The sequence below is a fragment of the Lissotriton helveticus genome, chromosome 10 (genome assembly GCF_964261635.1).
Source record: "Lissotriton helveticus chromosome 10, aLisHel1.1, whole genome shotgun sequence".
NCBI lineage: Eukaryota > Metazoa > Chordata > Amphibia > Caudata > Salamandridae > Lissotriton > Lissotriton helveticus.
The window spans coordinates 691,092,500-691,236,678 of record NC_136071.1 but is presented as its reverse complement, the minus strand read 5'-3'; positions in this window follow the sequence as shown (position 1 = coordinate 691,236,678).

Here is a 144,179-nt window from a genome sequence, read left to right as displayed (position 1 = left end):
CAAATTGGAAAATGAACAGCATTGTTTTGAACATGAACAGTAGTTCCTTTAACATGGGCAGTCAACACAGATCTCAGGTAGATTTTTAGCCCCAGCCGAAAGTTGGGGTAATATTAGAAGTCAACATTCAAATCTGAATGCAAGTTGCAGTGTTTTTAACACAAGCAACCGGAAATCAACTCAAAGTTTTATTTTCGAGTTGAAATTAACGGGCCGTACAGGTAATTTTCGTGAGTGCAAGATGTATTTTGCGTAATTGCACGTAATTTTGCACCATATTTCTGTAATATTTCATAATTACACTACACAAAATGGCATGAATTATGCCCACCACTACTTTCTAAAGTCAGTTTTACATTAATTCCATCTCAGATCTGCACTAGGTGATACTCTAGTCTGAGATCGAATTTAGTGAAAGCAGTTGCTGAGTGAACTTGATCTAGTATTGTTGTGTAGTTCCTACAAATCTCTATAGGATCTGGAAGTTTAAACAACATAAACTAAGGGATTGGTGTCCAGATTGATTCCAGATACCCCTCAAGGATATGTCAGTCTGTAGAGCAGCTAGCTCACAGTACTACTTACTATAAGCCCCACAACCTTACCAAGGGGCGAATAGTTTCGGACAACTATCGAACATGACAACCCTGACCCTCAAGGATCGTGGAAACAGTACACTACTTTTCGCTCAGTCACTCGTGCTCACTTTGTCTCAGAGAGATACATTTTCAATGAGCATTTATTTAACCAGAGTCATTCTAGAAAAAAATTCATGTGCTGCAACAACCATTAGACAGAAACATTTATCCGCGAATATACGCACCAAGAGAGTAAATAAAAGGTTGAATTTTATACCACGGTGCTAAAAGAGGGAATATCTGCAGGCATGTACATACATGGCAGTAATCATGAATACTCCTAGGATGCTAACCTTAATTACGTGTACCTAACTGTACCTAGCATGTATGTAGGTGTAAAAGTCAAGAATCCTCCTAGGAAAGAGCCAACCCCATTACCTGATGGGAGAGAATGAAGCACCCTGTTTTGATCTCGATTTGGACTCCCTGCAAGGGATATCAGACCCCTGCGTACTGTAGTGTCTGCGTGCAGGGACTTCAGCGTCTCAAGTCAGCATGGAAGCTTCTCCTCTTGTTTGCCCAGCAAAGATGTGGTACTTATGCATCCCAAGGGTACCCTTAGCGGTTATTCTTAGATGTGTCACGGTACTGTGGGCGCAGAGTTATTATGCAGAAGATGGTAATCCTGCTGTGATACTAAGAATCCTCATGTATAATAAACTAGGCTAGTTTTCGAAGAAAACCACACAACATTTATTCAGCACATTACTAGGTAAAAGGTCAGCACCAGAGCCATTATGTAGAGCAAGGTAGGAAAAATGTAGGTAAAAAGTCGTGCAACTACCAAGGCCTATATTGGTGTACATTGGAGTTCATACCACCCACTCTTTATCGGACTGGACGACAAAATTACCCAATGCTAAAATATGCCTGTTTAAAAACTTTAAAAGACATTACTAAAATATAAGTATAAAAACATGTAAAAATATGGCATGTGTTAAAAATGAAGCAACAATTATAAAAAGGCTCTATAAGTGCTTTAAATAGTCCATATACTGCTTGATCAACTGAGCATGCTGAAAGCCATAGTGCTCAGTGAGAGCAAAGGAGAACAATAAAACAAAAAAGGGTGTTGTACAATTAGGTTGCTTTGGAAAAGGTCGAATTGTTCCCATCACTCGGAGAGCCACATGTTTATGTGCCCTGTGTGGAAGATGCAACATCACTGCTGCTTGCCTTTGCAGATGACGGCCCCTGTAACACCTCTTGGATCAAGTCAATGGAGCAAAGGTGATCTTCTCCGGTTCCCACAGTGGCTGCTGAGGAAGAACTCGACCCCTTTGAGCCTGTTGTAGAGCCGGTATCCATTCTGACATGAGCTGAAAAATCCTGTGGTGGCGCTAAGAATGCTGACATCAACATAGGAATATACTGAGGACACTGCACTACTTGGGCCTTTAATGGGTCCAGCAGTGTGTCTACATCCTAAGGCGCAACTGATGGAAGTGTTAGACATATGTCCAACATGCATCGTTTCCGCGAAAAAGGCAGTGGAGCACAGGCAAGACGCAGTCAACCCAGACTGATCTGAACGATAGAAACCAATGCTCACTTAGCTTCCAAAGCCGATGAAACCCACTACAAGTAGTAGGACCAGCAGAAGCACTCAAAAAATGCTTTCCAATATGAAGTGTATATAGATGGAATAACTCAGAAGATCATCTGAAAAGTGCTCAGTAGTACAGAACCTATGCTCTAAAATAGGTGTGCTATCCGACTCGTATCAGACATGTTAAAGATAAGATGTACCATTTCCCAGAAATGGAGCGGGAGGTTAGTTTCGACTAGTGCCTGAATCTCAGCCGAAGTCCTTGCCTGTATCTCACCCGAAGACCTTGCAACCTGGAGATCAGGAGATCAAAGGTCTCTCAGGAGGAGCCTAAGGCCACATCCTTATTTAAAAGTATGGCTTTCAATCTGCTCAGAGAATCAAACCGTATAAGGGAAACATTCAATAAAGGCCAATGTGGTGATCTGACTGCGTGGATCGGCGGAAACAATGCTTGGATACAACAGTAGGCTTTAGTTGCTCCTGGCAGTATGCCGCATGCTTGACCAAATCAGCCATGTGTGGCATCTTGCGTCAGCCCCAGCACATCACCACCCGGTAGTTAGCAAGCAAGAGAAGCAATGCCATCAGCTTGCGCCGCTCCGGCGGTATCTCCGTCACATATACGGGGAGTGCGACACGCAGGGAGCACTCCAGTGCATGTTCAATAATCACCTTGAGCGCCTCAAAGAACGCTCCTTAACCCCTCCCATACACCCGCGATTTTGCGGAAGTGCCGCACTTCCGCAAAACGGGCCGGGCCGCGTCGGCCATTGGCCGACGGCAGCACCAGCGAGGTAGCGTTGCCGTCGGCCAATGGCCGACGGCAGCATGGAAGGGGTTAAACTTACCGCATAAAGCGTGCAGCATCAATCAAACCCAATGTGTGTATGCTATCATCCTCTCCGGTGTGCGGTATAGCCTATGCAGGTATTAGAAATGTACACGGTGCAGTTGATAATTAGAGGAGAGTGCGCAAAATGGGGTACACCAATACTGCAACACTGCCATTGATCATCAGTGAGTGGAGGTGTTAGGTCTGCACCCCATGCGCTGCAGCCAGTAGGGATGCATACTAGGCGCAGTTTCTTGTACTCCAGCATATAGCCGTATGATCCGTCTACAAGGGATGGAGGAGGAGAGGGTCTCTTTGAGGACTTGACAGATAGGTGGGGCCTCTGGAAATGAGTTGTGGATCACCTGGAGAGCAGCTTGTATTTGATAATATGTGAAAGTATCGGGGAGTGAAGTTGGGGCCCTGCAGCACCTGCTGCGGTGATATATAGTTAGCATCTGGGTAAATTGACCCCATGGATGTCTGCCACAAGTTTCAGAATCTACTGCAACTGCCAGCGCCTAGGGTAATGGGAAATAAAGGGTGGCCTATAAGGGGCACCGATGGGACAAATAGATGTTCCAGGCAGGCCATCCACCGGCGCTCCCTACATACCTCCACTGTGCCTATCCGTGCCCTCAGGCACCTGGGAGCCTCATTGTATGCCATCTGTAGAGGACACAGCACAACTGGATTATGCTCAGGAGACATGTGGGCCTGAAATTGTGTAGAAAAGGGTCAATGGTGTGCGAACTGTGTCTGAGTACTATAACAGTATAGGTCCATCTCAGGTTCAAAAGGAAGTGTCAGTATTTCCGAATCAATCCGGGGCTGGCTGCCGGCCCTTGCAAGGGATGCCAAGCTTGAGCAGAGCTGCAGTCGGAAGTTATACAGCAAGCTAAGTGGAAAGTTTGATAAACAGGTATATGAATTTTGGAAGGATCATCATTTTCGCAATGGCTAGCCTTCCTGTTAGAGACAGTGGGAGCTTCTGCCAGATCTCCACATGCTCATCTAGCCACATCAAACACGTGCCAGTAATTGTCCCTCCACAGATAATCAATATCTCTACTGAGCCATATCCCAAGGTATTTTACTGGTCTGTCCACTCATTTCAGCAGGTATTCAGGAGAAATCTTCATTATCATGTTTGTCAAGAGAAACAGGACAGACTTCATCCAGTTGATGATGACCCCTGACAGACCATCAAATCTCGTAAATTCCATAATTAATGGGTTAAAGTTGGTCTGCAGATTTCTGACATGCAGGGTGACATCGCCAGCATACATTGGCACTACAATTCTGCGAGGTGTGAATGCTAGGTCTCAGTGTGCATGTTGCTGTTGCAGTCTGGACGCATGCAGTTCCATAGCCATAGCAAACAATGTTGGGGACAGAGGGCAGAACTGCTGGGTTCCCCTTGATGGAGCAAGGTTTCGTGGAAAAGAGACTTGCTCGGATGCGATCCACTCGTTTAACTTACTAACAAAGTTATTAACAAGAGTACGTGAATACCTAATACGCACCACATGAACATGCGGGTTAGTGAAGCTTGCTTATGTGTGTACTAACGCGGATAACAATGAAAACGGACTAATACCGCTTTAAATGGGGTACTGTTGTGCGCATGCGTCAACTGCATCTTCGCAGTATGACGAACTAACGCTTGGAGGGAAATTCTGGCGCATGCACAGAGGACACTAAAATGGAGTCTTGAAGACTCATGTTCATGGCATCTGCTTACTTGAAACGATAACAAGCTATTTCACTAATGCTAATGCAGGAAAAGTATTAATAAAAAAAGGGGAAGAGAGCAGAGGTGGATGGTATACAGTGCGACCACTTTATTTGTGAAATTATTATTTGTCTTTCTGACTTTATCATTAGTGCGTATTTGGACCTCTTTGGCATAACCGGATTGAATGGTGTGACTCAAAGTCCAACCATGCCCACTGAGTGAATCCATGAAGGCCATGACTGGGCATTTGAAAGGGAGCCAAGATTTAGTGTTACACGATGGGAATGGACGATGCAAAGTTCAACGATGAAGACTCTTACTCAAAATGTTAATATATTGTTTCAAAATGAAATGTGGAACCTCATGAGAACCCAATTTATGAATTTAATTAAGGAGATGGGTTTGCGAACAATGGTTGAACTGATTTTAATGACATGTAAGCATGGTGTGATAGAGCTTACCCCTCGTCTAACCAATCATATTTGGTATTTTTACGATATTGAAACTTTAGTGGGTGGAACATGAAGAATGAAAGGTATAATAAAGATAGCTTTAGTTAGTTAGTTAGACACCGATGGACACAGATGCTGTGAGGCGTGGATGTAGTCTTTGCTGTGGGAGATGCTTTTGGTCGGAGATATGCTGTGATATGCTGATGAAGAGCCGAATGCAGAATTTTCGATCTTAATTTAATTGGGTTAGATCAGAAGATCGTGGAAGAATCTTGGGGGGAAGAGAGTGTCAGAGAGGGGTGCGGCGCAATCATCAGTATTCTACAGAGGTTGTCCTGAATCCTGTCCTGAAGTCTTGGTCTCCTGACCTATCCTCGGGACCCTTCCCACCCCTTTGGCCAGGGGGTTTGATCATTCACACCAGTCTTGGTAAATATAATTTCTTGTTATTCGCAGATGTTCTTTTCTCTCTGTCCTCTCCCTTTCTAAGCATTGATTATTGTATGAGTCTGAAGTATATGCTTGGTGTTTATGAATTGAGCTTTCTCTCCTATGAGTGTCGATGACTGCACTGAATTTCGGAATGATTCACATACATTTAATTTAGATAAAGATTTAAAACTTCCTGAGTCTGTGGTTATTTACTTTAAATCAATAGGTTAGAGTTAGAGGTAATTATCACCATCAACTTCTTTAACTAATGGTCCATTGACCAGAGGAAAGAACTTCTTGGTCAGTGAAAGGTTAGTTAAGAGTATGAAATACCTAATCCTAAACACTGTGTAAATTACAAACTTGACCCCAGCGGTTTTAGGCACTATGGTTTATGGGCCTAGGTGAGTATATGGTAGTGGAGTATCTGTTGATATTGAACCACTGGATCAGTGTTCTGGTGGCAGAGTTATGGTTAATATTGACTATTTTGGTGATAAATATTGTAATTGATCATTGATTTATGTTTAACAAAAGAGTTAGAGTCTCGTTTTATGTTGTCTAGAGGCACAGGTACAGAGATTGCCTGGGCATCTTGGGAATGGAATAGCGGGTGGTGATAGAAGCCATACTGCAGGAGGTTACTCAACTGTTGTCATAACACTGAGAAGCTACGGAGGGCTGGCAGTGTTGTATTAGGGACTATATTGTGTAAAAGTAAAGTGTGAATGATAGCAAAAAGGGTTCTCTGGTGAAACTTTGGTCTCATTTCCCAATACGGGTGACACTGAAGAAGTAACAGGTTCTCCTGAGCTTGAATGAAGGGTAAACAGTGGTTTTATTCAAAGGGAAAGAATTCTGGAATAAATCGAAATCTATACTGGTTTAGTAGAACGACAGAGTAGCAAATGTTTTATGTTGTTAATAACAAAGTTTTTTTTTAGAAAAGTTGAAGAAATACGTTTTTGTATTACCTTGTAAAGGGAGGGTCAGTTGCAGTTGAACTGACGTCAGAAAGAGCTGCACTGGGATTGGTTGGTACAGCGGCCGTGAGAAAGAAGCAGATTGTAAAGGAGGGTCAGTATTAAGGAGCAAATACTGACGTCACAAAAGGCAACGTTGGTATTATTGGTCAGACCACGAGTGCGAGTCTGAGTGGTTGATAGATAGAAGCAGCGCTAGGATTGGTGGGAAAAGAATTGTATGTTGAGCCCTGATTGACTGCAGGTGTGAGCCGTGCTGACATAGGACGAGACGTAGGTAATAGAGCTAAAAGATATAGGGAAGACTATTTCCTATATGGTACATCTGTAATGTTTGGAGGACAAAAGAAAATGACGTTAATGTAGAAAATGTAAAATTTCTTTAAGAAAGACAAACTTGTAATGACTACAGAGGGAATTTCTATTCCGCCACCTAAGACACCTGCTTCATTTATAATGATGGAGAAGGGATATCACACCTGTGTATTGTTGGAGAATTGGGTGGAGTATACAAAAGGTGATGGTGTTTTGGCTTTTAAGGAGCATGGTACATTTAATCTGAAGATACTTCAGAATTTGAGAGATAGAATGAATATGTTAGAACCTAATCCTAGAATGACACAGTATGAAGCTTTGGAAGAATGGAAGAATGAGGCATTTGATCGTGAAAAATTCAGAAGTGGTCGGAGATTTAGAGGATTTTTGCCTAGATATCCGTATGAGTCAAGTGGAGATCAAATGAAGCGATGGATAAGAGCTGTAGTGACAGAGGGTTTGTATCCAGTATTAATGGCTGAAGAGGAATCAGTTGGCAAGTGTAAAGAAAAGAAAAAACACATGAATAAGACAGTATATAGAGAATCAGATGATGAATTATTGGAGGATATTTTAATTAAAAACCCTCCGCTGTACCAAGAAGAACGTAGTAGGGTTACCCCAAGTGCACCGATGTTAGGAACGCCTTTAACCCCACAAATTTTACATAATGTGTCAGTCAATAGAGTGTTGCAAAATAATGAGTGAGAAGACTGAAATAAAACTAAGGAAGAATTAGTTCAGAAAATAAGCCAATTGAATTTAAATGCTGAGACATTGACAGTACCAGTGACTATTGGTCCTGTTATTCCATTTTATGGTGATAAAAAGGTTTGCCAGAATCCTTAAGTTGTGACAATTCCTATGAGTAATCCCAGCAAAGAAGTAGTGATGCCTGATTATCAGGTTAGTGAGAGTGATTCAGTCATTTCATTAATGGATCTCCCAATAACAAACCTTTAGCAGAAACTCCAAAGAGAGTTTCACCCGAAAAGTTGAGAGAAAAAGGGTCTAAGGTCCCTTGAGAAACAGGGGTGCAACAACAGTTACTCCTGAAGATCTAAAGAGATGGGCACAGGGATTGGAAACATGAAGCTCACAATCAATAATTCTAGATATCAGCAGATTGAAAGTAGATTTGGAAGAAATGATAGCTGGTCATGTGAGCACAGAAATATTGAATATTTACAATGATGAGGAGTTATTATTTCTATGCAAGAGCATAACAAGAATAGCAAAGGTATACCATGAGAACTTAACAGAAGTTGCCTCAGAGATTGGGATAGATATAATAAAATTGAAATTGTTGCAAAAACCATATTGAGTGAAGTTTACTGAAAAGGATTTAGAAAGTGTGAATGCTTCGGGTAAAAGATTGCAGATAAAAGAGTTGATGAACATTTTGCGAAAGTGGGGAGACATTGACAAATGGACGGTTAGGTGGACAAGAAAGAAAGAGGAAGTACAAGCAAAATAAATGTCATCTGCATTTCCAGTGAGAGAAACGGATAAGGTTGAGAGAATATGTCCAATGAGAGAAGTTCCTGGTGGTGGATATGTTCATGTTCCTTGGAGTAGACAGGATATTTTGTCATTTACCAATGATTTCCCTAGGTTAAGAGAAAAAACTGTTGAATGGTACAAACAGGTGGAAAGATTTGCGAAAGTTTCGAAGGTTTTGTTGAAGGATTTGGATGGTTTGTTTGATATTGTGGTACCAGCTGATTTATAGACAGAATGTAAGATTACAGTTGATTGGCCAAATGAGGAGTATCCGAGGGACTCCAAAATAGGAGCGCCAGCAGAGGAGGTGATGAAGAAATATCATCAGGTGATTACGTTTTTGAAAGGGAAAATTCCTCCCAAAGAGACTGATTGGGTTAACTCAGGAGCCAAAGGAGTCTGTGCATGCATACTATGAAAGGTTGTTGCAGGTATTCAAGCAGTATAGTGGATTTGGGAACATTGGAGATAAGGATACAGGACATTTTGTATATCGGTTTGTGTATGGTCTGAAACCAGAGATTAGTCAAATGATTCAACAGCACATGATGTGCTGGCAAAGTAAAACCATAGATGAAATATTGAAATATGCAAAGTACTGTGATGATGACATTGAAGCAAAACATAGAAAGCTAAAGAGAAAATTATGTGGGCACAGATGAAATTGGCAGAGCAGCCGGAAGCAAAATTAATTTCCCAGACTGATAATGAGATAAAAGACCAGAGTCAAAGTGAACAAGTGCCTAGTGGTGGAAAAGGACGAGGACGAATGAATAGAGAGGAAGCAAGAAAGAAATTTCCTTGTCATGCGAGCGGAAAGCTAGGACATTGGAAGAACGAGTGTAAAAATATCCAGAATAATAATGGGCCAAATCTGAATTTAAATCAGCATATGCAGAATTAAGTGGTTGTGAAACAACAATAGAAGCAGCAGGTAGTTACTCCACAGTATCAGGTGCCACAACCTCTTATGCCAAACCATGTGAACATTCAAAAATACAGTTCGAACACCATATTTCACGGAGAAAGTGGAAAGAATAACCCTGTGGTTTCACAGTATTTTTTGCAGAATGATGAAGAATCGGACTACTTGCAATGACGGTGCCTGAGGGGGGAGGAAGAGGAGTGCGTGCTTGGCGCATTCTTGCCGGTAGATCAGACAGGTCCATTTATTGATGGGAAAGTTGAAGGTAGTGACATCACTTTTCTATTGGGCACTGGTGCTACCTGGTCTATTGTGAGAACAGCAGACATCCCAAACCTACCCCTCTCAGGAGAAACTATCCAAGTTGTAGGAGTGTCAAATAAACAGATTAGAACCCCAGTTACAGAACCAATGGAAGTGCATATTGAAAACTTTAAAGACATGCATTGGTTTGTAGTTTGTGACTCAAGCCCCGTAAATCTGTTGGGAAGAGACTAATTGTGCAAAGTGAATTGCACAATCTACTGTACACTTGATGGTGTTGCATTCTAAACCCCAGATGAAGATGTTGTTTACAAGATGATGTTAGCTAAGCAAGGTACAGAAGTGGATGAAATGTTTTCATTAGTAACTGAAAGTGAATTACCAGAAGAATTGACAACCATTGTAAATCCAGAGGTGAGGGATTTTACAGGAAAAGATGTAGGGCTAATAGTAAATGTACATCCAGTAAAAGTAGTGGCAAAAGAAAGTGCAGTTTATCCAAGTACACAACAATACAAAATGAATCCACAAGGAAAAGCAGGAGTTGCTCCAGTGATTGTTCAAATGATTACAGAAGGAATTTTGAAAGAAATAATGGCTGGTCCTTGTAATTCCCCAATCATGGGACTCAAAAAGCCTAGCGGAAAGTACAGGATGGTGCAGGATTTGCAAAAAATAAACAACATTATAGTGCCTTGTTGCCCATTGGTACCAAATCCAGCAGTGATTCTTTATCAAATACCTTGGAATGCAGGTTGGTTTACAGTGATTGATTTGTGTCAGGCATTCTTTTCCATTCCCTTACACCCAGACAGCCAATATATTTTCCCCTTCTGGTTTGAAGATCGTATTTTGACATGATGCCGAGTTCCTCAAGGGTACACAGAGAGTCCATCAATTTTTAATCAAATCCTGAAAAAGTGTCTAGAGTCATTAGTAATGCCTGGGAAATCAGTTCTGGTTCAGTATATTGAAGACCTATTGGTGGCAACAAAAACACAAGAAGATTGTGTCACTGACACAATTGCATTACTGAACCATTTGGCCGAAGGAGGGCACAAGGTGTTTCCAGAGAAATTGCAGTTTTGTCAACAAGAAGTTAGATACTTAAGGCATAAAATGCCAAGAGGAGTTAGAAAAGGGACAGCGGAAAGAATACAAATAATTAAACAAATGCAACTACCTCAAACACAGAAGGAGATGAGAATGTTTCTGGGAGTGGTTGGGTATTGTAGGCAGTGGATAAATGACTTTTACCTGCTAGCGAAACGATTGATACAATTGACTCAGAAAAGAGCGAAAGAACCGATTAATTGGAATGACGAGTGTTTGGAAGCATTTGTGAAATTGAGAAATTGTCTGTGTGAGGCCCCTGCCTTAGGCATGCCTGATTATTCAAAAGAATTTTCTCTGTTTTGTTGTGAGAGAGAAAATTGTGCACTATCAGTTCTAACGCAGAGACATGGATTGAGTAGCTGTGACTTGTATGAGTCCGGAGCAGAGTGACTCAATTGTAATGGGACATCCTGTAAAGGTATATGTTCCACACTCAGTTGAGATTCTTTTGACAGGAACATGAACACAGCACCTCACTCCTAGTTGGATGACTAAGTATGAGAGAGTGATTTTGGGATTTGAGAATTTGACAGTAATAAGATGTACAATAATGAATCCTGCCACATTATTACCTGATCCATGTTGTGAGACGGTGAAAGATGAGATTGATCATGATTGTTTGGATGTGACTAAATTATGTACTAAGCGCTGTCCAGATATAAAAGAAATACCCTTGAAGGAATCTGATCGTGAATTGTTTGTGAATGAGTCATGTCTGAGGACCGAAGAGGGAGAGCTAAGTGCTGCAAATGCTGTATGCAAAATATCAGGAGACATTAAAGCACCCTATTTACCGGGAGTCAAGTCTGCACAGATAGCCGAATTGGTGGCCTTAACAAAGGCCTGCAAAATTGGAAAAAAATTGGAGAGTAACCATATTTACGGATAGTCAATATGGTTTCGGGGTTGTGTATGACTTTGGGCAGCACTGGATGCAGAGGGGATTTCTGACTTCTTCAGGATCTCCTATTGTTAGCAGTTGGCCTGGCATATGCTGTCCACTATTCTAGTGGCCATCTTGCACCAGTCCAAAAGACCCTTATTGATGGTAGGTTTAAAGACAACCTATGTAGAAAGCTATCCTAATGGTAGCTGTGGAGAGCAGCCTTCAGCTTAAGTCTTGAAGTAATGTAAAGCACTTGTTTTACCAGTCTATAATCTCATGAATGACAAAATGAAAGGAGAACCACACCAGGTATGTATATAAAATATATGTACTTATTCTAAACACATCCCTCTAGTCTCTTTATGAGGCTAGAGGCAAAAGTACATTCAGTAAACTTAATTAGCACACATTAAAACAGCACAATATACGTTGAGCCCTAGGGTCTTACCAAACCATATATTAAGAAAGTTGTATAAGAACCACAATTGCCATAGAGACAAGGCCTAGAGCCTTTAGAAACTCTGGGGCCACCAGGAACCACCCAAGGTAGTGACACAGGGGACCCACTGGGGATGCGTGCAGTGTCTAAACACAGCCGCAAATCATTATTAACTTCAATGGGAAAAGTCACAGTTGGAAATGTAAAGATCAAGGACACTTAGAAGAGCACTTGAAGCAAACCCCTATTGTACTAGGAGGTTCTAGAGTCAACACCCACGGGAGCACTGGAGTACTCGAGTTACCTCACCCAGGGAAGCCGGGTGCAAAGGTGTATTTTCGTGTCGGATTCAATCATCGATTTCAATGGCGATCTGCTGCAAAGGGCTGCTGGCATCCAAGTGGAAAGTGTCCAGGTGGATCTAAGGGTGGATCGGAGATGTGAAGAACCTGAAATCAGAGGGGAAAGAGTCTGGGTCACTTGCCAGTGACCAGCAAGGCGATGAGCAGATGCCCACCAATGGGTGATTTCAGGTGAAGAAGGTGATGCCAGGAGGCGTTGACGGCAACTAGGAGCTGGATTCAAGCTATCCCACAAAGTATTTCCAGTGCTGTGGTTTCGGTTTCCAGATTGAACCCAACAAGCCTTGGCAACTGCAACCCAAGCAGAAAGCAGAGATTGGCTTTGGTGCAGACCAGCAAGGTCTGAGGGACTCACCACTCGGTGTGGAGTCAGGACACATCAGGAGCAACCAGGGAAGCCCAAGGAAAAGAAGAGTTACCTTTGTGGGGACCCACCAGTTGACGGACCAGGGATCGCAAAGGGGCCTCAAGCAGAAATGCTAGAAGCGGGCTCACGGAACACTCGAGGAGTGTAGTCCCACAATCTTCGGTGCAGATGGTGCTCGGGGATGGGACTAGACGAAGCCCAATGCACAACTTTGGAAAATCTTGGGAAGTTGATGCACTAGCAAATGTGCATGGTCTCCAGGAGTTCCGGTTCCACGTCACTTGTGAGGGCTGCATGTATCAGCTTTGCTGGGATCCTGTGTCCGCCTCTGAGAAGTCTGGAAGTCTGTTTCCTGAATCACAAATACTTCGAGTTCGACGGGAGATTCAGAAATGCTGACTGGCAAGATGCTTCTTTGTTAGCCTGTTTGAACAGGGGAGTCAATCCTTGACCCCAAGGGAGATTCTTCTGTCTTCTAGTTGTGTAGAATGTCAAAGTTCCAAGATATATGTATCAGAGTTTCGTCCAGGTGTACTCTGAAGTCTTAAGGACCGGAGTCTCATACTTATACTAAGAAAGGGGGTTGGACACACTCCGGGGAGAGGGGTGGTTACACCCCTTTCCCTTTGTCCAGTTTTGCACCAGAGCAGGGGCTGAGTGCCCCTGCAACCGGTTTGAACTGAGGTATGCACAGGGACACCAAGTGTGCCCCCAGCACTGTCATAAAAGCATTCTCTGAATGCACCCACCCAGCCCCAATACACTAAAGCCTGTTACAGGAAACCTATTGCCTGAGTTTCATCCAGCAGCAGGAGGTCAGACCTGTGTCTGTGGCTGCAGCATCCATTTTGTGATGCTAGGGTTCTTTTAAACTGTTACCGGTTAGGTCAGTGTGTACATGTCTCTCCCTCTAGAAGGGTGGAATTCTACCCCCTCCGCCAGGTCTGGTGGGGGGGGCTAGGATTCCAAAGTGTTTGACACCAAACACGACATGTTTTCATGCAGCCATTCCAAAGTTAGCATTTACTGTGAGGTTATAATGCACTTAAGAGTATATGGTCTGGCTGCATCACAGAGCAGCCTCAGAGAATAGGCTCCAAAAGCAGCAGAGGGGCCCAGCTCATGCATGGGCACCCTCTCACACACAACCAAGCACTCTCCCTTCAGGATTGATAAGGCCTGCCATAGGAGTGACTTATAAGTTTATATGTGTCAGTGATTAAAGGTAGATATTAGGTAGCCCTTTATCTTAGTATGGGGTGAATTTGAATTTGAATTTTAAAATATTTATAGAGCGCTCTTTTACCAGAATCTGTTTCATGGCGCTAGGTAGCAAAAGGTCAGTGGAAACAGGGAAGAAGGCTAGGCAGCTGCAGATCTGGAAAACAGAAAGGTCTTAAGATGCTTGCGGACTTCTAGGTAGGAAGAAGACGTCCTAAGAGTAAATGGGAGTGAATTCCAAAAGGACGGAGCCAGTATTGCAAATCTGGCCCCACCGGACTTCTGTTTTCTGAAGCGAGGGACGGACAAAAGAGCCAAATGAGTGGAGCGGAGTTCTCTCGAAGGAAGATAGGGGGAAATGGCTTCGCACAGAAAAGCAGGGGCGGTTCCTGATCTAGCCTGGTAGGTAATACATCCAAGCTTGAAAAGGGCCCTCTCCCTCACTGGAAGCCAATGGAGGGACTGCAGCAGGGGGGTCGTGTGGTTGAACCTGGGAAGACCGTAAATCAGGCGAGCCGCCTGATTTTGAATCAGTTGGAGCCGACGGAACAGGTAAGCCGGGGCACCGTTGTAAATAACGTTCCCGTAGTCGAGGCGCGAGAGCACCATGGCCATGAGGATAAGTTTAAGTGCAGCGGCTGAGAAAAAACGAGAGACCCTTCGGATGATCCGAAGGGAGAAAAAACATGCAGACACAACTGCATTGGTCTGCGTGTGAAGGGTGAGCATGGGATTGATGAAAATGCCCAGGGTTTTGACCTTGGAAACAGGAAGAGGGGGAGGGCCAAGGGCAGAGGGCCAGAAGGAAGGAGACCAGGGACTGCAACCACCCCCCGTCAGGACCAATTCGGTCTTGTCCGGGTTTAACTTGAGGTGGTTGCAGTTCATCCACCCTTGGATAAAACAAGTTGGAGGTCATCAGCGTAATTGAACACCGAGACCTCCATCTGCTGCAAAGAAAGAATGAGGGGTGAGATGTATAAATTAAAAAGTAAGGGAGACAGGGAAGAGCCTTGGGGGACTCCTCATGTCACCCTCCTAAGAGGAGCAGTGAAGTTGGCAAGATGGACAGCCTGTTCCCTGTCCGTCAAAAACGAACGGAGCCAGGCATAGGCCGTGCCCCCAATGCCCGCCGCTTCGACACGGGTCAGCAAGATGTCATGATCCACTGTGTCGAATGCGGCGGACAGATCTAACAGGACCAAAGCCTGTGGCCGGCCAGTGTCAATACCCTCCCTTAGTTGGTCCATTACCGACACAACTACCTTCTCGGTAGAGTGCAGTGGGCGGAAGCCCGCCTGGCGGGCGGCAAGGCAGCCCGTGGATTCCACAAAGGAACTCAGGGACCTGGTGATATGAGCCTCTGAGACCTTTGCGAGATATGGAAGGAGGGAGATCGGGCGATAGTTGGCGGGCACAGAAGGATCGAGGCCAGGCTTTTTCAAGATAGGGATGATGGCTGCCGACTTATGGGCAAGGGGGACAATGCCAGAGTTGAGGGAGTGATTAATAAAGGTAAGTGGAGGAGAATAGCAGTTGGAAAAGAGCTCTTTTAGAACGAAAGCAGGACCGATGTCCCGAGGGGAGCCTGATTTGATCCGGGCCAGAAGAGGGAGCAAGGAGTCTCGGGTGAGGGAAGGGAACTGAGTGAAGGAGGGGGCGGGGGGTGGGGAAACAGCAAAGGGTACCGTGGATCGGGGGGGAATGTTGGCCCTAATGAGGGCAATCTTTTCAAAGAAAAAGGAGTTGAGGGAGTTGCAGAGTGTTTGAGACGGGGGAATTTTAGCAACCGCCCTGTCGGAGGCGGCCAGCTCATGAACAGTGGTAAATATCTCCTTAGGTTGGTTTTCTGCTGCCAAGATTCTAGCAGAGAAATACTCAGTTTTGGCTTTTAGTATGTCGCGTTTGTAGTCTTTCAAAGACAAGCAGTAACTAGCCTTGAGGAGAGGGCAATAAGAACGGCGCCAGGCACGTTCGGCTCTACGGGTCGCAAGTTTTTTTCCCCTAAGGGCGGGTGCATGCACTACCTTACCCAGGCTGCAGTAGCAGACCTGTGGTGCCATTTTGGAAGGCTTCCTAGGGGTGGCATAATACATGCTTCAGCCCCTGGTAGGCCTCTGGGGTACCTATGCCCTTGGTACCTAAGGTACCATATACTAGGGACTCACAATGGTAACCCAGTAACCAATCTGGAGTGTACCTAAAGTACATGCAATCATTTTCGAGAGGAAGCAGCTAGGCTGGGGTCCTGAATAGCAGGGCCCCAGCTACACTAAAGTCAAGAAACAGTGAAACACCAGCAAAAAGTGGGGGTAACCATAGTAAGCAGACCCTACTCTCCTACACCTATTAGAAAAAGTAAAAATGTAAAAGATGTATTGGAAGCATTACAATTGCCAAAAGAAATAGCGGTTGTTAAATGTGCTGCACATAAGTCAGGAAATTACTACGTGACGGCCGGTAATAAGTATGCAGACCAAATTGCTCAATTCTGTGCGAGAAATACAATGGCAATTAACAGAAACGTTGAAACAGATGAAACCACCTGCCAACTTATGTTTTTCCCAGTTCCAGAAACATGGGATGAGGTCAGACAATTGCAGGAAGAAGTTGAGGAAAAGGAAAAGGAAATCTGGATAAAGTCAGGTTGTACAAAAAAGACAGAAGATGACCTGTGGTTATACTTAGATGGCAGACCAGTCATGCCAGATTGCTTACTCTCTCAAATGGCAAGAGTATACCATGGGACAACACATATTGGCAGGGATTCACTGATCAGACTATTCAAACAGAGTTGGTATAATCCAAAGTTTAGGGTAGTCGCAGAGAGCCTTTGCCAAAGATGCTTGATCTATCAGTAGCAAAACCCAGGCAGAAAGACAGTGGTTAGCTGGGGGAAGATTGGTAAGGCGGAAGGATTGCACCTGGTTGCAATTAGACTTCATTGAGTTGCCTCCATGCAATGGATTGAAGTATGTACTTGTCATAGTGTGTTTGTTCTCGAGATGGGTGGAGGCATACCCCACAAGAAGAAATGACAGTCTCACAGTTGCTAAATTACTGTTGAGGGAGTTTATATATCGTTTTGGTTTTCCAGTTACTTTGGAATCAGATAGAGGACCTCACTTTAATAATGAGATAATTCGATTAATCTGTGCTGTATTTTACATTGAACAAAAACTGTACTGTGCTTATCGTCCAGAGGTTTCTGGAATAGTTGAACTGCTTAATGGCACAATCAAGTCAAGGTTAGGGAAGGTGTGTGCATCCACAATACTAAAATGGCCAGATGCGTTGCCTCTTGTATTGATGGGTCTCAGTAGTATTCCTGACAGGAAAACAGGCTTGAGCCCTCATGATGAGCTCATGTGAAGGGCAATGAGACAAGCGTTTATTCTCAGAAATAAATTGATGAATATAACTGATGATCTGGTATTGGACTATTGCAAAGGATTGGCTGAAATGGTGCGTTCTGTCTCTCATCCGGTTGGAGAAGACGCAGTTGCAAGACAGCCAGACCAAGCGCATGATTTGAATCCTGGAGACTGGGTGTTAGTGAAGAAACAGGCAAGAAAATCATGTCTAGCACCCAGGTGGGATAAACCATGTCAAGTCATACTATTCACTAGTGAATAGTATGAAGTGTGGAGGTTTACCCAATTGGATTCATGCTAGCCATACCAGAAGAATTCCGAGCCCATCTGAAGAACAAGAGCAGCAACTGACCGAATTAGCTGAGACACCAGAAGCTGAAGGTTGTGAAGACGAAGAATCTAAGGTTACAGATTCTAAAAGACAAATAGATGATGAACAACCAAGTACAAGTCAAGAAGGGTGGATACCAGTGATTGACATACCTTAAGCTGTTAAAACAGACAGTGGTCCCTGAGGTATTGGAGAATGTGTTTGGAATCAATATAGCCTCAGTCAGGACTATATTTGAACCTATATCCAGCCGGATAAGGGTCATTTTAATATGCAAATGAGTACAATACAACAAAAATGTGAGTTAATAACAGTGGGATACAAGCCTGTATCCATGAACCCGCATAACAGACAAACAAGGTGAAAGGCTCAGGCAGCTTGCTGTTGTTTGTATAAAATAATTTACAATAGAGTAAACAACAATTAGCAAAAGGTCACCTTTACACATTTACACAAAAGAATCACTGTGTATAAGGTTGACAACTATGTCGATCAACTCCATACTTTCGTCCCAGTATCCCTTATACATTGCAATCTCAATATGGAAGAGATACATTGGCAAAATGTTTATGATTTGGCGTGATTCACAAGCCATGCTAGAGCATTTTCTGCATTGGCTGAAAAATAACTGTGGTGGTCTTAAATTTACGTTATCGCACAGTAAGACATCTATTCCCTTCCTTGACCTCAACATCATTCACAAAGAGGGCTATCTTATTAACAGTCTATTTAGGAAGCCTGCAGAATGTAACACGCTGCTCAAGTATGACAGCAATCACCATCGAACACTAAGAGATTCACTACCCTACTCCCAGTTTCTCTGAAAAAGACGTAATTGCACATTGAAGAAGGACTACTTTCTGAATAAAAGGTGCTCAGTTCTAAACTAACAGCGAGAGAGTACCCCAGGAGACTAGTGCGTAATGCTTTAAAGAGAGCATGGTATTGTCGTAAAGAATGCCTAAAAGAACAACCCCTCAACCACATAGCATGGGTTACCATTTTTTCCCCATCCTCACACAAACCTTTGTAAAAGCATACTCAAACATTGGAATGTTATTAATGCAGGAATTCTTAACCTAGATCGGCCCCTTTTGCATTCAGGAAAAGCAAAAACATTAAGGACCACCTGGTCAGGGCTGCTTTACCTTGCGCAACAGGCACTGGGACACTCCACGACCACTGGGGTCTTCCGCATTTAACAGGGCATGCCAAATGTGGAAACTGCACTGTATGTAGATTCACTGCTGATTGCAAAGAATTTGTGTTTGGAACTATTAAATCATCACTTAGAGAGTTCTCTAACTGTAACACTTGCAACATAATCTATGCCATTTTTTTGCTCGTACAACAAGATCTACAATGGGCAAACGACACAAAAGGTCCGGATTAGGATCTGCCATCACAGGAGCAGGGTTCGCTGTAAGACACCAAATTTCCCACTGGTAAAACACTTCCAAACCATGGGCCATACTGAAGACGATATACGTTAGACAATAGTAAGTGTTGTTAAAGTGCCCCCACGGGGAGAAGACCTCTCCCAACTGCTGAACAAAGAGGAACTGAAATGGATCCTGTGCACTGGCAGTACACACACACGCCTAAATCAACCTGAGGACTGGACAACACTGCTGTTATGAAATCTGCCTGTTCCATATTTCTCAAACTGCTACTGTAAACACTTACTTGTTTTAACCTGTGTATATTACTTATTACAATAACACAATGTTGGTTCCCTATACACTGTCATCTACGTATCAATCTGGTGCATATTTTGTATAGATTATAGACTGTGAGTTTTCATTCTGTTTAAGATATGCCACAACTGGCCCTCTGCCACTGCTCAAGTATTAGATTGGCCTTCTGATATTGCACAACTACTAGGCTGACCATTGTGATTTATTGGTGTCACCCAACCACTGTCATGTTGCTATTCTAACTCACAACTGAATAAGATGTTTGTGCAATCACCGCACTGCTGAGTCATTACAGACCTTGAGGTTTGATTTGTCCTTTTGATTCTGCTAAGACAAAATTCGTTGTGCCACAACTGGCCTTCTGCCATTGCTCAACCAATAGACTGGCCTTCTACTATTGCTCAACTACTAGGCTCTCCATTGTGTTTTATTAGTGTCACGTAATCACTGATTTTCTGCCAATCTAATTCACAAATGAATAGGATTGTGCAATTACCGCACTGCAGAGACTTTATACATTCGTCATTAATCACCTAAGTCATCGTACGCAACCAGCTATATTTCCACGCTATTGACAACTTCTGTGTCGCCCTCTTAACTCCAGTCTACTTCCATTCGACCGGTCTCCAACCCAAGATGGCCGCTGCCTTTTCCTGGTCACATGACCACACTATAGACCAAGCGCGGCACACTAGATAGATTCTATTATCCGCCCCAGTCACATGACCGCCCAACCCGCAGCTGAAATATCCTGAGCTCCGGGTTACCTAGCCGACGATTGCAGCAACGCCAGTATGCCGTCACCGCTCCTGCGATAGGTCCCCGCCGCCCGTCTTCACCCATATCCATTACATGGCATGCCAGCTCAGGAGTAACCGCCATTGTTATACCGTCATTATTATATTTTAAGACAAGAGCCGCACTGTGCGCCCGGGCACAAGGATTCTAGACAGATAACCCCGCTTCTTTTACACATGCCATCGAGAGGTAAGTGTGAACACCCCAAACACCCCACCACCCCACAGCCCACCTGTCCTTCCCCGTGACCCTGCCAACTCACTCCAAGCTATGACCTCATTCACGTTGCCTCTTGTCCCTCTATATAGGTTCGTACTTTTCGGCACAATATTCGTTTCTGCCATTTGTGTGAGGAACTTCGTATATATCCCTCTTACCTCGCCGCTATCTATCGTCTGAATCAGGACTCCTTCCACACTGGTGGGAAAGCATCGCCAATCCCCACTCTATGCCTTTCACCATCCTCACCATCTCCCGCTCCCTGTAACGCCCACTGTCTTATTTCAACAGGCCCACATTTAAAACTGGCCTTCCCTGCAATCTTGGCATGATAAAACAAGCCCTTGCCCACACTGTAACACCACCGGTAACAGCTCTCCAACTACGAGTCTGCGCATTGGTGACACTTTGTTTTTCCACAATTCACGCAGCATCATTGATAGCAATCTTCTCACTCAAATTACTTGCACCATCTCACCACATTAACCGACCCCACGTGTCTCCTCTGTACCAACGCAATCATTCTGGTCTAGAGGTATTTGGTTGTTCTCCCTTGCAACAGTCACCTTGCAACTTTATTCCCCTATTTCTAATTAAGGTACCACGTCTGTTCCCACGCGTAAAATATATAACCACTACATTTGGATCATACCGCAACCCACACCTGCGGTGTTCTAGCGATATCTCTGATTAGAGCCCTGACTGACCTCTTTATATGTTTCTTTCACCCTTTCTTTCTCCTTTATTTCCATGCTATCTTATAGTAGATTACAGGCAATTGTTTTCAGGCACTGTACTCAAAAGTCCTGATGATGATCCTATTTCTCTTGGTTAAAGATCGAAACGCCGTCGACATAGTTGTCAACCTTATACACAGTGATTCCTATGTGTAATATGTGTAAAGGTGACCTTTTCCTAATTGTTGTTTACTCGATTGTAAATTATTTTATACAAGCAACTGCAAGCTGCCTGAGTCTTTCACCTTGTTTATCTCGTATGTGGGTTCATGGATACAAGCTTGTATCCCACTGTTATTAACATTTTTGTTGTATTGTATTCATTTGCATTTTAAAATTACCCTTATCTGGCTGGATATCGGTTAAAATCTAGTACTGACTGAGACTATTTTGATTCCAAACGCATTCTCCACTAACTCAGGGACCACTGTCTCTTTTAATAAGTTAGTTCCCAAGGTTACTGACCAATTCAAATTGGGTTCCCTTGTTCTTTATATACATACCTTAAGCTGTTATCAAAACAAGAAGAAGAAACAAATTTGAAAAACACAAAGGTAGAAAGGAAAAGAGAGGGAAAGAAGAACACACTCAGGCAAAAGAGAACAAAGCTAATCAGGAACCTGAGCAGGGACAGATAGAAGAAGAAGAACAAGTTTAGGCAGAAGAAGAACAAATTGAAAAAAGACATGAACAGGACCAGATAGAAGAACAGGTTCAGGCAGAAGAAGAACAAAATACAAAAAGGCCTGAACAAGTGCAGGTAGAAGAAGATCCAGATACAGAAAATACAAAGCAAAGACAATTAGCGAGGGAAGAAGAATAGGAACAGATTGTGCTCAGAGGTATTGAAAATAAAAGAACTTTAGAAAACGACAAAGAAAGTGAAAATGCCGTTCAGGTCAAAAGAGTCAGAAAAGGAGATAATTGGCCACGTAGAGTGAAAAGATTATGATACTACCTTAGGAAATATGGGGAACAACCAGAACAAGTAAATGAAGTTTAAAGTCAGACTAGATCCAAACAGCTGATAGCAAAATTCACGCGAAGAAGCCCAAGATTGAGGAGCCTGAACAGGAGCTGACCTATGTAATTCTAGAAGAATTTGAACATTTTGATTTACGTGAGGAATCTCAGAAAGTTCATGTTGCACAGATTGATGACAACAGATTAAGACCACCTTAGAAATAAAAGAGAGTGAATTGTGAATAAAGAAAGAAAAGAGAAAATACATTTTCACAGATTAAAATGGCAAAAGTTGAAGTCACTGAACAACCGAAACGAAGTATAAAAAGTAAAGGTCTTAGGTTTTGCTTATGTAGTATCCTATTAGTAGTATTAGTGTGGTTATTTTTAACAGTGGGAGTACCTTTATTAATGGAAAAAAGTAACAAGAATAATACAACTACTAATGAGAAAGTAGATAGAATAAAGGGAACTAAAATAGAAATGAGATAGAAGACGAGATAAACTATCATCATAATGACTCAGACAATTATTCGTCTTTAAATGTCTTTACTAAATTGTTATTTCAGCATGTTAATTCAATGGAGATTAGTGATTGTTATGTCTGTATGAAATCCATGTCAGAAGGGGTGACCTATCACCATATACCTTTAACATATGGTGTGTCATGTAGTGTTTTACCACGTTTATTATATGTAACCAGAAGCTTTAGTATTTGTATTCAAACTTCGATGTATTGTTTTCAGAACTACCCAATAGAAAGAATAGGAACCCAGCACTTAGTAGTAAAGATGCCCAGTTTAGGGTGAATTTTTCTTAACAGTGAGTTCCATAGATATAGCTCAAGCACACAAGGATAACCTAACATGTATTCTATGTGAAGAAGAAAAAGAGTTTTTGAATTTAGAAGAAGAAAGCAGGCAGGATTTGACAAAGAAAGCTGCTGAACAGAAATCCTAGACTTTGTGAAAAAGGAAAAAGCCTGCCTTCATAAGTTAAATATAAAGTGAAAGTTGTCTACAAGGGATTTTATTTATGATCAAAAGTTATGATTGCTTCTTGACGTAAATCAATGTGTTTGTCATAAGATCAAACAAAAAAGTGTCCGTAGGACTACAGCAGTAAATGTAAATTTTGAATCAAAAGATAAGAGGAATAAGCACACAGAAAATCCTATTTATATGAAAATATATTCTGTATTTAGTCTGTCAGAAATTGATTCAAGGGAATAAAATAAGTAAAAACATAAGCAACAGATGTCATGAAACGATGTATAAATTATTTAAACAATTCAAATCATAACAAACATACTTGGTGTCTGTGCGCTGGAGGGTGTTTTTGACTGGCAAAAAAATCTCTCCTGCGGCCTGCACCACCAACGTGAAGTCGGGGAAGATGGACGCCTCCTCCCCTTGGTACTGAAGTGGACATTGCTCCCTCACCAAGCACAAGGCCACATTGTGGTCTCTGTAGTTCAGAAGGTGAGCAATTTTTAGCCTGGCTGGGGATGCCAGCGAGGGCCGCTGTGTGGTATTGGGTTTCGTCAGGTCTACATACTCTGCAAAAACTCTCGAACACCATAGAATAGACGTTGGCACGGAAACTGGAAAATGCAAAAGACAAGTTTATTAGGACCCCATGGGGTGGTGGTTCATTCTTACAGCACCCTTCGGCAATGCAAGAAGTATCACACCGAACATCGGTGCGCGATCTCTTTTATACAAGTTTAACAGTAATAAAAAGGTAGGCGGTATACGTTTGAACAGTTTTAGGTACATATAAGGGCATTTTTGGAACACAGCCAACATGTGGGAGGAGTTTGGTGCCACTGGTCAGTTTGGGGAACATTCCTAAGAAGTGACCACTCATTGATCCAAATGTTCGAGTACGCATGCGTGAGCTTGACCAGTGCTAAAAATAGCCTGTTGCCAGGCAAGGTAAATGGTCGTTGGCATGGAGGAAGGACAAAAGGGCATGCTGACCACGAGGCCGCATGTTCATTGAAAATGGAAGCCAACAAATACAAAATGGCCCCCGCACGTTTGGTCAGTTAATGTTGAAAGTTCGTGTAGCTGAGCTAAATGCTAACTCAGGTGCTGCCAAATTACGACAGATGGCCCTTTTAGCATTTAGCTGAAGCTACCTCATAATGGAAGCAATCAGGATATTCGTCATCAATGTCAATCATCATTATTTTCATCACTTCAACATTATTCAGCTGTTCAGTTTTTAGCAATAGCTCGTTTGGATGGGATACAGGCTGTAATACATACAGAGCATAAAGTAGGGCCACATTGGATACATAAACAAAGGAAAAAAAGTACTCCAATAATCATACAAAGAATAGTCAATAATTTCCAAGCCCAGGTGCTAAGCAAAGTCCAGAACCAATTAAAGAATGTCCATGTACCATTTTCGGGGTGAATTTCAGCAGCAATTTTGTGCAATTTGGAAATGGCATCATATACAGAAGGTGAATTATCAGGGACATAAACACAACAACTACTTCCGATAATGCGGCATGCACCCCACGATCAGCCAATACTGCATCAAGAACCATTCGGTTCTGAAGCGTTACAATTCTCGTAATCTGTAGTTCCTCAGTTAAGTTCCCTAGAGCAGAGGCAGTTTCATTAGCAACAGCTTCCACAACACGTGTTAACCGTCTTATTTTCCTGCTGTTTAAAGCAGCACCAACAGAGGAAAACAGGCCTAAATTAAAATCTACATATTGTTGTAAGGAGGTGTCTGTTTGGTCCACACTTTCAATCTCTAATTTTCTCTTAACCGTATTTAATATAAAATCATGATATAGTACAAAATCATTATGGTACATAGGCGGGGCAATAAATACAGGGGGTAGTGCAAAAGATATATAGCAGGTTCCTAGCCATCCAAGAGGAAGACGATGATATCCTTTATTACCACAGATAAAGTAGGTGTTTCGTGAAGCTACAAAAGCAATACCACTTGGTGTGTCAAATGTGAGAGTAGTATTACATTCGCTTTTCTCCACCGGAATTGTTCCCTTATTTCTTACGCAAAGGTCAGCCTTAGTATCAATAACCGTAATCACATGTAGACTAGACATATTTATAAGTCTTTGATTAGTAAAAACACGAGGTGTAGATACATTGTCCGGTCGATATTCTTCCCACTCAAATTTAGTTCCTTCTGCCTGTGGATAACCATCTCTATCATTGTAACAGACTTTATTCAATCGAAAAAGTAGTCCACCTTTTGTTGGCCATCTTAGGGTAAAAAGAAGAGTGTACCAAGCATTATGTAGTATTCTGGGTTTAGTGTTTATATTACTGTACTTCTCTGCATCCAGCTACTCAGCCAGTGTGAGTGTTCCAGGTTAGAATGTGAGTGTGATTGACATGAATGGAATGCTTGTGTGACTGGTATGAGGGTTGGAAGGAAGAAAGAGACAGTAAACAATAACACTGACACCATCCTCCTCCTTTAATACTGAAGAAAAAGAAAAATGATATATGAGAGACAAACTCACAAACAACAAGTGAGTAAAACCTAACATGAAGAAAACGTCTTCACGAAGGTAGACTGTGGCAAACAAAAGCCACTCCTCAAGAGAGGAACTAAGAAGACATGGGACTAACCCATAAGCAAAGGTGTAACGAGGGACAAACCCAAGAAAACACACGCAGCACGGAAAGGTGCAGCACAATGTGGCAAAACAATTCCACTCCTCATGTGAGGATCACTGAAAATATGGGGCTACCCATGAATGAAGGTGTAACAGAGGAAATACCTAGGAACACAAGCAGCACAAGATAGTGCAGCACAATGTGGCAAAAATTCCACTCCTCAAGTGAGGAACACTGAAAATATGGGGCTACCCATAGACGAAGGTGTTACAAAGGACAGACCTGAGAACACTCGTGGCACAAGAAGGTGCAGCACAATGTGTCAAATCAACACATAGGTAAGAAGTGAAGCACAACCAGCTTACACAAGACATAGAGAAAGATGTGATGCACAAGGCGTCTTACACACTGGACACAAAAGAGAAATTCGCACAGTGCGACATGCACGCAAAACGTACAACAAGGTGTCCAACACAGGTAGAGAAGGTAAAAGTCCTAAACAAAGCCAAGAACCCAATAACCCAGACATGAGGGTTAACTAATGGTAAAACCATGAGGGGAAATAGGATTACAACCTAAACCCATCCCAACAACAGGGATACAGTGATGCAAATGAGGGTGAGAACCCTAAACGAAGAGGGTGAGAGAACCCACATATGAAAGGTGACACAAGCAAGAAAAAAAAATGCAGTGTAGACATAGGGTGAGGGAACCCATCATAAGTTAAATGACACATTTCTTAAACATTTCAAAATTGAACATGCTGTAAGTTAAAAATATGTACATAAATCAACCACAGTCATAGGTGTGCCTGTCACCGAGTAAAGCTGCAGACAGGCAAGTTTCGTTGAAATGACATTCCTTTAAAGGCAAGGGTGTGTCTGTCACCGTGTCAAGATGCAGGCAAATACAATGAGTGAGCAGGACCAAACAGAGCTTCATAAGATCGGACGATGTGTGAAGCAGAGATGAAGGTACAAACAGTCTTGTAATGAAGTAATCCATAATGCCAAATAAAACTTGCAAAAGCAACAGTGCACAGTACCTTAGAATTGACGGAGTTCCGTTTCAAAAGAGGGAAAAAATTTCACATGTCTTGCTGACTGTAGGATTGTAAAAACGAAACTTAATGAAATCAGTTTAAAAATGAAAACAGGAATAATGCTGAGGCAAACACTGATCGACGCTGGTAATAAGGACACTTAAGAGCGAAATGGCGGCACGTACAGTGACGCATAGCGGGGTGGCTTACGGCGCTTCTTAACATCGGCTGATAGTGCAGGAAGGCAAAACGTCACAAAAGCTTCAGAGAATACATGAGGTGAGTGCGCACAGAGCAGAAGACACGCGCTGGATTTTTAAATGTGTCTACAGAGCAGTTAAACGGAAGCTGGCTTTAATGACTGTAATTTCCCACAAAAACGATAAAAACAATGAAAATATGATAGAATCACCACAACTGGCTTTAAACTCTGACAAGCCACGATGAATTAAACTGCTCTGAGTCACACGTTTGAAAAATTTAAAAAGAAATAGTTTTCTGCTCGGTGCTTTGTGCTTTTAAAATAAAAAAAAATAGATGATAATCAGAGAAAACAGCAGACCAGTTCCAATCTTTTGGGCAAAGAAAAAAAAACTTTAAAAGGAACACACTTTGAATCGATAAAAGTCACAGTTTGGTAACGTTTACTTTTCAAGGCTAGACTTTCGCTGAAAAATGCACTTTAGCACCTGTCTTGTGTCTGAGGCATAGTTTTCGTTTCTTTTCTACAACGTACATTTCATTTCTTAAACCAGGTTGACAGTATGAAAGGTACCAGGAAGCGAATATCGTGCATGAGCGTGCCATCAACAAAGTCGATAAAAATCTCGAGCGTGCCCTCAAATCTTGACCGTTTGCTCTGAGATTTAAAGTCCTTGAAACTGCCTCTTACTTAAAGCACAATTTAGCTCCACTCCGGTGGCAAGTACGCACAAAGTCAAAATGGATTTCATTCTTTTCTTTAAAAATAGACAGATTTCGTTTTTAACTTAGCTTTGTTTGAGGCTTGAAAATCTTTCTTTTTTTTTTTTTTACACATGCAGCATGTTAACTGAATATCCTTGAAGAAAACATACAGACACAGCTCACCTGCATTAGGGCTGTCCGTTGTGATGGACTCTGATGGGGCAGGCAGGTAGCAGTTGGTCTGGTAGCTTGAAAAGAATCTTTTATCTTGAGGTGTGTGCTTCTTAATCAGCTTAATCATCATTTCTCTTCATTTAGTTGCGTTTTAAGTTGCTGCTTTATCTTTCAAGAATGTAAATCGTTGCTTGACAGTTGTAAAAAGCTTACTTGTTAGACTTCAAATGCACTTCCTTCTTTAAAGTTGTAGGTTCGTTGATTCATCGTCGCCAAAATGGCTTTTGTCTGTTTACCCTCTCGTGGTGTGAAGGCCTTCTCATCCCTGGGTTTACGGATAAATATTACGATTGTTTACCTTGATTGTGGATAGTTTTCTTCTCCGCTCTCTGGTTCTCTTTTGTTTTCCAATTCGAGAGGGAGAGGATGTGTAGTATTCTGGGTTTAGTGTTTATATTACTGTACTTCTCTGCATCCAGCTACTCAGCCAGTGTGAGTGTTCCAGGTTAGAATGTGAGTGTGATTGACATGAATGGAATGCTTGTGTGACTGGTATGAGGGTTGGCAGTTGGAGTATGGGCTGAGTAGCTAGGAGGCTGCTCCTGGTGGGGCTGCTTGTTCCAGCATAATACTCCTTGTAAATCTACTTATGGCTAAATAAACCTACATCTATACTCAACTACATCTGCCTCGGCTACATCTCTATATGTATGTATGGACTCAAATACTACATATTACAAGAACCATTATGTGAGAACGGAAGAGGAATAAGCGGAGTTCCTCCTCTCTTTTGATGTCCAGGCAACATTCCACATACCCAACAGTCGAAGTGTTCGTCATATTATGGGTGTGATGCAAAATTTGAATGAAGCTGTTATTCAAGTAAGTCTGTCTATGTCTCTCTTCATTTATCTACTTCAACCACTGTGGAGGGTGGCTCCTCCTTCCCTCTTAGCACACCAAAACAAACTGCGATAAGGAATAAATATATAGTTTAATCACCAACAAAAGGAGTGCACCGCTCAACCCCCATCTCAACTACATCTCTTCATGATAAGGCAGAGTAAAATGGAAATGTTCAGATGGAATTGGAGCGGTAGGCAGTAAATATTCTCGTGCAGGAAGCAATCGTTCTACAGTCCAAGCTATTACTGCTATTACCACTATAGTTGTAACAAAAAGAACTGCACCCAAAATTCTTCTGTTTCTCAGTGTCGTAGGTGCCATAGTACAAAGAACAACGTTTCAAAAACCAAACTAAAAAATAAAAAATTGAGTGCTGAGAACCGAGGCTGCCGCTGGTTTCTTCTCCGAGATTCAAGACGGGTGTCGCTACACTGGCCAGAACTGATCCCCCCCCTTGATATTCCCGGCTTCCGTTTTTACAAACCTCGGAACGGTTACTCAACCAGTCTTGTACCAAAAGAAAAATTATTTTCTTGACCGTAGATTATATTTCGCTTTACCACAAGCAGTGTGGTCCGGGAAGGCTCCCTCCGACTCACAAGGCATAACAGCTGGGCTCTTCTCTGCATCCAAGATGTCTCGGTAATCAGACAGCACCGCAGGATTCACCAGATCCGGAGAGACACGACGGCAGTGAGTTGAATGTATCCACCGCTTCTTGTTCGTGACTCGCACAGCCGTCCGAGTTGCCAGCAATACCTGTTCAGGGCCACGCCACCTCGGCTCCAAACTGCTGGTTCTCTCGAACGCGTGGATCATCACATGGTCCCCAGGACGAAGATCATGAGCCTCTCCAATGGAATTGTCGGGGAGCGCTTCTCGAACCTGCTGATGAATAGAAAGTAAATCATTTGTTAATCGTGCCAAATAATCGTTCATCATTATACAAGGCACATCATGTATCAAACGAGGCTTTGGAACTCCCCAAATATTCATAGGCCTTCCAAACACCACTTCATAGGGTGTGAGGCCAGATCGGGAATGTGGTACTGATCTGATTGACAACAATGCTAAAGGCAAAGCATCCGGCCATTTCAAAGACGTGGATGCCACGATCTTTGGTAGCTTTAGCTTCAAAGTCGCATTGTATCTCTCCACTAGACCTGCTGACTGCGGATGGAATACAGCGTGACATTTTTGCTTAATCCCCAATCCTTTCAGGACATACTCCACTACTTTCCCAACGAAATGAGGACCATTATCATTCCACAAGAATTTACAAACACCATAGCGTGGGAAGTACTCTTTGAGTAACACCTTAGCTGTTGTCAATGCTGTATTATCCTTCGTGGGGTAGGCCTCAATCCATTTACTGAAGGCACACACCACCACTAAGACATACTTAAGGTTATTACAGCGCTCAAGCTGGATGTAATCCATTTGCAGTACTTCGAATGGTGCAGTAGGTGGAACGAACCCTCCTTTAGGAGTATAAGTCCCTTTAGCAGGATTGTACTGTAGGCATATCAGACAGGTCTGCACTACTCTCTTGGCCGTGCTGGCAATCTCAGGATGCTCCCAAACTCGCGTAAGCAATTTAGTAATTGCAAGAGCTCCAACATGTGCCAGCCCATGTGTCATTTGGACCATTGTTTGCAAATAAGCAGCAGGTAATTTCCATCTCTCCATATCTTTGCTACGCCAACAACCCTCATCATCCAACACTCCCTCTGTTGTCCAGGTTGCAAGTTCTTCTTCAGATGCTGATTTTTGAATATCTAATATTTCCTCTCTAGCATCATGCCATCGCTCAGCCTGTGATCTCACCACATACATAGGAGAGACATTTTGTAACATGGCAGTCTCTCTCGCTATACGATCTGCAAAAGCGTTTCCTTGCCCTATGTCACCTTTTTGTGTGCACTACATTTAATTATCGCTACCTTCTTTGGACATAGTAGTGCAATTAGGAGGTCACGTACCAACTCTCCATGCATGATGTGTACTCCATGTGAGGTCAGAAACCCTCGTTCCTTCCAGAGTAGGCCAAAATCGTGCACTACTCCAAAAGCGTAACGGCTATCAGTGTAGATATTCACACATAATCCAGCACTTAACTCACATGCTTTCGTTAAGGCTATCAATTCAGCCGCTTGGGCCGATTTCTGCGGTATTCGTGCTGTTTCTACCACTGTCCTAAGTGTCGTGATCGCATAGGCTGCGGAAGTCATACCATATGGCAACTTTAAACATGATCCATCAACCCACAGTTCCCCATCTACCTCTGGAAGTGGCGTATCATGTAAATCGATACGACCCTTTGTTTGTTCTTCAGTCAGAAAAACATAATCATGTTGTTCTTCCTTCTGGGTCTCAGTAACAGGATATGGCAATAAAGTAGCAGGGTTCAGAGTGGCGCACCTCTTCAGTGTAATATGTGGCGCCAACAGTGTTAACTCGTATCCTGTTAAATGGGCACTGGTTAGATGCTGTGTTTTCGTTTGGTTCAATAAAGCATCTACCGCATGGGGAACTAACACCAACAATTTGTGTGACAGAACTATTCCCTCACTCTGTCGTATAGCTACTGCTGTTGCTGCAACTGCTCGAAAACATCCAGGCAGTCCTCGGGCCACAGGATCGAGTACTGCCGAAAAGTACGCGCAAGGTCTCTGTTTATCTCCGTGTAACTGCACTAAGACTGACAATGCGCACCCATCCTTCTCGTGCACATATAATGTAAAGAGCTTTGTATAATCTGGTGTACCTAACACTGGTGCAGAACAAAGAGCTTGTCTCAATTGCTCAAAAGCATTCTGACATTCATCTGTCCATTCAAGGGGAATTGGTGCAGTTTTGGACAACAACGCTAACAAGGGTTTCACAATGTACGAAAATCCTAGTATCCATTGTCTACAAAAGGACGTCAAACCTATGAAGGCACAAACATCTTTCTGAGTGCAAGGGACTGGCGTATCCAAAATTGCTTGAATTCGGTCTGATGTCATTGCACGCCCCTCCTTAGACAAAAGATGACCGAGATAGGTCACCTTTGGTCTACAATATTGCAACTTCTTCCGTGAAACCTTGTGATTGTTTTTAGCAAGAAAAGAAAGTAGGGAGAGAGTACTCTCCTCACATTGCTCCTGTGTGTCTGCTGCAAGCAAAATGTTAGTACTGAAAGGAAGGGGTCTCAGTAAGAGAACAAATATACTTATAACTTTAAAGAAGATTCAAACAATACTAAATGAATTCGACATTGTTTTAATTCACAATGAGGAGCAATGTATCGAATACATTAACATTTTAAATGCATAGAATAGGTTGTACGGTGCCCAAAAGGGGAGGGGAGGAAGTGATAGTGTGAGGATGGCGTGGTGGAAACTTGTGACAATAAAAACAAGAATTATCCAAAAATCTTTGCTACAATTGTGTTTTCATTTCATTACACAAAGAATGAGTCGCTTTGACGATATATACATAAACAATGTCATACTCCAATACAGCAATTACTGGCAAAAATGTGGGGAAGGAGTTGACTATATGGATGATGTCGACGTTTCGACCCTCTGAATAGCGCAGGGTTGGTTGAGCCCTTGCCGTGGGGTCTTCTTCAGGACAGGGAAACGGGCAGGCAACCTGATAGATACGTATATATAGAGGATATTAATAATGAGAAGGCGGAATGTATCGGTTAATACAAAAACAGTATTTAAAATCACTATCGCACACATGGAAGAGCATACCGTTGTACTTGGCGCTCTATCTGATCTCTGCAATCGTCTTCCAAGTGGTTTGACGTACTGCAGATATGAGAGAAAATGGAACGTGACTTAGACTGGAATGTGAGCGCATAAGGCACTCCAAAGAAATCATAGTAATTATGATCAAATCTCACCGTTAGGATAAGTAGTCCATCATACATTCGAGATACATAATGGAGAGTTGGAGAGCGCGGCCGGCCGTGAGGCGCTGACACGGTTAAATTCTGAAAAGACGATATGCAAGTGCTTAGGATATTGGATACTGTGCATATACAGGCATATGCATCAACGGAAATACCTCCCGGTAAAACAGCGATTCGGAAAAACAGGCCGATACCGACCGCAAAACCATAAATTGCAATGCATCAAACCGAAAATCGGAAAAAAATAAAGAACCGCTAAATGGCCCCGCGGTAAATTACCGAATCGTTAAACAGACATTCGGAAATACCGAACCACAAAGCAATAGTTCGGAAATACCGAATAGGCAATAACGAATGGAAATGGTATGCATGAACAGTCGCTAATACCGGAAATCCCCAAAATCGCTATTTAGCATGAGCAAAATAAGGGGAATCACAATCAGGAGGTAAAGTTAACAGAAGGACAGAAAAAAAAATTTAAACCCCATCAGCAGGTGCTGACAATCAGTTACCCTTCATAAATGCCCTGGGAAACCCCACATGTACACCAAAATGGCTGCCCTGTACGTGCTTGCTAGGAGGTGGAGGATCAACGCCCAGGCCCAGCGCAGGAGGATGATACAGGACAGGATCTTCAGGGTTCGCATCACTTTGCTGGGGCAGACCGAGGAACAGGTGTACGTCAAGTACAGACTGAACCGTGCCATGATAATGCACCTAATAGCAGACCTGACACCCTTACTGCAGCACGAGACCCGTCGGACCAACGCCATACCTGCCCATGTGCAGGTGCTATGCTGCCTGCACCTGCTTGCATCTGGAAGCTTCCAGGGGGTAATAGCTGAGACAGGAGGCGTGTCGCAAAGTGCCTTATCACGCTTTTTCCACCGGTTTCTAGAGGCCATGCTGACATTTCTCAATCGCCACATCACCTTCCCCAGAACCCCCCAGCAGCTAACCCGCACCAAACGGGAATTCTACCAGGTGGCACAATTCCCCCATGTCATCGGGTGTGTCGACTGCACGCATGTCCCCATCTGTCCTCCATCAGCCACCGAATACATTTACCGCAACCGGAAATCGTATCATTCAATAAATGTTCAGGTGGTGTGCAATGCCAAGTTGATCATTACCGACATTGTAGCCCAATTTCCCGGGAGCACACATGACGCCTACATTTTCCGTCACTGTGGCCTCCACAGGCGCCTGATCAACGGAGAATTCGGAGAGGGACACCTACTAGGTACAAATAGCTGCATCATCGTACTCCCCATCCACTCCTTCCCCACATGTATAATTCCATTAATGCTGATTACCATTCTCTCCCCATCCTGCAGGTGACAGCGCATACGCATTGCGTGAATATCTCCTCACGCCCTATCTCAACCCAGCTACCCCGCAAGAGCAGCGCTACAACAGGGCACACATCAGTACTAGGAATGTGGTTGAGCGAACATTCGGCATCCTGAAGAGCCGCTTCCGAATACTGCACAAGACTGGAGGTGCTTTGCAGTACGACCCAGTGACCTGCTGCCAGATAATTGCTGTGTGTGCCATCCTGCACAACATCGCCACGCGCATGGGGATACACATAGAGGTGGAGGGAGAGGAAGAACTGCGTGCCCAGCAACCCCCCCCACAACACCAACAGGCACATGTGCCCAACACAGCTGAAGGGCAAAGGAGACGGGCATACATCACACGTAATCATTTCTGAGACAGGTAAGAGAGTGACTTGACAACAGGATCAGTTTTGCAAGGGTTTAATGGGCATGGACACCTGACTGGTGCAGAAAAACGTAACACAAACAAGCTGCTGCCGCAGCGAAAAAAACTAGCAATGTCCCTTCTCAGAACAGGTGGCGCGTGAGGCACTTTGGTCTGTCCATGGTTACCTCACCAAGGACAGTGTGACTATGCCACATGTTTACTTCCGTTTGCCGCGTACCCCCAGTCTCTTGTCCTGTGACTCCTCGGGTTGTACACGATGGGAGTCAGTGGCAGTTGCACTGCGGCCACTGCGCCTCCTCACGCTGGTGTCCGGCAGGGAGACGCTGCTGACACTGGAGGCTGCCTCACTCCCCTCTTCCGCCCCCAGACTGCTGACACTGGCTGACCCTGGCTGCAGTTGCTCCACTGCAGTGGTCACCCTCTCAAGGGCCTTTGCCACATCCCCACATAAATGACCAAGATCCACTTGCAGGGACACGGACCTGCGTGACAGCACAGCCGTGCTGTTGCACATCTTATTGATGGCCTTGTTTGTGGTATTCACTGCCAGCATGACCTGCCTGTGACGCCGGCGCTCACTCCTTTGGCCTGCGAGTATGGCACGTGTCAGTTCTTGCAGGCACAGCTTGATGTCTTTGTTGCCCGCAGATACGGCAGTGGTGTGCTCACGCACTGCGGCAGTCATGTAGCCTAGTTTGTTGCATAGTTGTGTCATGCTGAGTTTCATGGCACCCATGTGTCTCCCCTGCAGGCGCTGGACACGCAGCATCCGGGCCTCCACTACTCCGTACCCTCCGGACAGATCGACCGGTCTTGCAGCAGCCCGACCCGGGGACACAACCCTCTGCCTGATGCGCTGTCGGCCTGCAGTGTGGCTGGTTGGAGTGACGACAGCCTGGCGTGGAACATTTGGGTGTGATGAAGATTGATCTGACTCCATCACGGACAGGGCGGCAACATCTGCTCTGTGGCTCTGCGGAGTGGGCAGCACTGGTGGTGGTGGTGTCTTGGTCCGCGAGGGTGGTGGTGGTGGTGTCTTGGACTGGGAGGATGGTGGTGGTGGTGGTTGCTTCGGCCGGGAGGACGGTGGCGGTGGTGGTTGCTTCGGCCGGGAGGACGGTGGCGGTGGTGGTTGCTTCGGCCGGGAGGACGGTGGCGGTGGTGGTTGCTTCGGCCGGGAGGACGGTGGAGGTGTTGTCCGGCGTGGTGGTGAAGGGGAGGACATGACTTCAGCTCCCTCTGAGCACTCCGCTTCTGACAACACTGGCGTCTCTGAGATGACAAGGTGGCCACTGTCGTCTGAATCGATGGGGGATGCATCTGTGTGTGAAACAGTGCATAGTTAATATCATGGTATGGTATGTGACAATAGCTGTGGCATCTCACAATAAATTACTTTTGTTGACTGACATTTGACCCTTGGCAGCTGTATTCATCTCTGGGCTCAGGCATGCACCCATTCATGTATTGACTACATCTCCCATGGTGCAACACAGTGGTGAGGGTGTGTGTGTAGGGCAACGCTACATGTGCACTGGGTCTGGCATGGGGGAGTGGGCAGGGACTACGTACACGCTGCATCGTTACGCTGGCATGCCTCTTACCTTGTCCTCCTTCCGCAGCACCTGAGGTGTCCAGACTTGTGACCCCCACAACAGCTTCACGTTCTATGGTGGCCTCCACTAGATCCTCCAGGTCAGTGTTAGGCGTCACGTTTGATGGTCCCCCTCCTGTGCCAGCAGCATCCCTGACCCTCTGCGCAATCTTCTCCTTGGCCCTCTTACGCAGGTCGTACCATCGTTTTTTGAGGTCGTCGATGCTGCGGTGGGTGACTCCGCAGGCATTCACCTTGTCCATGATGCGCAGCCACATCTTCCTTTTTTCTGCCTCTGGCACCTTAAGCGACAACTTGCCAAATATGCGATCATGGTTGCTGCTCACACTCTGTATGAGGATTTCCAGCTCCTTATCTGAAAACTTTCGTTTTCGCTTTCGGGATGTGTCCTTTCCATGCTGGGGGGCCTCCTTCTCCATCCTGTCCTGCTACCTTTTTCCTGCTTGCTTCTGGTTCAGTGTGGGACCTCAGCTCCTGAGCTCTGCCTCCTCCTCTGTGCAACTCCGGACACTGAATGCAGCGTGGGTGTCCTACTTCCTGGTTGTGATGTCATCAGCCTGCTTCCGAAGCGTCGCGTTATTTTCCCGTTTTCGGTATTACCGATTCCGCTATTACCGGATCCGGTAATACCGACTCGGTATTTCCGATTACGGTTTTTGTTACTCGCGCTGGCGTTTACTCGTTCTTTATTAGCGATTATTACCGACTCGGTATTTTTTACCGATTACTTTGATGCATCGCGGTTTGCATGTTCATATTAGCGATTCGTTATTTTTCGGTATTACCGACTGGTATTTACGAACGTTGATGCATATGCCAGATAGTCAGTAGGTGCTGTTAATACATTGAAAAAGGGGGGGTTTATTCGCTTACCGGTGTCCCAATCGGATTACTAGGTGGTGGTGCGTCCCCTCTGTGTCAGTAAAATCTGAAAAACGCGTAAGGACGGGCTTAGACACTAGCGAGTACCACAAATGGTTACATTATAATAATAACCGGGCATACGGGATTGGACATTTGCGTGTGCCACGCATCATTAAATTGCAAGATTAACCGGGGACACGGACTCACCGATTTCTTCAGCTTGGTCGGTGTGGTCTAAGGCGCAACCTCGGTTTGATGGTTGACCTAGAAAGGGAAATTGCACACAGTCAGTCCTACGTCATAGGGGCATGTCTGGTGAAGGATCGCATGCAGTATAGAGGCATTTGCAGCCTAAGCGGCTAGGGCTTACCTCAAATGCCGACTGAATCGGACCACGGGGAACGCTGGCGTCTTGCGAGACGTGGCAGATTTCCTGGTTACTGACATAACCATGGAAACGGATCACGTGACCCGCGCGATTGCAAATGAAGCGCGAAGACAGACTGCGGTGGAACTGGGTCAGAGCCTGAATTAGCAATTGGGAAATTAAATTAAATTACGATTCGGCTGGAAAACCTTTTATTGGCCGTTTGCAAGCATTGGCCTTAAATTTCAACCATGCGTATCTTATTAGTATGGACATGAAGTACAAAACTGTGTCCTCACGCGGTTGCCATGGAGACTGACGCTATATTAGGCGAGTAGGTGTGGGATGACGGGTGGCCTAAAGCAACTCGTGGAAATACGACTTTTATGTGGACATATCAAGATACAGCTCCAGTGCAGACATTTCATTGACACTACAGTGTTTCAGTTGAGATTCAACACACTCTTGTTGGCGGCATCTTATAGCGCTGGTTCATAGCACCAGATGTATGCATTTATACATTGATAATAATTAAGGGAGTACCTCTCTGCAAGAGGGTATAGTCCCACTTGATATACATAGGACTCATTAAGAAAGTGCATCTAAACATTACTAGTGACTAGGAGAGTACCTCTCTGCAAGAGGGTATAGTCCCCCTCAGTATACATTGGACTCGTTTGGCCCCGGCCCGGATATTCACATAAGCCACAACACGATATCAGTCCCTCAAACAGTGCACTGTTTGTCAATGAGCCATACATGTCAATGAAGGGCGTACCTCTCACAAGAGGGTAAAGGCCTTTCATGTTTACAGGAATGTTAATACCAAAGGTTAGTGACTGGATATCAAGTCATTGTTGCTAACTGCGAAAATGAACTGTCAAATTCGTTCAACCCATTGGCAATCGAATCAAAGTGAAACATCCATTTGATTTCCCGGACATTTAGAATGTTGGTGATATTCCCACCCCGGGGGCCCAGTGTTGCCTTCTCCAAAATCACCCATTTTAGACTTTCAGGGGAGTGGGCTGCGGACTTGAAATGATCTACTAAGGGCGCCCCTTGTACATCACACCTGATCCTGCTCATGTGCTGAAGAATCCGTACTCTGGCCCTTTGTTGTGTTTGGCCTATGTATACAGACAATGGCGTAAATTACATTGGATGTGTTGCAATTACTATGGAACTTCAGTGGAATTGTATGTTGATGATGGACAAAATCCTTGGTTTGGATCGTGGTGTCGCATGCCTTACAATTGCCACATCTGAAGTGGCCCAGGATCGGTGGAAGATTCCATAGAGAGGTGATTGTGGGTTCGTCAGGGATAGATAAATGTTGTCAACATATTGAATAAGAGCCACCCCAGACTGTAAGTCAAAGGAATCAAGCTGTCTTTTTAAAGCCTGGCTGTAAATGCTAGGACTTTCAGTGTAACCTTGAGGAACTCGACAAAATCTACATGATTTGTTATTTAATGTGAAACCAAATAAATATCGGCTGTCCGGGTGAATGGGAATCGAGAAGAAAGCGTTTTTCAAGTCGATTACCGTGAAGGTAGTAGATGTGGGTGGAATCAAAGTGAGTAAGGTGGTAATATCAGACACCACCGGATACTGGGGTACAACAATCTTATTCATTTCTCTCAAATCAATAATGAAACGATAGATCTTAGTGTCTGTGTCTTTCTTTAGGATCGGAAGAATTGGGCTGTTACAAACATTATAGGGAACTTCCTCCACCACCCCTGCCATTATCAAATCCTTCACAATGTGTGTCAAAGCTATTTCGCCTTCTCTGGAGATCTTGTACTGTGGGACACGAGGCAAAGACGCTCCCTCCTTTACAGTGATACGTACAGGAGGAATAATCATTTGTCCCACATCAGTATCAGAAGTGGCCCATAAAGTGCTTGGAAGAGAAGCTAACGCATCGGCCTCCTGCATGAGACACGATCTCTCAACCTCTGGGTAGTTCTCATTCAAAATAACCCGCACCCCTTCAGGGGCACAACGTATTGTTGCACGAAAATGTTTTAGCATATCAAGTCCCACAATATTATCTGGCGTGTTTGGAGATAACAAAAACGGGCATGGGGCAGTAAATTTATCAATGTGAAATAGAAGGGGTTGAGACAATGGGCTAAGAGAAGGTGTTCCATCGAACCCTATTGCGGTAATCGTTTCGCCAGACAGGGGAGCCCTTGGAACCAAGTGTTTGGACAGAGCGCTACAAGTAGCTCCTGTATCGACCAGAAACTGATCAGTAGAACCCAAAACATGTGCTGATATATATGGACCCCTTTGATCGACTGGTACTTCAACCGATTCCACACCCCATCCTATGCAATCCTATGCATAATTATTATCCTGAGACTCAGTACTCTCTCCTTCAGCTATCGATACTGATTCCGTCGATCAAAAGTATTGTGATCAGCCTGACCACGACCTCTTGCTTCAAACCTACCACGATCATTCGCTCCACCTCTCGGACCTGAATAACTATTCCGCGACCTTCCACTTCCTCGACCACGCTGATTACGCTGTTCTCGAAGCACCGGACAATCCGAAGCCCAATGTCCAAACTGCTTACAGTATGCACACTGATCCTCGGAAATATCAGAACGGGGGGGACGTAACATAAGATCCTCGTCTACCCCAATCATTCCCTCTCGACTGCGTAGCATAAACCTGAGCCAACATCACCTTCGTCTTTAAGTCCTTCGCTTTCTTATCACTACTTTCTTTAGCCTCCAATTCCTGTCGTTCATAATACTGAGCCATAGGTAATAAAGAAGCGGGGGTTGCAGTGGTCCATGAACTCTCACTAGTCTTTAAACGCTTAGCAATCTCCGGTAGGAGATTAGCCACATACTTATCAACGAACAGATGCCTGCCCGTGTCCTCTGTTAATAATTGACCACTGTAATCATGAAACGCTTCCTCAAAACGTGAAAAGAAATCAGAGACCGATTTGTCCAGCTTCTGCTTGCAAGACACCAACATTGTCCAATACATTTTCTTAGGGGGAACAAGCGTTTTTAATTTATTCAAAATAGCCTCTGGAAGATTTAAAATTAACTGGCATGGTTTACACGCGGGTTCCCTATCCAGATCAGCTCGAGCTATGTCCTTCCAATCTGCACCTAGAATTGTTCGATCATCAAACTTACGAATCACCCTCCACATATCAGGAGGCAGTATCAACCCAAAGAAAAGATCAATGTCAACTAATGTCATAACACACGAAGAAATAGCACCTTCCACTCCTTCATAGAAAGCTGCTGGATTTTTACGGGGGTCAGGCAAAGCATTCTTGAGCGCCATTACATCTGCTCTAAACCCAATTGTACACAAAATAACCCTTCGCATCTTTAGACATCTTATCATCATCTGTGCCTTGCCCTTTAGGAGGGACATGCAAAGGCGCAGCTTCTCGCATAGACATAACATTAACTGCAGCGCTCTTATCCGTTCCAAAGATAGGGCACTCGTTGGATACTTCCGTTGATCCAGACGTAGACGAACCCAATGCCTTTTTCTCTGCTCGTAGCCGTGTCGCCTCATCCCGTAGCTTAACCAAGCGTTGGAAAAACTCATCCGCATCTGCAAAAGCAAAAAGACCTTTACGAAAATTCTCACGACCAACTGCTATAACTTTAGGTTCCAATTCAGGTGAATACCGTCTAAACCGTTCGACAACTTCATCTCCAAAATGATCTAAAAAATACAATCGTTCTTTTTCAGACCACTTACTCATAAGATCATCGATCTCTGAAACAGTTATAGAATTTGTATTAAGTTTACGAGCAAACGAGCGCAATTCCGTAGCTCGATCAGCAGTTAACCTGGTACACTGATTATCCTGATCTTCCTCGCTCGAGTCCTCATTCGGGGCCGTAGGCGGAACATACGGAGGCGGGCAACGATCTAGCAATGAAAAATCATCTGACTCATTAGTAAGGACAGGATAAAGAGGACTTCGAATAGGAAACTGACCATTAACCTGCAAATTACGTTCTCGAGCCTCCTTCTCTTTCTGTTCCTGTAATTCTTTTTCCTGCAACTGTAAAGCTTTATCACGAGCAACCTTTCGCTGCTCTTTGTCCGCCAAGGCTTGTTCACGCTTCATTCGTTCACGTACCGCTTTCTCCCACATCCGCACACAATCAAACATATCCTGTCTAGACCTGCACTGAAACAAACACTGCTCTACATACTCAACCTTTCGTAGATCAAACGACCCATGTAGTGGCCATTGCAATTCACGATCAGTTTTGCTATATTTGTGCCATAATGTACTATACATAATGGGGGGGAGGCCAAATTGTATGTACATTTCGCGATTAGGAGTCCCCTCTGGGGGAGCCGGCTGAGATTCATTTAGTCGATAAGTGGTACCCTTTCCAAAACAGCACATTCCTCGAAGTGTGCTTAGAACAGGCATGTCAAAATATCACGAAAACGTGATATTACATAAAATGGCACTTAAATATGCTTTACACACGGTGTGCCGTTCAAACAAATTCAAAGTCAGAGAAATATCTCTACATGCCTGTCTATGTGAGGTGCACTCCACATATAACTCAAATCATAGGTCCAAACGTTAGCTAACTCAAACAAATTCAAAGAGCCACAGTAAGCGTCAATAGACTACCTTTCCAATCACAGGCTTACCAAATATTTCCAAACGTCCAGGTTCCAACTGCCAAGTTCCGTAATCGAATCAGCCAAACGGGCACTGCACGACAACCCAACCGATCAGGATCTCAGTCGAGGACCGGCGCCACCTGGAAGGTCGAGTCAGAAGGAAAGGAAGAAACACCGTGGATGCCAAGACTCGGGTCACTCAGTGGCAGCGTACGCGTCCATGGCGAGTTTCCAAGCCTTCATCGCGACCTCTCCTTCGGGCATCCGAGTCGCTGATGAGTCCCTTCGTGGTCGCCAATTTGTGGTATTGGGTTTCGTCAGGTCTACATACTCTGCAAAAACTCTCGAACACCATAGAATAGACATTGGCACGGAAACTGGAAAATGCAAAAGACAAGTTTATTAGGACCCCATGGGGTGGTGGTACATTCCTATAGCACCCTTCGGCAATGCAAGAAGTATCACACCGAACATCGGTGCGCGACCTCTTTTATACAAGTTTAACAGTAATAAAAAGGTAGGCGGTATACGTTTGAACAGTTTTAGGTACATATAAGGGCATTTTTGGAACACAGCCAACATGTGGGTGGAGTTTGGTGCCACTGGTCAGTTTGGGGAACATTGCTAAAAAGTGACCACTCATTGATCCAAATGTTCGAGTACGCATGTGTGAGCTTGACCAGTGCTAAAAATAGCCTGTTGCCAGGCAAGGTAAATGGTCGTTGGCATGGAGGAAGGACAAAAGGGCATGCTGACCACGAGGCCGCATGTTCATTGAAAATGGAAGCCAACAAATACAAAATGGCCCCCGCACGTTTGGTCAGTTAATGTTGAAAGTTCGTGTAGCTGAGCTAAATGCTAACTCAGGTGCTGCCAAATTACGACAGCTGCTCAAGGGACCTGTGGGTTTGCTCCACTGAAATAGAGGGAAGAGTGCCACTCCAAAGTGCGCTCAATGCATCTCTTCTCCATAGTCCTCCATTCTGCCCATTGCTGTTGACACATGTACACCAAGGATTCTAAGGTTGTTTCATCTTGAGCAGGCCTTCAAATCCTCATTCTTACTGTGGATAACTTCTAGCACCTTTTCAATGTGCAATATCTTTCTCTCTGCAGCGTGCCCATCTTCAACATTTGAGGTACGAGGTTATGCTTGTCTACTTTTTCTTTTAGGTAGTCAACCCTGTCCACAAAGAGGTCCATTTTAGTATCTTTGGCATTTTTAAAGTTTATGAACATGGAACGAATATCCATCTCTGGGGGCAGGCCAACCTTGCTGATCCGGCCAGGCAAGGGGTCTTTGGCTAGGATGTCCATTGCGCTGGTCTGTCTACTGTTTTTAAATGAAAGTATATTTTTTTTGCGTCAGCTTTCCCAGTTGTTCATTCAACTAGGAACTTCAGGCTTTAGCAGTGCAAAACAGTCAGGTACTGGTACAGCCCCAATGACATTAGCAGATTGCCACCGGCCCTAGAAAGTGTGAACACTATCCAGGCGGGCCGTCAGTGCATGTAGTGATCCAATCTGCAGCCAATGGGTCCCAAATGGTAGCTGACTCCGCAGTCACCAGGCCCCATCTCTCCTTGGGGCCCGGGGGGGGGGCAAGAACAGGCCTAGGCACACTGCATTATTTCCATTCATCTGCTAGGTCTTTTATCAAGGCCCATAAGCACGTCCCCATCACATGAAAACTTCAGGAAAAAGTTTAAGACTTGACTATTTGACCGAGGCCCATAGAAATCCAGCACCTGAAGACCCCCAGGGGTGACAGGCTATGCTCTACAATAACCTACTGATTGATTGATTCAATGCACAACCAGAGTCCCACTTACAGCCAGTTGCCAAAGTCAAGAGCCAGTGAATGGCACCTCCTGGGGAGCGCAGGGCCAACAGTGCTAAGAATACCAGGATCGGGCCGCTCTCAAGAGTCTAATGGCACCAAATAGTCAGCAGCACAATGTCTAGAAAAGTGGCAAGGCCTATACCACCTCCTTGAAGCAGCAACTTACAGTGCCCGGACAGTTGCCGGAGCGCAAGACAGCCAATGCATGTCACGTAGCTGTGAGATAGGGCACGCTGCCCTCCGTGCTGGTCCCGGTCTACTTCACAGCCCCATCAACTGGGTGCTTCCCCCAGAGATCGGGCCTCTTCTAAGTCACGCTCTGTGGCTCCTCCCAGCCTTCTGCCTGGCCTGAGCAGGTCTCCAAAAGCCAAGGCCAGAGCCGCTGGCCTGCGCTCTGCTCCATAGCCGCCCACCCCCCGAATTTAACTCAACGAAGGGACACTCGTGGTCTTGCCTTCTCAAGTTCTAGGGAGGATCGAGGCAGAGCTGGCCATGCAAGCCAGCCGCAGGCTGTGTGGTCCAGCAGCACTCCCGGCAATGCCACATAGTCCTCCTCAGTAACGCAGACTCAGGTGCAGGCCTCCAATGCCGGCAGGGGAGTTTCTGTGTACTCCCCCTAGATCAGGGAAGCAAAACCAGGGTCCAAAGGGCACAATCCCAGTCTAGGAAACCCTGAAGCCCGACATTATGTCAGATAAAAGCCGGAGTGTTTACTCCAGCCTCAGAGTGTTTATTTGATAAGTTTAGACCCGGAGGTATCAGAGCACTTTACATGAGTATCATTGTGGTACAAGTTACAAATTACATCTGTTACAAAGCATAATAGAACAGCTGGGAGATGAGGAACACTGTGCCCAATGTCCGGCTGGGTAGGTGGCGGCCGAGGGGGTGAACTAGGGCCAATCTCCTCTATATCTGTCTAGCAGCTCCACCGGGCATCAGCCATGTTGCTCAGGTCTCAGCGGTCAGGAGAAACAAGTATAGCAGTTTTGCATAGTTACATTTAGTCACAGTTGCCTAGTCAAACATAGAAGAACAAGTCCCCAATAGAGGATAGAGGTAATGGGGGAGGGGAGTTGAAACAAGCGTGCTGGGATGCAGATCAGTTCTGGCAGACCTAGGTTCACCAAGATGCACCATCAGGAGGGGGTCCTTTTGTTCAGTCTATTAGCCTGGGGCATTTCTTGAGCCCAGAATTAGTGCCTTCTTTCACCTTCCTCTATTTTTGTATCCAGGGCGCTTTCCCCCTCTTCATTCACTACCCCTCCCCCCACCATGGAATCTGGATGCTCTCAGCCATCTAAAGCCCTGGCCTCCGCACACAGGAAGGAAATTGAAGTCACCAGGGGAGCTGGTGTTGGCAACCCCAACTGCTGTTGTCCTTTAGTCTCAGTGTCCATTTTCAGGTCAGCAGAGGCATTAAACTGTGACCCACTCCCCCCCGCCCCCGAAAGCACCCCTGGTTCATTGAGGCTCACCTCTAAAGGACTACCACAATGTCTCACTCTCTCAATGGAGCTCCGTCACCCCCCCAGGCACCCCTTCGCCCCCTCTGTATTCGTTGAGGCTCACCTCTCAAGGACTGCCACAATGTCTCACTCTCCCTATGGAGCTTCGTCTCCGTTTTGCTTCCCGGTGTGGTCTGTGCCTGTCTCCCCGGGGCCCCTCAGCCCAACACTCCGCTCTCATTGGGGCCTCCTGCTTCTGGTCCGGCATAGACCGCCTGCCTCGGCTCACTTGCTGGACCCCGACTCGCAGGGATGGTATAATTACCTCAGATTTAGAGGGAAATGAGCCCACAACAGGTTTGGCTGCAAATACCTTACGTCTCGGCGTCTAGGAGGCAGGGTCCACGGTTCATTCCTGTCTCGCGTCTGCGTCTGCCATTTTGTGTTTGGGCAGCTCCCCGCTTCTGATCTCGGATGGGGGGGTCAAAATTTGCCACTATGCGTTGATGGGGCACCCCTTTGGTAAATTTCTGCATGGGAGCCTAATTGCTGTGCTTCCGGATTGAAATGACTCCTCCCCCCAGATCGCCTTTCTCTAAACGAGTGTGGTGGAGCTCCACAAGACAGCTTCTACATGGGCACCAGGTAGGTGAAGGGCAAAAACCCCACTAGGGGCTTCCTCAGCGTCCGTGCTGAAAGGGAAAAAGGCGACGAAGCAGAAACACGCCCAATCCAGAGCAAAATGTATCCAGCAATGGAACAGCGTGGCGGATGGTGTAGCAGCCCCGAATCAATGCGACAGTGGATGGTGGAGTCGCCACAGGTCCGGCTCGGAGGGCTTGATCCTGGGGAAAGAGCGGCAAGGCAGGCAAGGTGAGAGGACCATTGGGTCCCTGGTGAACGTCCCTGAAAGGTAGGCAACGTTGCAATGCCAAGTCTGATTTTAAGGGGAGTTCGATGTTAGTAGATTGGAGGCGTATGGATGGGTAAACAAGGGGATTTTTACCGAATTGGTAGTCCCTGACCCTGGAGCTCCCGGGAAGAGCTCCTACTCGGCGGCCATCTTCTCTCCCATCTCTTCCGATGTGGCAGCCATCTTGTGGCCGGGCTCTCTAGCACCCCCTGAAATGCACCATATTTACTTGCATGTTTCACAGTCCATGCACCAATGCAGGCACACTTGCACTACGGTAAAAATATTTCTCCTTGTTACGCTTCACCTGGGAAGGCATAGCAGTTTGTGCATTACCATGTTTACTACTGTTAGTAAATCTGAGAATGCACTAAAATCCATGGATGGCTGGATGCATGGGAACATCCCTGCTCACCACATGAAACACCTTCCCAGTGCAGAGTAACGCAAGGCAAGGTGGCTATACGTGACATATTTAATCTGACTTAGGCGCTTGTGTCGCCCTGGGTGACACAAACCCAATGCAAGCCTTTGTTACATCTGGAACTGGTTAGCTGGCAAGTTGCAAGTTGTAAGAAAGGACTTTGGAAGCTTTTATTGTCCAGTAGCTCAAACAGCAGGTTAGCCAACTGACCCTTAGAGTCACTTCTGGGGTTCGGGTTCACGGGAATCAGTCTTCCTTCAGGGTCATCAGACACTAGAGCAGTCCTTTTTCTGATTCTTCCCATGACCAGGAGTAGGGTATTTTCTGGCATCCCCTTCAAACCACCATCACTCTTTTCAATTTTCAACCTATGGTGCTGCTTCCCCTCGTTTTGGATACAATGGTCAATGCATCATGACCTTGCTTTGCCAGTCCTAAATGCCTAGCTCACAAAAGGCGGCCACTCCCTCCAGTGATGTCCAATGAATCTAACAGCGTTCCACCCTATGTCAGTTCCTCTTGGTATTCATTGCCATCACAGACTTAAAGAACATCTAAGGTGAAATAAATTATAGTTCCAGACAGTTCAATCTGGTGGCCAAAACGCCATTGTTCTTGCAGAAATTACACCATGCTTTCCTTGGCCTCCTATACCAGCCTCCTGCGTGGGTCCAACTTCATTAGAGACAATGGAGGAGCAATCTCATTTCACAGCCCTGGGGGACTTATACCCGAAAGTAATGTTAATCTTCAAAGCCCTCTGCAGCCTCAGAATTTCATGGCAAGTGCCAATATGTTTCCTCAGAACAAACAAGCCTGACTGACTCCCTGTCCACAAAATGATATTGTTACCCAGCTGATGCCCTTCACGTTCCATCAACACCACAAAGAGAAGAAGATACAGGAAGTGATGCTCTTAATCAATAGGCATCCCCTTCACCAGTCTTGCCATTTAAAGGGACATTATCTGTTCCACAGCATGTACTTGAAACCTGTACTCCTAGCCAATTCTATTAAAAAACCAAGCTCGCCACATAGATACTCCAGTAAAGTCCTCCAGGAACTCTTTCTAAATCACCTCATGACATTTGGTGCTCCTCCCTCGCACAAAATAGAGCTGAATACACAGCACGGGATGCTGCATAGCCCAAAGGCAAGCATTTATGAAAGTAAAACTAGCCCTTTGTGGCAAACCCTAGCAGGTGCCAATTATTTGGATGGAGTGGGAGCAATAGGAGGGGGGATTTTCTCTCTGTATTTGCCAAAAAGTTCCTTTTGACTTTGTGCTTTACAATTGTCAGTGCTTCCTCGACGTGTGTGTGCGTCTATGCGATCCTCTCAATGACTTTGGGCCATATGTATCAACATCCTGATTTGCGATTCTCAAATAGCGATTTTTTCGAAATCGCTATTTGAGAATTGCAAATAGGGATGTATGTAAAAAATCGCAAATTTTTAGCGATTTCTTAATATTCCTTAATTGTGATTAGCAAATTGTGAATAGCAATTAAGGAATACTTTCCCATTCATTTCTATGGGCCAGGAGGCCCATATGAATGAATAGGAAGTTATTCTCAATTTGCGATTCACAATTTGAGAATCGCAAATTGAGAATAATTTCAAGGGTGCCGGGGGATGTCAAAAGGACACCCTGATGCACACCTGAAATAAGCATGGGTGCACAAGGGCATGTATGTGCTTCACATTGCACTTTGAAAAATGCAAAATAGTGCATTTTTCAAAGAAATCGCAAATTACCACCAACTTGAAGTTAGTGGTAATTTGCGATTCCTTAAGGCCAAATTTTGGTGCTTCTTAAATTGCATTTAAGGAATCGCAAAATTTGTGATTCCTTAAATGCAATCGCAAAATAAGGAATCGAAAATTGTGCGATTCCTTATTTTGCCTTAATACATACCATTTGGCAAAATTGCATTCGCAACAGAATTTCGGCGTTTGCGAATGCAATTTTGCTTGATACATATGGCCCTAAATTCCTTTCTGGTTAAGAGGGAGGGAGGTTGGTTTTGATCTTGAACTCTTCTGCTTCTCTTTTCTTTTTGCACCCAGTGGGGAAACATAGAAATCCTTAAAATGTGCTGCCTTGAACTTGCTCTTCACCCTATCAACCCTCTCCCCTTCTCGATCTTTTTTCTGAATACCCAGGCCTCTCCCTGGCTGACATGATATTGGGACTGCGAGTCTAAAAATAACTCTGCTACTTCTCTGTCTTCAAAACCACGCAAGACTATCTGTAAATACGCACTGGGGTGGGGAGTAAACTGCCACCACACTTTGACTCCCCACAGTGCCATCCACTCGAGGTTCACCGTCTCTCGTATTCACTGGCCACACGCGTATTTCTTTATTTTGTGTTTTAACTGCTTGTCTGTCATTGCCAGTTATTCTATCAGTGTCTATCCGTTTATTGAAACATCTGCTAAATGGGGTTGTCACCTCCACATGCTCAATAGTTTCTAAAAGTGCAGATCTGCACCAAGAGGTATTGGACAGAGTTCAGTTCTCAGCAAACCCCTTTCTTTGTAGGAATCTACATTGTCTTTGTACCATGGCCCACTTTGAAAAGGGGCTATTGACAAAGGCTGAAAGTGACTTATTTTAAGCAGACCACCCATCTACCTTCTGCCCCTTTCGCTAAAGCAAATGCCAAGCTTCAGGTTAGGAAACTCCTATGGGCCATTCTTAGTCAGAGACGTTGTCAATGAGTCGAACCACATGTCCCCAAATTAGGTTGCACTCTTATCCACTCCTGGGCAGCAAAGCAGACATTTTCATGTGTTTTCGCCCCACCACGTTATTCTTAAGGTTTGTGTCAGGTTTCCCATCTTCCTCCTTAGCTCATGATCATGAGAATATTAGCCATCTCTGTCTTTTCGGGATGTTAACATGCCAAACGCACCTCATTCCCAGCTCATCTCCGGGAAACACTATTGTATCCTCTGTGCAGGTTTTCCTCCTTCTCTGCCTCCTTCATCTCGTTTTGCTGCTCACTGCTCCATCACAACCTGCAATGCTACTTGTATTATGCCCACCTGTTCGACTCCGTGGCTTTTCATTTCATGTTTCGCAGAGTAGATGGTCCGTCCTACCCGTTTCCTTTTTTTGTATGTCATCCTCTCCTGCTGTATTGTCCTTTTCTTACTTCTCTCTACTCCTGCTCTACCTCTTTGGTTGTCTAGTTATACTTAAACTTCCGTCTGTGTAGTATTTGCTCCTGCAGCTAGAGGACACTCATTTTCCTGAATTCTCGTTCTTCCTGTAGCGTCGCGCTCTAGTTGCCGCACGCTGCATGATGACGCAGCGCGTGGCAGCCATCTTGGATGACATTCTCGAGCGCAACATGGAGAGCACCGGACGCCCGGCGCTCTCCTTCTGGATAAATAAAGCTCGTCCCTCAACAGCAACCTTGTCTCAAGTGTATTATTGTGGAGGTGACACTGGGACTTTACAGTGGCGACGCGGATGGGAAAAAAGCATAATAAATAAAAGGCAGAAGGATGCCCACAGGGAGAACAGACATCGGACCCATTACACAAGTTTGTCACCACGTGGAGTAGCACAGAGGGGAGCCGAAGGAACAGCAGGAGAGCGTGGCAGGGGACAGCGCCAGGATGCGCACGCAACCAGAAGGAGCAGAAGCTTGCCTGGTACGAGGGGCTGCGCGCCGCCGCAGAGAGACAAGGAGCCAGTTCTACAGGGACACCTGCCACCATAAGAGCAAGGAGGAGACCGTAGGAGTGGACACAGCACCACATACAGGCACCGGTCACCAGCGCCCAGAACACGCTCAAGGCCCTGGGGGAGTCAGGGCGACACGGAGAAGGGGGTGCTGGAGGGCCCCAATCAACCCAGGCGCAAGGGGAGAGCACAAGCGCACCAGGCAGCCCAAGGGGACAAGGAACTGAGCCAGAAAGACGTGCCAAAATGAGTGCACAAGCGTCCTCACTCACCACACCGATCCCATTCTTACCCAAACCAGGAGAGCCTGTAATGAAGTGGGAGGACTGGAGAGAATACTTCATGAATTAGATTGAAGCCCTGGAAGATGAGAAAGGAGAAACCTTCCCCAGCAAGTGGAAGAGGAGGAAATTGTTACACAACTTAGGCCCAGTAGGGATAAGAGTCTTCCAGAACCTTGTGCCCACCCCCAGGCAAGCAGCAGACGATGATGTATTCCGTCATGCGATAGAGGATTTGAACAACCATTATCAGCCCGCAGTGTGCACATCCATAGATAGATACAATTTCCAAAAGAGAAAACAGGAAGCCGGCGAAACGATAGATGACTATGTAGCCGCGCTAAGAAAACTGGCAATCACATGCAAATTTGGGGTTCTACACGATGAATTTATAAAAGATCAAATAGTCATGCACACGACTAACAAGACTGTCCAAGACAAACTGTGGGTCAATGGTTATGCAACGCTTAAGGAAGTGATTGCCATGGAGAGAAAAGCAGAACTTTCCAGAAGGTGCGCGGACGCAGCAAAAAGAGAATCCGCCACAAGGCCCATGGTTAACAAAGTCGACGACGCAGAACCAATTGAAAGGAAGAAAAGCACGGCCGTAGAAGGAAAAGCACCATACAGGTGGACAGGGAAGCCTCAACAGCAAAGGAGACAGAACAAAGAGAGCACAGGAACGTGCTACCGATGTGGAAGCCAATTCCATGCTGCGCACGACAAACGTTGTCCGGCGTTGCGCGCAAAATGCATGCACTGTGGGATAGTAGGACATTACGAGAAAGTATGTCGCTGCAAGATGAGGAGACCAACGGTCAAATACGTGACAAATGAACCGGAGGAGGAAGAAGGGAGTGCTCACGACGAAGATGACAATGTGCTGTGCGTCGTAGACCAAGTACTGGGCATCGACTGAAAACGCTCCAGGAAACAACAGTGCGACATGGTCATAGGAGGGATACTGATTAAAATGGTGGCGGACTCGGGCTGCAGCATGCAAGTTGTAATAATAATAATAATAATAATTAAGGGGCTTAAAAGCGCATGGTTACGCCATACGGCGTGTCCCCGCGCTGTGGAGAAGAAAATGGAGCATGGCAGTAGAAGGATTCATAGATCCACTGTCCAGGGGGACTATTGAGAGAACAGATGAGTTTTAAGTAGGCTCCTAAACCTGGTCTCTTATTGTTCCAACCTTAGTCCGAGCGGTAGCTTATTCCAGTTTTGCGCCGTTAACAGGCGGAATGAGGGTCCTCCCATTCTAGCTTTCTTAATCCTAGGGATTACCAGCTGTCCTGTCCCACCTGATCTCAAAGTTCTGCCCGGAATATATCTCGTAATCAGATTTCCCAGGTACATTGGAGCTTTAAGCCAAAGGATCCAATGGCAAATCAGGAGGGATTTGAATAGTATCATTTTCTTGACTGGAAGCCAGTGAAGGGCTTCCAGGGCAGGTTTTAATGCGGCCCTTCTGGGAAGTCTCAGAATCAGACGAGCAGCCACATTCTGTAGAACTTGAAGACGTCTGATATTCTTTTCTGTGGTACCCAAAAAAAGAACATTCCCATAATCTAGTCGGGAAGTGACTAAGGCGTGAGTTACGGTCTGTCTGGTCTCTAGTGGGAGTAGATCAAGTGTTTTTTTGAGGGTTTTTAAAACACCGAAGCATTTCCCCACTAGCCGGCGGATATGGCCTTCAAAAGAGAGGGCCGAGTCCACCCAGACTCCCAGATTCTTAGCCTCTGAACATGGTGTAGGAACGGGGCCCAGACATTGTGGCCACCAGTCTGATGTCCAATAAGATTTGTCTTTGTACGTAGCGGAGAAGGGCCAGTCCGTTCTGTGGTGGATGGACAAAGGCTATTTGGGCATACAATTCAACCCTGGAGGAGACACGCAGGTACTAATGACAAGCGCTGAGGGACAATCAAACTTCGAGAGAATGAAAAGCGAATTCCCCAAAGTGTTCGGAGGGAAGGTAGGCAAACTGGTGAGGTTCATGCACCAGATAGACCTCAAGAACACTACGCCGGTTTCCCACAAAGTGAGGAACATACCTATTGCGGTCAGAGAAGCAGTGCAGCGAGAATTGCAAAAGCTAGAAGAGAATGGAATTATTGAACCTATAAATTGCTCTAAGTGGCTAGCGCCCCTGGTGGTGGCCATGAAACCAAATGGTAAGGTCCGCCTCTGCGTGGACCTGCGAGAGTTGAACAAATGCATCATTTTGGAAATATTTCCTTTGCCACGGATAGAAGAAATGCTAGCGAAAACAAAGGAAATAAAGTGGTTCTCCACTATTGATCTCACCTCCGCGTACCATCAGATAGATCTGCACCCCACAAGCCGGAAGCTGACATCGTTTATAACACCTTTTGGATGCTATCAGTTTCGCCGCATGCCCTTCGGACTAGCGTCAGCTGCAGCAGTGTTCTAGAAACTGATGCATAGACTGTTTGAAGACATAGAGGGAGTGCAGTACTTCCAAGATGATATATTGGTGATGGGCAGAGATCAGAATGATCACGACAGGAAGCTGGACAAGGTGCTCCAGGTTTTGGAAGGTAATGGCCTCACCGCAGAGTGGGAGAAATGCCGGTTTGGAATGACATCCGTCACCTATCTGGGCCACGAAATTGGAGACCAAGGCATTACACCCAAGCAAGCCAACGTTAGGGCAATATGTGATGCTCCCGCACCCAAGAACAAAGAAGAAGTGAGATCCTTCTTAGGAATGGCTGAATATTACAGCAAATTCGTACAACACTTTGCCACCAAGACGCACCACCTGAGGCGGCTCATAAGGGACAAAACGTCCTTCGCATGGACTGAAGAAACCCAAAGAGACTTCGACACAATAAAAAGCGACATCAGCAAGGCTGTGCCCCTTCAAGGATATGACCCCCAGGGACGGTCGGTGCTGACGACGGATGCCATTGAAAAAGGGCTGGGAGCAGTCTTCATGCAGGAACGGATAGACGGAAAAACAGCGACGCTCAGCTTCGCGTCCAGGTTATTATCCCCTACAGAACAGAAATTCAGCGTAATAGAGAAGGAGATGCTTGCGGTAGTATGGGCCATGGGGAAGTTCCGCCAATTCTTGTGGGGCACGAGGTTCAAGCTCAAGACTGATCACAAACCTCTAGTCAAGGTACTCACATCGAGTGGCCACGTTAGTACAACCCCCTGCATCGCTAAGATGACGTTGAAGCTACTGGACTATAGGTACGATGTGGAATACATCCCCGGAGCAAGAAATAAGGTAGCTGATTATCTCAGCAGGGCCTCAGCGATGGAGGAAGCTCCTACAGGCACGGAAGAGTGCGAAACCTTAGTGGCCTTCACAGAGGATCCGGAGAGTGTGATAAGTGGCCAAGAATGGACAAAGGCCTATGGAGAGGACCCTGATCTCGGAGATGTCAATGATCATTTACTGCATGGATGGCTGGAAAAGAAACATTTGAGGGCGGCGCTCAGAAAATTCTATGAGGTGCGCGAGGAGATAGCCATAGGTGATCAAGGGATATTTTGTACCAAAGGGACAAGGTAGTCCCTCCAACGACATTGATACCTCACTTACTAGCTGTACTACACGAGGGGCATCTGGGGATCGTGAAGACGAAAATGAAAGCAAAGCAAATGTACTGGTGGCCAGGAATGGACATTAAAGTCCACATTTGTAAAGCGCACAATCACCCGTAAGGGTCTCTAGGCGCTGGGGGCCGTCGGGAAGATTAAGCGAGCTATCGCCCAGAATCACATGGTGCTGGGCTAACCTGCTGCCGGAGCCGGGGATCGAACCGTGGTCCCCAGATTCCAGCGTCAGTCGCCCTGGCCGCGGCGCCACACCTCTTCCACCACATTCACGTAGAGAGGCATGTAAGAGAGTGTGACCAGTGCCAAAGAGCGGACAAGACTCTAACTTCCCTTAGACCATCATTGGGGAAACTTGCCAACCCTAGGAATCCATGGGAGGAAGTGTCGATAGACATTCTAGGATCCATACTCGATACCCAGGGCACTCAAAAATACGTGTGTGACTTATCGATAGATATTCAAAGTGGACCGAGGTACACATACAAGAAGAGATGGACACAGAAACAGTCCTCCAATTCCTCACTGCCACATTCCTCCGGGAAGTCATTCCCAGGTCCAGTTTGAGTGACAATGGACCACAATTCACCTCATAAAAGTGGCACAAGTTCATGGAGTGCAATGGGATCAAGACAAAACACACTTCAATATACCACCCTGCCAGAAACGGTCTAGTGGAGAGATTTAACAGGGTCATAATGGGATCCGTACAAGCTGCTATTGCTGTGGGCAAGGACTGGGAAAAAGAAGTACAGAGCATGCTGTGGGCCTATCGCATCACACCAACCAGCACAGGATACAGCCCCTTCCTGATCTTGAGAGGAAGAGACCCCTTCACCGAGGACAACCTGGCGTGGAAGGAAAAGCCAGTCACCAGTAAATGGTCCCGAGCAGTGGTACAACATAACTTGGAGAAAGCCCAAAGAATATATTCGGAACACTACAACAGGAGACGGAATACAAAGGAGGCCTCCCTTGAAAGAGGGGAGTGGCTCAGAGTCAAATTTGCCATGCTATGAAGGAAAGGGGACAGTAAATACAGCCAACCCTTGCAGGTGAAGGAAGTGTACGATAGAGCAGCCTTGCTCAGTGATGGAAATGTCTGGTCTCAAGACCGCATGTCCAAATGCAATAAAATGTTTAAATGGACTAACGAAGAAAGAGTGAGAACATTGCAGGACCCTATCCCACCGGAGGGTGAGGTGGAGCTGGACGAAAGAGAAACGAATCCTGAGACAGGAGTGAGTAACATGGAGTTCGACAATGAAGACAACCCCATAGCAGGACAACATCAGGAAGAGGTTGGTGAGAGTCCAAGAGGCGAGAGTCCTCGGGTAAGTGAGGACAAGATGGCGGACCTGGCAGAGAGCAGCCCCTGGAATGCCTCCACCACTCCGGTAAGACGCACATGGACAGGCAGAGCTGTAGTGAAGCCTGCTAGAATCCGAGACTTTGAACTGGGAGACGGGAGATAGTTTGTTATTGTATGAGACTGCTTAACTTTCCATTCATATGTAAAAGGAGGGAGATATGTAGCGTCGTGCTCTAGTTGCCGCACGCTGCATGATGACACAGCGAGCGGCGGCCATCTTGGATGGCATTCTCGAGCATAACTCGGAGAGCACCGGACGCCCCGGCGCACTCCTGCTGGATAAATAAAGCTCGTCCCTCAACAGCAACCTTGTCTCAAGTGTAATATTGTGGAGGTGACACTGGGACTTTACACTTCCTATTTTCATTTGAGAAAAGTCTTAAAAAGCTACTCTACCTTAATGAAACCTGCACCTCTTCGTAAACTGCACCACTCCACAGGGGGTACCACCTTACTGGGCTCGAGACTTCCTCGCCTGTGTGCTGACGAGGACTGGGATTCACCCTACTTCATTTTCCTTGCCCCCTGCCTTACCCCTTTGCGTCCAGGCTCTTCATACCCACCTCCAGTGTCGCCGTTGCTCTGCTTGGGTTTGCTCAACATTTCATGTGTTTCCCAGCTCCATTCTCTCACTCTTTTACCTGCTTAAGTCTCCCCACACCTCGACCCTTTCTGCCATTCAAGGCATGTTCCTCCTCGTAGCATCACCTCTCTCTCCCTCCTTCCCCTCCTCCTGGCCTTCCCCTCTTGCTCCCTCACTAGCCCCCACAATCTGAGCCTGTCTCACATTAACTTTCCTATTTTTTTTTCCACCTTTCCATCATTTACACATTATTCACTAATCATCCTTCCATCCTCACTAGTGACGGATTTCTAGCTACTCTCATTTCCTTTCATGACACACTTGCTGTTCTCTACCTCAAACTCAGTACCTGCAGAATGAAATAACAAAAATTCCAATTAAGCTGCCAAGCAATCCCTGGCCAGAGCGGCTACCCACAAGATACCCTATTGTGCTTACCAGTCCCCCACCGTTACCATCCCCGTATCAACAGAAAGTCCCCTTCAGCAAATGGTATGGTCCACAGTTGCCCTCCGCGCACCTAGGTATTGCCTTCTGGAGACATTCCCATGCAATCCCCACAACCTACCCATGCCGAGTTCTTAGTCCAGGCAACACAACAGCCTCCAGACCATCATCTCAGTTACTACCCAAGCTGGTAGTCTAGTGTTAGCTGCTTAGCTCTTGCCATATCCCATGCATACTAACACTCCTGACTGAGGAAGCGGATAGGAGATTTCTAATCTAAAACTCAAGGCATTTTACCTTTTTGCCACGTTTATACTTACCACTGTACTGCAAATGAATAGGGACATTAATATTAACTGATTTTCTTGATCTCAGTCTCCCTCTTGGGTTTGACCAAGTGTTGCATATATGACTATTGTTGAATCTCGCCACCACTCACAGGCAACTGCTTCCAACTCCTATCCACAGTTCTCACTGCTTTTAGAGCACTCAGCTGAGTTGCCCATGGTGTAAGGCCCCCAGCTACGTTGACACACCTAATGCATTTGACGTGTGGCCGAACCCTACGCTCTTCACCCCCTGGTGGTCCAACACTCACGCAAAAAGAACAATTGATGGACAGAATGCAGAACGATGTCATACCTTCACCCCAGTACAGAGATCTGGGCCTAAATCCATCGTTTTTTTGCTCACCATACCATTCCAGTTTGGCACCCAGCAATATGCAAATCAGTCTTGACTCTGGGTCCAATGGGAACAGTTCAGCTCGAACTGCCAAGCCAGGTCCTCCCTGGACTGGAAACAAGCATCCAAGGACCGGTTTCAGGCTTTCAGCCCTCATCAGCCTGGATAGCTTGACTCCAGTGGCATGGAGAGCACGGGACCCACGTCTGGGCATACCCGTCACCCAGTCCCTGAATAACCTTTAGTCCTTCTTATTTAAGTGTTGCCTCAGTTCCTCTGGGTTTCCTCATAGAGAGTCATATCCGATCACGTGGACCGCTTGGGTGGCCACAGAGGAAGAAATCTCTGCAGCTGCCTCCTGTCTTCTTACTCCAAGCACTGGGGCTCCCTCTGCACGTCCATGCCCCTGCAGTCCACCACATTCGAAGGTTTGAGCAGCAGCAGGGTCCATCTGCATCCACAAAGAGTTGTCCCCTAAAAGCCCGAGTTGTTACCCTCTCCTCCTCTACATTGTGTAAAAAGGGGGCGGAGCAGGAGGTAAGCAGGATGCTATGCCACTTCATTTTGGAAGGGAGCTGCGCATCAGGCTGAACAGTGCGGCGCATGCGCCTCCCTTGCCACCCACAGAACAGCCACCCAATGGAGCCTAGCTTTGATAGTTATGCATTATTGGTTCCCTTAAAAAAAAATTAAACAATGACGTAAAAACTGTAGATGCTGCATTGTTGATCTAGGATCAGCCCTCAGCAGCATCGTGTGTCATCTTCACAGAGAATTCACTTTTCATACATTGGGATTAGCTGACTCCTAAAAATTCTATCACAGCATTTCTCGATATTTTTGCCAGCCTCTTATTTTGTGTCTTTCTGATGTTGCACTCTGGTTGCACAGGCAGAGAACTGTGCAGTAGTCAGTTTAAATCACCTGACTTCTTGTTCCATGACATCTTCAGTATATGCTGACTGTCAATGAATCTTGTAACACCACGAGAATACAGGTACTAATTACATTTCGCTCTAGGGACAGAATGTTTCACTTTGCTCCACAGCTCTGAACAGAGCCACCTTTTTTTCACCGGGTTATTATGGAAGGTAATTTGTTCTACACTGCCCTCTAACATTTATTGTGCTTTTAAACCTTGGGCGCTTTCAAAGACTTTCTAAGTGTAAGTTTAGTAATTTAAAGACATTGCGTGGGTGTACTGTTTACAGACCTCGGGGGGTTTTAATCTGCCTTCAGTCATCAGCGATTTGGAAAGTAATAGTCTCGTTAGAATGCACTCTACCTGAAGATAAGCCACTTAAGTGCCTTTATATAGACTGTTGCCTGTATTGAACCGCACCAAATGTGCATTTATAACTCCAGACTGATGCTGAGATTTTCAAAGAAAGGCGGCAGTTGTCATTACTGTTCTCAAATATAGGACAAGGTAGCCAATGATATATTTGAAACGTCTGTCTCAGCTCGAACGCTTACCAGATCAAAAGCGAAGGGCCTCAGTGGCGGCCTTAGGCACGTACAAGCTGTGCACCTGCTTAGGGCCTCCAAACCCCAGGGGCCACAACGCCAATATACATCCTAAATATAATAATCCTCTGAGGATGGATACATATTTGCGTGGTGGCCCCTGGCAGGGATTTGGCGACCTCCGGCTCTGTTCCACTTCCAAACACTCTGACCCCCCCCCCTCCTCTTCACTGGCCTCCAAGCCTGCGTTCCTCCTGGTTGGCTTCTTTTTTTCCCTACCCACTGCTGGCCCGCTGGTACTTTCCTGAGCTCCGGGGGGCTCCACCCCGCCCGGACCCCTCTTCCGGGGCCCCCTACCTACGCTCCCTGCCCAAGTCCACCATGAGCCTAGAGCCGCCCCTGAGGGCCTGGTCTAGAGTTTGCTGGAATGAATGCAGTCCTTCAGGTGGACTTAGGGTATTACGTCCGCCACCTTGAAGGGCTACAGTCTGCCAATATAGATTTCACCCCTGTCCAGTAGTGATTTATGTACCTTGACGGAAACTACTGTTATGGCGGTTCTTGTCAAGGCAAAAAAAGCTTGGTGGATGGCCTCCACACAGTTTTGATAGCTGTTCCACAAACTTACCAAATGTTTTGTTTTTCAAAGTCTTGTTATTGAAAAACACAAACCCCAGAAGCCACCCCAGTAAGGAGGGGGTGGAGGAGGCAGGCCCAAAATGCACCAGGCACTATAAAGCGCAAGATGTTCCCCTACTGCGTGGGGTGCAAAAACTGCTGGTCGAGAACTACAAATCCCAGCAGCGACCACAGGAAGGAGAGGGTGGAGGGGCATGCCTCACGTGCACCAGGCAGTTTAAATCAAAAGAGGTTCCCTCGCTGTGCGGAATGCAAAAACTTCTGCAAGGGGACTATAAATCCCGCAGCCACCACAGTAAGAGAGGGGTATGTGTAGGCAGGCCCCACCTGCACCGGATGCTCTAAAGCGGAAGAGGTTGCCCCGCAGCCCAGGATGTGCGCAGGCCATGCCAGGTCAAAGCCCAGGTCATCTCCTTGCATCACCAGCCGGAAGAGGTCAGTCTGGGCCATCCCGCTGACCTGTGGGACTCAGCGCAAACAATAAGGTAACACATTGATATGGTCTCCTCCAGCCCTACTATCTTTGAAAGGTGGCGTATGCCATTGAACTAGATTGTGATTTTTAGTGAGTAGCATAGCACAAATGGATTAATTGGATTGGCAATAAGTAAGTACCTACATTGTGTACATTCTGCACTACTTGTACTATGGGCAAAAGGAAGGCGTCTGATGCTCCATCAGGACAAGTGCAACCCAAAAATCTGACAAAAACATGGACAAAGAATTGCATATTAAAAGAGAGATTGATGATCTAATTGTGGACGTGGAGGCAGTTCTAAATCCTGGTGGGGTCCCGGCTCCTTCTTCCACAAACAAGCCTATAACCATACTATTTGCTAAAAGGAACCGCCTAAGGCATCAAGTTCCCTTGCCAATCATTTTCCTAATACAACCATGTCCATTATTTCGGAGATTCCTCAACCAGCAGCAGTGCAGGATCCTAATGGCCTCCCTGCTATGTGTGAAGCAACTGTGACCTGTGAAAATAGATTCTTAGTCTTAGCAACTGCTGCTGAGGACACTTTAATGAGAGGAGATTAAAATGGTAAAGTAGGAGTGGGTACTTAATCTTCCAATGTTCCCCAACGCCCTAAAGGCCATGATGTTCTTCAAATCGATAAAATGCTTAAAGCAGAGATTTTAGAATTAAGATAGACACAATAAGTTTAAAATATTTATTTAACCGACGTGCTCTAAGATGCAGTATCTTTGCTAACATAAGCAGACATATGATTAGAAATAATATGATCAGCATTGTTACAATTCCATAAAACACAAAGCAAGAAATCATATTACAATGATGGTGAAAATAGGTCCTATAGCTCCTAGCAAATCACCCTCCCTAGCTAAGAACTATGTTTTATAAAATATAGAAGGTCTCTTAGGCTTCTTTAGGGGACCCCATCCCTCCAAGATCAGCAATGTGAATCACATCAGGATCTGCAAAAGCTCTCTGTCTGTCTGGAAAAACGGGCTTCTTATGTCTGAAATCATGCTTACTGTGTGATACTAAAGGCGCCAGAATCATGTTGGCTTGCAGCTGCATATATGTTATGGCTAGAACGTGAGCCGATCAGTTCGAACAACAGCTACTTTGTTACGATGACCTTGCAGGCTTTAGAACTCAGTGTGCAGACTAGAGTCATGATGTAAGTCTAGGGATGCTGAAAACAAGCCCTTCTCATGTGAAGCATTTCAGGCAGCCTAACTTACAACAACAGCTATATGAAGTGTCGTGTGCAAAAGCGGCAAAAAGGCAAAATGGCATTTAAACTTCTAATAAGCCGATGCTAACTTAACAATATGCGCAACAAGGTCCAGCCCACACTACAATAAGGAATCGCAAATTTTGCGATTCTCTATTTTATGATTGCATTTAAGGAATCGCAAATTGTGATTCCTTAAATGCAATGTAAGAAGCACAGAAAAAGTGCAATTTGGACTTAAGGAAACGCAAATTACCACCAATTTCAAGTTGGTGGTAATTTGCGATTTCTTTGAAAAAGTGCACTTTTTTGCATTTTTCAAAGCGCCATGTGACTCACATACATGCCCTTATGGCATATATGTGTACCACATCTGCACTCAGGCTCATTTCAGGGGTGCAACAGGGTGTCCTTTTGACACCCTGACACCCTTGAAACTGCATTCGCAATTTGCAATTCTCTAATTTGGAATCGCAAATTGTGAATGTCTTCCCATTCATTCCTATGGGCCTCAAGGCCCTTAGCAATGAATGGGGAGGTATTCCTTAATTGTGAATCACATTTTGCGATTAGCAAATAAGGAATATATAGGATTTGCAAAATGTATTGTAAATCCTACATACATAGCGTTTTGCGATTCTCAAATAGCGATTCGCAATAAATCGCTATTTGAGAATCGCAAATGGACGTTTTCATACATATGGCCCTAAATCCTAGAAAGGTAGTCTGCTGGATGGTTTGTTCACAAATATCATTTTTTAGGTATAATCCATGCTTGAAAAAAGGCTTCTTTGCTTTCAATCTGCCAAAAGTTTGTTCCACAACCAGGGTGTGATTGAATTCACTTGAATAAATTAGCTTGCTAGCGAAATATATAACTACACACAATGGGAGCACTTTAAAGTGTGACCTCCTAATAGTCACCCAAATTTCTTCAAGAACTTTCCGGACTTCCATAGTGACAGCAGGTCACACCCACAGCATTTTACTGTCCACAAAATCCAACAATACTTCAGAAGAATCTGATTACCAATATAAGATTCTTCTGAAGTATTGTTGGATTTTGTGGAAATTAGATTGCTGAGGGGTGTGACCTGTTGTCCCTCTGGAAGTCAGGAAAGTTCTTGAAGAAATGTGGGTGACTATTAGGCTGTCACAATTTGCAATGCTCCTATTGTGTGTAGTTATATATTTCTCTAGTATAGCAAGTGATATATATGTAATATTATGCAGCGTGATAACAATACATTTCTATGTAATTAGCCAAATTCAAATAAGGGTCTTCATTATTCAACATGGTATATGCCTGTAAATCAGAAATCATTTATTTTACAATCTTTATATCCAAGTCATCTGAAGCAGAACCAGGAATAAGAATATTGTTTGTTGCAACTTTCAAAACAAAAAGTAATAGCAATGTGTAAGTAGGTTCCATTATCTGATAAAGAACCATTTTCCAAAGCTAGGCCTTTGGGCACAGGATAAGCTATGTTGTTTGCAGGGGAGATATTTCTATGAGCTCTGTGGGATGACAAGTGTGGCTGAAGTTCATGAACTACAGACTATGCAGTTATTCTTTCTGGAACATAATGGCCAGTAGCAGTAACACGGTGATGATAGCCATTTAGTAGACAAAAGCACTTCAAGTGTGGTCCAGGCATAAGAACAAGGTGGAATTAAGCATCTGTCACAAAACCAATGATAAGCACAAATCAGATGATGGCCTAGTGTGACTTTGGAGCGTGATGAAACGTCCTCTGTGCAAAGTTCAGAGTTATTCTCAAAGAATAGTTGTTCCTCAAAAAGGCGCAATTTTCATTAATGTGGGCTCGGGTGCACTTCATAATAAATCATGGAGCTGCGCCAAACATTTGCAACTGTAGTGATGGTAGCATTAGATTTATCAGTGACATTTCTTGCTCTTTGTAGCATTGGAGAAGCAGTATTCTCAAATATTCCCTCCTGGAAACAAAAGCTAGCGATGTTACTGTTCTCATTAAGGGGTACTTCATTCAATGTAGGGAGAGGCTCAGAGGTTGTACTCTGAATCCTTCTTGGTGCCTGCTTTGGTTTGCTTTGGTCACGCAAAGCTTTTTCATGTAGTTAATGGAGATATGTCTATTCTTCATTTAGACAGACAAAGGAGGCCAGTATTCCTCAACTAGTATGTTGCCATCGTCAGATAAAGGCGCCCCAGAGACAGCTCTAATAGGATGTGGTATATCTTATTCAATTTGTATTTAAATATTTATCTGGAGTCTCAACCCATATGAACTCATCAGTTGGACTTGCCATCAGAAACCTCTGAAGCATCTGATCTACTTACGCGACTTCCATTGCACTCTCTAGAAGTGCTTTCTCCCAAGCCTTGTTTTGCAGGAGAATCTGTAGTTGGATCTGCATTTTTCTTAGAAAGTCCTGCCACATTCTTCTTCTTAACAAGAGTCTTAGGGCCAGATGTAGGTAGGCTTTTACCGGGTGGTAACGGCCGAATTCGGCCGTTACCACCCGGTAAAAGCAATTTGACATGTAGGTCCCTGTAATTTACAGACTCGGTAAATTTACCGGTAGGTAAATTTACCGAGTATGTAAAATACTGAGTCGGTATCATTACTGATTCCGGACAATTGGTATGTAGGTGGGACTCTTCTGAGTCCTACAAGCAGTACCACATCGGTATTTTACCATCAAATACTACTTGATGGTAAAATACCGTTTCTGGTGTGCATGCACATGTGTGCATGCACACCTATGCCATATGACAGGCAGACCTGCCCTTAGGGCAGGTATGCCTGCCACATGGCACCCGAGCCTCTTTTGGGGGTGCCAGAGGGTGTCAAAGTGACACCCCCTGCACCCTTGTGACAGTCGGTATTTTCCGATGTGGTAAATACCGACCGGTATATGCCCAATCATTCCTATGGGCTTCAAAGCCCATAGGAATGCATGGGCATTAACTGGTCGGTATTTACCACATCGGAAATTACCGACTGTTTCCGATTCGGTAATTGCACATCTGCAATTACCTACATCTCGGTATTTTTATTTTCCGACCTCTTAAATACCGAGTCGGTGTGACTCGGTATTTAAGAGGTCGGTAAATAAAAATTACCTACATCTGGCCCTTAGAGTCTAATCTTTTGCATTCCTGTGTCACTCTGGCTACAGCTTGATTCAGCCCCTTGTCCTGCTTCACCTTTTCTCCTATACTCCTCCTTTCTTAGGAACTCAGATTGACTCCCTCTCTCTGCTCGTTTCCTGTCAGAGTTACTGAAAACAATGTGTTTTAAAAAATGTTAAAACAAATAAACAACAAGAGAGAAAGGGTCACTAGGCAACTCTTATACCCCTTGTTAATAACATATCTAAACGACAGAAGAGTACCTTATTAATGCAGGAGACAGAAGAAGAGGTCAACTCTCAATTGCCACCACCAATAATTTAGGAAAAATAGAAGGAATAAAGTGGGGTTAGACAAGATCAAGAAAAAGAAGAACCCTCAGGCACCAACAAAAGTCGGTTGCCAGTTGTCTTCATTGGGTTCTTTTGGTGAATACGTGAAAACTACGTAGTAAAGGAAAAAGTGCATAGTTAAAAAGAGTATTTGCTACTTCCCAAACCAGAATTTTAATGTCGGGGTAGTACTAACTCTATTAAAAACAGTAATGCAGAAAGGAAGACATATATATGGTTAAGTTAATTTGAACCAAATGTCCTGGTTAAAGGTCGACATGTTTCTTGCTTTCAACGGCCAATAGTTAGCCTAGCATTCTTCAGGACCAAACACACCCTTACCTCATGGGAAGCACTCACTAAGGCACTAAAACCATGGGGGGCAAACAAAAAAAAAGTGAAAAATAAAAGCGTTACCGACTTGGTATGTAGTTTGCTGCACTGTGAATTACACGTGCAACCCCTCCAACACACAGGTACTGTTGGATCTGAAAAAATAATAATGCATTAACATGGAAGAAGATAAGCAATTTAATCTGTATTCCATCATAAGCAGTTCTTGTACATATATCATCAAGCCCTTTCTATTAATCAAATGCAACACCACCCCACCTTGTAACTGAGTTATTCCACATTATTGAAAATTGCAGGAATGGGCAAGCCTTTGTAAATAAAAGGCTTACTCAAGGTTATTATTACCACTGCCATTTCTTTAATAACATCACCCGGAAAGAGTGGAGCATTACCCTTCACTGAGTGACAAGCCTACGACAAATTTGGCCGTTATTTAGTAACCGTCTGCAGGGGCTGGCTTATCTCATTCGGAATCTCCAGCCTCTGCGACGTTTTTCTTTATTGGGAAATTGCCCGTTTCTTAAACGTCTAAAAAACGTACACCCTCGTTTACGGAACAGCAGGAAAATCAAAGAAATTCACAAAAAGAGGGAGAATGTTAACTCACTTTGCAGTTTCTGGAAAAGCAACCCCTGGGCTCGTGGCAGGGGAAACCTTCACGCCCGGATGTACTGGGAAGATATAAACCAAACAGAACGAATTCTTTGAGTAAACAACCCAAAATAAAAACTTTGTACTAAAGTGAGTATTCAAAATGTAACTCGCATAATTGTATTAAAAAAGGCCACACGTTACAGCACATCAATATATCTATGCAAGGACAAAAAAGAGACGGTGAAACAGACTCACTTTTGTCAAGGCGACTCCCCGCATGGAAACCTAATTGGATCACTTCCACGGCCCGCATACACTGAGCCAGTGGCGCAATTGATTTTATGTTTGTACGTTCCTGACGTTGTTTGCGATCACGTGGTCACCAGGTTAACTTTTTCTTAAAGGGGACGTCAGTATGTGCTTTTGCAAAGCGTCTTAATAGGTCGCTTTTTGTTAATTGTTACCGCTTTACAGGAACTTAATTGGGCTCCCAAGAATTAAATGTTAGCACAACGTTAATGTAATACAGAAAACGGCCTATACTAGCGCCTGTTTAAGTTTAATAGGCTCAAATAATTAAATCTAATGTCGAAGTGTCAACCACAAAACACAAAAACTCGGGGCAATTAGACAAAGAATTAAAAGTAAAAATCGTCTGCATGCCTCGTCTTTAAACACAGTCAGATTAATACATAAGGGCAAAGTTATCGTCGCAACACAGAACCCCACGGTATATCGTCATTTAACCCGTGAGTATGTGTGGAAAGGCGATAAATCCATCTCTGTTCTTTTTCAAAAATGGTACTCTCACTACCATGTTTGATTTGTTCTATTATCGTCCAATTGATGTAATTGGGGCAGTGTCCATAATCCAAATAGTGAGTGGTCAATTTTGTTGTCCCCTTGCGACATCTTACTTTGCTGCGATGTTCGCAGATACGTACTTTAATCTTTCGTGTGGTCATACCCAAATACCTTAAATGGCAGGGTCATGTGATTAAATGGTTAACATTAGCAGAGTTAAAATTTGTATGACACCTAAGGTGCCACACCTTGCCCGCTTCCAAATCCAATGTCTTTGTCGTAGTAGTTAGGTGGCAGACACTACATCCACCACACGGGAAGTGGCCAAGGACAGGAGGCAACCTCCACGCGGTCAAAACATTTTGGTCCTGGACCACCTCACTGACTTTAGGGCGAGTGTGTACCAATGCATCCTGTAGACTCCTTTCCCTTTTATAGGAAAATAATGGTTTTTGTAAGTCCCGTCCATTGCTAGTCAAGATCTTCCAGTGTTTGCAAATGGTACGGCTTACAGCGTTTGAAATGTTACTATAAGTCGTCACACAAGTGAGTGGTGTCTCTGTCTGATTATCCTTTTAGTAGTCCTCCAAAAGGGCCTCCCTGTTTTGGTTTCTAGCCCTCTTGCAACTCTGTTTAAGGATCTTTTTTGGGTATCCTCTACTGGCCAATTTGTCAGTTAGATCTTGTGCTTGCTTTTTAAAGTCTGTTACTTCACTACAATTTCTACGGATGCGTAGATACTGGCCGAATGGTAGGTTAGTTCAAAAGGAACGCGGATGAAAACTTGAAAAATGGAGCATATTGTTTTTACTGGTAGATTTATAACAGGTCTTCATAGTCAAATGATCCATGACTCTTGTTATAGTAACATCCAGAAACACAATGGTTTCAGGATGATATTGATGGGTGAATTTTAGATGTGGGTCACAGGTATTCACCCAATCAAAGAAAGCCAGGAGACTCTCCTCCGAACCCTGCCAGATTAAAAGCACATCATCAATGTACCTCTGCCACAGGATAACATTGAGAGTGTAAGGGTTATTTGCCGCCAGGATGTGGGTCTGCTCAAAATTATGAACATACAACCCAGCAATACTTGGAGCAAAAGTACTGCCCATTGAAGTTCCTGTCTTTTGTAGGTAGATCGTATCCTGGTATTTTAACTGTTAGAAGCGAGGCTAGAAGGCTTTTGGTGGCCTTTATGTAGGTACTCGTGGACTGTATTAGAGGTTTGAAGAAGAAGTCACAGTACTTGGAAAGCGGTTCTAATAAAGAACCGATGCCTGAAACTATCGGTCTGCCAGGTGGAGGAAGGCGATTTTTATGAGTTTTTGGTAAACAATAAAAATACGGGATCCAAACTTCAGAATTCGTTAGGTAGTCGGCCTCATGTTTACTTATAAAACCATCGCGTTCTGCTGAAACGGGCAATTTCCCAATAAAGAAAAACGTCGCAGAGGCTGGAGATTCCGAATGAGACAAGCCAGCCCCTGCAGACGGTTACTAAATAACGGCCAAATTTGTTGTAGGCTTGTCACTCAGTGAAGGGTAACGCTCCACTCTTTCCGGGTGATGTTATTAAAGAAATGGCAGTGGTAATAATAACCTTGAGTAAGCCTTTTATTTACAAAGGCTTGCCCATTCCTGCAATTTGCAATAATGTGGAATAACTCAGTTACGAGGTGTGGTGGTGTTGCATTTGATTAATAGAAAGGGTTTGATGATATATGTACAAGAACTGCTTATGATGGAATACAGATTAAATTGCTTATCTTCTTCCATGTTAATGCATTATTATTTTTTCAGATCCAACAGTACCTGTGTGTTGGAGGGGTTGCACGTGTAATTCACAGTGCAGCAAACTACATACCAAGTCGGTAACGTTTTTATTTTTCACTTTTCTTTACCCCCCATGGTTTTAGCGCCTTAGTGAGTGCTTCCCATGAGGTAAGGGTGTGTTTGGTCCTGAAGAATGCTAGGCTAACTGTTGGCCGTTGATAGCAAGAAACATGTCGACCTTTAACCAGGACATTTGGTTCAAATTAACTTAACCATATATATGTCCTCCTTTCTGCACTACTGTTTTTAATAGAGTTAGTACTACCCCCACATTAAAGTTCTGGTTTGGGGAGTAGCCAATACTCTTTTTAACTTTGCAATTTTTCCTTTACTACGTAGTTTTCACGTATTTACCAAAAGAACCCAATGAAGGCAACTGGCAACCGACTTTTGTTGGTGCCTGAGGATTCTTCTTTTTCTTGATCTTGTCTAACACCACTTTATTCCTTCTATTTTTCCTAAATTATTGGTGGTGGCAATTGAGAGTTGACCTCTTCTTCTGTCTCCTGCATTAATAAGGTACTCTTCTGTTGTTTAGATGTATTTTTAAAAATGTTCTCATGGTCAATCAAATTATAATCATGCCTACCTGATTCCCGAGAATCAGGAAATCAAGTCAGTCTTTACTCTTTACTCCTCTGTTTTTTCCTGCCTCCTGTTGCAGATTTCTCTTTAATGTCACTATTAGGTTCTAAATGTGGGTTAACAGCTTGCGACCCTAAGGTATTATGGCCCACAGTGTTGTAACTTTCCACAATTCTTCTTCGTAGTTTTTGTTCGCGATCCGACACTGGAACGACTTCCAGTCTCTGGCATATGCCCAGAACTGAAACTTCTCCATATTGTTGCTCAGGATGATGGAAGAAACTGCAGAAACTGCAGAAGACATTCCTATTAATCTCATTCCTAAGTCCAGAGCTGGTGCAGCTCCTTTCTCATTCTGTACTTGTTTCAGTACCTCAGGGAAAACTGCAAATGAAGGAATGCCATGTGTGCTGGTGTAAATTCATGTACATTTACTTCCTTTTGTGTTACATTCCACTTTTGGTGGCAAAACCCCTAGAGAGAGACATATCGTCGTTATTCTATGCTTGTCTCGTGGTGGTGTAACTGGATAGACCGCTTTTAACTGGTTGGTCTTGTGAGCAAACGCAGAAGGGAATCTCTTCACGGACAATTAGCATTAACAGTCTGTGGACTAATGGTTTGTACCTCTACCCGAGCTGCTGGTCCCTCTGCGAAAGCAGGTCTAAAGTTCATGGTACATGGTACAAACTGTACAAGATTCCTATATAAAGCGAATGTGTAATATAAAACCCCTACATCATGAGTAAGTGTTAATGTGTCAGGATGTGGAACAGATATAAAGGCAGCCATGACTGGCCAAGTGGCCATTTCATTCCTCAGTGTTTCCAGATGAACATTCTGTGTGGTATACAACCTTTACAACGAAACTTTTACAACGACCTACCATTACAACGCAACTTTTACAACGCAAACTATTACAACGCATTGCTCTGGGGGGCGCTCTAGGATAGGGAATAGGTTAATTTACTATCCAATAACCTTCCCTACTATCCACGGGGACTGGAGTTGGAATAGTAAATTAAACTATTCACTATCCAGCACCCCAAAGCGCTATGCGTTGTAATGGTATGCGTGGTAAACACCGCGTTGTAAAGGTAGGCGTTGTAAAAGTATGCGTTGTAACGTCATACATCCATTCTGTGTTTGTGTGGCAACTGATCATCAACCCAATTCTGGTGTTGCTGGTACATTAAAAATATTTCTAAATCTTGGTAGGCCCTATAATTTGCAGGTGGTGGTAAACCCTTATAGGCCTGAAACTGTTTCTCTCTGCCTTCCATTGCAGATTTCTCTTTAATGGAACCCTCAGCATCACATTTAGGTTTTAAATGTGGGTTAATGGTCACGCACCTAACGTATCATGACCCAGAGTGTTGTAACCTTCCACTATTATTTTTGGTAGTTCTTGTTCATGATCCAATTTCAATTCAATAACTTTATTCAGCTTCTTGATATAAAACCATAAAAGTATACATTGGACTTCATAATCACAGGATAGATTATATGCAGTTCATTTAACAAACACTTAAAAGGACATTCTCCATGATTGCATCATTATAGGGTTAATGTCTAGAAAATATCAGATTATTCTGGGTATTCATAAGTTAAAACCTCTTGGTTTGCCAATGTTTGCCTTCTTCCTATGGCCATTGTAATATAAGTTATAACAGACAGGCAGATCTTACTTTTTCCCAAAGAGCATAAATAATAAAAGCATCAATCTTGTTCATGATCCATAACTGGTACCCCTTCCAGTCTCAGGCATATGGCCAGAACTGAAGCTTCTTCCTTATTGTTGCTCAGGATGATGGAAGAAACCGTAGAATAGTTTCCCATTAATTTCATTCCTAAATCCAGAGCTGGTGCAGCTCTGTGCTCATTCTGTACTTGTTTCACTACCTTAGTGAGCACTGACAATGAAGGTGTGCTATGTATGCTGATGTAAATGCATCAAAATTTACTTGCCTGGGTGGTACATTCCTTTTTGGGTGTGGTACCATATCTAAAAACACATAGTCAATATCCCATTCTTCTCTTGGGGTGCTGTAAATGGATTTACCATTTCTAACTGGTTGGTCTAGCGAGCAACCCAGAAGGGAATCTCTTAAAACTTCACAGGCACTTTTTCCATGATAGTATTACTAGTCTTTGGATTAATTGGTTGTATTTGTGCCATAGAAGCTGGGCCCTCTGCAAAAGCAGGTCTACAGTTCATGGTATGTAGTAGAAATTGTAGAAGCCTCCTGTCAAAAGTGACTGCGTAATATAAAACCCCTCCAACTTCAGCATGAGCTAATGTGTCATGATATGGAATGGGCATATAGCCAAACAAGGCTGGTCATGGGGCCCCTTCATTGCTCAGGGTTGCCTGATGGACATGACATAACACATGTATTTGTAAAGTGCACATGCACCCGCAGGTATCTTGGTGCTGAATAACAGATGTTTATAGTTACCCAACTCAATGGTATTCATTTCATCAACCTCAAATGGATGGAAGGCTGAGTGGACCCGGCGGGATTGTAACCTATGACTATGAGGTCGAACGCAGGCCTCTGCAGTGGACACTGTAGTCCACTGAGCCACCAGACCCAGCCTCCTGTCTGTGTGTGTGGAAACTAACCACTAAACCAGTTCTGGTGTTGCTGGATTTCCAAATCTTGGTAATTCCTATAATTTGCAGGAGGGGGTAAAGCCTTATATTCCTGAAACTGCACAGGGGCAGTATCTATAGCCTCACTCTCCACCCATAAGTAAGATTTCTCAAAGGCATACGCCTGATAAGCAGCTATTACAAAGATAACTGCTGCACCCCACATCTGGGGCATCTCAATCATTGAGATGCTGAGTAACTGCTTCCCTGTAATGGCCTCCAATCTTAATAAGGAACCTCATGAAGAGGAATGGATTCAAGAAATTAGAAAACCCACAGAATGGGGAATAACCTTTTAAGAGTCACGCTGGACAAACCTACCGCAATAGTAATATGGGTGCTCCCTTCTTCTCTGTAGGAGGTAACCATGATTACAATAGATGTCTCCGTAATGACATAATGATTGTTAATGTGTATGTGCATATCAAAAAGAAAAAACGCAACAGTTCCCAAAGCCTTCAGGCCCTGCGCGCTGGTTACAAATGTTGTGTAAACTGAGTTTATGGCTCAGCCCTCAAAGTTTGATTTCCCACCCACAGGTTACATGAGTGAACTTAGTTCAATGTACCTACGCTTGAATGTGAAAGACAGGTTTTTGGACTCCCATTGAATCCCATCCAATGCATAGTTGTAGTAGAGTCAATGCTTTTGGGAGACTTTGTGGTGTATAGAAACACACCTTTTCACTCTCTTCAATACCACGCACAAACACAACACTAAGAAAAAGACACTTTAACTAAAAAGTGTGTTTATTTCAACAAGTGCACCCTGTTGGTCAGCACATCGAAAATAACCACACAGAATATGATTAAACCAGCTCAAATGCATGTTGTGAACAAGAAGAAAATGAACATTTCTACCATGGTTAAAATGTAATGTAAAAACCTAACATTCTTAAACCTACTTCTGTGAACTACGCTGTAAGAACAAGGAGTATAATAACTTTCAGCTAGATTTTCCTAGGGAAGAGGAGCCCATTGCATACCTGATAACAGCAAAATGCTGCAATTATCAGGAGTCAAGGAGGCCATCTTATCTGCGAAAGGCAAACACACATGCAGTATCCACTCCTCCTGAACTCGGGTTCAATATAAACATTCAGTTCAAAGTGCAATAAAGCAGCATCTCTGGCAGTATCTTGCACAAAGATATCTGGGACTAATGCCTGCTCCTGACAACTGGTCAAGTGGCAGTCATTTTATACTGTATCTTATCCAAGATGGACTTTCCAACAACATCAAGATGCTAGTCTAAAATGCATTCTTTTAAACAAATGAGGTAAAAATGCAACAATTCACACTGCTCTTTTTTGGCTATTTTTTTTGTTTGACCTTCAAATCGAGAGACAAGACAAATGCACTAAATTGATGTTGCATCTGGTGTTTTATTGTTGTCTATAGCTAAATAACTTGACACTTTCATAGTTTATTGGCAATATAAGGACAGACAACATCTGTGTCAAAGGCAGACATGTTGATGATTCTGCAAAAATAGAGAACATAGAGCCTTGGCCTATTTAAAATGGAATCAGGCCTTACAATCTTTAAGTCACCAGCCCTTTCTAAAGCAGGCTCTGAAGACTTCTTAAATGTAATTTTGGCAGTCAAACTCTTTGGTAAGACCATCTGTTAGTGGTGATCCACCTGAAGCAATTGCCATTCACATTTCCATGTATATAGAACTCTGTCTATGTAAATGTTCATAGATTGATTCATTGCATCCAAACAATCGACAGCAGCCAACATTTTTTTACAACATATTTTATTCAAGTTTAGGCATGTTATACCTCAGTATTCAACTATATAAGCTCACAATGGAAAAGTTGATATTGTTATCCATGAGATAACAGTTTGCATAAGCAATAGTCAGTTCTATAGATCAAAAAGGACAGTTTGCAATTAAGAGTACAATTTGAGCAGTGCCAGTTTCTACATTAGCCAACAAGGGAGAACTTCTTATTTTGGGGGAAGAAGTCATTTGAGCCATTATTATATCTATAGTTATACTTTATACATTAATTTGATACTTTTGCTGCTGTTCTGCATTCTTCCAAGCCCTTTGTAAACTCTCAGCCCCTTTGCATATATGTAATCCTCAGTGGTGTTACTTTAGTGTTGAATACCCTTTTCAAGTACCTCAATGGATAACAAATTATTTTATTTACTTGTATGTTTTTCATTTTTTTACTCTTAATATTTGTCTGGGACCTGGGGTCACCGCTTGTGGATCAGGAACTAACTCCAGCTGAGGCCAGCAGGGAACAGGCAGGCAGGTGCAACTGAGGTAGGTCAGCTGGACAGTTGCAGGAAGGCCTATGGAGCTTGTTTTGTACCTGTAGTTCAAAAGAAGGGCCAGCCAACTGACGGATAGACTCAGTCAGGATAGCCGCCTGGGCCGAAAATAGGCATCCATAACCACCCCCTTTTGTACCATAAGTTGGCAGGGTATGCTCAGACGTGAGTCCCTTGCTCACTTTGCCACTGGATTCAAGCAAGCCGGGCTGATGACGGCTGAAATGCCAGAAACCAGTCCTCGGAAGCTTGTTTCCGGTCCAGGGAAGGCATGGCTTGGCAGTTCGGGCTGGACTGTTCCCATGAGGCACAGGGTCAGACTGATTTGCATATGGCCATGTCTGAACTGAGGTGACAGAGTGGGCTAAAGAACGGTGATGGATTAAACTCAGATCTGTTGACTGAGTGTGAGTGTTTGATTGGTTCAGATGCTCCATCCATCACCACCCTCTTTTGTACCGCAATCCCACTAGTAGCATTTACTTTACAGGCCCAGGCACACTTTGTATAATTTACTAGGGACTTACAAGTAAATTAAATGTGCTAATTAGGTGCAAACCAATTTCACCATGTTTGACAAATAGAGCACTTTGCCACTGGTGTGCAGAAGTGAAGGGCACAGAGTCCCAGTGACAACACAAATGAATACAGCAAAACAGGAGGAGTGAAGACAAAAGAAGTGGGGGAATATCACTCCATGAATGTCACGTTTAACAATACCAATGTAAGAAATCGGGTTATTGGTTGAGGGGAGTGGAAGCGCCCTCAGGTCACAACCACAATCCTTGTCAGAGTGAACCACAAAAGTCACTAGATTAACCTATGTTTAACATTCTGTAGCATGGCACAAAGCAGTTAGGCTCAACTTAGAGACAATTTGCAAAGTGTTTATGTAGCGCACAAACTTCAATAAAGTGAAAACATAACAGAAGTAAAATCCCAAACAAATTTTGCAGAACAGAGTACGTTTCAATAAATATAATGTAACCAAAATAATGAAAATCAAACCAGTAGGGCAGGAGATATTCAATGTAATTATTGTTTTGTGAAAATAGTGCAAAGAAGCAGAAAGTGCCACTTGCAGTCATCTGGTAGGCGCTAGACTGGGACAACGTCACAAGTTTACGTCAGCCACAATGATGCGGGAGTAGGATACAGGTGCCAGGTTAGTCCAGCTGAAAAGTTACCATCAAATTCTGGCCAAAAGAGTTCTGCTCAGGATGGAGGAGTCCGCAAGGACAGTTGTCGCTGTAGCACAAAGTTTAGGTCTCGCTTAGATGGTTGTTGCAAGTTGTTGCTGTCAACATTAATAGCAAGTCTCAATGCAGCTTTGCTATGGCAGGCAACACGGGCGCAAGAGCTTGAGCACAATAGGCCCATTTGCGGTCACAAGGAACTCAATCTTCAGCATTTTCACCTTTTCTTGAGGCTGAGTACACTCTGTGACCGGTGAAGGGTCCAGAACCTAGGGTGCCACCCCTTAGGGATCAGAGATTCACTCCAGCAGAGGCCAGCAGGGCTCAGGCAGGTCCAGGCAGATCCAGTTGCAGCTGGTCAGCATATACAGAAGGCCAGCCAACAAACCTTTGTAGTCACTCTAGCTAGTCTGGGAGGAAGGCAAGCAGGTCCACTCTTCCTTCTCAGGGCCTGATTTAAAATATAAATGCTATTTATCACACCTGATAGAACGATGTTATGGGGTACATTAATTATCTTGTGTAATACATAGAACCCATTATGGGTTTCTGGGGAATAACATGCAGATTGTGGGGTATATTGCACCAAAATCCGCAAGGTGTGTTAAATATCATACACATTTCACCTGTTAAATTTCGGCAGGTTTGGCCTGACGAAATTGAATGAAGGTTGACTTATGTGCATACCTTCCAACTCATATTTCCAATATGTGCATAAACAGGAGTACATTTGTGGGTGGGGTATACACTGACCCACTCATAATCAGGCCCTTGGACAGCAAGACAGCCCTTCATGCAGCAGGAAAGTCCTCTGGCAGCAAAGCAATCCTTGTTTTGTAACTTCCAAAGCTCCAGGAGTGTTCTGAAGGTGCCTCTAGAGGTTCAGTATTTTACCTGGTGCCAGCCTTTGTGCAGGGGGTCTAGTGCCAGATTCTGTTGTGTATGCAGGAGGCAAAGTCTTTCCAAGAGTAAGTATGACTGCCCTGCGCCCTTGTCAACCTGTCAGAATTGCCCATCCTGTCCAAACGTAAGCCCCCTCTGTGTTACTGTCTGAAAGCAATACAGAAATCCCCACAGCAGAGTCATTCACAGTAATGTGACCCAGGATACTGACAGAAGGACCAAATTGTTTGGGCAAGAAAATGCCAACTTTCTGAAATTAATAACAAGATAATGGGAAACCCAAAAGACCCGTGTGGGCTTGGGAAATAAAGTAGAAAGGTAAAATTGCCAACAAGGGATTCATTCAAAAGTAATTACTCAAAATGACTCTGTCTTAGTTGAAGTGACAACTAATGAAACTCAGTAGGATACCTCAAAATAGTTTAAAAAAAGGAAGTATGTATATATAAAGGTAAAACACATACAATCAATAGGTGTATCAAAAAAGAACAATTCATTTTGAATTCAAAGAGTTAGAAAAAAGGAGTACAGAAAAAACAACAATTTAACAAACTTACACTACACTTTAACCGCATGCGTGCGGCCGCGATTTTTGCGCTGTGCGGCTATTCACGAAAATCCGCGTTACATGACGAGCTCAGCTCGTCATGAGCATGCGAGCGGCGCAACTCATGATGAGCTCAGCTCGTCATGCGCATGGAAGGGGTTAATAAGTTGATTTGCTTTACTAATACACTTTAATAAGTTTAGTTACTTTGAAGAATTCTCTGTTTTAACTTTGGCTGCCCTCCGCTGATTTGAGTTTGAGCACTGGTGAGGGTAATTTCCCATTAAGGTCTGTTCAAAATCAGAGATTGAGTAATTTAAAAATTATTATTTATTCATTTGAACGCTGGCGCTGTTTTTACTTTTTTACAGATGTAGCATCAGTATAAAGGAAATAAAAATTAGATTTTCAAGTAATCTTGTATTTATAGGTGATAATACCTGTCAAAATACCTTCTAACTCGACTCAAGTGCCTGACTATTTTGTATAATAAAATAAAAAATTAATTACTCTAAATAGTCAAAATGAAGTAATTGTATAACGCTAAAGAGTATTTCAGGGTGAAGTTTATGTAGAAGATTAATTTTTGTAACTCGTAAAATTTTATAGGCAGGTTGTGACCTTGCTAATGAACTAAAACTAATTCCAGGCACAACATCTACTGTAGAAGGCTATTGAATGAAACATTTTATGCTCTGAGCCATGAAAATAAAAGAGATGAAATTGAATTGAGCCAGCCTTGAACATTACATTTTAATTTACTTTTTTCCAGAAACATGTCTTCTGTGATACGTGAGCCGCAAGAAACTTATTAACTGAGAGAGACATTTCCTCTGACAAAAATATTGATATATTCTATCTGAATGAATATGTAATGCACTCAAATGAATACATTAACCTATCACCACAAAATGAGTTATTGTTCTGCTACTTGGCTGCACAAGTTTGTGCCACGCTTAATGGCAGTAACTACAGAAATGGCCTTCAAGGGTTTTTCTGAAATGTGAAATCGGTATTATGTGACTGTTGAAAACATTTGCTTCCATACTCTTCTATTGTATAGCTTTAAATGCAATATACTTTTACGACCTTAATCATTTTAATTTGAGAACATCTTTTCAAGTAACAAACAAAGAAGACTTCACATAAACATGTATCATATGTTCACCTTTGACCTTTTCTTCTATTTGCTTTGCAAAAACATCACGATATTAATGCGACTCAAATACCTTTACATCGTCTCAAAAACATGTGAGATGGACAAACTTGAGGGCCCACTTACTTGTGGTGTGATCTGGTTTACCCAGAACGGCCTCCAAGTAGCCTAGCCAGAATAACATGAGAGTAGGCTAAAGAAATGAAAATTGAGCAACATCACAATTGAATGATTCTACCAAAAATATGGGTTGTATCTGAATGTAATGTTTAGTTGTCTATCTAGAAAGCACCTGATTGGATCTTCTTTTTGTTAGCCCTATCTGAGTATAGGTATTGAAACTGGGGGTTGCTGAATTTATTGAGTGTGATTAACCTTCAACAAAAGATTTATTACAAAGGTAGGGCAAGAGTATAGCATATTCAATTAATGATTCATGTCTTTCTTCTGACTTCAGCAAGGCCCTTGGAGATGAAAATGTGACGTCTCTTTCTAGGTCAATACCTCAAAACTTAATATTCCCTCCAGGAATCTCTTTGAACAAGAAGTGAGCAAGTCAATTGCCAAGGCGTTGGCAAACAGAAAATAATAAAGCATGCTACCAGCTAAATTTGGGGGCCATTATAGTTGTAATTAGAACAGATGTAAGAACCCTTTTTAGTTTTAATGCATATCACAGGAAAATATGTTTGTTTGCTCAAAAATGGTGCTTTTGACTTTGAATTACCGTAAATTGAAGAGGCAGTGTAAAGGCACAAGAATGACAAAAATCGTAAAAAAATAGATTAAAATCCAAACAAAAAAATGACTCAGTTAAGCATTGGCACTGTAGTTTACTTCTTTTAAGGTAAATGCATGCAGGTGATTAAGTAAAATACAGGCACTCGGAGTACAAGTGAGCCAATCGCAAAAGTGGACTGGTCCATTTTTTTTATACAGTATGCTATGATGGGTGAAGACCAAATCTCAATTACAATTGAGCAGACTTTCAAGCAGTCCTTTTCGGATTCCACCATTTCCACTTGAAACTCTCTCCCTCCAAATAAAGATCAGGACCGAGTATTCTTTCATTCTTAAATGATATAAGGTATCACCATATCCTTGGCCGTTGAGAACCCTGTACAAACACTTTAATTTAGGCATGGGTAATTTCCATGATTGTCAGTTACATGAGACGAAATACTTTCAAATACATTTCATGTACTTCGTGGTAACTTAAGGCAGTGTGTGAAACAGGCAGCCTTTTCCAATGTCATTTAAAAACAGGTTTCTAGAAGTGGTAATGATGATAAGAATCGTCTGCACACTTGTGATGTTGCATATTGTTATGGTGTGAAGTGTTCTACTGGTTTTTGTGCTGCTGTGTTTTTGTACTGATTTGTTTCAATGTGATTGTTGTGTTGGATTGTAGCTGTTATGTTGTTTTGTTTTGACTGCTAGGTTTTAACTGTGCTGTTACATTCTTTTGTAGATGTTATTGTGATACGTTCTGTTGTTTACTTTCCAGGTGTGAGCAAATTCTGTTACATTTCCAGTCAAAAGCAGCACGTTCCTTTAAAGTTCATGCAACAAGTGTCCATTTACCAAAAAGTGTGCACTAGTCCACTGTACTGCCAAACATGGCGCTAATGTTTTTTATCCTAAGTCGCTCCTGCCTCAGAAGGAAGAGCACAGTAATGAAAAACACAACTAACTTGGTGATCAATTTCAGTTTTTCATGACTGCCACTGATTTGCTAACATAGGTAGTGCCTCCAGCACCCCAGGGACTTGGCAACTGGTTTGCCAAGCAATAAATGAAGCTCTAAGGGGTTGATTCCGATCCGGTAAAATGTGCTCCGAATCGTCGTACGGAGCGTTTTTTCCCCGTACGATTCGTACCCGTAAACGTCCCGTACGTACGACGAAGTACGATTCGTACCAGGAGCCGAACTCCGTACGAGTCGTACAGGACTCCGTACGACTCAAATCTCCGTACGAGTCTCACTCGGAACCCGCTGTACGTGACATCACTACGGTTCGCGGCTGGTCTTTACGACCCAGCAAGTACGATTCGTGTAGGGTAGGCACCGTACGACCCTTTTCCTATGGGAGCTGAAAACAGTCGTACACGCAGAGTTCGCGCCGAAACAGGTACGGAACGGCCCCCCCCCAGGTACGGGACATACCCCCCATGATCGCAGGGGTACGCGCCGTACCCCTGCGATCATGGGGGGTACGTGCCGTACACCCAGCGTACATGGGGTACGCACCATTCGATATTCTGTCCATTCTATATTTTTGAGTCGATATTATTGCTATTCTATTCGATATTTTTGTAGTCTATATTCTGTCTTATCTATATTCTGTCTACTAGATATTTTTAACTCAATATTATGCTACCTCGATATTTTTGTCATCGATATTATGTCTGCATACCCTGAAAATGATGGCACAAAACCATTGATGAGCTGTGATGGAAGGTACAGTGGTCCTCTCTACAACTTTAGAGGGATTTTGGAAATTATTGAACAAATACGTAAAATTACCACATAAAAATTCCTTTAAAATACTTATAGCATATATGCTTCATAACTCTGCATTCTAATATTGTTTCTATCACGTGTGTTCACAGTATATTTCAGCAGTTTTCCAGACAGCATGTTTAGCCTTCACAATAACTAAACTGATGTTTCTGCATTTTAAGGCAGATCTATGACAACAAGACACTTAGGGGTCGATTCCGATCCGGTAAAATCCCCGTCCGTATGATTCGTATCCGGAGCCGTTTCCGTACGACTCGTACACACACCGTACGACTCGGCGAGTACAATCCAGACCGGGTGATCAGGACGCTATTCGTACGGTCCACGTCAGGTAAGGGCGATTTGTACGGAAAAGCGCACAATCACTTACACACCGTACTGCGCGTACCCCCCATGATCGCAGGGGTACCCTGCGATCATGGGGGGTACGTGCCGTACACCCAGCGTACATGGGGTACGCACCGTACCCCATGTACAGTGGGTGTACGGTGCGTACCCCATGTACGCTGGGTGTACGGCACGTACCCCGCATGATCGCTGGGTACCCCTGCGATCATGGGGGGTACGCGCTGTACGGTGTGTAAGTGATTGTGCACTTTTCCGTACGAATCGCCCTTACCTGACGTGGACCGTACGAATAGCGTCCTGATCACCCGGTCTGGATCATACTCGCCGAGTCGTACGGTGTGTGTACGAGTCGTACGGAAACGGCTCCGGATACGAATCGTACGGACGGGGATTTTACCGGATCGGAATCGACCCCTAAGTGTCTTGTTGTCATAGATCTGCCTTAAAATGCTGAAACATCAGTTTAGTTATTGTGAAGGCTAAACATGCTGTCTGGAAAACTGCTGAAATATACTGTGAACACACGTGATAGAAACAATATTAGAATGCAGAGTTATGAAGCATGTATGCTATAAGTATTTTAAAGGAATTTTGATGTGGTAATTTTACGTATTTGTTCAATAATTTCCAAAATCCCTCTAAAGTTGTAGAGAGGACCACTGTACCTTCCATCAAAGCTCATCAATGGTTTTGTGCCATCATTTTCAGGGTATACAGACATAATATCGATGACAAAAATATCGAGGTAGCATAATATTGAGTTAAAAATATCGAGTAGACAGAATATAGATAAGACAGAATATAGACTACAAAAATATCGAATAGAATAGCAATAATATCGACTCAAAAATATAGAATGGACAGAATATCGAATGGATTGAATATAGACAACAAAAATATCGAGGGACAGAATATAGACAACTAAAATATCGATGGATAGAATATAGACAACTTAGGTAAGTAAGTTAATATTTATGTTTTAATAATATGTAAGTGTTTTTTATGTTAGTATATATGGTAAAAGTGTATTTTTATTTTATAATTGTTTTAATTAATTAATTTATTGTATTTAATTTTTACGTAATATAATTCTGGAGCGGGTTGTGGGTTTATAGGGGAATAGGGTGGGAAGTAATTTAATTATAATTAATTAAATATTTTAATTTATTGGTATTTATTTAGAATACATTGTTAATTAATTTTTAATTGGCAATTAATTAAAATATAATTGGTAATTCATTTGTATTAATTGATTAATTGATAATTATGTTAATTTTATTTATTGATTTTCTGGAGCGGGTTCTGGGTTTATAGGGGACTAGGTGGGAAGTAATTTAATTATAATTAATTAAATATTTTATTTATTGGTATTTATTTAGAATTAATTGATAATTAATTTTTAATTAGCAATTAATTAAAACGTAATTGGTAATTAATTTTTATTAATTGATTAATTAATAATTATGTTAATTTTATGTATTGATTTTCTGGAGTGGGTTGTGGGTTTATAGGGGAATAGGGTGGGAAGTAATTTATTTATAATTAATTAAATATGTTACATTATTTATTGCTATTTATTTACAATTAGTTGTTATTTAATTTTATAATTGGTAATTAATTAATATATATTTGGTAATTAATTTTTATTAATTGCTAATTATGTTAATTTTATGTATTTAATTTTTGTAGTGGGTTGTGGGTTTATAGGGGAATTGGGTAGGAAGTCATTTAATTGTAATTAATTACATTTTTTATTATATAAATTGGCATTTATTTTGAATTAATTGTTAATTTTTTTTAAATGTATTAATAATTTATTGTTATTGGTAAATACTTTGTATTAATAGGTAATTATTTTTTAGTAATTAAAATTATTTTATTATTTTTAATTGAATAATTATTATAATATCTTAAATTGGGAATATATTTTAATTAATTTGTAATTGGTATTAATATTGAATTTATTTTTAGTCATATATGAAATATTTACTTTCCCTACTGTTGCTCTATTTGGAGTGGGAATAGTAATTTTTACCCCTACGCTATCTAACGCTTTCCCTACTGTTGCACTCTCTGGAGTGGGAATAGTAATTTTTACCTCTACGCTATCCAACGCTTACCCTACTGTTGCACTCTCTGGAGTGGGAATAGTAATTTTTACCCTTACGCTATCCAACGCGTTTTCTACTGTTGTACTCTCTGGAGTGGGAATAGTAATTTGTATCCCTACGCTATCCAACGTTTTCCCTACTGTTGCACTCTCTGGAGTGAGAATAGTAATTTTTACCCCTACACTATCCAACACTTTCCCTACTGTTGCACTCTTTGGAGTGGGAATAGTAATTTTTACCCCTACACTATGCAATGCTTTCCCTACTGTTGCACTCTCTGGAGTGGGAATAGTAATTTTTACCTCTACGCTATCCAATGCTTTCCCTACTGTTGCACTCTCTGGAGTGGGAATAGTCATTTTTGCCCCTATGCTATCCAACGCTTTCCCAACTGTTGCACTCTCTGGAGTGGGAGTAGAATTTTTTACCCCTACGCTATCCAACGCGTTTTCTACTGTTGAACTCTCTGGAGTGGGAATAGTAATTTTTTCCCTTCTCTATCCAACGTTTTCCCTACTGTTGCACTCTCTGGAGTGGGAATAAAGATTTTTACCCTTACGCTATCCAACACGTTTTCTACTGTTGTACTCTCTAGAGTGGGAATAGTAATTTTTATCCCTACGCTATCCAACGTTTTTCCCTACTGTTGCACTCTTTGAAGTGGGAATAGTAATTTGTACCCCTACGCTATGCAATGCTTTCCCTACTGTTGCACTCACTGGAGTGGGAAGAGTAACGTTTACCTCTACGCTATCCAACGCGTTCCCTACTGTTGCACTCTTTGGAGTGGGAATAGTCATTTCTATCCTCCCGCTATCCAACGCTTTTCCTACTGTTGCACTCTTTGGAGTGGGAATAGTAATTTTTAACCCTACGCTATCCAACGCTTACCCTACTGTTACATTCTCTGGAGTGGGAATAGTAATTTTTACCTTCCCGCTATCCAACGCTTTCCCTACCGTTGCACTTACTAGAGTAGGTATAGTAATTTTTACCCCTACGCTATCCAACGCTTACCCTACTGTTGCATTCTCTGGAGTGGGAATAGTAATTTTTACCTTCCCGCTATCCAACGCTTTCCTTACTTTTGCACTTACTGGAGTGGGAATAGTAATTTTTACCTCTACGCTATCCAACGCTTACCCTACTATTGCACTCTGGAGTGGGAATAGTAATTTTCACCCCTACGCTATCCAACGCTTTCTCTACTGTTGCACTCTCTGGAGTGGGAATAGTAATTTTTATCCTCCCGCTATCCAACGCTTTCCCTACTGTTGCACTCTCTGGAGTGGGAATAGTCATTTTTACCACTACGCTATCGAACGCTTTCCCTACTGTTGCACAATCTGGAGTGGGAATAGTAATTTTTACCACTACGCTATCCAACACTTTCCCTAGTGTTGCACTCTCTGGAGTGGGAATAGTAATTTTTACCTCTACGCTATCCAACGCTTTCCCTACTGTTGCACTTACTAGAGTAGGAATAGTAATTTTTACCCCTACACTATCCAATGCTTTCTCTTCTGATGCACTCTGTGAAGTAGTAATAGTAATTTTTACTGTCTTGCTAACCTGTGGTAAAAATATTTATGTAGTTTTTTGTAATATTATGTTTATATACATGTATGTTTTTAAAAATAAAATTGTATGTTTATTTATTTTTAACTTAAATTAATTATTTTTTATTTTTAAGTTTATTTAAGTATTTTAAGTATGTTTAAATTATTTATATTTAATATTTTATTATTTTTCAATTACTTTTAAGATACTTAAAAAATTCGATATTTTTACTATCTCTATTTTTTACAACAATATTTTTGATTCGATATTTTTGCACTTTCCTGTTTAGAGATAGGAGGTCGATATTTTTGTAGTCAATATTTTTAACTCGATATTTTGCTACCTGGATATTTGTATAATCGATATTATGTCAGTGATCCCATTTTCAGAGGTGAAGTCGTTAAGCCATTTATTACAGTTCTCTTAGGATTTACTTAGTGAATTCAAAACAAATTACTTACATATAGGGCACATCAAACATTAGCACACAACGTACCAAGCATTTTCAGCAAAATTACCTTACCATGTGAGAGAAGCATTCAGATCTATGTGTCTAGAACTTTAATTGCCTTATAAACACAGTTCCTGTAGATGAGCCCTACATACAGGGCAATTCAAATTGGAGTTATTCTCTGTGGAGGATACCATTATGATACAAACCTAAGTCAGGCAGCAACCACAATTCGAGTCGGGGTAAAAAGCAGGCAAACCCTAAATTACCATGTGCTCACCCTCTGGTAGCTTGGCACACTGCAATCAGGCTTAAAGTATAGGCAATATGTGAAGTATTTGTTAACACTTCAAACAGTAAAGCAGTGAAAACACCACACAAAAAGATTCCACACCAGGTTAGAAAAAAAGAGATAGATGTTTTTTCAAAAAAACAAAACCAAAACAATAAAATGCAATGAATAGAACTTGAGATATGAATTTTTGAAGGATCAACTGCAAAATATTAGTTAATAAGCGCCTCTTTGGGATATCTGGTTACCTTGAACAGGGCTGGAATGGAGCAGAGGCTGGATACAGGGACCCATTGAGGCATGCTGAACAGAAATCAAAAGCGAATAGCCCAGCACACTTTTATTAAAAGTCAAACAATTATCAGAATTAAAATACAGTTGTCGCACAAAGACGAGTCGATGTTGTATATTTCTTATTAAACTTCATCCTTTATTTTCTTATCTTTCTAAAAAAACAGTTTGCAACCGCCTACGCGTTTCGTCCACACACTGACTTTTTCACGGCTACAAAAATACATAAAAACCACTTATTTACAATAGTGAAGACAAACATTTAAAATTCACAATAATAAAGTACATTAAACATCGACATCATTATTTATATATTCTCTAATCAAAAGAGCTTTTCCTATACAAATCTTATTTACAGAGATGTGTCTTCCACGTTATTTCATTTGGAAAGACGATATCTTTTTATGACCCTAATTAGAGTGTCACGTATCACAATAACAACTGGAAGAGAGAAGGACGGGAGGAACAATTCTAAGTAATCAACATATATTCGATTTCACAGAACCCAACTTATAACAGTCCTGGTTTACTCTATCAAATCCTAACGTATATTCAAGGAAAAAAAGAGGGGTTTCTGAAAGTAAACATGCCTCACAAATGTTTTATATGGTGCATTTTCACATGACCAAATTGAACCGTTTTTGTAATCAGTGAATATGAAAAAAATCTGAACATTGCAATGGGAACAGTCAGATGCAAACAGTTAGATTCAAATTTATCCTTTTAAATGTATCATACTTTATACGGATTGTTAAACCACATTATTACAATCATAAACAATTTTAGTTATGGATAATTATCCATGTTTATTATCATGCTCACTGACATTTCAACTCAATATGAGGGGTATACATCAACATGTTTATATGTAGAGCTCATGATAAAAAACTGATATAGATCTTGTTTTTTCTATATATATAAGAGCGCTTTTGTTTATTCTCTATTATTACTCAATTTGGATTGGTGATTAATCCATTCACAAAGCCACGGAAATTCTTTTATGTTTAGTTTTAAATGACAAAAGATAAACACATTTTCTGGCAGGTTTACCTAATCCACTACTGTTTTCCTGAGCAACAGGCACCAACAATTTAATCTACACATGAAATATTATCGATTATAGTTAGATTCACAACATGTGACCTACTTGAGGGTAATCGGCGGCCCGTGTGACGTATATTTTTTTCAATTATCCTTTGTATGTCGGCCTGAAAAAGGAGGTGCAATAAATCACTACATTAAAAGTGATTCAAATAATACATTCATACACCTTCCTAACGTCATAAGCGGGCGCTTTGTTAAATCGATATTAAGGCATGTATTCCCAATACACATCGAAAATCCTACATGTAGTTCATGATGTTCTTTTCATGACATATCCATTTAGCACATCAAATCTATCATATTCCAACAGGTCACAAGTTATATAATTGATTTCTCCATTTAAACATTGGAGGAATCAATGTGCATTCAAGAGACCACCAAAGTATTATGGCAGTGCCCCAATTGTTTTACAATTTGGCCTCGACCTGGCAAGCACCCCCCATCTTAGAGTGCATATTAAACATGTCTCGCACGGTGGAGTGTCATATTAGTTTATATTTACTATCCGATGGTAGAGTAATGTTTTAGCTCCCTACATACAGCTAAAACCGCACATATTGTTACTCGACTAATAAGGCACATGTCAGTGTACGGCAAATGACCACTGGATTGTTATCGCAAAAGCCCCATTAACGTCTGAGTTAGATTAAACCCAGCCCACGCCCACCATCTTAAGATGTATCAAAGCCCATATTGTTCGTTACTTCAAAATACAGGCGGATATTCACCACACAAAATAAAGATTCTTAGCAACAGTGTCAGGACCTCAAATACACGCATCGCACAGTTGGAAAGATTCCCCCAGTACTTACAATGACAGCGACAAAGTCAAAACCGCATGATTTATATTGTGTGTGATTGCTTATTGGTAAATTTACAATTGCCAATTAGCGTTTTTTTAAATATTTCTGATTTCGTATGAAGCCTATCCGTTTATACGCGATAGTCAGTGCCATCTTGGAATGTAGTCACTCATTAACCCTTTAGGTGCTGCCGTCGGCCAACGGTCGTCACGGGCACTACCTCCCCAGTGCTGCGTGCGACCGCTGGACGTCCAGTTCAGCACTGGATAATGGACAGCGCAGCACTGGGGAGGTTTGTTTACGAAGCTCCTAAGGTGTTAAGAATGAGTGCCCAAAATGTTTAATTCTGGCCGTTTCATAAACACTATAGCACAAAGATGTAATTAATTTGCTTCCTACTGTTATATTAAACTAGTCTCTATACAAAGAAACATTATAAATGAAAAAATAATAATGTGAGCGGTATTGCGACCCAAAAGAGATATTACTTCAAGCGGACTGCATAATTTAAATAGTTTTTTCACAATGCTTCCAAAATCACGGATCTAAAAAGTCCTGAAGAGCAATCACCAACATAGTCACATTGTACGCGCCATTGTAATATGCGCCATATTGACTTGATCTTATTGGTGAAAGTAACAGTAGCTATCAGTTCTTGTATTATACGGCTAAATTATAAATATGCTTGTAGAAGCATTTTTTTATTACGTATTAAAATTGCACTGTCCACAAAGAGACACGCTCGCACATAATCGGTTTTTACGAGTTTTAGTGTCACGCGTACTATTTGAACAATCATAATAGTAACTTGACAATATTGAATTTACCAAACATTGCACGGTCGTCCAATCTATTTATAAAAGCATATTACCTATAATAATGCATTCGCACTTGTCCTAAAAGGGCACTTATGTTTGTAATCGTTTTTTGTCCGGTTTTTATGTCGTGCAAATTTTTAGTGGTTATACTGATGTAGTGAAGCATTATCATTTTCTTCTAACAATTGTGACCAAATTATTCCTTGTGTTCTAATAACGTGAATTTTTTGGGAAAAACACACTCAAAGAATAAATAAAACCAGAGATTTCACTGCATCATAGCTTAGTAGACGTAATCCACATAGAAATAATATAGACAATAAGATAATAAAGAGCGATTTATCAGTAGTAGTCTATACATAGGGAAAACCGATGATAAGACCTGGAAGACACATTCAGAATATTCTAATCATTATTGTTATGTAATCTGTTGTTTACAATGTAAGCATAACAAATTCCCCGGGTTCCTCACAAGAAATAATGAAATTTGTTGTTAACATTTAGGCCTAATGTCACACAGTGTAATCTACAAATTCACCGGGATTCCATTTGTCTGAGCTGCAATGTCCTAGCACCCCCTCTAATATGGGTCCCAATACAATAAATCCCATGAAACATGATGTTTTTATCATTTGGGTGGTGTTCAAAAATATGCTGCACCACTGGATTGCTCATATCTTCATGCTGTCAGATTCAAGCACGCTTCTACATTCTACTGAATGCAAGTTCCGGTCACGTGAGACGAGACGCGAGCAGGCAGAGCGAGGAGTAAGCAGAACCGCGCAGGGGAGCGAGCCGCGAACCGTGAGTCGTGAGCCGAGCAGCCCCCCCTGAGCTGCCCCCCCCCCAAAGGTACCGATCACCGGGCGGATCACCGGGCGGCAACCAGCGAGTACCAGCACCGTTTCTGTGCTGACTCTGATGGCGGCGGCGATGCGGGGCTGCTCACGGCACTGTTCTGCGTGCTCTGTGTGAGGAGGAGCAACACGGCGCGGACAGTTGGGAAGTGAGGAGAGAGGGACGAGAGAGGAGCGTGGTACCAGCAGGAGGGGCGGCTGTGCCTGGGAAATCTGTGGCAGCAGCACAAGAGCAGAAGTACTGGTGCTGGAGTGGGGGCACTCCCGGTGCCCAGATCTGGAGCCGAGGTGGAGCAGAGTTTCTGCACGCCCGGTAAGCCCGCTCCCCCCTGCCCACTCCGTTAAAACTAAGCTAAGTCAAGCCAAGCTTGTGTGGCTTACCTGAGCACCGAAGCAGCACCGAGGCAACTGAAGCAGAGTGCCTCTTGACCCAGGGGTCCCCCCACAAGCCCCGTTGAGCTCATACGCTCTGGCGAGGGACGTGAGCAGCTCCCTAACGGACCTGAGCACCCCACAGCGTGGCAGGACCCGTGAACTGCGGTGCGGCGCAGCGTTGCAGTGTCGACAGCGGTGCTGACAGTTGGAGCTGTTGAAAGGTTGGAGAGAGACCGGAAAGCCCGCAGGTGGTGAGTTCACCTTTCCCTTGAGCATTCGGGGTGCTTGGGTTGCCTGGAGCTAAGGAATTTCCAGGAGATTTTCCAGGTGGCTCCCCCACCTCAGCCAGCTCTCCTACCCTATCCTGCTCCCGCCTCTGATAGTGTCGCCAGACGGGGGTCGGCGTAGGGTTGCTGAACCGCCCAGGCGTCCAGGCAGGGGTGAGGCAGAGGCAGTGAGGAGAGAGCAAGGTGGCAGGCCAGCAAGATCAGAGAAGGCCTGGGTTGGGAAGGACCAGGCAGTGCCCAGAAAAAACGTCAGGGACCAAAGCACGGAGAGCAGCGAGTTAGGGAGTAAGAGGGGGTTGCTGTAAGTATTGGTCTGCTCTTACCACCCCCGAAAATCAGGCCCAGGACGAATTACAAAGATGAGAACAAGAAACTCAAACCTTCTACAGCGGCAAGAGAATCCTCGGCCCCACAAGTCAGCAAGACGCCAAAAGGAAAAAATGCATTACCCTTCTGGTAGAGGGGCCTCAAACATGGGGGCATGCCATAAGGACGGACCCGTGGAGGTGGAGGTGGAGGCGGAGGTAGAGGTGGAAGTAGCCCAAACAGGAGACTTGCCCTGAATCCCGCTTCGGGCGCCCAACCTCCAACAAGGACAGGATGTTTTTTCACAGGTGTCAACGCTTAACAAGTGCTCAATTTCCAGTAGTAACAGGAGAACATCAACAAACATTGCCAGCAACAGAGACATTAGAGATTTCTTGCTCAACACAACGCCGAATTCCGCGTGCCATGGCACAGGTCAAGCGAACGGTATAACTAGCCTGATCACAGTTGTCTCGACTATACCATCAGGAAATAACTCCCCTAGGAGTCCGGCCATTCCACTTCCACTTTCGCCAAAAATAATCAAGGTGCCGGGTGGCTCATTAGTTCAAGCAACAACGGCACCAAATTTGCAGATCTACAACACCTGTAAAAACAGCCCTTTCGAATTAGCTACCCAAAAGCCACATGATGAAGCGCAAATGGGTGCTCTGACCGACAGAGAGAATGAAGACCCTTGGGTAACGGTGCAGATTAATACTAGGGGGGCCAGCGCAATCAGTGCCCCAGCACTTAGTGCATATGCAGATCCTTTTGTAGCAACATCAACTGACTCTCCAAACCTAGGCAGCCCCGCACCAGATAACACAAGTGCAAAACTTAGCCTACAAGGACGGGGGTGGAAAATGCAACGAAACAGCAGCTGGCCACACTGAATCCTCATCTAGTGCTAATTAATGATGTCCTGTCATCAATGGTAAACGCTGCAATAATGCACGCCGACAAATTGGACGTTCAGATAAGCCTTCTTCATACAGTTGCTGGACTGATCTCAGGCATAGACTCCAAATTAGAAGTCTTGAACTCGTTGATCCTACGAGCTCAGGAAAATACAACAGTCACGCTCAACCCGCAGGATTGCGGATGCAGCCCTGTGCTGCAGAACTTGGAAAAGCTCCCAGGGATAATGACCACACTAATTGTAGACCTAAAGATAGAAACCAGCAGGCACCAGAACACTGCACCTCCTCCACTGAACATCAAAGACCCCATTATGCTTGGAACCCCGCAGTTCCCCCAATCAAACACCAAAGAACTCCAGCAATACACCACAAGGATGGCGGAAGAGCACCCACCCAGGGTGTCGGAAACAACAACAGATGCGTGCAGCACTATAGTTAAAGAACAAGAAATTCAAAACACTCCGCCCGTGACATCCCTAGACAACGGCTATCTCTCCCGGAAAAATAAGAAAAAACTAAAGAAGCTGAATAAACAAAGGAAAAACAACTCTAACCAAAATGGCTCAATTAGGCAGTGGTTATTGCCGGAAACCAAAGAGCTTGTGACCCACAGTAACAACGATTTCGAGGCCACATCCCTCTAAAACCGCATACTCCAGATGAAAAAGCCACCAAGTCATCCAACTCAGGTAAAGCTAACCTTGAATTAACCCTCAGGGACAACATGGATGCGTGCACAAGCCAATGGCCCAAACCTGTGGGCACAAGCGAGGTAAAAGCTGGCGGGTGCTCTAACCACCAACACGAACAAACACCCTGTGACGGGCAGGCCCGTCTCGCAAGGATCCCAGGCACCCTACTTAGGGCGCCTCACGTGGACGCAAGCGGCAAACGAAGTCTCTTGCTGTACGAGGAATACACCGCTCCCGCCAGTAAAACCGGACAAGACAGATCAGCAGACGCCAGCCATCATAAACCATGCAAAGGGCAACGCCGAAGCCGTGACACAGAAATTTTCAAATGGTTCAACTTGCCAAGACTTGCATGGAGCCACAACACATGAGAATTTGAACCCCCTCACACAGGACAACCTGAAACTATGTCTTCAACCGGAATATGTCTCTCAGGGCAAGTGGGACATTCTCAATCGTGGCAATATATTAAAACTCTGTGCCAATATCCCAGGTCTGGAAACCATAAAATCAACAGACATTGAAAGAGTTTCCTTCCTTACCCAAGGACCAGGCGACAGCAATGAAATTACAGAATTGCTTTTCTCTAATCCAGATATGGCTTGTGCATTAAAAAGAAATGGGAAACAACTGGAAGATTGGGGCATAAAAATCATGAGCTGCCCAGCAGTAAAATACCCTATGCCCCATAAACATTGCCACTTGAACCAACTAAATCCCTCTCGGACCCCGGACACACAAAGGATGACCTCATCATTGGAACTACCTCAGCCACTTCTGAAAACTCTGTCCATTCTTCACGGGAGTAACAGCGGCACAAACACGAAATTAACAAGTGATGGTTTAATCAAAGTCACCACAAACCTGGGCAAAGGCACCCGGTGCTGCTCAATACATAACACTTCTAGCGAAGACTGGTCTTGGGTGCCGAGGGCCTTAAATCACAACTCCTAACTCCAGCTCTTTTGTAACTAAGAATCGCTTACCGTATTGGCAAGTGGAGCCATCAGCCAGAAAGAAAATCGAGAAAATCGGCAGCCACAGCACGATTATTTTGTCCTGGAACGTAGCTCGGATTGCGAAGTTACTACAACATCCGGCCATACCCCCGTTTCTTGAAGGGGTGGACGTAATTTGCATCCAAGAAACGTGGGCTATTAAACCAGTTCCAATAAGGGGATTCGCGGGCTACCATAATCCAGCCGTTAAGGAAAACATGTTTGGCAGACCTTCAGGAGGCATCTCAATATACATCAGGCTTTCTCGCAAAATACAATTTAGTGAAATAAAAACATCATCAAATATGTACATGGCAGGCATACTAAAAGGCTTCGCAACAAGCAAGGGCTAACTTACAATACTATTAATTAATGTTTACTATAACTCGCATGGTTCGGGAGCAAAGGACAAACTCTCCCAGCTGATAGGCCACATAGAAAATCTTCTCCTAGAGTTCACTGACATGGAATCAATAATCCTTGGGGACTTCAATACTCACAACATTGGGGTTAGGTCATCCGAAAGTAACAACTCTTCAGCCACAGAGGCCTTCAATTCCCTTATGCTCTCTTATCAGCTGTCATCAGCCCACTACTTATTCTTAAGGGACAACCCAGGTAGCCTGTGCCCCCCACGTATAACAATCATACCACTATTGATTATATCCTAGTAAGCAGTCATCTACAGAAGCTAATGATTGGCTACAAAGTTGAACAATGCAAGGAAAGTGACCATGCTGCATTAATAATCAATTTAAACTCGACAGCAGATAATCACAACACGTTAAAACACGTAGGGTCACCAAACGGTGCTGAACTGTTTACGCTGGTGAGGAGGATTAAATGGGGCATAGCGCCTGTTAACAAGTTCGAGGAATGGAAAAATGAATGGGCTGATGAGCCATTATATGAAACAAAAAGGGGCATAATAAAATAATGGGATCAGTTGGCCCACAACCTAGTACTACATCTACAAGGAGGAATAACACTCAAAACTTATGCATATCCAAGGTATAACTTCGGCCACATCCCTGCACTTAAAGAAAGTGCGAGACAAGTAAGAACTAAACGAAGGGCCTATCTGAAAACTGGCTCAGCTTATGATAAAAGTCAACTCTATGAAACCACAAAATCACACTCGAAGAAAGTTTGGGCCGCAAAACAGGGCTACATTGAGGAGAAATGGCTAAAGATCTTCGGACTATTTAGTCCCAGTAAATTGCAATAGTGCTGGCAATACCTTAATACCTTAAATCAAGATGGCACCCAGAGGGAGAACACAATTGACTCTGATACCTGTGCAGCTCACGTGAAAACCTTGTATAAAGAGGAAGACAGCTCATCTCCACTAAATATAGACCTGGACAATGCTACTCCACTAACCAATTTTATTAATCCAACAAAAACTGTGAATCATCTGACCCTCCCGGAAAAAAAGACAGTTAACACAATCCTAAAAAAAATCAGACCAAATGGAGAGCCTGGACTTAATGGTCTGCCAGGTTTTCTCTTCCGGCAAGATATAGACTTCTGGACTAATAATCTGGTCATGCTATATGCTCAATGTCGATTGTTGGGGAACGTTCCTGACTCTTGGAGAGGGTCGCTACTTCATCCGATTTACAAGAAAGGGCCAAAATCTAACCCTCAAAATTATCGCATGATTGCCCTGCTCGACATCGAGGGTAAGGCCTATGCGAGCACCCTACTAATGGAACTCACAAAGTGGGTTAGCGAGGAGGACCTGCTGCCCTTTTACCAAACAAGGTTCAGACCAGGAGCCTCAACAGTGGACAATATTATAATTCTCTCATATCTATTGCCGAAGGCCGTGGCGCGAAAAATCCTCCCGATTTTTGCCTGCTTCATTGACTAAACGGCGGCCTTTGATGTCGTCGACTGCTCCATTCTTTGGCAGAAATTGGAAAGCTGGAATATTGACCCCCCTTTAGTAAAAGCCATTCAATCGTTATACACAAGAACCTGGGTTCGAATCAATCTTTCAAATACGGCAGCCTCGGAGAAAATAGACACCAACCGCGGACTGAAGCAAGGTTGCGTCTTGGCGCCGATGCTGTTTAATTTATACACCGCAGACCTGGGCAAAGCCCTGACTGGAGCATCATTAGCCCCACCTCGGCTCGGACATACCAAGATCCAACTATTGCAATATTCCGACGACCTGGTGCTTTTAGACCATACTAAAATCGGCCTACAAAAAGCACTAACATCCCTGGGTAATTACAACGCCAAGAACAAACTGATCGTAAATCCATCCAAATCAAAAATAATAATTTTTGGGCCTTACCCGAAAAAAAACCTGACAAAATGGAGGATAGGAAAGCTGTCCTTGGACTGCACACAATTTTATAACTATCTGCGAGTCTGGCTTAGCGAGACAGGGTGCCCACGAGTACACCGTGACAAAATAAAGGCAAAAGGGAAAATCATTGCATATGCCCTCGGCAAGTTGCATGCTACCTTACACAGCCCTACAACAACAGCAATTCAAAGAGTGCTAAGGGCGAAGCTAATACCATCTTTGAACTACGCACAGCAGGCTTTCCCTGGCAAATTACCCAGCGTGCTAGAAAAAATCCACTGCTCGGCATATAAAAAGTTGTTCCACCTACCCGCTTGCACCAGAAACACCTTAGTGCGTCTTGAATTCAACCTGACCCAACAAAAATATGAAGAGCTGGCCTCAATGAGCAAATACTTTTTCCTTGCCACTGTGGCACTAGAGAACTCCCTGAAATCTACCATAAAAAGTATCTTTCTGGAACCAGACAATCCGTGGTCAAACAGCCTCTCTGCTGCCAAAGAAACCCTGAAGCTTGCCGTGGAAAACTGGGACCATGAGTCGATAAAGTACGCCTCCATTAAAAGCGCGATAAAAAAACAGGTTCGCCTTTGCTTGCGCATCTCGGATCTGGAATCATTGGAAACAAGAGGCTTCCACGAGTCTTTAAAACTTCCACATACTGTACAGATTCCCAAACTCCACCTTACCCAGGCGGTGGGGAAACAAGCGTTAAATAGGATCTTAGCGCTCAGACTACATCCTCTCCCCCTTAAAGAACTTTACCCCTCGAGGTCATCCTGGACAAAACATTCTGAGTGTCAGCTATGTAAATACAAACATGAGAGCTTAGAACACATCCTATTTTGTTGTCCGGCACTGTCCTCTGAGCGTAACCTCTACCTAAAGCCAATCTTACGCACATGCGGGATTAGATCAATAAAGGAGGCCGTCCATCACCTATTCACAATGGAAACAGTGAAAGATATGGCTCTGTTTAGCAAAATTATCCAACAGTCTCGGCGGAAATTGATGGCCACCTACAGCTAGGCCATTGACCAACTCGCATACCATCAAACCTCACCAGCCCTTCTGAGGGTGACCAGGCAAGACTGATGGACAAGCATAAATGGTCCAATGAACTCTAGATTTTAAATAGGTCTATGTCTTATCCATTTTAACCCTCCTTTTATTTTATAATACTGCACTTTTGTAGTTTGTTGTCTTATTTTAATGGTTTTGAGTAACCACAAATAAAATTGTATTCATTCATTCATTCATTCATTCATTCATTCATGTTTTATATTTCTGACATGCTCTTGAATTCTAGTCTTGACATCGAACACTACTCCCCACATAGATTTTATTACATGCACAGGTAATCACATAAACTGTATGTGTTGTATTACAGTTAATGAAAGTCATTATTCGATGTTCTCTAGGGCCATTGTATCTGAAGGATTTATTTTTATTCATGCCATATTCGCAGATAGAACAATTCCCGCAAATATAGAAACCCTGCGGTTTGTCTGGCAACCATGTAGATGGGGATATTTTGGGTGGCTTAACATGGCTTGGACATAGGATTTTCTTTATAGTTCACCCTCGTCGATAAATAACTTTTGGTTTCTGCGTGGCTAGATCAGGTGGCAAGGTGTCAGATTTGAGCAAATACAAATTTGTTCATAGTATGTTACAACATGATTGCTGTAAGTTCCATATTCAGTGATAAATACACACTGGCCTTGGGTGGTATTATCAGGCACTCGTGTCTTCTTCACAAGTGTCCCTTCTTTCACAATTTCTGATTTTATTCTCAGCCTTCTTTAGGCACTTTTTATCAAGGCCTCTAGCTTCAAAGTCATGTTTAACCCTGCATATATTCTGCTCAAACTTGCCACCCTCACTGCAGTAACGGCAAATTCTCACCATTTCACCGTAAGTTATGGCATCAATAGTTGTTTTCGGATAACCGCTAGTGGCATGCAACACACTGTGAAAAACACTACAGAACACAGGGAGTCTATGAGCCAAAACAAATGGCCCTGCTGCCAAAACAACTCTCAATGAGTCAGGAGGGTACCCTAGTCGCCCTTCAACAGCTTAGGAAGATTCTGGGAGCACCTTCATGCTTGAAAAAATACATCGCTAAATAAAGAAAAAACTGGTCGACAAGATCCAAAACCATCTACACGTGGATAACCATCAAACAGACTCAGTGATCAGTCCTATCATCTGGCCGTCCTACTTGTGAATCGGCAGGTCCCTTGATCATCAAGACCACATGCCACACAGTTGATTAATGGTACTTGATCTGGTCCACACAGAACTATGAACCGCCTTCTGATGGCTGTTTTTTTTGATGGTTGTGAATATAGTGTGATGTGTGATGTGATGTGAAGGGTATTTATATAGCGTACTGCCACTCCAAGGAGCATCATGGCGCTTAGACTCGTGAGCTGAGAGATGGTAAAATGTACTGTTCTCATACATCCAAAAGGGGAATTAAACAAGTGTTTTACAGACAGAGTCAGCTAGGCTATAAATCCAGGTTTTGAGGGATTTCCTGAACTTATGTTCGGAGGTAATTGTACGAAGCTGATGGGGGCAATTTGTTTCATGCCTTAGCACCTATTACTGCCAGGGTTTTTCCTCCTTTTGTTGCAAGTCTAAATTTTGGAACAGTCATCAAGTTGGCTGTTGCTGATCTAAGTCCTCGAGTGGGGTGGTATCTGTTAAACTTGTTATACAGATATCGTGGACCATGCTTGTGAAAGGCCCTAAAGGTGATCGTGAGGACCTTAAACAGGATGCGCTTCTGGATAGGCAACCAGTGGAGCGCATCCAGTGCGGCCGAGTCCGAGGATTTTCTTGGCCATCTGAGGACCAGCCTTGCTGCCGTGTTTTGAACCATGTGCAGTCTGTGCAGGGACGATTTATTTGCTTCTGCACATAGGCTGTTACAATATTCGATTCTGGATGTGATCAGCGCCACCGCGACCGTACGTCGGGCTGATAAAGGCAAGAAATCGACACATTTCCTGAGGCCATTTATAATGTTAAAACATGAGCCAGCAACTTCTCTAGCCTGCTGTTTAAAAGAGAGAGTCTCATCAAATTGAATTCCTAGATTGCATGCTGCCGTGATGGTATTTGGCGGGGATTCTGCTTCTTTTGGCCAACAAATAAGAGGGGAAAAAAGATTGTTTTGACCAAATGGCAGGATTTCCGTTTTTGCAGAATTACATTTAAGGTGGTTATTGTTCATCCATGCAAAGGTCGCCGTCAGACACTCTTTCAAAGTTAGTTCAGCTTTTGCTGAATCTTCATCTAGGACTAGAACTAGTTGAGTGTCGTCGGCGTACGCTATAGTGCTGATGTTAAAGGAGGAGATAAGATCTATCAGGGGGACCATATACAGGTTGAATAAAGTAGGGCTCAAACTTGAGCCCTGAGGTACCCCTGACCGAACCACCTTCTCTTCGGAACAGAATTGGCTTAGCATAGTAATCTGGCTTCTGTGCGTCAGAAACTTTTTAAACCACCTTAACACGGTGCCCGTTATGCCTGCATTGGCCAGGCAATGTAATAGGATAGCATGGGACACCGTGTCACACGCTGCAGATAAATCTAAAAGGATCAGGACTGCCCTCTAGCCCTGATCCAGTGCAGCTCTTATGGTCTCTGTAGTGGACAGAAGTGCAGATTCTGTGGAATGATGAGCTCTAAAGCCAGCTTGATTTGGATGAAGAATATTATTCTCCTCCAAATAGGCCGAGATCTGCTTGTTGACAAAAGATTCTGCAAGTTTACATACAGCTGGAAGTAATGAGATGGGCCGTAAGTTAGATAGGACTGTTGGGTCCCGCAAAGCTTTTTTTGTATTGGTCTGACAGCTGCGAATTTCCAGCATGCTGGAATCTCCCCTGTTTGAAATGATGAATTGAGAATTGAATTGATCACATGATTGACCTCCTCTTTTATAACTTTTAACAGCGCAGGGAGGCAAGGATTAAACGGTGATCCTGATTTGATAGTAGAAATGGCTTGGGAGGACTCTTCCAGACTAATCATGGCAAAGGTTTCCCAACCTACTGAGTGAGGCTCTTTGTTTTGAATATTCTCTAGCCACTCCAGATTAACCTGAGGGAAATCTTTAGTAAGATTGATTATTTTTTGTTCGAAGAAGGTTGCTATCTCATTGCAGAAAGTCAAAGATGGCGGAATTTCCTGAGAGAGAATTTTTGGGTTCCTAAAACTGTTTACAATTTGGAAGATTTCCTTTTGCTTATTTTGTGAGGCTTCAATCAGATTCGTTAAATAGGTCACTTTTGCACATTTAATTGATGCGTGATAGTTTCTCCTAGCCATTTTATAAGCCTCCTGGTCATTACTATTGTAGTGTCTACGCCATCTCCGCTCTAGTCTTCTCACCTTTCGTAATGTTTCTTTTAATGAACTGGTAAACCAGGGAGCAGATAATCTCCCTTGTCTAAATTTCTGCATTTGTGTCCCCCGGGATTTCATACTTTCCCCGATGTTCCTCATTCACCCCTCATAGCTTTGATTATCAGATGTCACGTCTCCTAGCAGAGATAGCCTACTCTCCTTCACCCAGCTGTTGAGGTCTGGATGCTCCATGATTTTCCCCCAACGTGGGGTGGGCATCTCTGTGCCTAATATAGCTGTCTTCGTTACCTTTGTACCCTCGGTTACAAGGCTGAACGCGATAAATTTGTGGTCCGACCAAGTTTGAGTCGAAGGGGGTTCAACCTTCATGGTGTCTAGATTAGAGCTGATACAGTCTAGAATGTGCCCAGCTTTATGTGTGGGTTCCGTTGTTAGTACCGTCAGCCCCAAAACATGTAAGATCTCTTTAAAACATAACGCTTTAAGGTCACTGATGCTATCCAGATGGAAGTTTAGGTCACCTAATAGGGTAAAATCAGCAGATTTGAGAGTTAAATTCATGAGAACTTCACCCACACTCTCTAAAAACTGAGTCGTTTGTCCGGGGGGCGATATATCAGTGCCCCAGCAAAAGTAAATGAGTCATGAGCCTGAAAGGCAAAACCAAGGCATTCTGCTCCTTTTATATCCAGTAATTCCATAGTGGTACATTTGAGGGTATCTCGATGGATAATAGCTAACCCTCCTCCTCGCTGAGATGGTCTGTCCAATCTCTGTATGAGGAAGCCAGAAGGCAACGCCTGAACTATATCAGGATTAGACCAGTCTTTAAGCCATGTTTCTGTGACTAATAAGCAGTCCAGATCTTTTTCTGAGATAAGATCGTATATATGAAGTGCATTCTTGCACATGGAGCGAGCATTAATGAGTCCCCCAGTAATGTATCTACGAATGGCCTTCTTAGACAGACTTTGGTGGGGTTCTAAATTTAGTTTACAATCAAGACAGCTAATGGGACCTGCCCATTTATCAACATTACTGGCTAGATGACAGTGCATAGATGTAGTATTCAAAGATAGTATATGTTTTTTAGATAACTGACCTGTAATAGAATTTTGCACAGAATGGGCAGCCCCTCGCCCGTCCTTAGCGCGGACGGGCGCAGACGGCCTGGACTATGGCTTGACTTCGGCGCAGCACCTGCGCGTCCGCTGCGTGAAGCAGTAGCCATCTGTCTTTGTAGTCCCGTCTGCAGCGCTAGAGCGCTGGGACTTGTAGTTCCTCAAATATGTCCGTGAGGGAAACTGATCGTGCGTCCTCGGCCACAGCACCTAATCGTCTGTGTTAACTCGGAGGGGACAGTGCAGGCTATTGCGGATTTTAGGGGAGTCCAGAGTCAAAGGTGAAATACAAAATACGGCGCACATTAAAATGAGTGAAAAACTAAAGTAAATATTAAAAATAGTGACAGACAAACTATCACCCGACTTTCCGCCTCAGTTGCACAATTTTTAGATGGGCAAACAAGTAAACTTTCGCCCGGCTTTCCGCCTCAGGTGAGCGTGGAGTCTGTGAACATACAGTGAACATACAGTGCAACATAAACAAACCTAGTGACTTAAAATAAGATGATGTGTCCTCAGAGCTACTACTTTCATGAATGTCAGGGCACACCCCCTAATTAGAAACTATAACAGTGCAAGTGACAGTGTGACCAAATAACTGTCAAAAAATGGGCCTACATGTTTCTACTTACTGGGCAATCTGTCCCCCGGCTTTCATCAGGGCCTCTGCTCTTAAATTATTGCTACTTTTATGATAAAGTAAATAAATGAAAAACTGTGTTTTAAATAAATTTATACCGTTGGAAACGATACAAACTGTAGCAACCGTGATTATTCTAATCCTCCATGTCAATGGATATGTGACTTTGAAGCTAGAGGCTATGATGAAAGGTGCCTAAAGAAGGCTGAGAATAAAATCAGAAATTGGAAAGAAGGGACACTCTCGTGAAGTAGACATGAGTGCCTGATAATACCATCCAAGGCCAGTGTATTTATCACTGAATATTGAACTCACAGCAATCATGTTTATAACATAATACAGCAAAATTGGCATTTGCTCAAATCTCACACCTTGCCACCTGATCTAGTCACCCAGAAACCAAAAGTTGTTTATCGAAGAGGGTCAACTATAAAGAAAATTCTATGTCCAAGCAATGTTAAGCCACCCAAATTATCACCATCTACATGGTTGCCAGACAAACCGCAGGGTTTCTATATTTGCGGGATTGTTCTATCTGCAAATATGGCATGAATAAAAAGAAATCCTTCAAATACAATGGCCCTAGAGAACATTGAATAATGACTTTCATTAACTGTAAAATAACACATACAGTTTATGTGATTATCTGTGCATGTAATAAAATCTATGTGGGGAGTAGTGTTCGATGTCTCAAGACTAGAATTCGCGAGCATGTCAGAAATATAAAACATGAAGATATGAGCAATCCAGTAGTGCAGCATATTTCTAAACACCACCCAAATGATAAAAACATCATGTTTCATGCGATTGATTGTATTGGGACCAATATTAGATGGGGTGATAAGACATTGCAGATCATACAAATGGAATCCCAGTGGATTTGTAGATTACGCTGTGTGACATTAGGCATAAATGTTAACAACGAATTTCATTATTTCTTGTGAGGAACAGGGGGAATTTGCTATGCTTACATTGTAAACATCAGAATACATCACAATAATAATTAGAATACTCTGAATGTGTCTTCTAGGTCTTATCATCCGTTTTCCCCATGTATAGACTACTACTGATAAACTGCTCAAAATGGGTTAAACGTCTCAATTGATTAGAGTGTATGGGTCAAAGCATATATTTTTAACCATTGTGTATAAAAGATGACAAAATGCCCATTTATCATCAACTATATTTTTTGTTGATAAATTCTAAATGCATAATTTAAAAATATTCTGACTCTCTCAGATGAGACATGATACGGTAGTCTATATTATCTCTATGTGGATTACGTCTACTAAGCTATGATGCAGTGAAATCTCTGGCTTTATTTATTCTTGGAGTGTGTTTTTCCGAAAAAAATTCACGTTATTAGAACACAAGGAATAACTTGGTCACAATTGATTGAAGAAAATAATAATGCTTCACTACATCAGCATAACCACTACAAATTGGCACATGAAATAAAAAAAGGATAAAAAACGATTACAAACGTAAGTGCCCTTTTAGGACAAGTGCTAATGCATTATTATAGGTAATATGCTTTTATAAATAGATTGGAAGACCGTGAAATGTCTGATAAATTCAATATTGACTAGTTACTATTATGATCGTTCAAATAGTAAGCGTGACAATAAAACTCGTGAAAACGATTGTGTGCGCGCTTGTCTCTTTGTGGACAGTGCAAATTTTAATACGTTGTAAAAAATGTTTCTGCAAGCATATTAATAATTTAGCCTTATAATACAAGAACCGATAGCTACTGTTACTTTCACCAATAAGATAGTCAATCTGGCGCATATTACAATCGATCATACAATGTGACTACGCTGGTGATTGCTGCTGAGGACTTTTTAGATCCGTGATTTCGGAAGCATTGTGAAAAAACTATTTAAATGATGCGGTCCGTTTGAAGTAATATCTCTTCTAGGTCACAATACCGCTCACATTATTATTTTTTCATTTATAATGTTTCTTTGTATTCAGACTAGTTTAATATAACAGTAGGAAGCAAATTAATTATATCTTTGTGCTAGAGTGTTTATGAAACGGCCAGATTTTAACATATTGGGCACTAATTCTTAATGAGAGACTACATTCCAAGATGGCGCTGACTATTGCATATAAACGGATAGGCTTCATACGATATCAAAAATATACAAAAAATGCGAATTGGCAATTGTTAATTGACTAATAAGCAATCACACACAATATAAAAGGGACAGAAGTTTTTGGCAGAAGTTTATGCGCTACTTCTGCCGTGGATGATTGTGCGGTTTTGACTTTCTCGCTGACATTGTAAGTACTGGGGGATTCTTTCCATCTATGCGATGCGTGTATTTGAGGTCCTGACACTGTTGCTAGGAATCTTAATCTTGTGCGGTGAATATCCGTCTGTGTTTTGAAGTAACAAACAATATGGGCTTTGATACATCTTAAGATGGCGGGCATGTGCCGGGTTTAAACTAACTTGTACATTAATGGGGCTATCGCGATAATAATCCAGTGGTGGTTTGCCGTACACTGACCTAGTATGCCTTATGAGTCGAGTAACAATATGTGCGGTTTTAGCTGTATGTATGGTGCTAAAACATTACTCTACCGTTGGATAGTAAATATAAATTAATATGACACTCCACTGTACGAGACATGTTTAATATGGACTCTAAGATGGGGGGTGCTTGCCAGGTCGAGGCCAAATTGTGAAAAAATTGGGGCACTGACATAATACTTTGGTGGTCTCTTGAATGCACATTGATTTCTCCAATGGATGAAGTTTTATAGGAAATATAAAACATCGACTCATCTTTGTGCGACAACTGTATTTTAATTCTGATAATTATTTGACTTTTAAAAAAAGTGTGCTGTATTAATTTTGGGCAAGCCAGTGGGACAACTATTGGCTTACCAATTAGAGGTATAGGGAATTGTGCCTCAAGCCTTTTTGCACTTTTAAATTAGACAATCAGGAATGTTAGGTCTGGTGCGGGAACCTATGCTTTGACCTCCCCAAAAAATTGTTGCTAAAATATATGTGTGCTAAACAGAAATACCTTGATCCTGGCTGTATCGACATCAAAGATGTGCGGTGCAGACGAAGCAATGCATCAGTGTTGATCAACGCAGTGATGGTGAAGCACCAGTCTAGATCCGAGCAAGGAGCTGCGATGTGGGTATTCGGTGTCAGTGCCAAGGATACCGTCAATGGAGATGTGAAGACTTCAAGCTCGAAAAAGCGTTGAGTTGTAGTGGTTTTGAAGGAAATCAGTAAGGGCTGATCCACGCAGCAAAGGCAATGCGCAGGTTATTGTCATGCAACAGGGGCAATACGCCGGTTCTGATCCACTCAAGAGGGCCAATGCACCAGTTCAAGAGAGAATACATGGGTTTTGCAGAAGCAAGCACCTTAAGCCCACTTCCAAGGGCCCAGGACTGGGATTGCAAAAAACACAGTTGATGGACAGAATGTAGAACAATGCCATACATTCATCCCAGTACAAGGATCTGGGCCTAAATCCATAGTTTTTTTGCACTCCACACCACCCTGGGTTAGACACTGGCTATATGCAAATCAGCTCTGACCCTGTGCCTCGTGGGAACAGTCCAGTCCGAACTACCAAGCCATGTCTTTCCCAGACCGGAATCAAGCATCCAAGGACCGGTTTCTGGCTATCAGCCTTCATCAGCCTGGATAGCTTGACTCCAGTGGTGTGGAGAGCCTGGGACTCACGTCTGAGCATACCCAGCCCACTCGGGGTGAAAATTGCAAAAAACACAGTTGATGGACAGAATGTAGAACAATGTCATACATTCATCCTAGTACAAGGATCTGGGCCTAAATCCATCGTTTTTTTGCACTCCACACCACCCTGGGTTAGACACTGGCTATATGCAAATCAGCTCTGACCCTGTGCCTCATGGGAACAGTCCAGTCCGAACTACCAAGCCATGTCTTTCCCAGACCGGAATCAAGCATCCAAGGACCGGTTTCTGACTATCAGCCTTCATCAGCCTGGATAGCTTGTCCCCTTTTGTATCGCCCAGGACTGGGATGGCACCACTTGGCAGGGCAGACTAACAGATGGCAGAGTGCAGGTGCAGAAGCAGGTTGGTTGGATGTCTTTTATGTCCCTAAGACTTTGGATTAGGAGGCCAGCTAGGCCTTGGGGTCACTCTGGATTCAAGTGATGCAGGTCCAGTCCCTCTCACCCAGGCAGGGGAAAAGTAGGCAGAAGAACAGTACAACAAGCAAGGTAGGAGTCCAGCAAAGCAGCTGTCCGGCTGAGTGTCAGTACTTCAGCAGTACAGCAGTCCTTCTTCCTGGCATAGTCTTCACTCAGGGCCTGCTCTAGGGCGGTGTGATTGGTGCCACTGCACCGGGCGCTGACTTGGGTTGGGGGTGTCATTTTTGCAAGTATATTTTTATTTTAAAAGCACCTGTTTCCTAGTTCCCGTCCTCCAGCAATTTTCAGGCATCAATTAAAATGTCAACACAACTCTGGTGATTAATTGCCTTCCTGGAAAGAGACTAGAGGTTTGTCTATTGGAGGTTTTGACACGTCCTAAGTTAGCTCAGAGGGTTAAAATGCCTGCTGCTAAGAACGTGTACCATGCAGATAACAAAGTGCATGTAATGTAGACAGTTCAGTGGGTTAATGCTTCTGTAAGAGAGCTTCTTTTGTTACTTGTCGTTTAGCAGTCCTAATCCTAGTATACAACATTGAGCTATTAACTCTCATCAAAGAGCTGTATGCAAAATGCAAGGTATATGTTAGAGCTATGTGTTTTTTGCCTAGTCCTACATTATCCTAATCTTTGGTAGAAAACAATTCTTATTATTAAAGAGAACCACTAACAATGATGTTACGTTTTAAATTCTGAATTTGCGATTTTCCAGAATAAGGAATCTTAAACTATATTGCCTACAAGATCAAAGACAGGTCACTCCTACACTACACCTTGTTGTCCTGTCTAATGTAACAATTCCTATACACTGATTTACACACATGTGATTGGCTCTGTGCAATGTGAGTGTGATGTAAAGTGCTCTGATACCTTACACTGGTATGAGTGGTGCTATAAAACGAAATAAATCTGAGACAGTGGTTATGGAGACTCGAGGGGCACTGTTAAAGGGTGCTAGTGATGGAATCCATGGCAAAGGTGGTCATTGGGGTGGGGGGGCGCCAACAAATATTGTCACACAGGGCGCCACCAGTGTTAAAGCCGGCCCTATCTTCACTGACTGGTCCAGAAGTGTTCTAAAGTGGTGTTGTTAGAGGCCCAGAACTTATATCCCCTTGTATCAGTGGGGGAGTCTTTAAAGAGGAAGTATGCAGCCGGTTGCGTGGGGAGAGGACACAGCCTATTCAGTGTAAGTGAGTCTGGGTCCAGATCCTCCCTCCCATCCCCCTAGAATGACCCGTCAAGCCTTTCATAGCTACCATTGTGTGTGGCTGTATAGGGGACATTCACAAAGCCCAGCTGTCAACCTGTCCAGACATGTATTACAGACATAGCAAACACAACAAGATGATGGACGGAGTGCTGAAACATTTTAACTACTCGCCCCCAGTAACAGATCTGGGTTTAATCTATCATTCTTTTGCTCAATATGAGACCCCAGTTTGGACACAACCATATGAAAATCAATCTTGACCCTGTTCCCCATGGGAACAGTCCAGCCCAAACTGCCAGGCCAGGTCCTCCCTGGACTAGAATCAAGCATCCTGGGACTGGTGTCGGGGGTTTGTCTCTCATCAGCCAGTCTAGCTTGAATCCAATGGCACAGTGAGCAAGGGACCCACGTCTGAGCATACCCTTGGCCACTCAAGGCAAGCATAGCAAACACAACAAGATGATGGATGGAGTGCTGAAACTTTTCAACCACTCACACCCCGTCACAGATCAGGGTTTAATCCATCATTATTTTGCTCACTATGCCACCCCAGTTTGGACCCAACCACATGCAAATCAGTCTTTACCCTGTTCCTCATGGGAACTGTCCAGCCCCAACCTGCCAGGTCCTCCGTGGATGGAACAAGCATCCTGGGATTGGTTATGGAGTTTCACCCCTCATCAGCTGGGCTATCTTGAATCCAGTGGTACAGTTAGCAAGGGACCCACGTCTGGCCTTGGCCATTTAGGGGAAACATAGCAAACACAACAAGATGATTGACGGAGTGCTGAAACTTTTCAACCACTCCCCCCCAGTCACAGATCTCAATTGAATCTATCCTTCTTTTGCTCACTATGTCACTCCAGCTTGGACCCAGCCATATGCAAATCAGTCTTGACCCAGTTCCTCATGGGAACAGTCAAGCCCGAACTGCCATGGCCAGGTTCTCCCTGGACCAGAAACAAGAATCCTGGGACCGGTTTCCAGGTTTCACCCTCATCAGCCAGGCTAGCTTGAATCCAGTGCCACAGCGAGCAAGGGACCCACGTCCGGGCATACCCTTGGCCAGTTCGGACTGGACTGTTCCAATGATGAACAGGGTCAAGACTGATTTGGATATGGCTGTGTCTGAGCCCAAGAATGATGATGGATTCAACCCATATCTGTGACTGGGGGTGAGTGTCTGTAAAATTTCAAGTGCTCCGTCTATCATCTCCTTGTGTTTGCTGTGTATAAGAGACAGGCAGCAGGCACCAAATGGCTAAAAGTGAGAAAATGCCAACTTTCTAAAAGAGGCATTTTCAGAATTCCAATTTAAAATCCGTCTTCACCATAAGTCTGGATTTTAAATTGTGATTCAGAGATACCAAACTTGAAACGTCCATCTCTTCTCAATTGGGAATTACACTTATAACATGTAATATGGTAATTCCAATGCTATCCTATAGGTGAGATAGGGCTTGCAGTAGTTAAAAACGAATTTGAGAGTTTTTTACTATAAGGACATATATAACTTAAAAGTACATGTTTTACCTTTTAAATACATTGCACCCTGCCTATGGGTTGTCCAGGGACTATCTTAGGGGAAACATATGTATAAAAAGGCAAGGTTAATGCAGGGCAAGTGATTTATCTTACCAGGTTGAAAAGGCAGTGTAAAATGCACACACAAGGTCTGCAATGGCAGGCCTGAGCCATGGTTAGAAAGCTACCAGAGTGGGTGGCACAATGAGTGCTGGGAGCCCACTTGTAGCAATACATTTACAGGCCTTGGGTACTTGTAATGCTCTTACTAGGGACTCATAAGTAAATTAGGATTTAAGGATTTGAAAGCTTTATTGGAGGTATATACTCATAAAAGCACAACATACATTTAAAATACATCACATAAATATTTGTTTCACATTTATACAAATACAATATTTCTAAAACAGTTGTGCAAGCTTAATCAGTATAAAAATTGACAAACATTTAAAACAAGAATCAAATTGCATTTGTAGAGAGAACCCTCCGCCTAATGGACCACGCCCACCCCAAATACTTAGCTATTCCCATAACAATAAACTCGTCAGTGGAGGTACAGATGATTCTCAAGGCCTCAACAGCACTAGATGTCCCTAGATTCTTACAAACTGGAGCTAGCCATACCCTCCTTGGGGTGGTATATGCATTACAAATAAATAGGAAGTGGCCTATACTTTCATTGGCTGCCCCACACGCTGGACAGCATAGGGTGTTCGAACTCCTCCACCTGCCTGTTAGATATCTCAAGGGGAGGGAACCAGACCTCAACTGGAAAAATAACTTCCTGTCCGTGGGGACAGTTATACTGTCCCAATACTGTTCTAACACGGGACACATTTTAATTTCCAGAAAACGACCCCCCATCGAATCAGATTTTGTACCCCTCCAAAGCCTATCGTCTATCCAGTCCCAGTATAAAGTCTTAATGGTATCTTTATTAGGAAAAACTTCCCCCGCGGGATTGTCCCAAAGGTTGGAGAGACCAAGTTCACCTAACATAGCCCTTAAATTTTTCAGCCGTGGAATTTTGTGGACGGTGTCAATATTGATTATTGCAAGAAACCCATCTGCATAGTGCTTGATCTCGGGGGTGGTCCAAAGACGTCTCCAATATAAAATGGGACGCAATCGAGCTTGGTCACTAACAGATCTTCTCCCAAGATCAAGTTTAAGCGGGATTAGTGGGGTGCTCTGGGGAAGTCCCGTAATTCCCCTGAAGAACCTGTTCTCTGATATCTGTAGGGAGATAAGCTTTTCGAAGCCCCACAGCTCTGCCCCATATAGGGCCGACCCTATTGCCTTTGCATCATATACGGCAAGGACAGGTTTTATTGGTTTTGTTTTCGATTTTTTATGCTCCACCCGTAGTGCTCCCGAAATTTGCTGGTGTTTCAAGACCGCTTTTTCAATATGGTGGGACCAACCTTGGCTATTTGCTATTTGTACCCCCAGATAGGTAAACTCCCTAACCACCTCAAGCTCGATATTATTCAGGTAAATCCTAGGACGAGGTTTACATCTCGGGGAAAAAGCCATCAGCTTGGTCTTGGCAACATTAACCTCGAGGCCATGCTCCAGGCAGAAACCATCAAAAATATTTAAAGCACATTGTAGCCCAGAAGGGGTCTTGGACATAATTAACGTATCGTCAGCGAACATCAGGATCGGGACCCTGATGCCCGCTAACGAAGGTGCGTCGACACTAGCATCCAGCATCCTACCTACTATTCCATTAATAAATAATGAAAAAAGCAACGGTGCCATTGCACAACCCTGGCGAACCCCCCGTTCAACCGGAAAGTCGGCGGAGGATTGACCATTCAGGCCCCACTGAACTTTAGCGAAATTACTCTCATGCAACCTCATGATTAAAGTGAGCAATTCCGCTGGGATGCCTATTTTGTTTAAGACTGTCCAAAGCCTGCTCCTCGGGACCAAGTCAAAGGCAGCCCGCAAGTCGACAAAGGCGACATACAGGCTGCCCCTGCCAAGAAATACCGTCCCCCACCGTAGCATAGTGAAACGAAACACCTGATCGACAGTGCTGGTAGCCCGCCGGAAACCTGCCTGGTAAGGGGAAAGGGAATTGTTCTCATCCACCCATTCCATAAGCTTGTTTACCACCATCTTCCCTATCACTTTTTTTGATAGTGGCAATCAAGCTTATTGGCCTGTAATTGGCCGGGAGGGACCGATCTCCTTTTTTATGGATCGGTATGATAATTGCTCCCTTCCATTGTTCTGGGACTAGCACGCCCTTTGCAATAGCATTCCCCAGTAAGAACACATACCTAGTCCACCTTTGTTTGTCATTTTTAAAAACATCCGAGGGTATCCCGTCTAGACCCGGGGCCCTTCCCCCTTGTAGGGAGCATATTGCAATTTCAACTTCTTTGGGGGAAAACAAATTACCACTAGGAAATACAGCTGGAATCACTTCCCCCATAACCACCTCCTTTGTCTCTGCATATTGGGGTCTAAAATAATTCACCGAAGCGGCCTCAGCAACATTGTTGTCTGGTTTATTTGGGATACCACCTCTACCCCACTTCACTATCTTCCAGAAGAGCCTGGAATCCTTAGCTCCAGAGGCTTCCTGTAATTCAGCCCAATACTTCTCATCCCACATTTTCTTTGCCAGGGATATGCTTGCGTTATAGCGCTTCCTTGCTGCACTAATCGCAGCCCTATCCCTGCTCCTAATAGCGCTACCCAGGGCTAATCTGACCGCCCTACACTGTTGGTTAAACCACCTGGCTGGTTTAGGAGGAAGTGTACGATTTGCCTTGTGTTTTCTCATAAAGTGAGGTCTTAGAAGGGAAAAGAGATTGTTATGGATGTCAGTAATTACCCTAGACCCTGTGCTACGGGACTTACTATCTCCATAGAGGCGAGAGCACGGTCCACCTCAGAACTAATAAAATCCATGGATTCCGCATTCGCCAACACACATGGCCATTTCAATCTGCGCATATCATTGGCCATGTCAGGGAGTAAACCGTCAATTGGCTGCAAGTTATACTGGGTGACCGTCCACCAGGTATGGGTCACACAAAGGGGGTTATGATCACTTTCTAATCTACCCTTGACTTCCATGTCACAAACCCCCTGCCAAAGATTAAGACTGTATATAACGTAGTCAATCCTACTTCTATTATGGCCATTATCAAATGTGCAAGCACCCTCCTTGTCGCCCTTTGTCCTCCCATTGAGGGCTCTCATCCCATATTCCAGACACATGGCATTTAAGAGAAGTACGTCCTTCGTCCAGCGTTTAACAGGGGCTAGATTCAAAGTAGGGACTCCCCAAAGATTATCCTCCTCCTGCCCCAGGGGATCATCAGTGCTGTCTAGGGGTTCAAAGGTCCTATTTAGATCCCCAGCTACCACTACTCTATTTCCAAGGGACTTTGTTTCTAGAAAGGTAGAAAGGGCCTCTAAAGTGGGGGAACTCCCAGTATTAGAGCCCCTGGCATAAACATTGTACAAATCTATCACACCCCACTTTTCTGAGGACATTCGCAACATTAAAATGTCTCTGCAGCCCAAATCACACACTTTTATTGTAATCTCCAAACTCTGCTTGATCCAGATTGTAAGACCTCCCATAGGCCTACCCCTGGCACCTCTGTTTGCTGGAATAGAGAAGTTTAAATAACCTGGAAGAAAATTGGGATCACAAGCCCATGTCTCCTGTAAAAAACACACATCAAACCCATTAATAAAATCAATCCAGGTTTGTGACATCAGCTTGCTACCCAATCCTGCAATATTCCAAGATATAAACTTCCCTACAGTAGGACCATCCCTGCATACTACTTTTGTCAAAGACATGGTAGGAAGGTTGGCTGAGCTGCCACCATGCCCTCCCCAATTTTGATCATTTCCCATAATATTGTGCTCCACTTCTTGAGTACCAACAATACTTGGTGTGGGTAGTTCCCCACTCCCCTGGTTTTGCGTTAACTCCCCGCTTGCTTCCTCCACAAGTATAATCTTTTCTACTACTTTTATTTCATTTAACACCACATTAGTATTCAAAGCAGAAACATTAGGGTTCCCACATAAATTCCAACAAGATGTGCCTCCCCTACTACTCAAATAATCAATCTTTGGTCAACAACCCCAACCCGAACCTTGCATGCCATCCAAGAAATTATAGTTTAGGCCATTACAATGGTTTGGCCATTGCAATGGTGCAGCAAAAGGAACAACCCCTACCGGGAGGGGGTTGTTAGGACAGCTTAAATTCCTAAACACGCCTGCTTGGGCGCTTGTTGGTCTTGGGTAGAAAAAAGTGAGGTCAACAATACCGATTCCACCACTACTTGTGCCCCAGCCCTGTCTCGTTATCCATCCTGCCACCCTGGGGTCTTGGAAATTTATGACAATACAGTCCCCCCCCCAAGTTTTTGGGAGTACAACCAATCCAATCTATCCTCCTTACCCCTATTATCAACCCATCCACTTCCCCTGGTAGTGGTCTATTTACCCTTAACCAGTGCATTACCTTGTTTTTCAGCATCTGGAAGGTTTCTCTTTGTCCATCCAAAAGGGGTGGTACGTTGGTAAGGACCGCCACATAGGGATAGGAGTCTGGGGTAAGATTCATAGGGGGTATCTTTTGAGGGGGCTTCATCGAATAAGACGTTGGTTGTCTAATAGCTGGAGCAACAGGGCGGAATGTAGGAATATTTGGTGGTTGCTGAGAGCTAGTGGGTACAGCATTACTTAATCTGGACCCATTATTACCCCCTACTCCAACACTAGGGTTGGGTTTTGAGATACTTAGTGGAGGCTGGGAATCTTTCGGTACAGAAGTACTACTTTGAGGGCATTCATTATTCTTAACTTTAGGCATTGGGTCCGGGAGCTTGGTTGTTTTTTTCCCGGTACTGCTGCCAGGGCAAGCTAGCACTACAGAAGTAGTCTGTTGACCCAGTCCCTTCCCCTGAAGCCCACTTGTGGTTCTGTCTACTGGAGGTCGTATTTCAACAATAGGCACATTTTTAACCTGTCCAATAGGTTCCTGCAGCTTACTACTCTCGCTTTTCCTATATTGGGATTTGATTAATGATTTTGTGGAGAAAAAGTTGTCTAAGGTAGCCTGCTCAAAGTGGTCTAATCGATTGACTAATTTATTAATTTTTTCCTCCACGGGAGTCAGGAGAGACCTTAACAGCTTTTCTAACTCGGGCAGCAATAAATGAATAGGGGATGAATTCTCGTCCAACCCCGTCCCCGGGGGGTCATTGGTAGTGGGACCTGGGCTCATTAAAACAGCAGTTCCCCCCTCATTGAGTGGTTCTCCATTTTGGCTAACCCCAATATATTCCTTGTGGGTGCGCGAAGTTTTTGCAACTTTCCTAACTTTACTTGGAGGTTTGGGGAAATAACATTTCTTCGGGCGGTGCTCCTCTTTCTTTTTGAGCATGGTTTTAGTTGAGCCACACTGGTTGACACACCTGGCTCAACTATACAAGTTGGTGAGTCAATAAGATTAATAGGTGGAATTGTGGGCATGGAGGAAATCTCAGGTCCCGAATTCGAGCCACCCTCCGGCTCCAAGAATAAAGGGAAGGCATAAGGTGTTTCGGACATGGCGGGCAAGATTATGGACGACAAAGGAGTAACCAATGCCGGATAGCCTTGCGGCAGCCTTTTTTCCACAGAGTTTTTAAGAAGCTCGATGGACATCCTACGTTCAACACGTCTCTCTGCCAGGGAAATTTCCTTGCCAATGTCTTGAGCAGCGCGATAGAAAAATTTATCTAGTGGGCCAAGAATGACTGGCCCAACCTCGGCCTGGGGAGAGACCAGGGTGGTACTATTTGGTAATGAGGACATTATTTACAGCCCCCAACAGCTATACAACAAATAATTAATAAGAGTACACCTAAAATGTGTTACGTGTCAGTGGGGTGGCCCAGCCCGGCCTCCTTTGGCCCCTGACGGCCTCAGACAGTCCCGCCCTTGTCCCGGGCTTCTCCCAGCGCGCTCCCGCGCAGCGGGACCAGTCTGTTAAGTTTATAGGATCTGTGTGAGAGGGGAGGAGCCTGCAGGGAGAGCGTCTCAGGTGCTGACAATGGAGACGGGCGGGCGCTCCTGGGACTTGTAGTCCTGCGCCCACCCTCGCTCGCAGCCCTGCTCCAGTAAACGCCCCAAGATGTTAAAACGAGCGTGCGGTGGTTTCCTCCTCAGCCAGGCGTCGGCAATGGTGCAGTGACAGAGACCCACACGAAGCGGGACCCGCGGAGCGGGTTCCGCGAGAAGTAAAGGGAAGAGCGGACAAAATGCAGCAGCTCGCAGTCCCAACCTTTGCAACCAAACAAGAAGCGATCAAACGGTGTAACAGGTCCAGGGGGTTTTACAATGGTGATGGTGGGGAGGAGCCTGCAGGGAGAGCGTCTCAGGTGCTGACAATGGAGACGGGCGGGCGCTCCTGGGACTTGTAGTCCTGCGCCCACCCTCACTCGCAGCCCTGCTCCAGTAAACGCCCCAAGATGTTAAAACGAGCGTGCGGTGGTTTCCTCCTCAGCCAGGCGTCGGCAATGGTGCAGTGACAGAGACCCACACGAAGCGGGACCCGCGAAGCGGGTTCCGCGAGAAGTAAAGGGAAGAGCGGACAAAATGCAGCAGCTCGCAGTCCCAACCTTTACAACCAAACAAGAAGCGATCCAACGGTGTAACAGGTCCAGGGGGTTTTACAATGGTGATGGTGGGGAGGAGCCTGCAGGGAGAGCGTCTCAGGTGCTGACAATGGAGACGGGCGGGCGCTCCTGGGACTTGTAGTCCTGCGCCCACCCTCGCTCGCAGCCCTGCTCCAGTAAACGCCCCAATATGTTAAAACGAGCGTGCAGTGGTTTCCTCCTCAGCCAGGCGTCGGCAATGGTGCAGTGACAGAGACCCACACGAAGCGGGACCCGCGAGCGGGTTCCGCGAAAAGTAAAGGGAAGAGCGGACAAAATGCAGCAGCTCGCAGTCCCAACCTTTGCAACCAAACAAAAAGCGATCCAACGGTGTAACAGGTCCAGGGGGTTTTACAATGGTGATGGTGGGGAGGAGCCTGCAGGGAGAGCATCTCAGGTGCTGACAATGGAGACGGGCGGCGCTCCTGGGACTTGTAGTCCTGCGCCCACCCTCGCTCGCAGCCCTGCTCCAGTAAACGCCCCAAGAGGTTAAAACGAGCGTGCGGTGGTTTCCTCCTCAGCCAGGCGTCGGCAATGGTGCAGTGACAGAGACCCACACGAAGCGGGACCCGCGGAGCGGGTTCCGCGAGAAGTAAAGGGAAGAGCGGACAAAATGCAGCAGCTCGCAGTCCCAACCTTTGCAACCAAACAAAAAGCGATCCAATTGGGGATGAGCCAATATTACCATGTTTTGGGGAGAGAGCACAAGCACTTTAGCACTGGTTAGCAGAGGTAGAGTGCACAAAGTCTAAAGCCAGCTAAATCGAGATGAGAAAAGTGGAGAAGGTAGGGGAAAAGTTGAGTGGAAGACCACACTAAGGCTGTCAGATCTAGCACATTTTACCCCACCAGCTAAAAGTGGGAGTACTCTTCACTAAGCGCGACAAAACCTGTAAAGACCATCACCATTGCCATGGGCTGACCTGGATGGTGTTCCACCGTAAAGTCCTGTAGGGAGATGGACCACCGAAACAGTTTGGGATTTATTATCCCTCATCTCAACGATCTATTTGAGGGACCTGTGGTCTGTCTGAACTAGAAAAAGAGTACCAGACAGGCATGATCTCACCTTCTTTTGTGCCCAGAACACAGCAAAAGCTTCTTTTTTAATGGCACTCCACCTCTGTTACTGTGGAAGTAGCCTTCTACTAATGAATGCTACTGGTTGGTCTAGGCCCTCCTCAATCAGCTGTGCTAAGACTGACACTGTGCCATGCTCTGAAGCATCCGTTTGCACAATGAATTGCTTGGCGAAATCAGGTGCCTTGAATACAGGTGCTGTATACATGGCGTATTTCAGGGAATCGAAAGAACCTGATTTCTCAAGCAATATCCAAGCAGTATTGTGAGTTGCTGGGAAGTCAGGACGACTAGCAATGTACCTTGGGTGGATCGAGAAGCATATTAGTCCCGGTCTCATCTCGGTTCTCAATGCAGTTTTTAGCCAAGTTTTAGATTTTGGCTATCAGGGCAACACTACTACAGGTCGGGTCCAGGTAAGGGGGTTCAAGATGGTTTGAGCATTATCTGTCCCTGCGGCTCTAATCAGGAGGCCAGCCAACTAGCCGTTGAAGTCACTCTGGTAGTCCTGGCTTCAAGAAGTGGGGAAGGACTCAAGCAGCAGGGCAGGACTCTAAAGTTCAAGGCAGGCGTTAGGTAGCAGGTTCAGCAAAGCAGTCTTCTGAAGGAAGCACATCAGGCCAAGGGCCGCAGCAGGCAGTCATCTGAGAGTCCTGCCGCAAGTCTAGAAAGTGAACTGAAAGTGGGTCTAAAGATCCTATTTTTATACCTGGTGCCTTGCTTGAATTAGGATATTTTATAGAGGTTTTCCTTTGAATTGCTTGGAGTTTGCAGCCTCCCTGCCCTGGCTCCAGCCTGGCTGAATATACAATGAGGTTTGTGTGAATGGCAGGGCACAGCCTATTCTGTTGCAAGAGACCAGGTCTGCCACCACCTTATGCTGCCACCGATGGCCCATCCAGGCACACCTAATCTCCCTGCAGTAAGAAAACCTGGGAGGAATAAACAAGTCCAACAGCCAACTTCACCCAGTTAGGGTGCCCAGGAACAGGCTGCAGGCACCAAATAGTTAGGTCAGAAAAATGCCAACTCTCTAAATGTTTTCCTGGGTTGGACAATTATTAAACAATAAAGTAGTCACTATGAGGGTGGTGTAGCCCTTGACTAACACGGCAATCTTGGTATATTTGGGAAAGAAGAAAAACCTCTTCATATGAATTTAGTGCATTTATTTATGTGTATCTCCTTTATGAATATATCAATCAATTCACACAATAAATTATAATACTTATACTAGGTGCTCCTAAAAAGTGACAGTGCAGTGAGAGTGATATTTGGTAAATAAAAAGTGCTTTGTGCTATGTAGAACTTATATACATGTGCCTGATAGGGACAAAATAATGTTGAGGGTTGACAGTCACCATCAAATTTCTTAAAAACACAATCCACATATGTTATTTGTTGATGTTTTGACCCTTCAACATAGGTATTTAGAGGTGTTTAATAACTCTCTGAAAGTGGCGTTTTCTAAATTGTAACTTAAATTCTAATTTTACCACTAAGGAGGATTTTTAATTACAATTTCTCAGAAACCAAATATGAAATGTCACCTGTTCCCAATCAAACGTTAGCACTTGTAATAAGGAAATCCAATGTTATCCTAAGGGAGAGGTAGGCCTCACAATAGTGAAACATGAATGTAGGAATTCTTCACTACCAGGACACGTAACAGGTAAAAGTACATGTCCAACCTTTTAAGTACACTGCACTTTGCCATCTGGGGCTTTTTAGGACCTCCACTAGGGATGTGTTATATTTATTAAAAAGGGAGGTTTGGACCTCGCAAAAGGTTTATTATGCCAGGTCAAAATGGCAGTTCATACTGCACACAGGCTACAATAGCAGGATTGGGACATGTTTAAAAGGCTACTTCAGTGGGTAGCACAATCATTGCTGCAAATCAAATAGTAGCAATTAATTTACAGGCCCTGGGTACATGTAGTTCCACTTTACTAGAGTCTTACCAGTAAATTAAATGTGCCAATTGGGTGTAAGCCATTTTTACCATGTTTAAATGTGAGAGCCCAAGCCCTTTAGCACCGGTTAGCAGTGGTAAAGTACTACAAGCCAACAAAAACAGTCACAGAACAGGAGGGTGAAGGAAAGAGTTTGGTTATGATCCTGTAGAAAGGACCAAGTCAAACACACCCTCTATCTTCCTCCCTCCCCATCCATCCCACACAGAAACCCTAGCACACATTCACCACCAGCTTGGAACAGATGATATATGTGTGCATTTCAGTGGATTTCCCTCATATGCCACCATCCTAATTATTTGATTGTATATTGATGTTTCATACAATTTAATATGCATGACAAGTTCAAAGGAATATTTCAAAAGAGAGCGAATCCTGCCAGGGCTGTGTATTGTCTAGGTTCTTTTTTAATAATTTTTTGATGCGTCGACTAGTTACATTAGCAATGACAAGGGTATTAATGGCAAGCATTTGATGGAATGGGCCGTCTTTGGATTGTCAATGCCTTCAGGTTGGATTTTTATGCTGCAGCTCTAGCTGTTTATCTTAAACTCTGTATGCTTAATGTGAGGATTTGGGTGTATAATGTGATGTGGCTGTGCAGCCTTTCGGAGGAATAAACCCACAAAAACTGTTTTTGGTCCAGTCAGGCTTATTTGAACAACCTTAAGCTCAACCCCAGTAGCTATGGCTTCAAGCTGCAAGGTTTGAACAAAGGATCTATTGTCAAGCATTTAACAGTACCAGAAAATGAAATAAGAAAACCACAAAAAAGAAAGAAACACAACATAATTAATACAAATATATATTTTAATGAATATTAGAGTCTAAGATGGGCAAAATCCACCCGATGTTTTTCTAAAGAAATCTTACCACAAGAAAGCATTGGCAACCGCAAAGCTTGAAGACATTGAAAAGTTGATGAAAGTTACTACTCCTGCCCAACTTAGATGACACAATCTGACAGGTAGAAGTATGGGGGGAGGGGGAATGGGTTAGATCTGGACAGTTACCTGGCCACCAGAGTATTTTCAAGCCCGGTTGCACACTTTACATCATGACTGCCATAGACATACATGGAGTGGTCCTGATGCTGAGGATACAGAAGATGAAGACGCTTAGGGATGTTCCAGGTGCTATTCGGTCTACAAGGGTGTCTATGCGGTTATTCCTCTACGAGTCAGGTGGAGCGACTTCGGCCACAGAGGTCGGGATCCCTCAAAGTTCTCTTTGAGACCATAGAAGGCTAGCTGCATCTGGGCTACCGGTCTCCATGGACAGCGATTCCTGAAAATTCTTTTGCTGGGGCTGGGGTACCTCTTGTGTGACCATGGGACTCAGATGACACTCCCTGGTATGGCTGACTTGGGTGCAACTTTTGGTCATTGAGGATCAGTCTCTTGGGGCACCCAACGTCAGTTAGAAGGAAATCTTCTGCAGTGGCTAGCAACTTGCCTGCAGGGGTACTTCAGCTCTGCTGATCCTGGTGCAGGTCAAGTGGGTCAGTACATGCTTTCTTGGGGCACTTCTTTGGTCTGGGGTAGGACTTTTCACCGAGGTAGGAGTCAGAGGCACAATCCTCTCTTCACTAGCCCAAGGTGCAACAGGTGCAGTCCAGCAGACAGTGCAGCCTTTATACAGCCAAAGGAGCAGAAGGGCAGTCTTTCTCCAGTCCTTGTTCCAGTTCTGACGTGATCTGAGGTGTAGGGTGCCAGGGGTTCCACATTTATTCCAAGAAAGTGCCCTGGGGGATGGTTTGGTCACTAGCCAATGGGCTATCAGATCACTTGCCTCTTGGTGATGACTTTCTGGCTATGTGTGGCATCTTGCCATCCCAGAATGCACTTTTCCATCCCCTCGTTTGATGTCAGGACCCTTCTTTGGATGTCAGGAGCTTTAGTCCACTCTAGATGTGTGTATACCTGGGTGCCACACGCCCACATGCAAACCGGTTTGGACAGTGGGTTTCCCTCTCTATCCCTGTCTCCAGCCTGTCTACCTGATCAAAGGACAGACCTCAGGAGTGTGAACGCCATCTGCCCCCCAGAGGTGGCTTCGCCTTTGAAGCTCGCCTTTTGGGCTAACACCGTGAGTGGCTTTCTGCAAACGGGAGGTAGCACCTCACCCTGTAGCAAGCAGGCTTCAATTGTTCCTAAGCTGGGGAATCATTCACACTACTCCCCAGGAAGGCAGAATGCTGTCTGTTGGTCAGTGCTGTGTGAGGCAACAGGACAACTGGGTTACTGAGTGCAACTTTCTTAAAGTTGCATTTCTTCAATAATGACATTAACTTTGACCTGGGCATCAGGTCGGGTCTAATGCCATGATTAATTTGATACCTGACAGTGCCCAGCTAGGTAGTCCCATTCATAAGTTAGCCAGGCTGAGGGGTCAGCCAGTAACCCTGTGTTAGACAATGGGGCTTCTAGCCTTTCCACAGCAAAATTATAATTTGGAAGTGTTGCTTTTAAAACATATATAAAATACGTATCCTATTTAATAATATACAGATCCCTGCATTAGAGCTCTTTAGGCCTTCCGTTTTATTGCTAAGGAAACGGAGAGCTTTGCCATTAGTTTAAATGACAAATTCGAATAAGCAGTGTTACCACTGGCCTTCCAGACTGCAGTGGCAGGCTGGAAGCCATTTCGTACATTGTGACACACAGGGTGGCACAAACAATGCTGCAACCCTAGGAGCACACTCTTCCTTACATGCCCTAGTTACCCTGGGTACCATATAATAAGGACTTATACATAAGTCAGTCCTTGCCATTTGGAGATAATCAATTCAACATATACCTTATGATGGGTTAGAACACTGGCACTGAGGTCTGCTTAGTAAGCATAAGTGCACTCTCAGAGTCAATAGACCAGCCGCAACAGTTCACAAATGTGGGGGTGAACATGCAAAAATAGGCATTTACTTACACTTACATTTCACCACCCTCTTCTCTGTTCTCAGTGAGTTGTCTTTCACATCTGGAAACAGAAGAAACCCTGTTAAGATGGATGTTGCATGCGGATCTAGAAACCTTGCAAGAAAGACTTAGAGGAAAGCTATTTGCTATTTAAATACGTCTGTGTCTTGTAAAGAGTAGAAAAGTAATAAATAAACAATTAGAACTTTCTGATGAAGCCTGAGAAAGATGTACCAGCTTAGTCACATCATCCTATAGCATTGGAAGATATATCCTAATTTATTCCATGTAATAAGTCTAAACATTCAGGTTTTATTTGGTGGTAGCAAATGTTGCTACAAAATATAAAACAAATAATCAGAACAAAGGTAATTTCAGAATCAATGACACCACAACGAAGTAACAAATACAAAGAAACAAAAATCTCTCATATTAAGGAGCATACAACTCATCAGCTTGTGGTAAATAAATAAATAATACCTCTCTTTTTGACTAGACATATATCATAACAGATAGCTCAATAAAATAAGAGTCAAGATTCGAGGTAGTAGGAGTTTTGCAGGTTTATTACAGCATAAGGACAGGAACAGGACAACCTGCATAGGAATAGGATGGCAGGGCCCAGCAGCTGCTGGGGCTGGATCTGGGATGAGCGCGCTGACTTTTAATAACAATACATGAGCATATATACATAACGCAAGCACATAGCATTACATTACAGTAGGCGTAGCAGTGGGTGGAACAGAAGGTGTGACGCGTAGCAGTCGCGAAAGATAAGGGTAAAAGTAGGTGTAACGGGGCGTATACATAGACATGTGATGCAAACGTAACAGAATATGTCATGAATGGGGCGGAAACCATGGAGGGGGCTACCTGAGGAGCCGGGACCTCTAACCTGATGGTGCGCGCAAACTAGCAATGATGTATCACTAGGAGAAGCTGGGGGCTATGAACTCTGTGCTAGGAGCAGAGACTGAAGTCTGGAGAGTCAGGGCGACATGTACCTAAACAGTATCTAGTATCTGATGTTTAGAGAACATGTTGATATAAACTAGAAGTCAGGAGGGGAAAAGGCTAACTTGATTCTAAGACTGGACCATGCATTATTCTACATGTAGTGCGTGATGAAGAATATTAAATGACCATTAAATGCAGTATTTCTCTAACGTGGAGCCGGAAAGGCTAGACAATGACGGAAACTATTGATGCGATTCAGTAGTTTAGGAATGCAGAGAAGGAGGACTGAACTGATAACTGGAACTATAACATACTTTTGGCAGACTCAGAGGCTGAGCCAGGCAGGACCGGGCACTGCGTGGCAGGAAGTAAGTGAAGGGTCGAGGACACAGGTGGGGGCTGTATCGCTCCTCAGCGAGGTTTCAGGAGACAGGAGCTGAATCTGGTGTCCAGGCCCTTTTGAGGCCTAGAAACGGGGACTTTATAATAGAATAACATGCACACTGAGAAACGTGGCAACGTAGCTTTACATAGGCCTGATATTCGTAGTATTCACGAGGACTGGAAACTGGCATACTAGAGGTGGACACAACTGTATTTGCGTCTTAATCAGACATGGGGAATGCATATGCATATTTAATCATGCACACATAACATATGATGGATGAGGCGTAGGGACACAGAACATGGCAAAATTTACTTTTCCACATTCCCTCCTTGTCACTACGTTTCCATCAGGAAACATCAATTTTCATGATACCGTCTATCATTTCATACAGTATCATTTGCTCGTCTCGAATTATCCTGGAACGGGATTTAGAACGGAGCTTGGGACTAGGAATACAAGAGGTAGCACAAATGCCGCAAATCGCAGGGCCACATTGTATACAGAGACAGCAGCTGAATATGATCGCTACTGCAATACCTAGGAAGGACAAGACTTTCCATCCCCATGCGGAAATTATATTCCAGAACCAACCGGACCATGTCCAGGTGCCTGGGTCTTGGTGTATCATATGGGCAATTTTATGGAGTCGGGTTATAGCTGAATAAACAGACGGCGCGTTATTTGGAATGAAAATGCAGCAACTAGATCCGATGACTCTACAGGCCCCGCCCCTATCGGCCAGTATGACGTCAAGGACGAGACGATTCTGTAAAACGACAAATCTCATAGCAGATTGCTCTTCGGTTAAGTTACCCAGAGCAGAGGCAGTCTCATTTACTACAGCTTCAAGGGTTCTTGTTAACCTACGGATCAGTTTACTATTCTGGATAGGTCCTATAAAGAAAAAGAAACCTCTATTGAAATCTGTATACTGTTCTAGAGCAGTTTCAGTATAATCGACAATTGGGGACTCCCTTCTATGTCTAACGTGTACTAGATGTGTATTCCTGTGATAATCAGGTGGGGCTAGAAAAACAGGTGGCAGTAGGAAGGCAATGTAACAGGTTCCCTCCCAATCGAGGGGCAGACGAACATATGCGGTTTGACCACAAATAAAATATGAATGACGTGAAGCTTTGAAAATAGATGTCCCACTGTCACTATACTTGACAATAGTAGTACAATCACTATGTCCTACGTGTATGGAACCCTTATTTCGGACACATAATTCGCCTTTAACTGGTAGTACTGAAATAGCAGGTAAGTCTGGAGTAGTATCAGACTGAACATTCAGGACCATGAAATTCGACGAATAATTACCTAAATTATACACTTCATTTTCTAGATCTAACCCGGTTCTGTGGGGAAGACCTTGCTTGTCTGGAAAACATGTACTGTTAAGAAAAGACATATCTGTTGAGGATGACGTTAACGTGGACCATGCTCCACACGAACCATTATGTGAAAATGGATAAGGAAAAAGTGGCAGAACTCCCTTCAGGGTCTGGAAAGGGGGGAGTCGACCACACACCCAACAATTAGTGGCATTGCTGGTCTGGTGTGAGTAATGTAACATGCGGATAAAAGTATTGTTTCGCATAGCGAGGCGGTAAGAGAGTTCATGAGGAGGTAGGTCACTAAACATGTGCTCTACTGTAGCATTAGCAGACTTATTTACATGAAAAACTGGGAAATACAGGAAAAATGCATAACTGGTGCAGGAAATCATAATGCTGAGAAATAAAATGAAACTTAGAAAAACGATACATCGAATTGAGTTTTGACTAACTCTCTCACTATGGGGGTCTATTTTATACATGTCAGAAACAGTCTAACCGTTTCACCTAGGGGAGGACTTAGACAATCAAACTGACTGACTTATTTTACTAGACCGGAGTTTTAGCTTATACTCCTGTTGCGGAGTTTTCTCTAACAGGGGAGGGGTTGTAGCAATGTCTTTTGCGGGACAGTCCTTGAGAACAATATTTTGACAATCCTTCAAATCCTGAGAAATGTTCTTTAAGACGGGTTTCAATCCATTAAAAAGTTTGACATGAGAAAGGTGCACCCAGCCTTTGCGTCCTTCCAACTTCACGGCTGTACGGGTGGTGAGGAGGACCTGTCGGGGCTCTTTCCAACGAGGCTCCAGCGGACTTGATCTGTCAAAATTACGGACCATCACCATGGATCCTGGAACGATTTCATGCGGTGCCACTTCGGTATTGTCTGGAAATGCAGCGGCAACCTGTGAACGACATGAGTTGAGGGCAGACATCAAGGAAGCTAGGTAATCTGTCAGCATATTACTTGAAACATCGGTAATACTTCGGGGTCTAGGAGTACCCCACATGTTAGAGGGGCGGCCGAAAACGACCTCGTACGGGGACAGACCTGATCTGGAATGTGCGACCATGCGCATATAAAATAAAGCGACTGGCAGAGCTACTAGCCAGTCCACACCTTTTTCTTTACACACCTTTGCAATACGGATTTTTAGAGTCTGATTATGTCTCTCTACAAGACCGGCTGCTTCAGGATGGCGTACACAATGGAACTTCCACTGGTACCCTAACAGAAGGGAAACATGCTTCATGAGTTCGGATGAGAATGGCTGGCCGTTGTCAGAATATACGACTCTAGGGAGTCCATAACGGGGGAAGAACTCACGAACCAACTGCTTGGCAGTGGTCGCGGCTGTGTAATCTGGGACTGGATATGCTTCTGTCCACCTGGACAAAGCGCATACAACTACAAGGACATACTTGAAACCTCGACATCGCTCCATCTGAATATAATCCATCTGGAGGACTTCAAAAGGGTGGTCAGGAGGTTGGAATCCACCTTGTTCCACCGGGACACTTTTACCTGGATTAAACTGACAACATATCATACAGGTACGGGCTTTCTGCTTGGCTGCAGCTCGTAAATGCTTGTTGAACCAAATGTTCTGGATACTGTCTAACATGGCTTTTTCTCCTAAATGTGCTGGACTATGTGCGGTATTGATAATGACTTGAACCATAGAGTCAGGGAGAAACCATGTGGCTCTACCCTTCGTTAACCATCCTTGATCTGTCTGGACCCCTCCTTGTTCGGACCATTTCTTGATTTCATCGGGAGTAGCATGTAACTGGATATCTATGACATCTTGAGTAGGGTCCTTAACTGTCATACATGTAGTCGGATCTGGAGTATGTGTCATATTAACTGGAATGTCTAGAGTCTGTGCTGTAAGCTTGGCTGTGCGATCTGCTAGATCGTTACCTTGGGAAATAATGTCAGTAACTTTCGTATGTGCTTTGCACTTCATGATAGCGATAGATGTCGGTAAATGTATGGCATCTAACAGAGCTTGAATAAGGAGACCATGCTGAATCTTGGTTCCATGAGAAGTCATGAAACCTCTCTCCTGCCAGAGCACTCCGAAGTCGTGTACAACTCCAAATGCGTAACGTGAATCTGTGTAAACATTAACTTTCAAGTTCTTGGCGTGTATGCAGGCCTGTGTCAGAGCAACTAGCTCTGCTGCTTGAGCGGACAGAGTGTCAATACGGTGTGTCTTAATAACTTCAGTGTCAGTAGTCACTGCATACGCGGCGACTAGTTCTCCTGTACTAGTTCTCATACATGAACCATCCACATAAAGTGTCAGGTCGGGATCTGGTAACGGAATATCTGTCAGATCTTGTCTTGGCTTTGTCGTAATGTTAACTACTTCCACACAGTCATGTGTGGCAGAATTTGAAGTAACGGATGGTAACAGTGTAGCAGGATTTAAAATGTTGCAGCGTCTGATTTCTATGTGTGGCTGGAACAGTGTCAATTCATAACCTGTTAAACGTGCAATTGTCAAGTGCTGAGTTTGTGTTCGGTTTAAAAGAACTTCCACAGAATGTGGAACTTGTACTGTCAGGGAGTGTCCTAAAACTATGGAATCACTTTGTCTGATAGCTAGTGCGGTGGCTGCAACTGACTTGAGGCACGCAGGCAGAGCCTGGGCTACAGGATCTAATGTGCTCGAAAAATAAGCACAGGGCTTGTATTGTCCTGCTTGATCTTGTGTGAGAACAGATAATGCTGTACCTTCGCGTTCAGTAACGAAAAGTGTAAAAGGCTTACTGTAGTTCGGTGTCGCTAGAACTGGAGCTTGACATAGGGCTCTCTTTAACTCATTGAAACTAAGTGTATGTTCAGATGTCCAAGGGAGGACAGTCGATACGGCTGCCTCCTGTGTCGTTAACTGTATCAGTGGCTTGGCTAGAAATGCATACTGAGGAATCCATTGTCTGCAGTAAGAAGTAAGGCCAATAAAAGCACGTACCTCCTTCTGGGTCTTGGGCTGAGGAAGACTCGCTATTAACTGGATACGGTCTGGTGTCAACTGCCTACCCCTCTTGGACAGCAAGTGTCCTAAGTATACCACTTGCTGGACACAGAATTGAAGCTTAGAAGGGGACACCTTGTGCCCCATCTCGGCTAGGAAATACAAGACTGTAAGGGATGCTCGCTCGCAAGCTCGTTCAGAACGGGCTGTGATCAGTAGATCATCGACATACTGGAGCAGGGCAGTGTCAGCTGGCATGTGAACATTATCAAGTTGTCTCTTAAGTGCTTGACTGTAAATACTAGGACTTTCTGTGAAACCTTGAGGAGCTCGTGTAAACATATAGCTCCTTCCATTTAAACAAAATCCGAAAAGGAACTGGCTGTCTGGATGAATAGGAACACTGAAAAATGAATTCTTGAGGTCGATTACAGTAAAGAACGTGGCTTCGGAATCAATGGCTGTCAATAGGGAAGAGATATCTGGGACAACTGGGTACTGAGGAACAATACATTTATTAAGTTCTCGTAGGTCAATCACTAATCGATATACTGGGGGTGCATTAGGATCAGTACGTTTCATAACTGGAATGATCGGAGAATTACATACGTTGGAGTCAGTTTCTACAACCACTCCTTGAGCCATGAGCTCGTCAATAATTTTGGATAAGGCTGTTACAGCCTCAGGTGGCAATCTGTACTGTCTGATTCGTGGTAACACTACACCTGGCTTGAGAGTCACACGATAGGGTGTGATTTGCATGTAACCAACATCAGTTGGACCTTGCGCCCATAAATGCTGCGGAACATTAGACAGTCTTGGATCAAAATCTCGTAATACATAGTGACCCTTAAAGTCACGTAGGAACAATCGTATTCCCTCTGGGGAACAGCATATAACTGCCCCTAACTCTTTCAGTGTCTTAATGCCTAACAGGTTTTCTGGACATGACTTAGTAAGTAACAGATCAGTAGTGCGGGACAATGGACCTACTTCTAGAGTAACTGGCTTTGAAATCTCATTTACGATAGGTTTTCCTGAAAATCCAAGGGAAACATTTCTTGAGCCTGAGAGCGGAGCCCCTGGAACTTCGGCGTGACTAATTGTGGTCCTACTTGCCCCTGTATCAATCAAAAACTTTCTGTCTTTCCCTAATACTTGACTGTGAACATAGGGACCTTCTTGATCTACAGGTATCTCGATGAGAGGCAAGCCTACCTCCCTCTCTAGGCCGTTTCATGAATATTGTTGGTACTCTGGATACTCAGACTGTGCGTACTGGTACATCTGCGATGTAACGTGCTGTGTTGCAGCAATAGGCTGCGGTGCTGTAACTGTCTGTGGTGCATTCTGTGGCTGAGGAATCTGTGAAACTTGTTCTTGTCTAGGCGGACGTGGTCTTTCTTTAGTCTTACCGGTAGCTATGTTGTGTTTCAGAACTGCACACTCATTTATAAAATGACCTGGCTGTTTACAATAATTGCAGTTCCCTTTAACGGGAGCTGCAGGATGACTGGCTTGATTCGGACCCCTCTTCTGACTGTCTTGAGGAACAGATTGTGCAACTAGTACTTTCATTTTCGTGTCTTTCATACGTTTTCTCTCGTGTTCTTGCTCTTCCCTGATTCTATTCTGGTGGTACTGGAGCATTTGTAACATCTGGGACGGGGTATTAGCTTGCCAGGTACTTTCGACTTTCAAAACTCGATTCTTAATTTGTGGGCTTGAATTCTCGACTAATTTAGTAACAAAAAGATGAGGGTATGACTCACTACTTGTCTTGAGACCACTATTGATACTGAAACATTTTTCAAATCTAGAATAAAAATCACTAATATCTTCTTCTTGTTTCTGTTTACAGGCTGAGATTGCATCCCAGTCTTCTTTTCTAGTTGTCAATAATCTGGGTAAAACTTGAATCAATAATTCTGGTAATTCTTTACATTTCTCTCCTAGACCGGTACCTGGTACACGTGACTTATCTTCAGCTTCTAGAACTGCCCAATCGATCTTTTTCTCTCCCACCTCCCATTCTTTTTCCTTTAGCTTTTCATACACCCCTGCGGGCAACAGGACCTTTAACATTTTAATGATATCTGGGTAAGTGTATTCTCCCATACGGAGCATGTCTTTTAATTCTCTATGGAACCCTGCTGGATCTTTGTCATGACAGGGAATTAATTTCTTCATCTCGAGGAGTTCCATCTTTGTAATCGGGGTGTATACAAACACTCGTTGCATTTCACCGTCCTCTGTCTTAACTGGATGCACTTCTCGTAACGGGTTCTGTCTTTCCATGTAAAATGGTTTACTTTCTGGGGGTGAGACATGAACAAAATGCGGGTTCAGAAACGTTCTATATTTGTGGCGCTGTTCTAGAATGACACTAATTAAATCGGTACCTAAACCTTTCCATCTATACTGGAGTAACTCGTTCAGGATATCATGTAACGGACCTGGATCAGAGTGTTGACCCTCATACAGAGTAATGAGGTGCTGGATCATATACATACCCACCAGTCGCTGCTCGGCTGGAGGCAATTTCAGAAACATTTGTGCCACTATTTCGTCTTGAAAAGTGGTAGAATCAGTAATCCATCGGACTGCTGATCGGGCTAGTTCCTGTTCATGCATGGTACTTAACTCACTGTAACCGATTCGTGATTTTAAAATGTGATCGGTAGCTTGGAACACTTGTTCTAGGGAACCTTGTTCTGGTGCTGGAGAATGAAAAATAGACTTGTGTTCTAGGCGTAAATGGCGATCTGGAAGTCTAGATTTTCCTACATACGCTATTCTGGCGGGATTCTCGTCCTCTACCTCTTCAGTATCAGAGTTACTTTCTTTCTCGCTTACTTGTGCTGCTTTACGTTGTTCGTGTATCTTTATTATTTCTCTACGGATTTTCTTGTACATACTCTCCATGGCACTAATGGTATTGTGCTTACCCTCGGCTACATTATCACTCCACTTTGTCAGGATTTTCATTTCGGCTTGATCTTTAGACGGGTAATCTTGTTCTCTTATTAGACAGTTAATTAAAAACTTTAATATCATACGCTGGATCTCAGCTTTCCTTTGAGACATGGCATCACTAATACTTTCTGGATCATCCCCTGTACGGATGAAACGATATATTCTGTCTAGATCTTCTTTCATACCATCTCCACCGTCTCGTCTGGATGCTGGACCGCCTCCTCCGTCTCCTCCGTGGGCCTGAGGGATACTTGAGCAGAAATATCTGCCACTGCGCAGAAGAGTTCCGTCACGACTGCAGAGGGTCAGGGGGTCGGCGTGGCTTCACCGACGCGTGGGGAAAGGGCAGGTCACTGTTCGGGCGCCATTATGTGGTAAATAAATAAATAATACCTCTCTTTTTGATTAGACATATATCATAACAGATAGCTCAATAAAATAAGAGTCAAGATTCGAGGTAGTAGGAGTTTTGCAGGTTTATTACAGCATAAGGACAGGAACAGGACAACCTGCATAGGAATAGGATGGCAGGGCCCAGCAGCTGCTGGGGCTGGATCTGGGATGAGCGCGCTGACTTTTAATAACAATACATGAGCATATATACATAACGCAAGCACATAGCATTACATTACAGTAGGCGTAGCAGTGGGTGGAACAGAAGGTGTGACGCGTAGCAGTCGCGAAAGATAAGGGTAAAAGTAGGTGTAACGGGGCGTATACATAGACATGTGATGCAAACGTAACAGAATATGTCATGAATGGGGCGGAAACCATGGAGGGGGCTACCTGAGGAGCCGGGACCTCTAACCTGATGGTGCGCGCAAACTAGCAATGACGTATCACTAGGAGAAGCTGGGGGCTATGAACTCTGTGCTAGGAGCAGAGACTGAAGTCTGTAGAGTCAGGGCGACATGTACCTAAACAGTATCTAGTATCTGATGTTTAGAGAACATGTTGATATAAACTAGAAGTCAGGAGGGGAAAAGGCTAACTTGATTCTAAGACTGGACCATGCATTATTCTACATGTAGTGCGTGATGAAGAATATTAAATGACCATTAAATGCAGTATTTCTCTAACGTGGAGCCGGAAAGGCTAGACAATGACGGAAACTATTGATGCGATTCAGTAGTTTAGGAATGCAGAGAAGGAGGACTGAACTGATAACTGGAACTATAACATACTTTTGGCAGACTCAGAGGCTGAGCCAGGCAGGACCGGGCACTGCGTGGCAGGAAGTAAGTGAAGGGTCGAGGACACAGGTGGGGGCTGTATCGCTCCTCAGCGAGGTTTCAGGAGACAGGAGCTGAATCTGGTGTCCAGGCCCTTTTGAGGCCTAGAAACGGGGACTTTATAATAGAATAACATGCACACTGAGAAACGTGGCAACATAGCTTTACATAGGCCTGATATTCGTAGTATTCACGAGGACTGGAAACTGGCATACTAGAGGTGGACACAACTGTATTTGCGTCTTAATCAGACATGGGGAATGCATATGCATATTTAATCATGCACACATAACATATGATGGATGAGGCGTAGGGACACAGAACATGGCAAAATTTACTTTTCCACAACATGCAACATGCGGGGGTGAACATGCAAAAATAGGCATTTACTTACACTTACATTTCACCACCCTCTTCTCTGTTCTCAGTGAGTTGTCTTTCACATCTGGAAACAGAAGAAACCCTGTTAAGATGGATGTTGCATGCGGATCTAGAAACCTTGCAAGAAAGACTTAGAGGAAAGCTATTTGCACACAAAAACTGTTTTTGGTCCAGTCAGGCTTATTTGAACAACCTTAAGCTCAACCCCAGTAGCTATGGCTTCAAGCTGCAAGGTTTGAACAAAGGATCTATTGTCAAGCATTTAACAGTACCAGAAAATGAAATAAGAAAACCACAAAAAAGAAAGAAACACAACATAATTAATACAAATATATATTTTAATGAATATTAGAGTCTAAGATGGGCAAAATCCACCCGATGTTTTTCTAAAGAAATCTTACCACAAGAAAGCATTGGCAACCGCAAAGCTTGAAAACATTGAAAAGTTGATGAAAGTTACTACTCCTGCCCAACTTAGATGACACAATCTGACAGGTAGAAGTATGGGGGGAGGGGGAATGGGTTAGATCTGGACAGTTACCTGGCCACCAGAGTATTTTCAAGCCCGGTTGCACACTTTACATCATGACTGCCATAGACATACATGGAGTGGTCCTGATGCTGAGGATACAGAAGATGAAGACGCTTAGGGATGTTCCAGGTGCTATTCGGTCTACAAGGGTGTCTATGCGGTTATTCCTCTACGAGTCAGGTGGAGCGACTTCGGCCACAGAGGTCGGGATCCCTCAAAGTTCTCTTTGAGACCATAGAAGGCTAGCTGCATCTGGGCTACCGGTCTCCATGGACAGCGATTCCTGAAAATTCTTTTGCTGGGGCTGGGGTACCTCTTGTGTGACCATGGGACTCAGATGACACTCCCTGGTATGGCTGACTTGGGTGCAACTTTTGGTCATTGAGGATCAGTCTCTTGGGGCACCCAACGTCAGTTAGAAGGAAATCTTCTGCAGTGGCTAGCAACTTGCCTGCAGGGGTACTTCAGCTCTGCTGATCCTGGTGCAGGTCAAGTGGGTCAGTACATGCTTTCTTGGGGCACTTCTTTGGTCTGGGGTAGGACTTTTCACCGAGGTAGGAGTCAGAGGCACAATCCTCTCTTCACTAGCCCAAGGTGCAACAGGTGCAGTCCAGCAGACAGTGCAGCCTTTATACAGCCAAAGGAGCAGAAGGGCAGTCTTTCTCCAGTCCTTGTTCCAGTTCTGACGTGATCTGAGGTGTAGGGTGCCAGGGGTTCCACATTTATTCCAAGAAAGTGCCCTGGGGGATGGTTTGGTCACTAGCCAATGGGCTATCAGATCACTTGCCTCTTGGTGATGACTTTCTGGCTATGTGTGGCATCTTGCCATCCCAGAATGCACTTTTCCATCCCCTCGTTTGATGTCAGGACCCTTCTTTGGATGTCAGGAGCTTTAGTCCACTCTAGATGTGTGTATACCTGGGTGCCACACGCCCACATGCAAACCGGTTTGGACAGTGGGTTTCCCTCTCTATCCCTGTCTCCAGCCTGTCTACCTGATCAAAGGACAGACCTCAGGAGTGTGAACGCCATCTGCCCCCCAGAGGTGGCTTCGCCTTTGAAGCTCGCCTTTTGGGCTAACACCGTGAGTGGCTTTCTGCAAACGGGAGGTAGCACCTCACCCTGTAGCAAGCAGGCTTCAATTGTTCCTAAGCTGGGGAATCATTCACACTACTCCCCAGGAAGGCAGAATGCTGTCTGTTGGTCAGTGCTGTGTGAGGCAACAGGACAACTGGGTTACTGAGTGCAACTTTCTTAAAGTTGCATTTCTTCAATAATGACATTAACTTTGACCTGGGCATCAGGTCGGGTCTAATGCCATGATTAATTTGATACCTGACAGTGCCCAGCTAGGTAGTCCCATTCATAAGTTAGCCAGGCTGAGGGGTCAGCCAGTAACCCTGTGTTAGACAATGGGGCTTCTAGCCTTTCCACAGCAAAATTATAATTTGGAAGTGTTGCTTTTAAAACATATATAAAATACGTATCCTATTTAATAATATACAGATCCCTGCATTAGAGCTCTTTAGGCCTTCCGTTTTATTGCTAAGGAAACGGAGAGCTTTGCCATTAGTTTAAATGACAAATTCGAATAAGCAGTGTTACCACTGGCCTTCCAGACTGCAGTGGCAGGCTGGAAGCCATTTCGTACATTGTGACACACAGGGTGGCACAAACAATGCTGCAACCCTAGGAGCACACTCTTCCTTACATGCCCTAGTTACCCTGGGTACCATATAATAAGGACTTATACATAAGTCAGTCCTTGCCATTTGGAGATAATCAATTCAACATATACCTTATGATGGGTTAGAACACTGGCACTGAGGTCTGCTTAGTAAGCATAAGTGCACTCTCAGAGTCAATAGACCAGCCGCAACAGTTCACAAATGTGGGGGTGAACATGCAAAAATAGGCATTTACTTACACTTACATTTCACCACCCTCTTCTCTGTTCTCAGTGAGTTGTCTTTCACATCTGGAAACAGAAGAAACCCTGTTAAGATGGATGTTGCATGCGGATCTAGAAACCTTGCAAGAAAGACTTAGAGGAAAGCTATTTGCTATTTAAATACGTCTGTGTCTTGTAAAGAGTAGAAAAGTAATAAATAAACAATTAGAACTTTCTGATGAAGCCTGAGAAAGATGTACCAGCTTAGTCACATCATCCTATAGCATTGGAAGATATATCCTAATTTATTCCATGTAATAAGTCTAAACATTCAGGTTTTATTTGGTGGTAGCAAATGTTGCTACAAAATATAAAACAAATAATCAGAACAAAGGTAATTTCAGAATCAATGACACCACAACGAAGTAACAAATACAAAGAAACAAAAATCTCTCATATTAAGGAGCATACAACTCATCAGCTTGTGGTAAATAAATAAATAATACCTCTCTTTTTGACTAGACATATATCATAACAGATAGCTCAATAAAATAAGAGTCAAGATTCGAGGTAGTAGGAGTTTTGCAGGTTTATTACAGCATAAGGACAGGAACAGGACAACCTGCATAGGAATAGGATGGCAGGGCCCAGCAGCTGCTGGGGCTGGATCTGGGATGAGCGCGCTGACTTTTAATAACAATACATGAGCATATATACATAACGCAAGCACATAGCATTACATTACAGTAGGCGTAGCAGTGGGTGGAACAGAAGGTGTGACGCGTAGCAGTCGCGAAAGATAAGGGTAAAAGTAGGTGTAACGGGGCGTAAACATAGACATGTGATGCAAACGTAACAGAATATGTCATGAATGGGGCGGAAACCATGGAGGGGGCTACCTGAGGAGCCGGGACCTCTAACCTGATGGTGCGCGCAAACTAGCAATGATGTATCACTAGGAGAAGCTGGGGGCTATGAACTCTGTGCTAGGAGCAGAGACTGAAGTCTGGAGAGTCAGGGCGACATGTACCTAAACAGTATCTAGTATCTGATGTTTAGAGAACATGTTGATATAAACTAGAAGTCAGGAGGGGAAAAGGCTAACTTGATTCTAAGACTGGACCATGCATTATTCTACATGTAGTGCGTGATGAAGAATATTAAATGACCATTAAATGCAGTATTTCTCTAACGTGGAGCCGGAAAGGCTAGACAATGACGGAAACTATTGATGCGATTCAGTAGTTTAGGAATGCAGAGAAGGAGGACTGAACTGATAACTGGAACTATAACATACTTTTGGCAGACTCAGAGGCTGAGCCAGGCAGGACCGGGCACTGCGTGGCAGGAAGTAAGTGAAGGGTCGAGGACACAGGTGGGGGCTGTATCGCTCCTCAGCGAGGTTTCAGGAGACAGGAGCTGAATCTGGTGTCCAGGCCCTTTTGAGGCCTAGAAACGGGGACTTTATAATAGAATAACGTGCACACTGAGAAACGTGGCAACGTAGCTTTACATAGGCCTGATATTCGTAGTATTCACGAGGACTGGAAACTGGCATACTAGAGGTGGACACAACTGTATTTGCGTCTTAATCAGACATGGGGAATGCATATGCATATTTAATCATGCACACATAACATATGATGGATGAGGCGTAGGGACACAGAACATGGCAAAATTTACTTTTCCACATTCCCTCCTTGTCACTACGTTTCCATCAGGAAACATCAATTTTCATGATACCGTCTATCATTTCATACAGTATCATTTGCTCGTCTCGAATTATCCTGGAACGGGATTTAGAACGGAGCTTGGGACTAGGAATACAAGAGGTAGCACAAATGCCGCAAATCGCAGGGCCACATTGTATACAGAGACAGCAGCTGAATATGATCGCTACTGCAATACCTAGGAAGGACAAGACTTTCCATCCCCATGCGGAAATTATATTCCAGAACCAACCGGACCATGTCCAGGTGCCTGGGTCTTGGTGTATCATATGGGCAATTTTATGGAGTCGGGTTATAGCTGAATAAACAGACGGCGCGTTATTTGGAATGAAAATGCAGCAACTAGATCCGATGACTCTACAGGCCCCGCCCCTATCGGCCAGTATGACGTCAAGGACGAGACGATTCTGTAAAACGACAAATCTCATAGCAGATTGCTCTTCGGTTAAGTTACCCAGAGCAGAGGCAGTCTCATTTACTACAGCTTCAAGGGTTCTTGTTAACCTACGGATCAGTTTACTATTCTGGATAGGTCCTATAAAGAAAAAGAAACCTCTATTGAAATCTGTATACTGTTCTAGAGCAGTTTCAGTATAATCGACAATTGGGGACTCCCTTCTATGTCTAACGTGTACTAGATGTGTATTCCTGTGATAATCAGGTGGGGCTAGAAAAACAGGTGGCAGTAGGAAGGCAATGTAACAGGTTCCCTCCCAATCGAGGGGCAGACGAACATATGCGGTTTGACCACAAATAAAATATGAATGACGTGAAGCTTTGAAAATAGATGTCCCACTGTCACTATACTTGACAATAGTAGTACAATCACTATGTCCTACGTGTATGGAACCCTTATTTCGGACACATAATTCGCCTTTAACTGGTAGTACTGAAATAGCAGGTAAGTCTGGAGTAGTATCAGACTGAACATTCAGGACCATGAAATTCGACGAATAATTACCTAAATTATACACTTCATTTTCTAGATCTAACCCGGTTCTGTGGGGAAGACCTTGCTTGTCTGGAAAACATGTACTGTTAAGAAAAGACATATCTGTTGAGGATGACGTTAACGTGGACCATGCTCCACACGAACCATTATGTGAAAATGGATAAGGAAAAAGTGGCAGAACTCCCTTCAGGGTCTGGAAAGGGGGGAGTCGACCACACACCCAACAATTAGTGGCATTGCTGGTCTGGTGTGAGTAATGTAACATGCGGATAAAAGTATTGTTTCGCATAGCGAGGCGGTAAGAGAGTTCATGAGGAGGTAGGTCACTAAACATGTGCTCTACTGTAGCATTAGCAGACTTATTTACATGAAAAACTGGGAAATACAGGAAAAATGCATAACTGGTGCAGGAAATCATAATGCTGAGAAATAAAATGAAACTTAGAAAAACGATACATCGAATTGAGTTTTGACTAACTCTCTCACTATGGGGGTCTATTTTATACATGTCAGAAACAGTCTAACCGTTTCACCTAGGGGAGGACTTAGACAATCAAACTGACTGACTTATTTTACTAGACCGGAGTTTTAGCTTATACTCCTGTTGCGGAGTTTTCTCTAACAGGGGAGGGGTTGTAGCAATGTCTTTTGCGGGACAGTCCTTGAGAACAATATTTTGACAATCCTTCAAATCCTGAGAAATGTTCTTTAAGACGGGTTTCAATCCATTAAAAAGTTTGACATGAGAAAGGTGCACCCAGCCTTTGCGTCCTTCCAACTTCACGGCTGTACGGGTGGTGAGGAGGACCTGTCGGGGCTCTTTCCAACGAGGCTCCAGCGGACTTGATCTGTCAAAATTACGGACCATCACCATGGATCCTGGAACGATTTCATGCGGTGCCACTTCGGTATTGTCTGGAAATGCAGCGGCAACCTGTGAACGACATGAGTTGAGGGCAGACATCAAGGAAGCTAGGTAATCTGTCAGCATATTACTTGAAACATCGGTAATACTTCGGGGTCTAGGAGTACCCCACATGTTAGAGGGGCGGCCGAAAACGACCTCGTACGGGGACAGACCTGATCTGGAATGTGCGACCATGCGCATATAAAATAAAGCGACTGGCAGAGCTACTAGCCAGTCCACACCTTTTTCTTTACACACCTTTGCAATACGGATTTTTAGAGTCTGATTATGTCTCTCTACAAGACCGGCTGCTTCAGGATGGCGTACACAATGGAACTTCCACTGGTACCCTAACAGAAGGGAAACATGCTTCATGAGTTCGGATGAGAATGGCTGGCCGTTGTCAGAATATACGACTCTAGGGAGTCCATAACGGGGGAAGAACTCACGAACCAACTGCTTGGCAGTGGTCGTGGCTGTGTAATCTGGGACTGGATATGCTTCTGTCCACCTGGACAAAGCGCATACAACTACAAGGACATACTTGAAACCTCGACATCGCTCCATCTGAATATAATCCATCTGGAGGACTTCAAAAGGGTGGTCAGGAGGTTGGAATCCACCTTGTTCCACCGGGACACTTTTACCTGGATTAAACTGACAACATATCATACAGGTACGGGCTTTCTGCTTGGCTGCAGCTCGTAAATGCTTGTTGAACCAAATGTTCTGGATACTGTCTAACATGGCTTTTTCTCCTAAATGTGCTGGACTATGTGCGGTATTGATAATGACTTGAACCATAGAGTCAGGGAGAAACCATGTGGCTCTACCCTTCGTTAACCATCCTTGATCTGTCTGGACCCCTCCTTGTTCGGACCATTTCTTGATTTCATCGGGAGTAGCATGTAACTGGATATCTATGACATCTTGAGTAGGGTCCTTAACTGTCATACATGTAGTCGGATCTGGAGTATGTGTCATATTAACTGGAATGTCTAGAGTCTGTGCTGTAAGCTTGGCTGTGCGATCTGCTAGATCGTTACCTTGGGAAATAATGTCAGTAACTTTCGTATGTGCTTTGCACTTCATGATAGCGATAGATGTCGGTAAATGTATGGCATCTAACAGAGCTTGAATAAGGAGACCATGCTGAATCTTGGTTCCATGAGAAGTCATGAAACCTCTCTCCTGCCAGAGCACTCCGAAGTCGTGTACAACTCCAAATGCGTAACGTGAATCTGTGTAAACATTAACTTTCAAGTTCTTGGCGTGTATGCAGGCCTGTGTCAGAGCAACTAGCTCTGCTGCTTGAGCGGACAGAGTGTCAATACGGTGTGTCTTAATAACTTCAGTGTCAGTAGTCACTGCATACGCGGCGACTAGTTCTCCTGTACTAGTTCTCATACATGAACCATCCACATAAAGTGTCAGGTCGGGATCTGGTAACGGAATATCTGTCAGATCTTGTCTTGGCTTTGTCGTAATGTTAACTACTTCCACACAGTCATGTGTGGCAGAATTTGAAGTAACGGATGGTAACAGTGTAGCAGGATTTAAAATGTTGCAGCGTCTGATTTCTATGTGTGGCTGGAACAGTGTCAATTCATAACCTGTTAAACGTGCAATTGTCAAGTGCTGAGTTTGTGTTCGGTTTAAAAGAACTTCCACAGAATGTGGAACTTGTACTGTCAGGGAGTGTCCTAAAACTATGGAATCACTTTGTCTGATAGCTAGTGCGGTGGCTGCAACTGACTTGAGGCACGCAGGCAGAGCCTGGGCTACAGGATCTAATGTGCTCGAAAAATAAGCACAGGGCTTGTATTGTCCTGCTTGATCTTGTGTGAGAACAGATAATGCTGTACCTTCGCGTTCAGTAACGAAAAGTGTAAAAGGCTTACTGTAGTTCGGTGTCGCTAGAACTGGAGCTTGACATAGGGCTCTCTTTAACTCATTGAAACTAAGTGTATGTTCAGATGTCCAAGGGAGGACAGTCGATACGGCTGCCTCCTGTGTCGTTAACTGTATCAGTGGCTTGGCTAGAAATGCATACTGAGGAATCCATTGTCTGCAGTAAGAAGTAAGGCCAATAAAAGCACGTACCTCCTTCTGGGTCTTGGGCTGAGGAAGACTCGCTATTAACTGGATACGGTCTGGTGTCAACTGCCTACCCCTCTTGGACAGCAAGTGTCCTAAGTATACCACTTGCTGGACACAGAATTGAAGCTTAGAAGGGGACACCTTGTGCCCCATCTCGGCTAGGAAATACAAGACTGTAAGGGATGCTCGCTCGCAAGCTCGTTCAGAACGGGCTGTGATCAGTAGATCATCGACATACTGGAGCAGGGCAGTGTCAGCTGGCATGTGAACATTATCAAGTTGTCTCTTAAGTGCTTGACTGTAAATACTAGGACTTTCTGTGAAACCTTGAGGAGCTCGTGTAAACATATAGCTCCTTCCATTTAAACAAAATCCGAAAAGGAACTGGCTGTCTGGATGAATAGGAACACTGAAAAATGAATTCTTGAGGTCGATTACAGTAAAGAACGTGGCTTCGGAATCAATGGCTGTCAATAGGGAAGAGATATCTGGGACAACTGGGTACTGAGGAACAATACATTTATTAAGTTCTCGTAGGTCAATCACTAATCGATATACTGGGGGTGCATTAGGATCAGTACGTTTCATAACTGGAATGATCGGAGAATTACATACGTTGGAGTCAGTTTCTACAACCACTCCTTGAGCCATGAGCTCGTCAATAATTTTGGATAAGGCTGTTACAGCCTCAGGTGGCAATCTGTACTGTCTGATTCGTGGTAACACTACACCTGGCTTGAGAGTCACACAATAGGGTGTGATTTGCATGTAACCAACATCAGTTGGACCTTGCGCCCATAAATGCTGCGGAACATTAGACAGTCTTGGATCAAAATCTCGTAATACATAGTGACCCTTAAAGTCACGTAGGAACAATCGTATTCCCTCTGGGGAACAGCATATAACTGCCCCTAACTCTTTCAGTGTCTTAATGCCTAACAGGTTTTCTGGACATGACTTAGTAAGTAACAGATCAGTAGTGCGGGACAATGGACCTACTTCTAGAGTAACTGGCTTTGAAATCTCATTTACGATAGGTTTTCCTGAAAATCCAAGGGAAACATTTCTTGAGCCTGAGAGCGGAGCCCCTGGAACTTCGGCGTGACTAATTGTGGTCCTACTTGCCCCTGTATCAATCAAAAACTTTCTGTCTTTCCCTAATACTTGACTGTGAACATAGGGACCTTCTTGATCTACAGGTATCTCGATGAGAGGCAAGCCTACCTCCCTCTCTAGGCCGTTTCATGAATATTGTTGGTACTCTGGATACTCAGACTGTGCATACTGGTACATCTGCGATGTAACGTGCTGTGTTGCAGCAATAGGCTGCGGTGCTGTAACTGTCTGTGGTGCATTCTGTGGCTGAGGAATCTGTGAAACTTGTTCTTGTCTAGGCGGACGTGGTCTTTCTTTAGTCTTACCGGTAGCTATGTTGTGTTTCAGAACTGCACACTCATTTATAAAATGACCTGGCTGTTTACAATAATTGCAGTTCCCTTTAACGGGAGCTGCAGGATGACTGGCTTGATTCGGACCCCTCTTCTGACTGTCTTGAGGAACAGATTGTGCAACTAGTACTTTCATTTTCGTGTCTTTCATACGTTTTCTCTCGTGTTCTTGCTCTTCCCTGATTCTATTCTGGTGGTACTGGAGCATTTGTAACATCTGGGACGGGGTATTAGCTTGCCAGGTACTTTCGACTTTCAAAACTCGATTCTTAATTTGTGGGCTTGAATTCTCGACTAATTTAGTAACAAAAAGATGAGGGTATGACTCACTACTTGTCTTGAGACCACTATTGATACTGAAACATTTTTCAAATCTAGAATAAAAATCACTAATATCTTCTTCTTGTTTCTGTTTACAGGCTGAGATTGCATCCCAGTCTTCTTTTCTAGTTGTCAATAATCTGGGTAAAACTTGAATCAATAATTCTGGTAATTCTTTACATTTCTCTCCTAGACCGGTACCTGGTACACGTGACTTATCTTCAGCTTCTAGAACTGCCCAATCGATCTTTTTCTCTCCCACCTCCCATTCTTTTTCCTTTAGCTTTTCATACACCCCTGCGGGCAACAGGACCTTTAACATTTTAATGATATCTGGGTAAGTGTATTCTCCCATACGGAGCATGTCTTTTAATTCTCTATGGAACCCTGCTGGATCTTTGTCATGACAGGGAATTAATTTCTTCATCTCGAGGAGTTCCATCTTTGTAATCGGGGTGTATACAAACACTCGTTGCATTTCACCGTCCTCTGTCTTAACTGGATGCACTTCTCGTAACGGGTTCTGTCTTTCCATGTAAAATGGTTTACTTTCTGGGGGTGAGACATGAACAAAATGCGGGTTCAGAAACGTTCTATATTTGTGGCGCTGTTCTAGAATGACACTAATTAAATCGGTACCTAAACCTTTCCATCTATACTGGAGTAACTCGTTCAGGATATCATGTAACGGACCTGGATCAGAGTGTTGACCCTCATACAGAGTAATGAGGTGCTGGATCATATACATACCCACCAGTCGCTGCTCGGCTGGGGGCAATTTCAGAAACATTTGTGCCACTATTTCGTCTGGAAAAGTGGTAGAATCAGTAATCCATCGGACTGCTGATCGGGCTAGTTCCTGTTCATGCATGGTACTTAACTCACTGTAACCGATTCGTGATTTTAAAATGTGATCGGTAGCTTGGAACACTTGTTCTAGGGAACCTTGTTCTGGTGCTGGAGAATGAAAAATAGACTTGTGTTCTAGGCGTAAATGGCGATCTGGAAGTCTAGATTTTCCTACATACGCTATTCTGGCGGGATTCTCGTCCTCTACCTCTTCAGTATCAGAGTTACTTTCTTTCTCGCTTACTTGTGCTGCTTTACGTTGTTCGTGTATCTTTATTATTTCTCTACGGATTTTCTTGTACATACTCTCCATGGCACTAATGGTATTGTGCTTACCCTCGGCTACATTATCACTCCACTTTGTCAGGATTTTCATTTCGGCTTGATCTTTAGACGGGTAATCTTGTTCTCTTATTAGACAGTTAATTAAAAACTTTAATATCATACGCTGGATCTCAGCTTTCCTTTGAGACATGGCATCACTAATACTTTCTGGATCATCCCCTGTACGGATGAAACGATATATTCTGTCTAGATCTTCTTTCATACCATCTCCACCGTCTCGTCTGGATGCTGGACCGCCTCCTCCGTCTCCTCCGTGGGCCTGAGGGATACTTGAGCAGAAATATCTGCCACTGCGCAGAAGAGTTCCGTCACGACTGCAGAGGGTCAGGGGGTCGGCGTGGCTTCACCGACGCGTGGGGAAAGGGCAGGTTCCTGTTCGGGCGCCATTATGTGGTAAATAAATAAATAATACCTCTCTTTTTGATTAGACATATATCATAACAGATAGCTCAATAAAATAAGAGTCAAGATTCGAGGTAGTAGGAGTTTTGCAGGTTTATTACAGCATAAGGACAGGAACAGGACAACCTGCATAGGAATAGGATGGCAGGGCCCAGCAGCTGCTGGGGCTGGATCTGGGATGAGCGCGCTGACTTTTAATAACAATACATGAGCATATATACATAACGCAAGCACATAGCATTACATTACAGTAGGCGTAGCAGTGGGTGGAACAGAAGGTGTGACGCGTAGCAGTCGCGAAAGATAAGGGTAAAAGTAGGTGTAACGGGGCGTATACATAGACATGTGATGCAAACGTAACAGAATATGTCATGAATGGGGCGGAAACCATGGAGGGGGCTACCTGAGGAGCCGGGACCTCTAACCTGATGGTGCGCGCAAACTAGCAATGACGTATCACTAGGAGAAGCTGGGGGCTATGAACTCTGTGCTAGGAGCAGAGACTGAAGTCTGTAGAGTCAGGGCGACATGTACCTAAACAGTATCTAGTATCTGATGTTTAGAGAACATGTTGATATAAACTAGAAGTCAGGAGGGGAAAAGGCTAACTTGATTCTAAGACTGGACCATGCATTATTCTACATGTAGTGCGTGATGAAGAATATTAAATGACCATTAAATGCAGTATTTCTCTAACGTGGAGCCGGAAAGGCTAGACAATGACGGAAACTATTGATGCGATTCAGTAGTTTAGGAATGCAGAGAAGGAGGACTGAACTGATAACTGGAACTATAACATACTTTTGGCAGACTCAGAGGCTGAGCCAGGCAGGACCGGGCACTGCGTGGCAGGAAGTAAGTGAAGGGTCGAGGACACAGGTGGGGGCTGTATCGCTCCTCAGCGAGGTTTCAGGAGACAGGAGCTGAATCTGGTGTCCAGGCCCTTTTGAGGCCTAGAAACGGGGACTTTATAATAGAATAACATGCACACTGAGAAACGTGGCAACATAGCTTTACATAGGCCTGATATTCGTAGTATTCACGAGGACTGGAAACTGGCATACTAGAGGTGGACACAACTGTATTTGCGTCTTAATCAGACATGGGGAATGCATATGCATATTTAATCATGCACACATAACATATGATGGATGAGGCGTAGGGACACAGAACATGGCAAAATTTACTTTTCCACAACATGCAACATGCGGGGGTGAACATGCAAAAATAGGCATTTACTTACACTTACATTTCACCACCCTCTTCTCTGTTCTCAGTGAGTTGTCTTTCACATCTGGAAACAGAAGAAACCCTGTTAAGATGGATGTTGCATGCGGATCTAGAAACCTTGCAAGAAAGACTTAGAGGAAAGCTATTTGCACACAAAAACTGTTTTTGGTCCAGTCAGGCTTATTTGAACAACCTTAAGCTCAACCCCAGTAGCTATGGCTTCAAGCTGCAAGGTTTGAACAAAGGATCTATTGTCAAGCATTTAACAGTACCAGAAAATGAAATAAGAAAACCACAAAAAAGAAAGAAACACAACATAATTAATACAAATATATATTTTAATGAATATTAGAGTCTAAGATGGGCAAAATCCACCCGATGTTTTTCTAAAGAAATCTTACCACAAGAAAGCATTGGCAACCGCAAAGCTTGAAAACATTGAAAAGTTGATGAAAGTTACTACTCCTGCCCAACTTAGATGACACAATCTGACAGGTAGAAGTATGGGGGGAGGGGGAATGGGTTAGATCTGGACAGTTACCTGGCCACCAGAGTATTTTCAAGCCCGGTTGCACACTTTACATCATGACTGCCATAGACATACATGGAGTGGTCCTGATGCTGAGGATACAGAAGATGAAGACGCTTAGGGATGTTCCAGGTGCTATTCGGTCTACAAGGGTGTCTATGCGGTTATTCCTCTACGAGTCAGGTGGAGCGACTTCGGCCACAGAGGTCGGGATCCCTCAAAGTTCTCTTTGAGACCATAGAAGGCTAGCTGCATCTGGGCTACCGGTCTCCATGGACAGCGATTCCTGAAAATTCTTTTGCTGGGGCTGGGGTACCTCTTGTGTGACCATGGGACTCAGATGACACTCCCTGGTATGGCTGACTTGGGTGCAACTTTTGGTCATTGAGGATCAGTCTCTTGGGGCACCCAACGTCAGTTAGAAGGAAATCTTCTGCAGTGGCTAGCAACTTGCCTGCAGGGGTACTTCAGCTCTGCTGATCCTGGTGCAGGTCA